This window comes from Cricetulus griseus (assembly GCF_003668045.3).
Source record: "Cricetulus griseus strain 17A/GY chromosome 1 unlocalized genomic scaffold, alternate assembly CriGri-PICRH-1.0 chr1_1, whole genome shotgun sequence".
In the NCBI taxonomy this organism is placed as follows: Eukaryota; Metazoa; Chordata; class Mammalia; order Rodentia; family Cricetidae; genus Cricetulus; species Cricetulus griseus.
In genome coordinates, this window is record NW_023276807.1 from 86,464,901 (window position 1) to 86,609,079 (window position 144,179).

At 45.1% G+C, this 144,179-nt stretch overlaps 1 protein-coding gene across 2 annotated transcripts; it reads right to left on the reverse strand.

The window, feature by feature from the left end:
* Window positions 1–12,544: 12,544 nt before the first annotated feature.
* On the reverse strand, window positions 12,545–112,748 carry Spred2 (sprouty related EVH1 domain containing 2). Of its 2 annotated transcripts, none has more exons than XM_027388069.2 (6): window positions 112,617–112,748; window positions 41,887–42,064; window positions 33,060–33,228; window positions 29,951–30,015; window positions 17,809–17,946; window positions 12,545–15,970 (listed from the first exon to the last, which is right to left on the reverse strand). In XM_027388069.2, the coding sequence occupies exons 1-6, from the start codon at window positions 112,640–112,642 to the stop codon at window positions 15,299–15,301; spliced, it is 1,248 nt and encodes a 415-aa protein (XP_027243870.1). In that variant the 5' UTR covers window positions 112,643–112,748; the 3' UTR covers window positions 12,545–15,298. The 2 variants fall into 2 exon arrangements, with proteins under 2 accessions (XP_027243870.1, XP_027243872.1); XM_027388071.2 differs by lacking the exon at window positions 112,617–112,748 and adding an exon at window positions 59,049–59,199.
* Window positions 112,749–144,179: the final 31,431 nt, after the last annotated feature.

Genomic DNA, 144,179 nt, shown 5'->3' on the forward strand with positions numbered 1-144,179 from the left:
TTCCCAGTACCCACATAGTAGCTCACAACTGTGTAACTCCAGTTCCAGGGGATCTTATAACATGAAAAAAATAAAAGACCCAGAGACTGATATTGGGATTCAAGCTTCAAGCTAAAGTTCAGAAAAGCAAAGCAACAGGCTGCTAGCTGTCACCTCAAGCTCAGGCTGAAAGGGCTGATCCTGTCTCCTTGAGCTCTTTACCAAGCCTCAAACTGCTATCTCTTTAGTGTGGCTGGAGACTGAATGCTTCTATCTTCAGTGTCACTGGAGAATGAATGCCTCCTACTGAATGGTGAAGAGCCTGCTTCTATCTTTTATATCCCTATAGTGCTGGGATTAAATGCATGTTATCTATTACTCTTCTAGACTGACTTAATCTCATGTATCCTTGGGTGACCTTGAACTCAGAGAGATCCATCTACCTCTTAATCCTAAATTTTAGGATTAAAGGTGTGTATCACCACCTCCCAGCTTCTGGTTGCTGGGATTAAAGGTGTATGCCTGGCTGCTATGGCTTGTGGCTGACTTTGCTTTCTGAATCCCAGGTAAGCTTTAATAAAGCATACATCATCACAGGATCTGACACTAAAACACAGACATACATGCAGGCTAAGCACCAATGCACATAAAATAAAACAAATAATACAAAATAGTTGAGTGTCACTTACCAGGTCACTGGCTCTAAGATTCCTCCTGTAGGCTTTCTAGGACATTGTGGGTGGCACCGAGGGAAAATTCAGGGTCCTGCGCCTTGGAACATACTACAAAACATTCCCAGGCTTGACAGTAAAGGACCTTAGTACTACCCAGCAGCTGGGGACAGATATAAGTAGAAGCAAGAACATGGGTAGCCGTGTCCCCCACCTCAGCTGCATCATAACGTAATGCCACCATTTAGGAGTTGGGAAGGCCACAGCCACACCTGCTGACTGAGCAGGGCCACTAAAGGATGCACTCATGGAGTCCAGAGCAACCAGGAAGCTAGGCGGGGCTGGAATGGGGCTCTTCAGCCCCTGGAGCTCTGTCCTCCTTGGGTGGGTGCACACCTGCTTGCATCTTCTCCAGCAGGTCCCATGGCTTCTGGGCTTAGAGAGTACAGGCTGACAAGTTTTTTGTTTTTTTGATTCATTTTTCCAGTCAGGATTTCTCTGTGTAGCTCAGGCTATCCTGGAACTCTATCTATAGAGCAGGCTGGCCTTGAACTCAGAGATCTGCCTGCCTCTGCCTCCCAAGTGCTGGGATTAAAGGCATGCCCCACCAGGCCGACAAGTTATAACCATACTCCATTGGGGAGTCATAGCCCTCCCGGTTTATTTCCTTTCCATCACTAGTGATGTTTGTGGTGTGAACTGCCACTACCACCTGTCTGTCAGAGGGTGGTCTCACTGGTGAACCAGCCAAGAATTATGCTGGCTTAATACCAGGATTCATTTTTCTTTTTCTCAGTCCATGCCTCAGGTCCTTCCACATCAGCTGTCCATCACCCTGCAGTACTGAGTGACCCAGTGTGCTTTCTCTTGAGTGGCGTAGATGGGGTGCGGGGCTGGTGTGGCAAGGGCTTTGGAGGATCAGGTGCTGATTTGGCAATGCTCTTCACCATTGGCCAGTTAGTCAAATGACCATACCAACTGTAAAAGGTGAGGAACTCGGGGAGGGGCCTGTGTTTCAAGGTCATCTTTTTTTTTTTTAAGATTTTATTTATTTATTATGTATACAACATTCTGGTTCCATGTATATCTGCACACCAGAAGAGGGCACCAGATCTCATAAGTTGTGAGCCACCATGTGGTTGCTGGAAATTGAACTCAGGACCCCTGGAAGAGCAGTCGGTGCTCTTAACCTCTGAGCCATCTCTCCAGCCCTGGTTCAAGGTCATCTTAAGCATCAAGTCCCTTTGATATGCCCAGATGTTGGCGGGATTGGGGAAACAGGTTGCATCAACCAGATTGTGAATGCTGGATTGTGGAGACTGTCAATAGCTTTGGGAACCATAGTAACATTTAGGGGCCTCTGGTCTTCAGATTCACCTATTCAGTATGTTTTTTTTTTTTTTTTCTTAGCCATCTTACGAAATAAAGCACAAAAAACCCTTCTGCGATACAAGCTGTGCTTAAGCTTGGTCAAGTATTAGAAGGCAAATATTCCAACAACTGCTTCCCAAAGCAGGAGGCACAGCTCACAGAGGGCCTGGGAGTTTTGGTTGTTAGATGCAGCTAGATTTGGGTTTAACCTGGCTTCCACAAAGTAAAGTTTTAATTTTCAGAGGCAGAGTGCTGCCTATTGCATGCTCTTGAGCCAAGGTCTTACTGTGTAGTCCAGATAGGCCTAGGACTCACATGATCCTTCTTTCTCAGCCTCTTGAGTACTGGGATTACAGGTGTGAGAGCTACCACACTGATTTACAGAGTTGTCTTTTAAAATGTGTGTGTGTGTGTGTGTGTGTGTGTGTGTGCGTGCTTGAGTGCAGAAGCACACTGGATGTACCACCATACTACTCTTTGTTTTGCTCTTTTGTTGTTGTTTTGTTTCGTTTTTCGAGACAGGGTTTCTCTGTAGCTTTGAAGCCTGTCTTGGAACTTACTCCGTAGAACAGGATGGCCTGGAACTCATGGAGATCTGCTTGCCTCTGCCTCCTGAGTGCTGGGATTAAAGGCGTGTGCCACCACCGCCTGGCAAGCTCTGTTATTGAAATAGGAGGAAGTGAACATGCAATGTGCCAGTGAACATAGGAAGGAGGCTGTCTGTTGTCCATCTTCTAAAACAAATGGAAAAATATGAGAGATTTTCTGGGTCATGGGCCAGTCTCCTTATGGCTCTGGCACCAAGGGAAGGAGACTGTCCCGAAAAACTGTGGTACTTGCTGTATGGCCTCTTCTGTGGATTAGGCTGTGGCCTACAGGTCAGGCTGCTCCTGGAGACTTCTAGTTCTAGGCAGATGCCCTGTGGCCCCTGCCAAAATATGTGTCTGCCTCCAAGTAGCACATGGTGTTCGGTAGCAGGAAAAGCAGAATCCTAGAAAGACTCCTGTTCTCGGTCTGGCCACTAGCCTTGCTGATGCTAACCTTTCCTGGGGCTGCCTCAGGCATCCTTGGTGAGTCCTGCCAACCCAGATCTCTAGGCTCAGGTCAGACTCCAGAAAGCATCTGTTTTTTCCTTTCCATACTGTGGCCTTTGTACCCATGCTGCAACTGACCCAGTTTTTGGTAGAAAAATGGAAAATATCCCTAGTCAGATGAGAGGAGATGAAGCAAATGCTGAGATACTTGGAAGTTCAGACATAGCTTTCCTGAGATCCTGAGGAAGGAGTAAGAAACACGGACCTTGTTTCTTCCCAGCATTTGGGGAAACAAAAACAAAAACAAAAACAAAAACAAAAACAAACAAATAAAAAAAAACTTCCAAAATATCAGAGACTTGAGAGCAAAGCATTCTGTCATACAGAGAGAGGATGAGTCATGCAGAACATGCAAGTCATCTAGTCTCCTGAATACTGCAAATCTATTTACATTGGGTGTCATTTTACATGTGCGCTTTAGATCTTAAGTCTCTCTTTCTCTCTCTCTGACCTTCTCCCTCCTTTCCAAACCAAAAACACCAACTGAAACAAAACAAAACAAAACAAAACAACAACAACAACAAAAACCACCTACTGCTTCCTTCCCTGCCAAGTCTGCTATGGCAGGAGGTGGTGGCAGCAGATAGCCAGGCCCGGGTGCTCTGACTCAGGCCCCCTTTTTGGTGGCCTGCTGATGAATGGGTCTGAGGGACATGCATGCATCCAAGGAGGTGTACATTAGATCTGCAGAATGGAAGACCACTATGTAAGTCTCTGGGCTTTGACAAAGGTGATAGGTTTTCAAAATGGTACTAGGCTGGCAAGGAAGCAGACAGTCACCTAAAAGCATCATGTAGGAGCCACAACACACTTCTTAGGCCCAGATGGAGAAACTCAAAGTGACCAGCAGTCTGGGGTTCTGTATGTGACCTTTCTCTATCACTGCACTGTACAGAATGGTTTTGTGACTGCTATAATTGTCAGCTTCTAAGGCTGGGCAGACAGGATCAATTTTCTTTCTTTTGGCAGGGAGAAGGGTTTTTTGGAAGCTACCCAAAAGGCAACCATAGTTGCCGAAGGGGCATGGCAAGCATGTGTCAGAGGTAGCTATTAACCGAGCATCACAAAGAGGGAAACTACGTGGGTTGGCTTTTGCATCAAGCCACAGATATCAATCCCAAGGACTCCCAGATGAGTGTGGACAAGGAGAAGGATGTGTCTGATATGGCTTTAAGTATTCCTGTCAGAGGGCCAGGCAGCTTGCAGGAACCGGAAACCTGGCAACAGCTCTCAAGCAAAGACAGGCGAGGAGCCAAAGTCCTGGCAGAACATCCACTTACCGGATTGATTGTCCCAGGGATTCATGCAGGAGGACATTCTCAGATTTCTTGCCATTCATGTTGGCCCCTCTGAGCCAGACAGGCCCAGACAGGATAAAAGGAACAGTTTCATTTCACTCAGTCCTTTTGTTGGTGACCATCTTCACCTGGGTAGAAATTAGCTTCTAGGTTAGACAGTCTGACATTTTCCTTGGTGGTGGTGGTGCTGGTGGTGCTGAGGACCAAACCTAGTGCTAAGCAAGCACTTTATCAACAGAGCCATAGTCCAGCGCTACCCCCCCCCCCCATCTAGCTGTAAACCAGTGTCAGTTCTTCAAGATGTTTAGTTGCTAAAGGAAGTGACAGACAGTGGAAGAAAGGTTAGGGTGCTGAATGTGGCTGCTCAAAGACAGGACAGGACAGGAGTGATACTGAACTCTTGCCCTTAAGGATCCCCAGAGGTAGGCAGCAGATGTAACTGTTGGCTGGCTCAGAATATCCTGGGTAACAGTCACCAGGCACGGACATCTAAACTAGGCAGGCTACACAAAGACGCTGCCAGCACCCATTCAGGAAGCTAAGGCCGCTCACTGCATTTGCCTGGTCTGATGACCAAGGCTCCTATCAATGGAAAAACACCAACAAAGGGTCAACAGAAAGATAGCAGTCCTGTCCTCAAGCCCCGGAAGTCACACGGCTCCCTGAATGTTACTGTGATGCATAAACTAGATGCTGGCTTTAGATAACCCCTGCTAAATGACAGCTGCAGGGTGCTGGAGCGGAACTCAGTGGACTGGTATAAGAAGGGACTTAGAACAAAGAGATAAGATACAAAGGGCTGCTTACAAAAAATAAGGAGGGAATACAAAATAACCCAAACCAGAAGAGACAGAGCAGCTCTGTATTGGAAGAGAGTGAAGAGAGAAATTCACTGACTGGGTGCAGTGGCTCATGTCTGTAATCCCAGCACTTGGGAGACTGAGGCAAGAGGATTAGAGGCTCAAGCTACACAGGGAGTTCAAGGCTAACCTGGGCTACATGGGACTCTGTCTCCTACAAGAAACAAAATGAAGGTGGGGACACTGTTCTGGGGGAGGTAGAGTGCCTGCTGTGCAAACATGGAAGTCCTGAATTCAGATCCTTAGAATCTACATAAAAAGCCCTGGGGGCAGTAGGTATGTGTGTGTGGGGGGGGGGGTCGTGGAGAAAGGTGGATCCCTTTCTCCAAGTTCATTGGCTAAGATAAATTCCAGGTTCAGCGAGTTAACTTGTCTTAAAAAAAAATGGTAGAGGGAAATCAACATTTGTTTTCAAATTCTGGTCCTCCACACATGTATGTACACACACACACACACACACACACACACACACACACACGCCCCCCAAAAAAGAGCAAAAAACCCCACATACCAAGAAAAATGAAGGAAAGGCTAGAAATGACCACAAAATAGCCTGTTGACTAGGAAGAGGAAGAAGACACTTTTTGTTCTCTATATTCTATTTTCCTAAAAGTTACTATAGGTTCCAAAAGCCCCTGTGTAGTACACATAGCTATTTTCAAATTCAGATTTTATTATCTTATGGGTATGGGTGTTTTGCTTGCATTTAAGACACCACGTGTATGCATTGCCCAAAAAGACCAAAAGAGGGCATCAGATCCTCTGGAACCAGGGTTACAGACTATTGAGAGCCACCACCAGTGTGCTGGGATTTAAACCTGGATCCTATGGAGAGCAGCTAGTATTCTTAACTGCTGATCCATCTTTCCAGCCCCAAAGTTCCTTACAATTCTATTTTTGCTTCATTTCTTTTGAGACAAAGTATTGCTATGGAGCCCTAGGTGGTCTGGAACTCTGAATTTAGAAGACCAGGAAAGACTCAAAAAAAGGTCCATCTGCTTCTGCCTCCAGAGAGGTAGGATTAAAGGTGTGACCACCACACCCAGCTTCCCCCGGCTATACCTAATATGACTGCATTAGAAATTAAAACTAGCTGGTCTACATAGTGAGCACCAGACCAGCCAAGGCTACATAGTGAGACCCTGCCTCAAAAACCAAACCAACCAAACAAAAACCCCCTAAAACTTCCAAAAGAAAAAGAACTGCCCCCCTACAGCTTCTGAGAAAATTGGGAATCAACCTACCTCAAGATCCAGCAATACCACTGGGAATATACCCAAAGGATGAACACTCACAGCACAAGGACATTTGCTCAACTATGTTCACAGTAGCATTATTCATAATAGCCAGATCTTGGAAACAACCTAGATGCCACTCAACTGAAGAATGGATAAAGAAAATATGGTACATTTACACAATGGAGTACTACTCAGCAGGGAAAACAAAACAGTGAAATCTTGAAATTCCCAGGCAAATGGATAGAACTAGAAAAAAACCATCCTGAGTAAGGTAACACCGACCCAGAAAGACAAACATGGTATGTAGTCACTCATAGGTAGATATTAGATGTAAAGCAAAGGATAACCAGGCTACAACCTACAGTCCAGAAAAGCTATATAAAAACGACTCTAAGAGGGACATGAAAGGAGAGCCCCAGCAAGGGGAAATAATTAAGATCTCCTTTGTAAACTGGGAGGGGGTAGAAGGTAAGGGATGGGGGATGAGATCATGAGGGATTGAGATGGCCAAATTGGGGGAGGGAACTGAGAGGGAGAACAATGAAAGAGATATCTTGATAGAGGGGACCATTATGGGGTTAGGGAGAAACCTGGTGCTAGGGAAACACCTAGGAATCCACAAGGATGACCCCAGCTAAGACCCCTGGCAATAGTGGAGAGGGTGCTTGAACTGGCCTTCCCCTATAATCAGATTAGTGACCACCCTAACTCCCATCATAGAATTTACTTCCAATAACTGATGGAAGCAGATGCAGTGGTCAACAGCCAAGCACTGGGCTGAGCTCCTGGAGTTCAGTTGAAGAGAGGGAGGAGGGATCATATGAACAAGGGGGAGGCGGTCAGGATCATAATGGTAAAAACCACAGAGACAGTAGACCCAAGCTAGTCCCTCTGAATGTGGGTGATGGTCATGGGGCTCATCTGTTTTGGGGGGGTGCCCTGGCAGTGGGACAAGGACTCATCCCGGGTGCATGAACTGACTTCCTGGAGCCCATTCTCTATGGTGGGATACCTTGCCTAGCCTGAATCAGGGAGGAGGGGCTTGGTCCTGCCTCAACTTGGTATCCTAGACTTTGATGGCTCCCCAGGGGAGGTCTTATCCCCTCTGAAGTGTGGACAGGAGGAGGTGGTGAAGAGGGAGAGGGGAGGGAGTGAGAACTGGGGTTGGGATGTAAAAATAAAATTAAATAAATAAATAAATAAATAAAAAGAACTGCCCTAAACTTCCAAAACCCAAACTAACAATAATAAAAAAGAAATCTTCCAAAAAAAAAAAATTAACAGCCAGGTGGTGGTGGTACACTCCTTTAATCCCAGCACTCTGGAGGCAAAGGCAGGCAGATTTTAATAACCTCTTGAAATCTTGTGGCTAATTCTTTGGTATTATGCCCAAACTCACAAGTGACAATTTTTTTAAAGATTTTATTTATTATGTATACAACATTCTGGTTCCATGTATATCTGCACACCAGAAGAGGGCACTAGACCTCATAACGGATAGTTGTGAGCCACCATGTGGTTGTTGGCAATTGAACTCAGGACCTCTGGAAGAGCAGCCAGTGCTCTTAACCTCTGAGCCATCTCTCCAGCCCGTGACAATTTCTTAAAAGCTAGTTGTGTGGTAGAATCTGAGAGCATTATTTTGTCACTTCAAATCTGTATCTTCTATTCTGAGTGGATCTTTTGCACATATATAAGTTTATAGCTGCATACTTAGGATATTTGGCAGAAAACAGTACAACAAATGATATAGCTATTCATTTTCATTATTTTATATTACACACACATACACTCCCCCCCCTGCATCCCAGTAATATTGGGGAGTGAAGTCACATAAGTGTTCATCTACCACTGAGCTATACCTTTCCCCCACTTTTTTTTTTAAACTAGGATTTCATTTAAAGTTTAAAGGACCTTGGGTGTCTCATCCTCCAGCCTTTGCCTCCTGAGTACAGAGATTACGGCAGACATTGCACACATCTGCAGAGACCCCATCATGCCCAGCAAAATCTCAGTTCTTCCTATGGTTCACCTGACACTCCCCTTGCACCATCCCTGTCAGATCCCCAGGAAGCCTCACACGAACATGTAAAGTGACAACAGCTCTGTGACCAAAGATGAGGTCATGAGCAGAAGGCCAGGAGAATATTCATTAACTGTAATTTCCATTAATCATGAGGAAAATATGCTGGGCAAATGTCAAGCATATTTTTCAAAACTCAGATATGTGTTTCAGTGTCTGCATTTTACCAGGGCAGCACACATTGACAGCCTGTCTTCCTTGAATTATTAGATTCACTTTACTATTTTTTTTAAATTAGGGTTCCCCCCCCCCAACCCCAAGACAGGGTTTCTTGTGTAACAGCTCTGGCTGTCCTGGAACTCACTCAGAAGACCAGGGTGACCTCGGACTCACAGAGATCCACCTGCCTCTGCCTCCTGAGTGCTGAGATTAAAGGCATGTGCCACCACTGCCTGGTAGAAAAAAAATTTTGGAGACAAGTCTCACTCTATGTAGTGAGACTGCCAACTGTCTGGCCTCAAACTCACAGAAATCCACTCGCCTCTGCCTTCCAAGTGTTAGTATTAAAAGTGGGTGCCATCATGTCTGGCACACATGAATAGTATGAACCATCCACTGTTCTGTTTTGTGCTAGGAACGTACCCCGTTACTCACACAGACTAGCGAAGCTCTACCTCCCAGCTAAGCCCCAAGCCACTGGAGTTTGCTTGCCCTTGACCCTCCCTTTCATTAGTTCCCATTACTTGGATCAGAGAGCTGAAGGGAAGAAAGCACTTTAGAAATCACTTAGCTCATCACATCCACAGTCAGGAATAAAGCACTCATTGTTATAGAGGAAAGGTATGAGCAGGGTTAAAGACAACTCAACTATTAAAGAGATTAACAGCACTGCAGGGAAGCTTGGTATTCTGCACAGGGACCACAGGAGGGGAGTCTTGTAGGCAAGCCACTCCCTCTGGAGGTTCCATCCTTTGGATACCCAAGTTCCTTTAAGGGAAAAATGTGCTGAAGAGGTTCTTGAAACCCCCCAAAAGCAGTTGCCTAGGAAGGAGTTTCTTCAGAGTGGGCTCAGAAACTGTGGTCTAGGGGTGAGGGGTGCAGGGGTGCAGGGGTGCTCCATTCCAAGGCGGCTGCAGAGCTTGGCAGTGTTATCCATTGGTATTGGTTTGCAAGACTGAGAGGTCATGGTGAACAAGCTGAGGCCAGACACTGTGCCAGAGTCCGGTCCCTTCAGTTCAAGAACTGGCTTAGGCCTGAACACACGGGACTGGGTTGGAGCTATGGGAGTTCAGGATGTAGAAGGCCCTAGGTCTGATCTCCAGAACTGCCAAAAGGGAAAACAAAGGCCACCAAGTGTGGGATAGATAACCATCTCATTCCATAGCCAGAAAGCCTAAAGGGACTGCAGTAAAAATGCCTGTAGCCAAGGGTGATTTCACAAGCTCTGGTGTCCATTTACAAGCCTGCTTGCATTCCATGACAAACAGCAAACTGCCCTGCAGGTTCCTTAAACAAGGTTTCATAGCTCGTGCTTTTCCCTTTGGAAATTTTCAGGATGGGTGTCCACTATTCTGTGGGAGCAGTAGTGACCTCACTGGAAGAGCATCATAGAGGAGAAGAGGAGGCCTGGCTTGCAGAAGAGGACCCCAGAGCTCACAAAAATATCCTGAGTTCAGGCAGTGATACTGTGCCCTCATTAGGAAAGTACCTTTGAGCTTGGACCAGCTCTAACCACAGAGTGGCGTTTTCCATGCTTCACATTCTGGCTGCTCAGAATCCAGCTAGCTGTGAACCACTGTGGGCAGCAGCTAGCTGTTAGCATATTTGGAACTGTCAGCAAGGAAGTATAGCCAAAATGAGAATTGCTGTTAGAAAGAGAAATACCGAGTAAATTGCCGATTAACAACAGAATGTCCACCACGTGCTTCAGCCTCCGGTGCCTTGAAGCTGGTTGTCTTCTCCAGTGGCCCAGAACAAACAAGGAACCAAGGAAGTAATTTGCATCCTGTGGATCCCATTACGGAACCACCATTGAGGGCAGGGGTTACTGCACTTATTGTCAAGGCGAGACTTTATGCCTTAACTCACCTCTCCTAACCCGTTCTCCACAACTAGGTGAGATTTGTTTTCTGGACAGCCTCTCCTGCAGTCTGTCCACACGGAATGGACAGCTGGAAAAGGGGAGATGAATCAGTGAGAACGGCCCTAGGAAAGTGATCTGTTGTGAGACTTGCAGGGGTGAAAAGCATCTTGTGAACAGTTGATTAGGATCAGATCTGTCTCTAATCACAACCTTCCACCTGTGAGAGAGCCCCTACTAGCCCACACTCACCCTTCTATGCAAATCTCTCCTGTAGGCTTCCTGGAAAGCTGGCCTCCAGCTCAGGTTGGCTGGAACTAATAGCAAGCTGACATTGAACTCAAAGCAGTCCTGTCTCAGACTTGTTTGTTTCCCCAAGACAGAGTGAGCTGTCATGCCCTGGGAACTGAAGTTGGGTCCTCTGCAAAAGCAGCCAAGTGCTCTTAATCCTTGAGTGGGTTTCTTTTTGAGTCATCTTTGCCTCAACCCATTGTCTCAAGTTAAGGCTCAGTAATTCTCAGTCCTTTGAAGGTGAATGTTTTGCATCACTAACAAATTCAACAGATGTGGGAGGTACAGAAATGGGTTAAAAAAAAAAAAAAAAGCTCAAAGCAGAGTGCCTTTCCATAGGCCGGAGTTCAATTCCCAGCACCCATGTTTGGTGGCTCACAACCACTTGTAACTTCAGCTCCAGGGGATTTGATACCCTCTTCTGGCCTCCAGAGATACTTGCATATATTTACACAAACATACAAATAATAATAAAAGATTTCAAGCATAAATATAAAACTTAAAAAAGATAAGGTGGTATGTTTTGTGGTTCAAGATTGTTCCAGCTCAACTTCCTTGCCAGACCAGCCGTGCAGATTAGAACCTACTTCTGGTAGGATTTCGTCTCCTTTAGCAAGGGGGAAGGAAAGAACAAGTAACTGAATTTGGGTCTTGTAACATTCATGCCAGAGGAAACTGAGAAGGGTAGTCACCTGCCTGAGGACAACTGGCTAGCGATGGCAGACTATAATCTAGCAACACCACTTCTGTATGGGCCTCCTTCATGTGACTTGAGCATGAATGCTTCATTTTTATAGAGGCTAAAATTGGGATTCACAGCCAGCCTAGTTCCTGGCACTGAAGTCCAAGTGCTATTTCTGAGGTAATCTGAGCAGGTGGGCTAGTTAGTCCCTTAGTTATTAGTTCACCTTCCAAGCAGAGAGGGACCCAGAAGTTTGGGACAAGGCCCTTTAAGAGCTTGGGGTTTTTCACTAGCCAGACTGGCCAGGCCCTGCCTTGTGACTGTAGGATCACCTTAGTTCCCTGTCTTAGTTTGGTTTCTTGGCTGTAGATCAAGTGAGGTCTTACGATGTCGCGTCCACACCTCCTGTTTCCTAACCTTTAGCACCCATCTTGTATTTGACCTATGCCAGGGGCTTAGAAAAGGCCCCATTTCTGGGAAATATTACAACAAGGGTGGAAGGGGGGCTGTATACCTACCTCTTTAGCATTCTATGGAAAATCCACTTCCGTAACTCTCAAAGGATCTATTTTATCTCCTCCTGGGGACTGCCGTTTTAGCTTTGTGGCACCCAAAAGATCCATTTGGAAAGTGGGCCAAAAGCTGCCCTGGGATCATGGGCTGGTTTGGTCTCCAATGTCTTCTGAGAAGGTTCTCCCATCCCCATGCCCTCTGTCTGGGCTTCAGCAGGGATGAGTGGAAAACAGCTGGGATAAAGTATAGCTCCTCTCTGAGGAGCACTTGTGGAGAAGATGGAGAGGAGGGAAGAGTGTTCTCTTTGTGGAGGGAGGGGACACATGATCTTAACCATAGGTGGGAAGGACCTCACAAAAACATGTCCTCATGTTCTTCTGCAAATGGAACCCCATCCCATCCTTCATGAGGACTCTAGTCAGAAAAATACTCAAAAGCCAACAGTCTGATAGAATGTGTTTATATTTACATGGTACATTTTAAAGCAATGGCTACATTGGTCATACATATTAGAAACCATAAAAAAAGTTAAGAACTAAAATGTACATCATACACTTGTATATATATATATATATGTATATATATATGTATATATTTACAGAGGTAAAAAGGCTTATTATAAAAAAATCAATACAACAGGGGTTTTAGTATACAGGTGAATGAATTATGCTTCAGGCACTTTAATTTGTTAATGTGAGCAAATAGCTTGGGGGGGAGTCAGGGAAACTTCTGAACAGGAACTCTTTTGGCTAAGTTTTGTTATCATGAATATAAAAATAAAATTTGAATAATTTCTCTCAAATGATTGACATCAGTATGGCAAAGCTGACTGGGAAAATACTACACACCATTCAGCTGCAGTGTGGCAATTAAACGTATTTACATAAATGTCCCCATGGCTGTCTTTGTGCCCTTAACCGCTGCCTTCACAAACCAAAAATGATGCGCGGAGTAAGATTGACTAGCATAACTCTTAAGAAGGGTAGAAAGGAGCAAGGGGGAGAGGAAGAATAAAAGATGAGAAAGGCAACCAACAGGAAGCAACTGGGATGTGTTCTTATTGAAATAAATAGGGGCACTTGAACTGAGGTCTGAGGAAATGTAGATTAGTGTTGTGCTTTGTAGAGAGGTGACTTGGAGAAAGGGCCCGAGGGAAGGTCCTCAGGCTGGGGCCAGACAGTCTCTCCACAGCACTGGAGGCTGGCTAGAGGCAGTCTAGATGATCTCATGGTATGGAGACCCCGCCATAGACAACGCTGTAGCTCTCTGCACCTTTTCTACAATAGATATCCCAACCAGTCATCCCAGCAAAGGAAAACATCTACCAACTAACTCAGAAGCACACTGATCATCTACATTGATGATCCGTCTAAAGAAACACAAAGGCTGTCAAGGCAAGCAGAAGAAAACGTTGCCATGAAGGTCAGCATGGCTTGCATTTTCCCATTATGACTGATACACTGGAAAAAAAAGTCCTTTTCCTTGAAGACTCATGTCCTGTGTGCAATAAAGGGAGGGGTAAGAAGTAGAGGGGACTGACCCTGCCTTCCACTGGTAATTACCACGGAAAGATCTTGGTGGGAAGAACAGTCATTGGCAACAAGCATGTCCCCTATGGTCCCCGAGAAGTTCTGATTGTCTAGGTATAGGTAACCACTTTTACTCCCCCACCCACCCCCGTCAAGATTTGGCTATTCCTTGTAATATATTAAAAAAAGTTTTTTCCTCCTCTAGCAAATTAGAAGCCTTTTATGTGGCTCAGTGGCAGGTAGAATCAGTTGGTGATCTACCCTTATCTGTGCACCTCAGGTGGCAAGCGTGGGTGTGGCATTGTAGGAGAAAAGACACTTAGGCATTGGAAGGGTTTTTACATATGGCCTTGTTTTTTCCTAAGTATAAATTAATTGAGCCCCAAATTAAAACAAAAACATAAATCCACAACAAAATGGGTCAGCCACCACTAATTTAGTTATTTAAAACTACCCCTGAGGGTGGTGGTAGCACACACCTTTGATCCCAGCACTCAGAGCCTGAGGCAGGTAGATCTCTGTGAGTTGGAGGCCATCCTGGTCTACAGAGGGAGTTCCAGAACAGGCTCCAAAAGCTAAATAGAGAAACCCTGTCTTGAAAAACCAAAACCAAACCAAGCCAAAACAAAACAAGACAAAAACAAAAACAAGAAACAAAACAAAACAGTTCCCCCTGAAAAATATAAAATAACTTGCAGGGGGCAGGGAACGGCTAGTTTTATTCACCGTAAAGTTTAGTGTTTCTCAACTGGAACCTGTTTGCAGAACACTGTTTTGCATTTGAATAAACCTATCTGGTTTGCAAAATAATGAGTAAATTTTGTTTCATTGGTGTGTTATATTGTAATATTGCTAAGATTTTACAAGTGGCAACACAATTCTAAGAGAGTCCTATTTTAGGGGTAAACTGGGCAGGCTCATAAAAACCCAAAATCCCCTTTCTAACCCTGGTCCAAGAAGATGTAATGCAATTTGAGGAATTTTTCCTGATTCTCACAAGTTAATCTGAAGTTAAGGCTCAATTCTCAAGTCATTTTAAAGGTAACTGCTTTGCATCAGTGAATGAATCCAACAGGTGGGGGAGGGGCAGAAGACGATGATGGGCTAAAGACAGAAACCGTAGGCGATATGGGAGAATTTGGTTTTGTGATACAAGCACGTTACCCAGCTCACTTCCTGGAGTAACAACACATTGCATGGTACAATACTTTTGAAGGGTTTCACCATTCGGTCACATGTCCGTTGAACCCGTGCTTGTTAGCGACAGGCAAGCCCAACGCGGAGAAAAAGTCTCGGGTGCTCGTGGGAAAATCAACTATAAACCCCTTCAAATCTTAAAGTTTCTACTCAAGATTCCTTAGAACTGAAAGAGGTGGGGAAGAGGCACAGGAAATCAACATGTGGGTATGATAGTATGATCGCAGGCTGGTAACATAGACGAGTCTATGCAGAAGGCCCCTTTCCTCAAAACACTGGGAGCCTATGGGTATGTGGCTGACGCAGGGGGCGCAGCTTCCCGAGGTTTGGAATGATGTCACAGGGGACCAGGGAGCCTGACCTTCTCATTGGCCTCGCCCTTTGGAATTGGAAGGGAGCCAGGGAAAAGATGGGGGGGTATGCAAAGAGACAAGTGGCTGTGGATGGAAGAGGGGGAAGCGGGAAACGCGAGTCACACTGCGGCTTTGTGCTTCCCGCCACAGCACCTGCACATCACTCCACAGTGATAACAGGCTCGAAGGGGAAGGTAACAGCACATACAGGGAGCCAAGAAAGACAAGGCAATAAGTGCCAACCACCGGAGGCAAAACTTCTCGTCGCTAGTGTCGCACGAGCAAGGGTCCGTGTAGTCTCCCTCGGGGTCCGACATACAGTGATATAGCATACTGTCTGCACACCACATACAGCTCACACGGCGGATACAAGTTCTCACAGCATCAGGAGCATCCTGGCAGTGGCCCCTGCGGTTCTCCTCATGGTTGAACATGTCCCTGCAATACACACAGCGTGAGCGCTCGCCGTCCTCCTTGCGCCGTCGGGACTTGCCCTTGGCTGGCTGCGTCTTGATCACACTGCTTCTACCACGGCCTTTAGTATCCTCGCCGAAGCCAAAGTCTGAGGAGTCCACATAGGGGTAATTATAGTCATGCTTGGTGGCCTCACCCTTGGCAAAGCGCACATAGGAGTCCGCGTCCTCTGTGGTATCCAGGTATTTTCCACGCAGCGGCGCGTGCCGATAATCCTCATAGCCGCTCGTCATCCAGATCTTCTCCCGAGGATTGATCCTTACGATTTCTTCATCATCCTCTGGGAAGGTAACCTGTGGGTAGGACCTCGGCAGCCTCTGTCCAGAGAAAAACCAGATACTGTTACAGCCCGAGGCGCTCCATGGACAGCGGCCAAAAAAAGATCTGCGGGGCCCTTCCTTCCCTTCAAGGATGCGCACAAAGTGCCGATAACCAGCCGATAACCTGCCGATAACCTTTTACCGACAGTTTGTCACTCCCAGACACTTTTCACATCTTGAGCCTCAATTATGTGTATAGCCTAGCAGTTTTCATGGGAAGGTCTGCCCATCTTAAGAGCAGTCTGAGCTCAGTTGGCAAATTCTTGCCGAACAAAGAGGAAGCCCTGAAGTCAACCAGTCCCCAGTGTACTACAGACCAGGCGCGGAGCCCAACCATACCTGTAATCCGCCCACCCACACCTGTTATCCCGGATTTGGGAGGTGGGGGCATTCAAGGTCTTCTGCTACATAGTGTGATCTCTGACAGCACCGGAAGACCCTGTCTCAAAAAAGAGTGCAGCCTGGTGGCTTATGCCTTTAGTCCCAGCACACGGGAGTCAGAAGCAGGCGAATCCCTGTGAGTTCGAGGCCGGCCTGGTCTACAGAGACAGTTCCAGGACAGCCAGGGCTACACACAGAAACCCTGTTTCGAAAAACCAAAAAAGGGTACAGTTGGCTAAGTCCAACATTCCCACGTGAAGAGGAAAAATAGGTCCTGCCTTACTTCCAATCCCCACGAACACCCTTGATGGTTAATCAAGGTCAACTTGATGAATCTCCAGGGAGGCAGCCTTGTAGAGGGTTATCTTGATAAAGTTAAATAGGTGGCCACACACGCCCACTGTGGGGCTGGAATCCTGGACTGCATAAAAACGGGAAGGTAAGCGGAGCAGACATTCTCCCAGCTGCTGACACAATGTGACCAGGTGTCTCAAGCTCCTGCTGCCCTGACTTTCTACCACGATGATGGGCTGTGGGTAAGGTCCTTTCTCTCTTAAGCAGCACACCCCTCTCCCCAAGGTGTTTGGATCACACAGCAACAATCTCCCAAATGCTGGGATGGAAGGCCTGGTTTAAAATGGAATATTTTGGGGTTTTTGTTTTGTTTTGTTTTTGTTTTCATTTGTTAAGACAGGGTCTCAGTTTTAGCTCAAACTGGCCTGGAAATCACCATGTAGCCCAGGCTGGCCTACCTCTGCCTCCCAAATTCAGGATTATATGCCACCACACCCAGCTAAAAATATGAACATTTTAATGTCAAAATACTAGGAAGCACATAGTAAAACCACCTTAAAACACCAACAAAAACAAACAAAATCTCCCTGCCCAGTACTTGCTTCTTTTTATTTCAAGTCAGCCAAGAGGTCACATAATCCACAAAGGCACCAGTCTATTCCCCATGATTTGGGAAACCTGTTCCACAAAACAGCCACTCAGTAAATATTTGTTGAATTACTGAATTCAGGCTGCAGTTATATCTTCCTGAGCAAGACTGGGCCTGTAGCCCACATGCCAGAGGTGCAAGCCAAGTGTGAGCATTCCTTGACTGGGGCCCTGTGCTTTCACAGCCAGGAGGCCCTTTGGATGGAGGAACACAAAGGGAGTTAGAACCCCATGCAAAGACCTCCTTCTCCCGGGTACCCTACAGCTCTATCATGTTCTCATTTGTAAGCCAAAGGATGCCAATGCCTCATGGGGTGATCTGGATGAAAGCAGGGAGAGCACACACAGGGTGAAGCAAGGTGCCTTGTGGGGCTGAGCTCCAACCACTAGAAGCACTTCCACCACAGTTGAGGGCAAAGCAGGGTAGAAGTGGCCGAGCTAGGGAGGAGGGGGAAGGCCAGCCAGTGCAGAGCTGTCCTTATGCTTCCAGAGGAGCGAAGTCCCCTGCTTACCTGGTCGGGGTGGTAATGGTCCATGGGGTATGGGTCAAGGGTATAAATCCTCCGGTGCTCACAGGATGTCGGGGAGGAGATTGTCCTTGTATGTTGCTCTCGCTTCTGAGAGGAATTAGAAGAACTGTCTGTAGCTGTCTGTTTGGAGAGAAGCAATGAAGAGTTCATTAATAAAACAAGCAAAAACAACAACAAACAAAACAAAACCCCAACAGGGCCTGCCAGATGGCCCAGCAGGTGAAAAGTGCTTGCTGTGCAAACCTTGACCACCTGACTTCACTTCCTAGAACACACAGCTCGAGAAGTGACTTCCAAAAGTTGTCTTCCAGCTTCCACATTTGCCATGGCACACACAAGTCCACATAAGCACACAGGCACTCAGGTTCACTCATACAAAGAAGTAAACAATGACAAAACACACAAGCTCGACCATGCACTATCCAAACACCACCTGTTTCCTGGCTGCAGCATCTTCCGGAACCTTCCAATCCCTGTTTATTTTTAAGGATTTATTCATTTACTTAGAGACAGAGTCTGGTTATGTAGTCCTGGCTAGCCCGGAACTCCTTATATAGCCCAGGTCTGCCTCTCCCATGCTGGATTAAAGGTGTGTGTTGGGGGCTCGAGAAATGGTTCAGGCAGTTTTTACAGAAGATCCAGGTCCAACTCTAAGCACCCACATCAGACAGCTCCACTGCCTCTAACTCCGATTCCAGGGGATGTGATGCACATACAAAGAAGCAAACATATGTACATATTCAAAAATAATTTAAAAATAAAACCCAAAAGGTGTGTGCCATCACACCTTGCTTATTTCATTTTTAGTAATGTGTACTCGAATGCAGGTGCCCATGTAGGCCAGAGAGAGCACTGGAACCTCTGGAGCTTACGGGCACTGTGAGTCACCTGAGCTGGGTGCTAGGAATGGTAGCACTGGATGCTTTTAACCTTTGAGTCATTTCTCTAGTCCCAGTGGGTTGACTAGCCACCCAGCGTGGCTTGATCTTCTGACTCTACCTCTTGTGGGATATCTGTACATTGTGTGAAGTTGTTGTGATTGGTTTAATAAAGAGCTGAACGGCCAACAGCTAGGCAGGACGCATAGGAAGGATTTCTAGGGAGAAATAGGAAAAGGAATCTAGGCACACATGTGACATCAGGAGACATGGAAAGGAAACAGTAGGTCCAAGAGAGGGAATGCCACATGATAGGATGTAGATGAATAAAAATGGGCTAATGTAAGTACAAGAGCTAGTTAGGAACAAGCCGAAGCTATCTGCTGAGCTTTCATAGTTTATAAGAAGTCTCCATGTCTTTATTTGTGAGCTGGTGGCCCAAAGAAAAATCTGGGGGGCAGAGGTAGGCAGATCTCTGAGTTCAAGGCCAGCCTAGTCTCCAGAGCAAGTGCCAGGATAGGCTCCAAAGCTACACAGAGAAACCCTGTCTCGAAAAAACAAAAAAATCCGACTACAACCTTCCAAGTGCTGGGATCAGAGGTATGGACTGACACTCCTGGTTTTCCAGTCTTGAGCTCATCTTAAGACATGTCAAAGATCAGATTGTCTCAACAAGAAGTAGTTAGCTCAATGGGCAGAGAGGCCCAGCAGCAAGGCCTTGGAGAGACAAGTCAATTTTCTCAGTATAAAAGCAATACTGGGCCACGGTGAAAGGGCTATGTACTTGGTTCCCAGTAGCCACTCTGGTGTGACTAAGCATGGTTGCTGTGACCTTGGCTGCCAGACACCATGACAAGAGGAGATGTACATTAAGTAGAGAGAAAAGCTCCTCCCTCATCCTGCTCCTTTTGAGACTGAGTTTGTCTATGAAGCCCTGGCTATCCTTGAACTCCTGAGACTGGCCTGCCTCTTCCTGGTGAGTACTCACAGCCACTCTTGTGGGATCTTGGAAGCTAAGGATGCTTAGAGAAACATGGACAATGGAAGGCTGTCCTGGGGAGTTTCAGAGGGTGGCAAAGACACTATTGAGATTTGATTATGGGGGTGTAAGTGTGATACTTTGCATAAAAATGTATGTGGGCTGATTATCTGGGGCTGAAGAATCAACAGTGACTGACAGCAATCAGCAGTACTGAAGTGAAACTTCTACTTCACTTGGGACAATGTGACACTGGGCAAGCCAAGGCTGAAAAATCAGTTGTGATCAATGAGACATCAGCACCATTGAGATGAAGTCTTTTGAGCCTCTTTGAGATGACAGAAAACTATTTCTTCACAGTGAGTGCATAGAGCTGGTCCATGGGAGGCAGGCTATATTTTTGCATTTGCTGTGGAACTTGGCAAACAGAATGTAAGCACTGTCCAGGTAGTACTGGTTTTGAAGGTGCAAGGTTTGTCATGGAGAATAGCTGAAGCTTGGTACATCAGGCAAGCATCAGAGAGGCCACTGGTGAAAGTGCAGCCTTGGTTGCGATGGAGACCCCAGGATACCAGAGATAGATGCCAGGAGAGCAGTAGGTGTTAGTGGAATCAGTTTAAGTCTATGGGACAAACAGTGCTTGCTACCCATGGCAGAGCTGGAGAAGTGGGCTCCCACGCCTGTTAGAGCCAGAAGACTACACAATGAGTGAGTTCCAGACCCCAGACATTAAGCTACAGGAGTTTTGACTTTCATTGCTGGGTTTTGTTTTTGTTTTGATCTAATCATTTTTATGGCCTGGTTCTTCCCTTCTGGAATAAGTATGAAACTTAGTTTTAGTTTTACAGGATCCCAGAGTTAAGAGACTTTAAATTTTTAAAGTTGTAGTGTGCTTTACATTGTGATATTAACACAAGATCTTGAGACAAGGTTACAGTTTAAAGTGACATGTTTCTGTGTCCGGTTGACAAGGGTGGAATGTCCTAGTTAGCTTTAACTTTCAACCTTACAGCCCAGTCACCTGAAAAAGGAGTATCATTTGAGGGACTGTCCAGATCAGACTGCCTGTGGCTATGAATGTGGGGGACTGTTAACTGATACAGGAGGGCTCAGCCTACTGTGGGTGAGACACTGTTCCCTGGGCAGGTGGGCCTGTGAGCTAGTCGGCAAACAGTATTCCTTCCTGATTTCTGCTTCAAATTCTTGTGTATACACCAACTCCCTGATTTCTCCCAATGATTTATTTCAGGTGTATGCTACCAGATAAGTCTTGCAAAGTGCTGATGTGACCGTGACATGTACCTTGGAACAGGTTCACCTGTTACCCCTTGGTGGCCAGAGTGAAGGGGAAGTGCCACACAAAGCATGCTCATGCATGCACACACACACACACACACACACACACACACTTACTTAAGAAAGACCCTTAAGTATTCCAGTGACTCGTGTCAACTTCAACCCCAAAACCTTACCATCAAGGATGTTTTCAGTCTGCCTTGCTCTTGGGTAGGTTTTACTGAACTAACATCGGAGCTCTGTACTCTGAACAAAAGTGAAGTTCTCTCTAATTACTCTGGGCCTGGGAGAGTCAGCTTCAGCAACAGGTTTCCCAACAAGCAGAGGCATCGGGATTGGGGCCACCTCCTTAATGCCTCCAGCTATGTTCGGGGAAGCAGGGACGGGGCACAGCCCCAGTCACCTGCACATGTGACTTTGTCAATACCCATTTAGTACAGAGATGTTCAATGAAGACACGGGCAGCCTGCAGAGGGACCACCGAACCGCAGTGGGATGTTATGCTAACAGTAGAAGGATTACTCCCCCGACCCTCCCTTAGGTAGGTTGGATTTGAGTGATTCTGTTAACTGGTAGGTAGAAGTTGACCTCTTAGTAACTGCAGTTTTTACATTTGTCAAATGGGGCTAAAATCGTCAAGGTTATTTAAAAACTGAAACAAGTTGTAAAATGTCTATATCAGATACTTTTCTACTGCTGTGTTAAACACTGGGACTAAGGTAACTTATAAGAAACAAAAACAGCTTATAGCTCACATCTCAAACTGAAATCAGGACTCAGAGAGACTGAGTGCCACTTGAGACCCAAAAGCCCATCCCAGTGACACACTTCCTCAGCAGTGTCCCAGCTCCTAAGACTTCATAACACCCTACCAACTGGGGACCAACTATTTGAAACCCCTAGACTTATGGGGGACTTCCTATTTGAACCACTCTATTCCACTTCCTGCCTCCCACCCCCAATAGACTCATGGCCAAATTATAACATATAATACATTTAGTCCAACTTCAAAAGTCCCAAGTCGTTTGGTCTTACAACTGTTTAAAAGTCTGAATTTCAAACCAGGGGGTAGTGGTGCATGCCTTTAATACCAGCACTTGGGAGGCAGAGACAAACAGATCTGGTCTACACAGTGAGTTCCAGGATAGCCAGGGCTATGTGAGAGACATTATCTCAAAACAAAACAGTAACAACAAAGTCCAAAGTTCCAATCTTCCAATCAAGGCAATCTCTTTACTGGGATACACTATAAAATCAAACACAAATTACATACTTCCTATATAAAGGCACAGAATAAACATCACCATTCCAAAAGGGAGGGGTTAAGGCATGGTGACGGCATACTGGACCAAACCAAGATCCAAATCCAGCAAGACAAACTCAAACTCCTGAAGCTGTATGTTCAATGTTAGGACTTACATGGCTCTGTCTTCCAGCTCTGCTGCCTGCAACTCTCCTATGGCTCTGGCACTGCTAACATCTTGGGATCTCCAATACTATTCAGGTTTTTTTTTTCACGGCTTTACACAATGGCCTCTCAGGGTTTCTTGCCCCCTAAGAGCCTTCATGCAGGGATTGTCCTGCTATACACTGCGCAGCCTCAGTGGCTTTCCTTAACCACAGAGTAAGATTCCACAATCCCTTTACTCCTATATATCCTTCAGGACTCTAAAAGCCAGAACCATGTGGATGACACTGCCAAGTGCAGCTGCCTGCTTGGGATAGAGCCTAGATCCCTTGGTTCACATTTGCAGTGGTGTTCCTTTGTTGCTTTTTAGGAACAGAAGTTCCCTGGCTTTTTCCTTTCGTAAGTTAGAAGCACCTTCCCTTTGTTCTACTGCAGATCAGGTCTCTATTTATCTCCTCAGTTCTTCCAGCAGGAGCCTTGCTATTTTTCCCAAGTTTATTTTTGCATTTCTTTCTGCCCATTTGATTGTGTTTTTAATTGTAACCCTGCCTTAAGAGTGATTATGAAAAAAATAATTCACAACAGAAAAAAAAAGGAGTGATTATGAATGACCAAGTGACAGAGTCAGTATTAGAATGTCTTGGAATCTCTTATGCCAAAGAAATTAGCCCATTACTTTTAACTGTAGTCTAGCCTTCAGTAGCTGTTTTGGGATTTCAAGGGTACAACATTCATGCAGATTTTTTTTTTTTTGTTTGTTTTTGTTTTTCGAGACAGGGTTTCTCTGTGGCTTTGTAGACCAGGCTTGTCTCAAACTCACAGAGAACCGCCTGCCTCTGCCTCTGCCTCCCGAGTTCTAGGATTAAAGGCCACCACCGCCTGGCATCATGCAGATCTTGATCCCACCCACAGGACCAGGTTTTGGAGAACACTAACCAATGCTTATCTCTTATTATCTCTTTCTAAATAACTATAGAGTCCAAGACAATGTTCAAACATGACTCGTAAGATTTGGTTGTTGTTTAAAAGATGGTTGTGGTAGTGTACACCTGTAACTCCAGCTTTTGACAGATAGAGGCAAGAAGACCCGGTTTAGGGCCACCTTCAGCTACACAGCCAGTTCAAGTACCCAGCCTGGGTTTCCAGGCTATGTGAGATTGTGTCACAAAAACTGAGGGACCAGCATGGTAGCTCATGTCTTAGCACTCACGAGGCAGACACAGGAGGATCTCTGTGAGTTTCAAGGCCATCTTGGTCTACATATTATTGATAGCTAGTACTACACAGAAAGCCTATCTCAAATGAAGCAAAATATTAACTACCACAAAAACACTTAATTATTCAATCAAGAAAGAGAACACCACCGGTGACTGGAAAGGTTGCTAGGTAGTATTGGTTGCTCACCCACCATGAACCACCTCTGAACCTATAAGTCAGTCCCAATTAAATGTTTTCCTGTATAAGAATTGCCATGGTCACAGTGTCTCTTCACAGCATTAAAACCCTTAAGTAGCCACACAGTGGATCCTCTGAATGCACAGGTTCTACATTTATGGATTTAATCAACCGCAAAAAAACAAACAAACAAAAATAAACCCAACAGAGACAGGTGTGGTGATGTAGACCTCAATCTCAGCACTTGGAATGAAGAGGCAGACAGATCTCTGTGAGTTCAAGGCCAGCCAGGGCTACACAATGAGACCCCATCCTAACAAACAAACAACAACAAAACAGAAAAACTAACAATACCTATGTTAATTATGTACAGATTATTTTTCTTGCCAAAATCCCCTAAACAAAAGTTTAATAAATATTTATAAAACATTTACATTGTGTTAAGTATTATAAGTAATCCAGAGATGAGTCAAAATACACTCAAAGATGTGTTCAGGTCACACACAGGCAGTAAATACTGTGCTATTTCATTGAAGGGACATGAGAACATGGTTCTGAATCCATGTTGTCAGGGGTGGGGTACGTCACTGTACTGTGAGAGCCACCAAAGAGACCCACGGCTACAGCATACACTCTTGGCTGAACTCCTCCTCCAAGGGGAAGGGATGGGGATGAGAGGTAACTGGTAGTTAAAATGCGGGTGCTCTCTTCTCTGCCACCTCTCTTGCCTCCCTTGTCCTTCACCTCTTCTCCCTCACACTCACCCTTGCTTTCTGGAAAAGCCAAGGCTGTCTATAGCACAGCATGCAGAAGGTTGAAAGAGCCCATTTCCATTCTTCCCACCTTATTTTCATCTCATGTCAGTCACTGGGTTTTAAGGGGCTGGATCTCCTCAACAGCAGTTTGGAAAGATTTGCTAAGATGACTACCAAGCCTGGAGTGTCTCCAGTCTCCCCACTCTCTCTCCTTACCACACCCACCTCTTCTTTGCTGGCTCCAAACCTCTTTGCCTCTGAGCCCCGAGCTGCAGGGGTCCAGGAGGAAGTCAGCTGGAGAGCAAACAGGCTAGGTGTGTCCACCGGGCTGAAGTGTTGGGAACCCAAGTTGCCAGTTGCCACAGTGCAACAAAAACTGACTTCAGTAGAGCCAGGGGAATACAAGCCTCTTGGCTCTGAAGCGAAAGAAGACGGGAGGACAAGAAAAGGACAAAAGGACAAGAAAGAAGGTGCTGAGGGACAAGAGAAAAAAAAAATCTACTTTTAGCAATGCCAGAAAGTCCCCCTTATCAGCTAGCCTCTTTGCTGTGTTGCATGGCTGCAGGTAGAGCCCAGGCCCTCACACAAGCTAGCAGCAGCTGCATCCTGTAAGCTGTATTTCTAACCCTGTTTTTTTTTTTTTTTTTTTTTTTTTTTTTGTGTGTGTGTGTGTGTTTGTTTGTTTGTTTTGGGGGGTTTCGAGACAGGGTTTCTCTGTAGATTTGGAGGCTGTCCTGGAACTAGTTCTTGTAGACCAGGCTGGATCGAATTCACAGATATCCTCCTGCTTCTGCCTCCTGAGTGCTGGGACTAAAGGTGTGCGCCACCACTGCCCGGCAAGCCCTGCTGTTCTATATTCCTTATATGACTCATTGAGTGAAGGTACTTGCTGCCACAGTTGGATCCCTGGACCCATATGGTGGGGACAAGTGACTCCCACAAGATGTCTTTGACCCGGAATACACTCATGCACGCACACACCTTGTAAAAAATAGTCCAAGAACTAGAATAAATAACAAATCGTCATATAGAGCAGTGACTAGTCAAGAATTTCTGGTGGGGCCTCTGGCAGGAAACACATGGACAGGTACAGGCTTGGATAATGAAACGGAGGTGACAGGCTTAGGAAGAGTCAGGGACAGGAAGAACAGATGACAATGCTGGCAAATGACAACAATGTACACAGGCAGGTATCTTCCTACAGGAAGACAGTATGGTTTCTCATTTTGAGAAGTGAATAGAACAAGTCGATTCCAAGGATCATTGCGATAGTTGGCAAAGTGTTGGGGCAGAGACAGTCACTACTTTGTGAGCCCACAAGGCCATATGACTACCCCACAGGGCAGTGAGGTGGGTGTCCCTTTGTCTAGGTTTATTACATATAATTAATGTTTTCCATTACTAAAACACAACACCAGAGGCTGGCTACTTTATTTTAGTTTTTGAGACATGGTTTCTCTGTGTAACAGCCCTGGCTGTCCTGGAACTCACTCTGTAAACCAGGCTGGCCTTGAACTCACAGAGATCCACCTGCCTCTTCCTCCCAAGTGCTGGGATTAAAGGTGTGTGCCACCACCTGGATAAAAGCTGACTACTTTATACTGAGTTCTTATCTCAATAGTTCTAGAGGTTCAACTTCACAGTGCTGGCACAGGGTAGGCTCTGGTGAGGGCCCCTACCTTTGGAGATGATAGGAACATGTGTGAGAGGTCACATGGCCAAGGGGCAGATGAAAAGGCTAGGAAGGGGATAGGCTAAGAACTCTCTCTTGAGTACCAGCCAGGGTTTCACAAGAATAGCATTAATCTCTTCAGGGGCAGTGTCCTCAGGGACCTAACCCCTCCTACCTGACCCCATTTCTGAGAGGTTCTACCAACTATCAACACTGCCACATTGGGAACTAAGCTGCAACACATGAATCCTTGGGGTACACACTCCAACTGGTGTCCCCAGTGTGAAGTTCAGTAATGTGTATGATCTTAAGCACCCACAAAATGTCCTGAGCATCCTGTGTCCCCCACGTCTCAAGGAATCCTGAGAACTAGGGAAACCCCTGGCTCCAATGGCAGAGACAGAAAACATGCATGCTTGGCATCTCCAGGCACAACTCTGAAGGCTCCAAATGCAAACATAATTCAAGAATCAGAAGAGGGACACTCAGCAATGTTTATACCTTTTCTGATAGGAAAGACTTGTCTTCCAAAATTCCTTTGAGAACACTGTCCCCACCTTGGGAAATGGCAGACTCAGGCTGTGAAGCCACTGCTCATTTCCTCGGCTCACACTCCTCTACTGACTTGGGATGGAATGTCTAGTTACGGTGAGCTGGTCAATGAATAGAAATCTGGCATATTCCTCCCTCCCCCTGTCCCACTTTCCCACAGTCAACAGCCTGGGAATAAATATAGGCCTTTCCTGGGGAAGGGAGGTACCGTTATGAATAGGCCCATGTTTGTAAACAGGCAAGTGACCCTATATACCAGCTCTGCGTGGAATGCAGTCTGTTACGGGCATCGTTCCCCAGAGCGAGGCTTACAGGACAAAACTGAGGGGATTCTGGCTTCTGTCACCATTCCCTTCTCGCCCTGCCATAGTCTATAAATCACTTCTGGCAAGTAGCCGGGAAGCAGCTGCAAATTACAGTTTTGCTCTGGATCGCAGGAAACCACCTTTAACCTCCCCACTGTTGTCTGTCTCCCCAAACGTGACAAAGGAACAGATGCAAGCACAAGCCAACTGTTGAGAGAGAGGATCTGCTCACCACTGCACCGGAGGAAGCCTGTTCAGCTCCATCTACCAGCCGCTCCAAGGAAGAATGAGTGAGTTCCTTTCCTGACGTTCCCACTACACAGTGTTTCTGCACATCTGGACCACGATGCTCCATAGTGCCCCACTCCTCTCTCAGCCTTCGTCCCAGAGCTCCCTAGACTAGATCTCTTTCTAAATCCCTGTGCAGATGTCAGTGAAAGGATACCCCTCGAAATGAGGTGTTTTCTGACCCCCTGCCTCATGTGTAGATAGCTACCTGCCACTGCCTGCCTCTGCCCATTTTTAGGCTTCCTGAGGATCAAACTCATTTCTGCAAGCCTGGACATTGGTTCTGTAGTCTTCGGCACGTGGGCTTACACACCTGTATTGTTTCAAAGGAATGTCTTTCACAGCAATGGCCGCAAACCGTAAGTGCAGAGAAACAAATTTAATCAATTACTCCCCACATTTTAAAATGTGAAATTCAAACAAACAAAAAACAGCTTACAAGCCTGGCGGTGGTGGTGTACGCCTTTAATTCCAGCACTTGGGAGGCAGAGGCAGGTAGATCTCTGTGAGTTCAAGACCAGTCTGGTCTACAAGAGCTAGTTCCAGGACAGCCTCCAAAGCCACAAGAAACCCTGTCTTGAAACACCCCCCCCCCCAAAAAAAAGCTTATAAAAGGCAGTCTTGGGTGCATATTGGTAATTACATGGGAGATCTCAGACAATGTCATGAAATTTTAGTGCTCCGTGTGGAGGAAGCCTTATTATATTTAAATACCAACTCAGCTAAAGGTACTGAGATTCCCTATATATTCTTTACCTCAAACTATGCAGCTCTCCTATGAGCCATGTCACTCACCAGACTGTGTATTTGTGAAAAATCAATAAACCATCCAGGTGTGCTGGTGTGCTCAATTAATCTCAGCACTAGGGAGGCAGAGACAGATGAATCTGTGTGAATTCAAGGCTAGCCTTGTCTACAAAACAAGTTCCAGGTCAGTCAGGGCTACACAGTGAAACCAAACCAAAACAACAACAACAAAAAAAATCAAAGAACTCATACCCACATGTCCCCCTGACTCTCAGTTTTCCCTATGCTTCAGTGTAGGTGCTACACTGTGTTTACTATTAGAGCATCAGAATAGATTGGCTAACCTCAAAGTCCTCTGTGAATTCTCTTTATTATTCTTTAAGGGGATGCATGATAAAGACATTAGAGATGGTTCAGTGAGTAAGAAATCTGCTCTTCCAGAAGAAGGGATTGTGTTTCCCAGCATCCACATTAGGTGACTCACAACCACTCTAACTACAGCTCGAGGTGATAGGATCTCCCTCCTGGCAGCCACTGGCACTCAATACTTGTAGATTACATGCATGTGTACACATACACGCAAACACATATACATAAAAATCAACCACGCAATAAAAAATTAGGGGAATTTACACTGAACTGGTAAGAAATTTCTCTGGTGTGTGTTAATATCTATTGGCATTGGCACACTTATGGCCAACTTGTTGGTTCATGAGATGACTGTCTGCCAGAGAAGTGCTCACCACGAAAGCTTAGAAAGCCAGGGTTGGTCATTCAGACCCCACATAAAGGTAGTGGGCGAGAACAGATTCCACGTAGAACACTTTGGCACACATGCCTGCATGAACACATCTCGAACAGATATAAACACAGTAACAATAAATAAAAATTTAAAAGTAACATATTGAATGTCAACTTGACAGGCTGTAGTAAGAGACTAACTGTACCTGCTAGTCTCTGGCTGTGCCTATGAAGCATTATTTAGATTAGGTTATTAAGATGGGAAGATCCACCTGAGAAGTGAGCAACACCATTTCCTGGTTGGGGTCCTGGACTGAGTAACAGGATGGTGTCTAGATGAGCAACAGCATTCAAGGTTGACTGCAGATACAGTGTGACCCGCTGTCTCTCTGCTTTAATGACTTCCCTGCCTTGATAGCCTGTAACAACCATACACTGTAAGCCAGAATGACCCTTCAGTCATGTTTGTCAGGATACTTGAAGGAAGTCCCAGGGACACACTAGCAAGTCTACTGAATCTAGGTGCTGTCCACAAGCATGGACACTATGCCATTCTTTAAATTTTTCATTAAAAAAACAAATAAAAAACTCACACAGGAAATGAAATAAGACAAGACTAGAAAGTACAGGATGAAGATTAGCTTTCAGGTATCCATTGATGTATGTGCCTGCTGACTCACGATGCCTTTCTCATTGTGGGCCAAGGTGCTTGGCTTCAAAATACTGCTTAACACATACTCCCTGCTCCCAGCACAGTGGATGGGGGGTGGTAGCAGTGTCCTCTGGTACCAATGTGTTCACAGAAGATTGCAAGGAAGATGGCAAACTGTCCGGTCTGCCTGGGACTGTCCTGGACAAAGCAGAGCAGCTGGCCCCCTGAATGTGTCAGGAGCCCTCAGGACCTGAACTTTGATGAACTGGGAGTGTGGGATGCACGGGGCTGCAACACTGCAAGTATGAGCAAAGGGATCAAGGCCAGAGTATAAAAAACTGGACTGGGATGACAGAATTTTCTATAAGAGCCACAAAGCCACATGGCAAAGTGTCCTTAATGGGCAACCTCTCTGATATTCACCTAATATGGAAAACAAAGGACAAAGGAACTTACTGTAAAAACGTCATCATCTCCGAGCTCAGCTTCGTTATGAATGGTGGAAGATGAGGTTGTTGAGCCTAAAAATACAAGAATGTAATCAAATCAATCAAGTTGTGGATAATTGACTTCAATTACTTAAAACATGTTAGGTGTGGTGGCAGGTTTTTTTCTCCCTTTCCTTTGGCGCTGAGGACTGAACCCAGGACTTGACACATGCCAGGCAGGTCACATCTATATAGCCCTGAGTCACAGCCTCAGCCCTTAAAAGCATACTTTGTCTCTCTTCCTTTATTTTGGCAGTACTAGGGATTGACCCTAGGCCTCATGTACACCTCCCATTCTTTCAGTATACTGACCATAGCATAGAATCTCATGGGAATTCAGTATTTTAATTCATTCCCCTTGGCTCTAGCCATGATGCTCCCTAAACTGACTTTGCCTGCTGTGGTTCCATTATTTCAGTTTTTGCACTAGGGGGAGCCGAGGGGGAGGTGCAGGGAGCCTTTCTACTCTGAAAGGCTAGCCCTCAGGCCCAGGCTCTCAGTGACCTCAAGGTCCCAGCAGAGTAGGGAAATGCCAAAGATCTATGAATTAGACCTACCCAGCCCCAAAGAAGGTGGCCCCTGCCCCACCCCAATTCTGAATTCAGACCCAGCAATCCCTGGCCACACTACAGTTGCTGTGTTGTAAGCAGACACTACTAGAGCCCCAGGGACTTGGCTCTGCTTTCCAGGTAAAAATAAAGCTTTCTGATAGAAAATCCAGCCAACCCATCATGAGATGATTTGGAGATTCAAGTTCAATTTTCTTGTTCACTTTTTTATCCAGTCTGCAAATCAGGGCAGCAAACCTACTTCTTCCACTAACAGCAGCCAGGAGTGTGGGGGTCAAGTCAATAGGTTTACCCAAAGAAAAACAGTCTTTACAAAAAACAAATTGTGTGTGTGTGTGTGTGTGTGTGTGTGTGTGTGTGAGAGAGAGAGGGGGGGGGGGAGAGGGGGGGAGGGAGGAGGGGAGGGGAGGGGAGGGGAGGGGAGGGGAGGACACCTTGTGCAAATCCGTCATTTCCCTCCACCATGTGGATCCCAGGAATCAAACTCAGGTTGTCAGGCTTAGGGCAAGTTCCCACTGAACCATCTCCCTAGCTCAAACCTCACTTTTTAAAGCAAATGAGTCAGATTCTTTGGTGATCATTTCTTCCAATCCTGACTTTGGTGTCACCATGCCTCAGGGTCTCAGTACCTTAAATACTGATTTGTAACTGAATTGTCCAGAGTGGAGAAGTTGAATGTTAGTGGCCTAAGGCTTTTCCAGGCTGAGGTCATGCGGCACTGCCTGCACCACAGCCCTTTCTTTCTATTTGTAGCAGATTCACTGTGTTGTCTCCGAATAATAGTTAAAAACAGGCTGAATTACCATTTCATGACATCAGCGTCTCACTATCTCCCAAAACTATTTTAACCTCTATGGCATGCGTTGCCTGCATGTTTGTATACTAACTGTGCGTTTGGTGTCCTGCAAGTCCAGAAGAGGATCCCTTGAAACTGGAGTGACAGATGGATGTGAACTATTACATGGGTGCTGTAAATTGAACCCTGGTCCTCCAAACCACTGAGCTATCTGTCTAGGCCCATTTCACTATATTCTAATCACAGTCATAAATTCAGCAATAAAATGCTTTCTCTCTCAAAGTTATTTCTCCTGCATAAAATAATTCATTACTATTAGTAATGGCTGGAGGCTGTTGATAACTGTAAAAGTATTTCAAAAGCACTTTCTTTAAATTAAAAAAAAATCACCTGTTTGTGAGTGGGTCAGGCATGACTGAGCACAGTGATTGGATGTGGAGGTCAGAGGGTAGGTTATGGGAGTCCTGTCCCCCCACTGCAGGTTCCAGGGACATTCATATCCACCCCCTCCAAGTGATTTGACCAGCTGATGCAACTTTGGGACCCCAGTTTACACTTTTCTTTTTGTTTTTGAGATAGGACCTCTCTATGTAGTTCTGGTTCCTGGCTACGGGCAGGAACTTGCTATATAGACTAGACTGGCCTCAAACTCACAAAGCTCAAACTCACTAAGATCCTCCTGTTTCTCCCTCCTGGGTGTTGGGATTAAAGGTGAGTGCCACAACATCTAGCGCTTTATATATTTAAATTTTTTAAATATTAACTTGAAATAGTATTAGAATACTATTGTTCTTAAAAATAAAGCAAAAAGAAAAAAGGGATCCTATTGTTTATATGCATTTGTGTACAAGAAAAGTATTTCATTCTTGCTGTGTAAAGTTCCAGCTTGTTAACCTATGTTTCAAATTAAATATGTAGCTTAGTTTCTTCTTCTTTTCTTTTCCTTTCTTTTTTTTTTTTCTTTTCAAGACAGGGTTTCTCTTAACAGCCATGCTGTCCTGGATGGAACTCTCTTTATAGACCAGGCTAGCCTTGAACTCACAGAGATCCACCTGCCTCTGCCTCCCAAGTATGCCAGCACTGCCCAGCTGGACTTAGTTTCTTTTAAAATTAAAAAAAAATATATTACATTTATGAGTGTTTTGCATGCATGTAAGTCTGTATACCCCATGTGTGCAGTGCCTGTAGAGGCCAGAAGACGGCATTAGCTTCCTTGGAACTTGGGTTACTGGTGGTTATTAGACAACTTTTAGGTGCTGGAAGTGCTGAAAACCTAACCTGCATCCTGTGTAAGAGCAGCCACAGCTCCTACCCACCGAGTCATCGCTCCAGCTTCAGTTTATGCTTTGCTAATGGACCGTTCATGCCACACACTAGTTACTTACATTGAACAGTAAACACTCTGAAGAGCCATCATCCCTTTCGATGGTCAGCACCAGTGAAATGGGTGAACCCCACCCCACATGGAAACCCGGAGCAGCCTGCTTGCTGTTCCCCAGTACATTCTCAGCCATCTGGGCCACTCACTCCAAACCCCTCACCTTTCCCCTGTTCACCTCAGGTGTGCTGAAAGTTTAGACATCTCATGATCTTCTGACAGTCCCAAACCCTCTTACAAACAAGCCACGGATATAAGATGGCAGACTGTGGGACTGGAAAAGAATCTGGGATATCCCATAGTTCCTCTAAGGATGCAGTGACAAGTCCAGTACCTTCTATAAGGTCTTCAATGGCTTTTCTCACGCCCCTGTCAAAGGCTCGTGCATCCGCAGGGCTTTGGAAAGTAAGACCAAACTTCCTATTGTCAACCTTCCAATGATGAAACGTCGGATTGGCTTTGGTATAGACCAAGTCCTTTCTGACGTAGCATTCCAATACCACCTAAAGGATTGAAACACAGGCTGGTTACTTGTGGGACATCCATGACGATGTCTGTTGCAAGCCTAGCTGAGAACCATCATTGACAGCAACTAACAAAAGCACACCAGCCCCTGACCTTCATGTATGTAACCCTCCACCTGGAAGAAACAGTTGATTCCCACTGACCACTCATCTTTGCTGCTCCCTGCACATGGGCTCTGCTAAGCCCCACTGTCCTGGCTGTCTTCCCACATCACACGCTTCCTCTTCCTCCTGCTCCCAGAGTTGGGGCTTCTGTACTGTGGTCTCTTGCCTTCCCTCCTGGTCCCAATGGGTGTCTTCCTATGTCTGTGAACTCAACAAGTTGAGTAGGAATTAATCTCTCCCAACCCAACTTCCTCATATCTGGCAACCCTGGTCTGCTCATTTCTCTGGCTCAAAACTTCTGTGGCTATCTTTGCCTCCTGTTTCTCTGTCTTCCATTAGTCACCAGGTCCACTTCCTGTGTGCATGCTCCCCTCCCCCACTTCAGTTGCTGCAGTTCTAATTTGGTGGTGTTATTACTAACTGCATGTTAGAATTATTAGCATACTCTCCATGTTCCTGATGACTGAGTCTAAGGAATGGCTTTTGATCTTTACATCAAACCTAAGATGAAAACACCACCAATGTTAACAGCAAGAACAAACATGTGGTCTGAAAACACGGAGAAACTGAACAGTGTCATTGACTCCCCAGGATATCTCAAATTCTACTTGCTACATTCACAATTAATTCGGCACCTGAGTCAATATTCTCTAATAGGTTCTATGTATTAATTTTGTTCCCCTACTTAGATGGCAAGATACAGCATAACTCCCATTCTAATACAGCACTCTTTATGACAGACACCAATATTTATTTCACGTCATAGAAACTTTATAGTCAAGCTAATATCAACTTCATGTACTCATTAATAAAAATCCCAAACTATTTATTGGCTTTATTACAAACACCAAAGTGACTCTGCTAGGTTTTCACAGCTTTGACCTTGTTTGGCAAAGCCCTGCCATTAACACAATGTGAACTTGTTAATCTAGGGTAAATAATGGGCAAGAAGAAAGGTTTGCCTAAATTAGGGTACATCTAAATTAAAGAATAGTACAAATTTCAAGAATATGTCAAATCAATAAGAAATAAAATACTGCTTACTAACTCTCTAAATTAATAACAATAGTCAAATTGGCTTATTAATAGCAGCACTGAGTGTTAATTTTGTAAGACTGTATTGAGGACAACCCCCTAAAATCCTATTTATGATCAAATTGCTTATCATAGGTCATTTTCCCCTAAGAATAACACAATGACTAAATGCCAGCCCAGCTTCACTCCAAATTGGGAAAGTTCAAATAATCAAGGATTTAACTAACAAATGTCATCCATTTTAGAATCCAAAGGCTTCAATTCAAAGTCTCAAGTTACTATTATTGTTTTTTTCTTTGCCAAAAAAAAGAGACTCAATTTTCCCATATTTTTAGAATGGAAAAAAATTGGTCTTTGGCTATCACTGTTTAAAGTTTCTTTCTGGTAGCTTTGAACTCTCCATATATTTGAAGATGAGATTCCAAATCCTCCTGCACACTAGGTTTACAGGTTGTGTAACCATGCCTAGTTCAAGCCATGCCGGGGATGGAACCCACTCTGTGCATGCTAGGCAAGTACCCTACCCACTGAGGCCCGGCCCCAGCCTTGAGTTGGGTGATTTACATGAATGCCAGAAGGGCTCCAGTCTTGTTCTTCTCCCATTCCTTACCACAGTGTCCCTCGGACTTGTTTCCCACTGCCATGGCGGACATAGCCCTGGCCCCTTGTTCCCTCCTTACAAATGTACAGTTGTGTTTCAGCACATGTCTAGCAGGGTGGTGGTGGTGGTGGTGGTGCACACCTTTAATCCTAGCACTTAGGAGGTAGAGGCTGGTGGATCTCTGAGAGTTCGAGGCCAGGTGGGCCTACAAAGTAAGTTCCAGGATAGCTAGGGCTGCATAGAGAAACCCTGTCTCAAAAAAATAAAAAAAAATAAAAATTTCTTAGGGAGTGTATATAACATGACTAAGGCCCTGGATTTGATTTTTAGCACACACACACACACACACACACACACACACACACACACACACACACACACACAGCGCCAGACACCCTCATCATTGTAGAGACGGAGTTAGTAACAGTTCTGCTCAGTGGCTGTGAGATGACTCCCCTGGATTTATTAACCAGGGTCCATACAAATGGCCCCTTTTACCAGCAACACTACCACTATACTGTTACACATAAAGTTCCCGGAGTTTAATCTGTGGGCTTCCGAGAGCCTCCTTAATTCTCCAGCCCCTTTCTTGTAGCCCTAAACAAGAGAGCACCACATTAGCATTTTTGCTATCTTTTCTCTATGTGGACATTTCCACAGGAAAGGGAGGGCAGTTACACTGCCGTGCACAGCATCAAAATGGCAGAATGGCAGCAGTGTGCTTCTTAAAGCCGTCATCAAGCACAGTGCCAGTTTTATTTACCCAGGAATGCCCTAAACCCTCTATTTTGTGGCTTAATTCGAAGTACACACAACTGGATCTCACACTGGCTTCTCTATATTCAGCCTTCGGTAGCAGGCTACTTTGGTAGGCAGCACCAGTGAAGAAAACTGGCTTGCAAAGATGCAGTCAGAATAGGGCGGGGGTTCCTAAACGACTGTCCCCATATTGGCTGGTATGACTGTCTCAACTGTGAGCTGGGCTGCTCAAAGGCTGATTAACTTTTTTCCTTTCCTTCATTTTTGGACAGGGTCTCTTATATAGCCCTTGGACTTGAAAAATAGCTGAGGCTGACCTCAAACTCCTGATCTCCCTGCCTCCAAGTCTCAAGTGCTGGGACTACAGGCAGGCACATGCCAGCAGGTGCAGCTCTCTCTGTGAATCATCATTTTAATTAAAAGATCAACCAATAGACCAGGCATAGCTAATTGGGTATTTGGCACAGATTTTCTTGAAGATGAGCAAACTGAGCTTGCTGACTCCAAGAAAATAACTGGAGTCTCCCATCCCTAAAAATAATAATAATTAAAACAAAAAAACAAAACCCAACCGCCAAGTTAAAAAAGAAAAAAATCAGGGGTTTTGGACAGTTTACAAATAATTAAACACTTTTCTTTCTTTCTTTTTTTTTGGTTTTGAGACAGGGATTCTCTGTGGCTTTGGAGGCTGTCCTGGAACTTACTCTGTAGACCAGGCTGGCCTCAAACTCACAGAGATCCCTCCTGCCTCTGCGTCCCGAGTGCTGGGATTAAAGGCATGAGCCATCACTGATCAGCGACACTTTTCTTTTTGTTTTTTCCAATTATTTTTTTAACTTTCTATGTATGGGTCTTTGGTCTGCATGTATGTCTGTGTACCATGTGAATGTCCAGTGTCTGTGGAGGCCAGAAGAGAAAGATCAGATCCCCTGGGGCTGGAGTTACAGATGGTGATGAACTGCCATGTGGGTTTTGGGAATCGAACCCAGGTCCTCTTTGCTGAGCCATTTATCTTCTGACTTTCATTTTTTGAAAAAGATTTTATTTATTTTTATGTGCACTGGTGTTTTGTCTACATGTATGTTGGTGCGAAGGTGCCAGACCCACTGGAAATGGAATTACAGACAGTTGTAAACCACCATGTGGGTTCTGGGAATTGAACCTGGGTCTTCTGGGAGAGCAGCTCTTAACTGCTGAGCCATCTCTCCAGCCCTGTCCTCTGACTTTCAAATATTCATTGTGTGTGTGCAAGAGTACACACACACAATGTCATTAAATAATGAGCAAGAGAGAGTAGGGGAGGAAGGTATGTATTGGGGATGTGGTAGCACATGACTGCAATCTAGCTCTAGGGAAGCTGATTCGTAAGGACTGCAAGTTCAAGGCCAGTAAGGGCTATGTAATTCGAGCCTGTATCAAAGAAGAAAGGGCTGGGGCTGTAACTCAATCCCCGTGCCTTCCCATCCACAAAGAATATAACACTAAAAGAAATCTTTTTCTATACTGTAGGATGAAATGTGTCACCATCCGGAAGACTGGCCTAAGCCCAGCAAACCCCACGTTCTCTAAGCAACCAATTCATGATGCTACAGAATCATGGAAAGAAAGTGTGGCTGGGATGTAGCTTAGTCTGAAGGAGGCCTTCCTATTTTCCACAAGCCCTGGGTCCCCAGCATCATACAAACCGACCATAGTGGCACATGCCTGTACTCTTGGGAGATAGAGGCAGGAGAATCAGAAGTTAAAGGTCATCTTCCACTAAATGTTCCAGCCTGAATCCCTGTCTTAAAATCCAAGCTCACTGGGCAATCGGGGCACACACCTTTAATCCCAGCACTTGGGAGGCCGAGCCAGGTGGATCTCTAGAACAGCCAGGGCTACAGAGAAAAACCCTGTCTCCAAAATCCAAAAAACAAAAACAAAACAAAAAAACAAAAAAAAAAAAAAAAAAGGAAGGAAGGAAGAAAGAAAGGAAGAAAATGTTACCAGTTATACAATCTAGGAAGAATTTCTACGATTATAAGAAAGGGGGCAGGTATGGAGGCACAGACCTATAATCCCAACACACTTTCTTCTTAATCCCAGTATTTGGGTGGTGGATGGAGGATGATCAAACATGGGTTTGAGGTCAGCTTAGACTATATCATGAGTTTCAGGCCAGTCAGGGATGAAAGTTTTAGTTTATATATAATTTTTCAGGATAAATTGATTTTCCCTATTACCAAAAATTCTCTGACAATTTATGAATGGGTATAAGCAGAAGCAAAGTCAGTTAAACTCACAGGCTCCAATACACACACACACACACACACACACACACACACACACACACACACACACACACACACACACACGTTCTAGAACCTTGGAACAACTCCCCATAGACTCCTATGAAAAGGAGCACTTCATGCCCAGCTGAAATATGGGAAACTAGGCCTCCATCCCCTCACCTTTAAAGGGGCTTCCTTCAACCCGACCCCTTTCAGAGCTCCTCCAGAGGCTCATGGGCTCCAGTGGGCAGGAGCATTGCCTTAAGGAGCACGGAGGTCAAAGAGATGCCACGGTATCTGCAAAGGGTGTGGGACTCCCATTCAGGAATCCAGATTTTCTGGAGTGAAACCGGCAAAAGGCAGGTTGGAAAACTAAAGCAGAACCGCATACAGGTATGGAATTTAAACGCCACCAGGTACAGAAGTGTAGAGAACTGTAGAGTCGTAGCAAAGGGAGCAGAAAGAGGGATGGAGACATGGAGAAACTGAGGGTGAGCCAAAAAGTAAACCTGGAAGATGGCATCACCCTGATCCTCAGAAGCCAACAGAGGCTGGCCCACAATTCCATGGGAGGTAGACATAGAGAACATGGCCCATGCTGGACTCAGGAAGCAATGCACTACATTAAAACATGGAGACGGTTTCTTCCCCTTTGGGCGTGACATGAATATAACAGAGGTTGTTATTCATGTCAGGTCATGGGACAAAAAGGAAAACATTTGTAGTTACTATGTGTAAGTTATTGGGAAGACACAAGTTCATAATGCAGTTTGAAAGGAAGGGGCTGGGTTAGACGGCCTCGACTGGCTATTTTAAAACTGGGTGTGGTGGCACATGCCTGTAATCCCAGCATTTAGGAGTAGACAGAGGATTAGGAGTTCAAGGTCATCCTTAGCTACAAAGCCAGTTTGGGCTACGGAAGAGCATATCTCAAAAAGTCAGAAATGGAGACTGTTCCAGCTTGACAATCTACAACAAATCAGAGAAAAACCAGGAGAAATAGCCCTAAGTATACAGAACCCTTCAGGAGAAGACAGACTAGAAAGAATTTCTAGTGAAATTCTGAAGAATAAAAATGTAAAAGTGGAAAAGGCAAGAAACAAATTATTAAAATCTATTATCAGTAATAAGTCAAGGTAAAGTCAAATACCTTATAACACCAGGGTAGGACACATACAAAGAGTAAAGTTCCAGTAAACAAATATGCAAAGGACACTGACAGATAATTCAGTCATGATGAAGAAGAATAAAAACACTTATTTTTTGTGTGTGCATGTATGGGAGGGCATGTGCCCTGAAGCACACATGGAGGTCAGAGGACCATCTACAACAATCTCTTTTCTCCTACTACGTGAGTTCCAGGGATTGAACTCAGGCCATGTGCTTGGTTGCCTGTGCCCTCATACACTGGGCCATCTGGCTGGCTGACTAACAATTAACAGTTTTTTAACAAGCAGGAAACCCTATAAGGTCATTCATAAGTGACAGACAGAGACCACTGTTATTCTATCAAATGACAGAGATTTAAAACATATGACCTCAAAATGTTAACGGAAAATCTCACACAGCAGTAGCAGCACCCATGTGAAAAATCATGTTCCAAATTAGCGCTCTCTCTCTCTCTCTCTCTCTCTCTCTCTCTCTCTCTCTCTCTCTCTCTCTCCTTTTTGGTTTTTCAAGACAAGAGTGTCTCTGAGTAGGCCTGCTTGTCCTGGAACTCACTTTGCAGACCAGGCTAGCCTTAAACTCAGAACACAGATGGTCGGCCTATCTCTGCCTCTCAAATGCTGGGATTAAAGGCATGCACCACCAATGCCCGGCTCCAAATTATTTCTTAAAAAGCAAAAAACATGAAATGTGGAAAATGCAGTTAAATGTGTCTTCATAATACTATGGTGATGGGGGGGTACATTCTAAGGAGATGGTCTAACAACGGAACATCACATTAGTGTGAACAACTGGAAAGTTCTTAAAGAGAATGTAGGTGACAAATGAGTGAAATACAAAGCTCTTTACAAACTGACAAAAATTGTGTGGAAATGAAAACGCACAGCTGTGCATTGTGACTGCATTGGTTTGGGGATTTGTGTAATGCTGTATTAAATATGGTCCCCAAGAACAAGAAATCATTCCCTGAGCATCACCCAACTAATGGGCTAACCCTGTGCTTAGCTGGGGGTACATGACAGGCACATGGTAGCCAAGCCACCTTTTTCTAAGATCTTATTTATTTGGTGTGTGTGTGTGTGTGTGTGTGTGTGCTCGCATGTGTGTTTGAGACAGGGGCTCACTACCTAGACTGGCCTGGAGCTTGCTGTGTAGATCAGGCTGGCCTTGAACTTACAGAGATCTGCCTGTGCCTGTCTTAGCCTCCCAAGTGCTAGGATTAAAGGTGTGTACCACCATACCTGGCCATTTCATTTTCTTTATAGTGTGGTCCAACTGCCGGCACAGAGAGAATTTTGAAGAGTGAACTAAGTATAAAGTAGCATTTCAGTTAATCTGTGATATTTACAAACTATTCTGTCTTACCTATTTGGTAATTTTCTTCAACCACAAGAAGTGGTTGGGGAAAAAAGAGCATATCTACACATTTCACACATGAAACCTTCCCAGGCTCTCAAATGTAACACCAACATAGTGAGGAGCCATGTGCATTTCCTCTGGGAGATCTTATATATTCAAAATCTAGAGTGACTGAAAATGTGATGGACTGTTTATATAGTGGAATAAACAGATTGTAAAACGGTGGAAAGTAAACCATGTTGAGAGTAGTCTGTCTGAAGAAGACTTAGGACTGGGGACACATAGCTCTCTGCCGAGAAAGTGCTGGCCCAGGATGTGCAAGGCTCTGGGTTCAAGTCTCAGCAAGAATAGGAAGGAAGGTGAGAGAGACTAGCTTGGGCTGGGGGGTGGAGTTCAATGCTAAAGCAGATGCCCACCATGCACAAAGTCCTAGGTTTGAGCTCTGGCACCTTGCCCCACCCCAAAAAAGAATAAACTGGACTTGGATGGTTTATCTTCCGCCCTATCATAAACCGTTGTGTAACTGGCCATCAAAGTTCCTCCATGAGACTGTATATTATCCCACAATTGGGATAAGGCTCTCTTTCCCATGTATTTGTTTCCTAGCACACACAATTTCTTATAGAAGTGCCATGCTAATGTTCTTCGTGCTTTTCTTTTACCAAAGATGCTTTACTAATTACTTATGAAATAAAAGCTGGGTGTGTTTGTGTGGTGTATATGCACCTTTTGTGAGTGGAGGCTGAAGAAAGATATCAGGCACCCTGCTTTCCCAACCTTCATCTTATTCCTGAGACGAGGTGCCTCAGTGAACCTGGAGCTAAGGCTGGGTCAGTAATCCCTGGTGATCTACAGTGCTGGGTGACAGGCCTGCAAGGCCACCATATTTTTATTTGGGTACTGGGATCCAACCTCAGGTTTTCATGCTTACACGGCAAATACTTGTACACTCTGGGCCATCTTCCCAGCCCCTAGCTCTGGAATCTTTCAGACAAACAATTATTTATAAGGAACCAATGCTAGGTGATGCCTTCTCACTCCTTACCTTCTCCCACCCAAATCTCACATGGAAAACCCTGATTCCAAGTTTGTCGCTACATGACTTGTCAAAGAACATGCTTTTGCTTTTAATACCCGTTAAAATGGCACACCTTGATTAATCAAAGATGCAAACAAAATGGTCAAATACCCTTATTACATGCACTCTATACGATGTATGGCCAAGAGACTGCGCTGAAAATGGGAGGTTATATTAGAAATATCAAAGGGCAAAGGGCTGTAACTTATGTGCAGAAATCAGTCATTGTTACTTTAACTACTAAGATGTGTGTCTGTCATTACCAGTTTGTCTTTCTGTCGTTCACCATGGATGAGAAAGCCGCTTCGTCCATTGCCTTCAGGGTGCATGACCTTACACACCCCAACGCGACTGATCCCGCCTCCTTCCTGTGGGAACCATCCCCCGCTGGAGTCATCTCTGGTCATAACCACAGCCTTGACACGCACAATATAGCTGTCACTAAAACGACAACAAGAAGGGGCATGACAACAGTCTAGTAGCTGCAGAACATGCTTTCTGGGGCAAGACACTTCTGATTTGTCTGCAGATACGGCTGACAATAACCTTAAATGGGAGCCCATCTTGACATTTAGGAAAAACAACATGTAATGCAATATAGAAGTCATCTTAAAAGAGACACCCACTAATCATCACATTTCACTAGTGAATCTCTGAAGATACACACGGGCACAACAATCTCCAGTTTCTGCGTGCTAAGTATTATTGAATGAATAAGCTAATCTCTAGAACTGGACATCTATCTGACTTGGAAAGTCAAGCCTATTAACTTCAAAGGGATGTTACAACCTTAATTTTTTAAACTTAGTTTATAATAAATGACCAAGCTTTAACATTTTATGAATTTAAGAATCCTATTTAGCAAGCAATATAATAATCCACTTCTAAATTACATGGTCACAATTCCATGCACCACTTATATAGGTGTGAAGACTTTAACTCACCTCTACACACTTACAGCCTTTGCTTATAATTTCCTTTTTTTCAGTCTAAATACATGATTTTGCCCTAAGCCCTACTATCCTATTACCTAAAATCCTTTTCCCTATCCCATTAGAACACATATTCCCATCTTGTATATACCAGGCATGGTGCCAGAATTGGGGGAAGCAGTGACATAAAATGGGGAGCCAAGGAGGACTGTGTGCCACCTCAGCACTCAGGGACAGATTCCACAATCTCAGAGACATCCTGTCCTGCCCCGGCCCCCTCCATCTCTGTTCACCTCTCACCCACTTTCTGTGATCTGCTGCTGTGACTTCACTGCCTTCCCACACTCAGGCAACATCTTGTCCCACACAAAAGTCCCTTTGCTTTCTTTACCTAGACTCAGTGGAAGGTGCCAGTGGAGGATCTCTCAGGCAAACACACCCCCTGCCCTGGTCTAAGAGAGATGTGTGCATCACTAAACCATTCCCTACCTGCCTTCAGTTTTCTTCAACTCTAGGTTCCACCCCCCAATTCCATGAAGACTTTACCAGACCGGCAAACTGCCCCATCCCTCTGCACAAAACCTAGTGTGTCACCAGTGGCCCTGAGGATTTTTCTGATAACTGTGCATCTTGTTTCCGGGACTCTTCTCTTTCCATGTCTTTGTACCTGACCAAGGCTACCCATGCACCAAGTCAATCCCTGAGATTACCACCAATAAGGGCACTTCCTCCAAACCTCATTTTTTTTTCCCTTTTGGATAGTCTCATGAAGACTAGGTTGGCCTCAGACTTACTCCATAGATAAGGCTATTTCTCCTTTTTCCAAATCCTCAATTACATACAGGTGTGAGCCATCACCAACATATAATTGTAAGCACCTTACTCTTCAGCCATCACAGGTTCCTCCTCTAGGTTCTAGTGCTCTTCTCTTTACTAGGGCCAGGGGTCTGACTACCTCTTCACACCCTGCTCTCTGCTCCATTCTCTACCTCTCTACCGAACTGTTAGGGCTGCTGCAATAGGTCACAAGGAAACTTTGTTCACAGAGCTTGTTCTTTTTCTGTTGTTGTTTTTTGAGACAGCGTTTCTCTGTGGCTTTGGAGGCTGTCCTGGAACTAGCTCTTGTAGACCAGGATGGTCTCGAACTCACAGATATCCGCCTGCCTCTGCCTCTGCCTCTGGAGTGCTGGGATTAAAGGTGTGCACCACCACTGCCGGCCACAGCGCTTATTCTAAGCCACAGCCACTGACCATACATGGGACATTCTGCTACATCTGCCCTCTGCCCAAAATGCCTTTGGACAGCCTCCTGCCTCCTTGCTCTGAGGTGATCAATGTGCTTGTTTCGTTGGGAAAACCAACAGCAGCAGAGACCTGCCCTCATGCCCTCATGTCTGCACAGCCTCTCCTGTCACACTAGATGAACCACGCCCCATTCCTCCACCTCAACATTCCTCTATGGCAACAATACCCATCTTCACACTTCTACCTGGCCTCCTACCAAGATCCAGACCAATGACAACAGTGGATGATGACATGTCTCTGCTTAGATGTCTAAGCCATCTCAAGCAACACAGATGGAACTCTTCCTTCTCACCCTTTTGGGGTTCTCCCTCCTTAGGGCCAGATACCCCCTTTATTACCCCATTGTTTATATGCTGACCCTACTGGTCATCCCTTGCCCTGAGGCTATTGTAGTGGTACCCTAATTGGCATCCTATGTACATACTGGTCCACCTTCCCTTCAAACAGAAAAGGTTAGTCAGATTGCATTATGTGTCCTAACAGCTCAAACCCTGCCTTATTCTACTGTTGACCTCCTCAATGCCACTCCCATCCCAATGGCCTCCTTGCTGGTCCTCCACAATTGCAGTAGCCATTTCTTATCTCATTTCTCACCTTTCTCTCCACGCATCATGTACATTCTATTTCATGTGTCTCTGCACAATGTATTCCATCAGAGAGTACTTTCCTGACATCTATATAAGCAGCCTCCTACTCCCCCAAATATATTTACATTGCTGGCTCTGTAACCTATCTGCCCACCAGGATAAAACGCCCGTAACAGTGGGGGCTTGGCTGTGTTTGTTAACCACTGCATCTCTAGGACCTACAATGGTACCTTGCTCATCAATAGGCTATAAGATCAATGGACTGAAAATGTAATATGAATAGGTTTTTCTTTTTAAAAATTGAAACTAACAAAGTCCCTGTATCAACACTCATTTGCTTAACCACAACAGCTTAACTAAGATATGGTAATAGATGTTTTTAGGGAGTACTGCTGGGAACTGAATGCAAAGCTCTGTGTATGACAGGCAACTGCTCAGCTACCGGGCTGTATGCCACTCCTTTTCTCATTTAATTGTGTGTGTGTGTGTGTGTGTGTGTGTGTGTGTGTGTGTGTGTGTGTGTGTGTGTGCCTGTGTGCACGTGTGAAGGTCCAAGGACAGTTTGTGGGAGTTGGTTCTTTCCTTCCACCAGGTGGGTCCTAGCAATCAAACTCAAGGTTGTGGCAAGAACCTTTCTTTACCTCTAGTGACTTCGGTGACCCATCTAGTCCTTTGTGTCATTTTTATTTTGAGACAGGGTCTCACTAGGTTGGCTGGGGTGGCCTTGAACTTGTCATTCTCCATCTTAAAAGCAAGGCCATGAGGTATCACATCACACCATAAACAGAAACACAAGCTTTCCCAGGTGATACAACAGCTGGAATCCTCTCAATGGTCTGGGATTGCAGGCATGAGTTACCAGTACTGGCAACTGAGACTTCCGTTTCCTTAACAGGAAAGCAGAAGGAAGCATCAGCGGTCACACATGAATATGTGCACGCAGATGGCACAGGTCACATCTCAGGGTTTAATGAGCCTGTTCTAGAGAGCCTCGAGATTGAGAACACTGGGCGTGGGCTGGTGAGGTGGCTCAGCAGGCAGAGGCACTTGTCACCAAGCCTGACAAGCAGAGTACCATATCCCAGATCCACGTGACGAAGGAGAGAGCTGACTCCCTCAAGGTGTCCCAATCTCCACACACGTACCATGACATGCCCCCCAAATAAACATAGTAGTTAACAACCATCATCATCCCCATCTTCATCCTCCTACTGGATACCACATCTTTTGATTATATGTATGTAAGCAATTCCGTAAACTATAGTAATTCCTGGGAGCTCTAATTTTCTGGCATGCAATACACTCTGTCAAATATTCTTCAAGGGGATAATGAGCTCAATGCCACAGGAAATGGCTGTGGTGGGAACTGAAGCTCTCCACACCTTGGATAAAACATAACTTTTACTTTCTGATGCTTCAGTTGTGTTTTCCTCAACTGAGGGGGGTTAAGCAGACATGAAAGGGAGAGACCTATAGTAAGTATGTTAGTGCCACTAACTCACTCCATGGAAGTATACATTTATTAGAGATAAAAAACAAAAACCCAGCCCTCAGCTCCCAGGCTACAAGGGATGGATGCTGATTGCGGCTTTTGCTTGTACCCTAGTCCTCTATCCTTCCAACTTGATTACTCCTAACAAGTGCCTTCCCAAGGCACAGTCCTTCTCCATGGGGGGAGGGGCGGGGCTTAAAACCAGACCAGGGCATGCACTGTTGTCTGGGTATCCAGCTGTATGGCCACAAGCCAACTGCTTCCTACCTTCGGCCCACTGAAGTTCCTCGGGCACTTCACCCTGCCCAGTACCGAGGAAAACTCCCTGCTCTCTCTTTCCCTGCTTTGTAAGGCTAATTAGACACCTGAAGGTGTGGGGTTTATTTAAGAGTGTGCAACAGGAAGCCGGGAGGACAGGTTCATTTAAAAATTTTCACACATACAAAAAAAATTCTAAAACTGGCACATGGTATGCCTTAGAAATATTTTTAAATCATGCTACCACCATCCAAAACAAACAAACAAACAACCCCTCCCCCCAAAAAACTTCTGAAACTATCAATTATTGCAGCATGTGCAAGAAAAGACTTTTAAACTTTAGATGTGGCCCTGAATAAAAGCCAGATCAGAAAGTGAGTTTAAGAGCCCAAGCAGCCAGTGTCATTACCAATGACACTGAGCCAAACTAGCCAGACAGGGGACCTTTCCATTTAAATGTGGTTTCTTAGGAAAAAAAGCCTTACTATCCCAACATGCTGACTAGTTTGTCCTACAACCACTCAAAATGAAAAGGAGGCAAGTGACAACCTATGGCAGGATTGGAATGCAAAGAAAGTAATTTCAAAATGGCCGTGATGTTTTTATTCAGATTTGGGGCAGGCCTCGTTACAGAAGTAAACAAAGGAACTGTAGGAGGCTGCTCCTTGTCCTGTGGAGGATGTTGCTCTTGGGCCAGGCTGGTCAGCTCTGGTGAACCTCCTCAGTTGCTGAGAACGTAACTTTGAGTTTCATTTTCTTTACAAAAGGAGGACACCATCCACCCTGCTGGTTAAAGGCTGCGATAAAGGCTGGATGTCAGAGCCACAGTGGTTAGTTGTTAGGCTCACTGCTTTTGCTGGAAGGCTGGCTTTAATTGCAAAGGTAGGTCTCTAAACCACAGCAGTCCTGTCCACTGAAGAATAAGTTTGCATAGTGTGAGCCTTGCCAGCTGTCAGGCACCTGAGGGGACAGCATCTTAGACCACCAGTCTCAACAGCAGACAGGGCTATAAAAAGCAGGATGGATGGCATTGCAGGCACACCTGCAGAGGGAAAAGTTCCGCCTGCCATCTGTGACCCTCTGCCCGCCCACTCTTCCTTCAGGGATGGAGCCAATTTCATACCCCCATAAATCCATGACCAGCCCTTATCTGATCACACAGCTTCTTTATCTCTCCATCACACAAAACACTAGGTTCACTTCCTTCCAGCCCCTTCACCCCTCCCCCAGACCTAGAGAGGGATTAGCCAGGTCCCAGACTCTCCAGCCCACTTCCCAGACGCCAGCTGAGCCAAAACACCAGCTTCTCCTGGAGCCAGGCACACTCACTTTATTTTAATCACACCCCCACACTCCAGGAGTCCTCTTTGTGCTTGAAGATTTATAAAGGCGCTTAGATTTCACCAAATTGCCCATATATGTGTATGTTTATGATGTATGCCTAGTGAGTTCTGTAAAATTAATCAGCAAGACACTGTGGCAAAGGCAAACATACTGAGAAGCCAAACGTGCTGGTCAGCGTCCATTGGTGTTGCTTTTCCAAGTGTTTGCCTTAAGTGTCAATTACTTAAGAATTCATAAAAGATGACTCGTTTTTAAAAAATCATATATTCTGAATTTGATGGGTGAGAAAAGTTATCCATGTGGTTTTACACATGGCAGTTACATGGTTTTCTGCTCTGCACAAGCCATCCAAGGCAGAGAGCACTGGCTCTGCATGCCTACTTAAATACATAGAACACAGGGTCTCTAGATTAATAACTTAAGCAGATACCATGGGTACAGTTAGTTGTTAGGCTATTATGGAAAACAGCGTTAAACCTCCGGACAATTTAGTTCCAAAGATGCCATTTCTGGCAGGGTTATAAGTCTGGGAGGGCAGTAACTCTCCTCTCAGACACCCGCAGGCAAGCTCTGTGAAGGAGTCCCATCCTTTTCTGAATATTGACTGTTGCTTCACAAGAGAAATGGCGTCGCTAGTGATGGTTAGGGAAGCTGAAAAGTGGGCTAAAGACACTTCAGAAAAAGGCTTGCTTATCAGTGAAGCTGACTACAAAATGGAATTCCAAGAGTCATCTATGAAATAACCCTTTCCCAGTATCAGGGAGTAAAAGGACTTAGCTGGGAGTCAGTGCCAAGGGACAGGCCTTTCTGAGAAAAAGCAGGCTCTTTGCCCACTCCACTGTGTTCCTATGCCTCTAAGCCACTCCTATTAACCACACCTATGTGGGCATTTTGTTTTTTAAACTGTGCAAAGTAAATTTTTAGAAATGAAACCCCCCAGTAGTGGTGGCTCATGCCTTTAATCCCAGCACTCGGGAGACAGAGGCAGCCAGATCTCTGGGCGTTCCAGGCCAGGCTCCAAAGTTAAAGAGAAACCCTGATTTGAAAAACCAAAAACCAAAAATAAAACAAAACCAACAAACAAAAAAGGACCCTCAAATATAAAATGGTATCTTAAAAAGTGTGTGCACCAAGAGCTCCTTCATCCAGACAATTAGGTCAAGAGGTCTTGCTTATATTATAGGAACCCCAGCCCTTCTGGGGTGCAGGTAGTTTCATCCTTTTCTCCAAACTGGGTCAAGAATCTATGAATCTATAAACCATAGAAAACATTCAATGAAATTCCCTTGTAGCTGGGCTGTGATAGCACACACCTTTAATCCCAGTACTCGGGAAGCAGAGGCAGGCAGGTATCAGTGAGTTTCGAGGCCAGCCTGGTCTACAGAGCAAGTTCCAGGACAGCCAGTTATAAAACAAAGACAGTTTTGTTTTGTTGAAAAAAACAATAACAAACAATCCCTCCCAAAAACAAACAAAAAATAAACTCCATTGTAGCCTTGCACCAATGAGACAGAAGCAATGTCTAGTGTTTACAGTTTACACGTGGAAGATGAGGTCAGTGTGTGTGTATGTGTGTATATGAAGTATTTACAAATACAAAATCACAGTTATGAAGTAGCAATGGAAATAATGTTATAGTTGGGGTCACCACATCATGAGGAACATATTAAAGTCATAGCATTAGGAAGGTTAAGAACCACTGGTCTAGAACATGACTAAGAATCGGCATCTCTTCCAGTATGACTGACACACACACACACACACACACACACACACACACACACACTCTCTCTCTCTCTCTCTCTCTCTCTCTCTCTCTCTCTCTCTCTCTCTCTCATATTCTCTGGGGCTTTGGAGGCTGTCCTGGAACTAGCTCTTGTAGATCAGGCTGGTCTTGAACTCATGCACGGAGCATGGTAAGTGTGGTGGCAGTGTGGACTCACACTCATGAAATGCTAGTCTGGGCTACTTTGCAGCACTTTACAGAGTTGCATTAATTAGCTTAGCTGCACTGTATTGCAGTTAGCATGAAATTGTTCATTTCACACCAAAGCAAGTACCTATCCTGTTCAGCCATCAGCCATGCTATCTCAGACCTTAACACACGCTGACCAGTAGAAAATGATGGTGAAGACCTGGCCTGGAGAGGACTGGTTAACAAATGCACTTTTTTTTTTTTTTTTTGCTGGGCAGTGGTGGTGCCCACCTGCCTCTAATCCTAGCACCCAGGAGGCTGAGACAGGCAGATCTCTTGGAGGCCAGCCTGGACTACAAAAAGAGCTAGTTCCTGCACAGCTAGGGCTACACAGAAAGAGTCTGTCTTGAAAAACAGAAAACAAAACCAAAAAGCAAAACACCTCCTCTCCAAAAGTCAATCTTCCATTCAGTACCTGAAAAGCAATTTTAGACATGCTGTCTAAGGCAGGTGACCTAAGATGCTATTGGGCCACTCTGTGTCAGTGTGGCTATCCTCAGCACCCTCCAGAGGTGATGGGGAATGGTAGCACTGTTCAGGTGAGTCTTCCTGGTTTTTATTTCTGTTTTATTGGGGGGGGGAGGCGGGAGGGGGACAGGTGCTTTCCATAATATGCCTCACGCATACTCAGCAGGAAAGGGAGACCTCTCTCTAGAACATCTGAAGAGTTTCCTTGCTTCAATCTTCACTGCTGAAAGTTCATCTCTCCACCCGGGGGCACAAGGAGCAGACACCCTGGCTACAGGTGTCTCCATCCCTAAGTGGTCCTGGTCAGTTAAGGGTGACCTCTGTCCTTCAACCTCACATCTCTCAGCTGTAGGCTGGGAACTGCACCTGTAGTTATAGAGTTTGAAAAATTGGCTCCAGGAAGTTAAGCCTGTGATATCCTCAGGCAACAAGAACAGAGCCATCAGATTCAAAAGCACGTGCAAACCACATTTTTAAAAATAATAATCTGAGTTCTTAAAAAACAGTGTGGGGGGCGCTGGAGAGATGGCTCAGTGGCTAAGAGCACCAGCACCCACATGACAGCTCACAACTGTCTGTAACAACAGTTCCAGGGGATGACACCCCGGGTAAAACACCAATGCACATAAAAAAATTAATTTTTTAAAAAAGGAGAAGAAATTCTTTTTAGAAACTAATGATGCCATAGTTCCCCGCCTGCCTGAGATGGGGATTACAGGTAGAAAGATGAGGTCACATCAGGCTTCCGCCAGCTGCAGGGCACTCTCCTCTACTCCACGCCTCTCATACTGTGATGTTCTGGTCACTGGCCAGTTACTCCGGGGACCACAAAAATGACATGCATCTGTGGTGTCTGCCGTGATTATATGCATTATATGCAACTTTTAAAAATGCTAACACGGGTACTTTCAGGAAATCACAGAAATATTTTATTCTAATAGTTTGTTAACATTCGGAACACCAACTGGAGGCAGCCCAGACTTTTTCTTCAAAAATCACTAAAACTAAAACATTACAACTTTGACATCAGTAGTTTTGGAAATAAGCTTTATTTATTTATTTTAAACAAATGTGTCTATTTGTTATAGACTAAGGGGCTGAGCTTCAGAATGACTAGTTGGAAAAAAGTGGGGACAAGAGAGCCTTGGGAGATAAAGAGTCATAGCTAAACTGAAGTTGAGGGCTCTGTCTGCTCTGCCAAGTTCATAATTAACCTAGACTTAAGGGATTTCCATCCCGAAACAGACAAACTGACCAGCCCTTTTGTTTTCACTTGAATGCAATCACACTTTCCCTTGCTCTTCCACAGGTGGTGTTCGAGGTCCATGTTTAAACCTCAAGGTCAGTTAACTAGACAGAATGAACCCCCACCACATTAAAATCACACCAGCAATAAAACAAAACAAGTTTTTTAAAAACACAAATGGCAAAGGGAGTTGCTTAAAGTTAATAATCTCCAACCCAGGACGGACTCACAGCCACTGAACTTCTGTGCCTCCTGTTTTTTCACTTGTCCTCATTATTGGTGAAGGCAGAGGAAGCAGAGTGTCAGCAGGGAACAGAGTGTGAAATCTAGGTCTATACACTGTCGCCAATGCCCTGAAAAACCCTACTCATCCTGCCCCGTACACAGATGTGTTTATTTTCCCTGCTTCCCTGCCCTTCTCCCACAGTCAAAAGGTCAGGAAATTACTTTACCAGTTTTACCAAATTCAAAACCTACAAAATCTTTTACGGGCCAGTCCTTCTTAAGATCTGTTCCAAACAAAAGGTGATAATTTAGCCCACAGGAAGGAAGGAGCACCAAGGCCCACAGCCACAGGCAGGGCTTTTATGAGCCTCATTTTATATTCTAGACAGATCCACCCACCCATGGGGTGTCCTTTCAGGTGGCAAGAGTTAGTGATGTCACCTCCTTTACTAGGGAGGAAAAGATAAGCAACAAACGAAACTCGTTCAAGGTAGCTGCTCCCCAGTGGGGTGGGGGTGGGGGAGGGTGGAATGTCTACTCCCCTGCAGACACTGGCTAGGAGGCAGCCCAGAGGTAGTTAGGCCTCCAATCGAGTGCTGAAGAGATGTTAAGCAAGTTAAGTTACAGACACCTTTTAAGCTAGAAAATATCAGGAGCAACTGAACAGGATCCATCAGTTAGCCGGAAAAGGGATTGTTTAAGGTTACTGACCCGGAGACAGATGAAGGGTAGTTACCCAAGCTCCCCACACTGTTTACAAACAAGGGCTCTGTGCAATGGGAAAAGTCCCCACATTGGTGCTGTTGGGATCTTAAGATTTATTGGCTTAGGTTACAACTGTGAAGGAATTTAAAGTGAAGAGAATTACTAATAGCATAACTCCAGGACAGAGTGACAGCTGGAGAGCGGGGCAGGACCATCTTGGAGGTTTCTCCTGAAAAGAGGTCATTTCATTTGGGATTTATTAGTATAACTAGACCTATCTATCCTGTAACACATCCCCTTCTCACAATTGGGTGTGACAGTCCAAGTCTACTACTGAGCCATAGCCTCTTCACAGGCAAGACCAGGGCAAGAGCCAAAGGGCTTTTGGGGTCTCTTTTCAACTTTTGGATTTTAAAAAATTGGCTTTACAGTCCTTTAGTGTTGCCAAGGGCTTTAGCAAACATATGCTACTGAAACATCTTGCAGAAGCAGAAACTTCTAGTAGTAAAATGCAACAGAGTACCTTTAACAGAAAAAGACCAGAAGCCAAGACCCATGACCACAGCAAAGGTGCTAATCCTTTACTTCAACATTAGCGTTACTACAGAATCATAAAATTCCCACAGCAAGGCATGTTTATTGAAGTCTTTTGAAAAAGGAAGAAAATAGGCCTGGAAATGTAGCTCAGTGGCAGGGTGCTCACCTAGGATGAGCAAGAACAAGGCCAGAGTTCAATCCTCAGCTGTAAGAAAAGCATGAAAACTATTTTAAAAATAAACTTAATAGTTTGTGACTTCTGCTCAGGTGATGCAATCTCAGAGGGAAGGCACTGGTACAAGCATTAACTCTTAAATGTCTATTTTTTCTTAAAAAAATCAATAAAAGATGTTATTAAGAAAAAAATAAATTTAATAAGCTACATGTGTTGGTACATGCCTGTAACTAACACTGTGGGAGGCAGAGGTAGAGAGAGGTTGTTTTTTTAAAGGCAGGGTTTTACAATATGTATACACACACACACACACACACACACACACACACACACACACACACACACACACACGCGAGCGCGCGCGCGTGTGTATTCAAGTTGGCCTAGAACTCCATATGTAGACCTTGAATTCTCCAAGATCCACCTGACACTAATTCCCAGACGCTGGCACTACAGGCATGTGCCACCACACATGGCACACATAAGAGGTTCCTGGAAGACACCAAAATAAAAGCCATCATTGTGGGAAACACTTTAGTATCGAAAGAAAGAATAACAAGGTGTTTAACATGATGCCAGTCAGCCTCCAACTCAGTATATCCAATGGTGTTCTCGACAGCAAAGCTCAGCTCACATCACCCTTGGTCTCGCTCTTTCCATCTTTCCATCTTCTTTTAAGATTAAAAACTCTCTCTCTCTCTCTCTCTCTCTCTCTCTCTCTGTGTGTGTGTGTGTGTGTGTGTGTGTGTGTGTGTGTGTGTGTGTGTGTGTGTGTGTGTGTGTGTATAGGTCAGGACAGCCTGTAGTCATCACTTCTTTCCTTTCTGCCATGTGGGCTCCAGGAATCGAAATCAGGTCTGGCAGCAAGTGCCTTTATTTATCAGCCATCTTTCTGGCCTTCAGCCTGGTTCTCGAGGACAGTCACAATTCCTAAGGCACTACAAATAAACCACCCTGCATCCAGCAATTTCCTCCAGTGAGTAAGTCTACAAGGAAGTTCTGGAAACTAAAAAGGATAGATTAAATACAATATGATGCACATGGTACATCTCCTTGTGTTTGCATACAACCAACCTTAACATTCATTAAATGGCAATTCCCCGAAGTATTCACAATAAACCAAAGGGGTGGCAATAATATAAGTACCTGTTCATCCCATCCAGAGGTAAATGGTTAAATAATATAGCAATATACACAATGGAGTATTACTCAGCCTTAATAAAGAAGGGAATCAACATGGGATGAACTTTGAGAAAGCTAAATTAAAATAACCTGTGCCCCTCCCGCCAAGACAAACCACTGTACTATTCATTCATTCTATTTATATTGTTACGTAAGTATCTTAGTCAAAGCCATGGAAGCAGAAAGCAGGATGGTGGCTGCCCAGGGCTGGGTAAGAGGGGGGCACAGAGAGACAATTGATAATTGCATGGAGTTAATGATATGCATGGAGTTTTGGTTTTGCTATGTGAAATGTTCTAGAGATCTAGAATGCACATAAATCGTTGTTACTGTACTATACACTAAAAAGCAGCTGGTGGGATAAACTGTAAGTTTGGGGATTAAAAAGCATTTATTTGTGTGTATGTGGGGAGGGGTGTTCATATACCACAATGCGTATGTGGTCATAGGACAGCCCCCAGGAGTTGGTTCTCTTCCCACTACCGCCTGGGTCCTCAGGGTTGGCAGCACAGTGCCTCTACTTGCAAAGCCATCTCATTGGCCCTGTATCCTGGGTTTTGCCACAATGAAAAAAAGGGTTCACTGAGGAACCGTTCCAGTCTTTAAGGAGTGGGCATCACCACTGTAACAAAGGAAACAATTAGTACATGCACAGGACCTTCTCCAGGAGTTGGATTCCAAGGCCAATGTCGCCTTTGTTCTGCTCCTTCCTGTGCACACAACTTGAACTTAAGTAGTGACTTTATTGACAGAAAAATGGCTTTTCTTATAAAATCACTTCAAAGATTAGAACCCTGAAGCAGAACTGTATGCCTTGACTGTGAGCACTAACAAATTCCTCTAAGGTCCTAGACAATAACATTCTTTGAAAAAAAAAATTACCTTACTTATATTTTATAGCTACGTGTGAGTTCATGCATGTATGCATACCATATGTGTGCCTAGTATCCACGGAGGGTGTCATATGCCCTGGAACTGGAGTTTCAGGAGGTTGTGAGTTGTCATGTGGGTGCTGGGAATGAAACCTGGGTCATTGGTAAAAGCAGCCAGTGCTCTAAACCACTGAGCCATCTCCCCAGACTTGGCAATAAACAGTGTTCATAAAGTATATTAACATGTCTACAATGCAATCCACAGACACCCCTGCCCTCCTGCCAGGGCATTTATATGATTAGACCCTTTTCATTTCTTCTGATCTCAGTTTTAAAGATTACTAGACACAATTACAAGAGTTTTCTAAACACTTGCATTTCTTCTCCATGGGAGTTAGCTGTGTTTTTAATATTACTCAAGGCAGGAAAAAAAGGGATTGGCTTGATTTTTCTTTGGAACAAGTTCCTGCCAGATTTTGCACACTGCAACTCTCTGGCGACGTGATGAGAACACATGCCCACCCACAGACACTAACTTTGCTCGCCCCCCTCCTCCAGCAGCCCCTAGGACACACGCTGCTTGTGCTTATCTAATGGGATTCAAGAGGCCCAGTCAAGCAGCAGGACCCATGGGGCCAGAGCAATGGCAAGCAAGGAAGGGAACAAGTGTTTAAACAAGGGGAGGAGAGGGAAGGAGGGAGGGAGGGAGGGAGGCAGAAGATGGAGGAAGAGAGAAAAAATTTCTATTCTTTACAGCTGTATGAGTTAACACTGAAAACAATGCAGCTATCTCTTGAGCCGAATTTGAAGATAGCATCTCACTGAAATTCCTTCACAATCACCTTGGAAGATAGAGTCCCAGCGCCATGCTCAAGAGGGCGAAGCAAGGAAGGCTCCACTTGCAATCCAAGCCCAAAGCTCTTTCAGAGAGCTGAGGTACCAGTCCTTTATGTGTCTATACCCACCCATCCCAAGGCAAACTGGGATGTCAATGCAACAGAGTGCCAGCAAACTTCTACCTGAGAGAATGCCCCGGAAAAACAACAGTCCACAGTGGCTACATATGAGTGGGCATGTACCCCACTAATACTTGCTTCAGAGTGGAGCTTGTGTCTTAAGAAACCTATACTATGCTTGTCTCTGGCCTTTCTGAGCTGCACAGAAAAACCTACAATTTCCAAATAATGGTGCAGATTTGCCTACAAGTGTGTGTGCAGGACATATGCTTCAGATGTAGGACAAAGTGTGACAATACACATAAGCAAAGCACAGGTAGAGCACTGGTGGGAGCCAGGCATGCTCTCAGCACACACTCACACATGTGAACAGCAGGGGCAGACTGCACATTGCAGAAAAGGGAGTCTAAAGCACATGACTATTTTTAAATGTTGGCAGCCAGTCTATAGTGATCTTAAACCAGCTTGTTTTTATGAAGCAGTTACTGAATTCACATAGCTTTAAGTGTGAATATGACTTTAATAGATCCTAAAAAGAGGAGGGGGGTTTTCCAACCAGGAAAGATGAGGAAGTCTGCTCCACTAAGATACCCCGAACACTGTGATCTCTTAGAATAAATGCTCTTCCTGACTGCCACCTCCTTAGAAACAGCGGGAAAGAACATCTTTTGTCCACAGTTATGTCACTGTCGCTGGACTCGCTTAGAAAACATGGCCACCAAAACTACCATGAAGCAGATTTTGGAGTGCAGCATTCTTTCAGCTACCAGACAGGACAGAGCTGAGCTTGTGTATCACGTCCTTGCACATGTAACTGCCCAGCACATGCCTTTCAACATGTGCAGCAAGCTCAATCAGTATCCACTGACTACATCGAAGCCAAATGATAACACCTTTGATGCCAGCTGTGGCTTTGTATTCTCAGTACTCTAAGGGCCATGATCGCCCTAAGCCAGCAGCTCATGGCACACTCAAAAGCCATAGCACCTCTGGGGACAACAGCCATACATAGCTCAGGGGCAGAGCTCAGAGATCTGGAAGAACTGGATGGCACCTGGGCTAGTGGCAATGAACAAAGAATGGGAAAAAGGGATATTTTCATAGAAAACACCAATTAAGTCAAGAGATCTAAAAGAACTGTTTAGAGCTTAGAGATATTTTCTGCAGGCAGAGAGAGAAAGGGGGGGAAGGGAAGGAGGGAGGGAGGGAGGGACCTTATGATTCCATGAACTTAAAGAAGATGAGCTATTCTGCAAGACAGAAAAAACAATTCTATGAGACACAGCCTCATTGTGTAGCCTTGGCCAGCCTGGAACTTGCTATGTAGACCATGTTGACCTTGAACTCATACTGTAGCCCAGGCTGGCCTGGAGTTTACAATGCTGAAATTGCAGGCAAGAGCCACAATACTTGATGAACTTTTAACAAAGTGAACCCCCAAACGAAGTAAGGCTTTCACCAACCCTAGAGGACCTCATTCACTCTAAGGCTACCAAAAATATCAACTCTAGTCAAGTTAACATGTTTGAAGCAGCTTCCCCAATCCTGAATCAAAATCCTCATGAGAAGGAAAAGGGGTCTCACTTTGAATCTGAAGTATTTTAATATCACCAAATGCTATTATTAAATGTGTACTATATATACATACATGCACATATGCACTCAAAAATAAGCACTACAGATGTGGGCAGGGAAATTCTTAGCCAGACCCCCACATACTCCAAACACTATTTTTCCTCATTATCGTCCTTGACCATAATTAGCAAGTTACAGCATAACAGGTGGCTTTCATTTATAGAACGTAAAATTAATGAAATTTAAAGGCAGTCTGTCTTGAAAAACAAGCTGGCCATTCTTAAAAAAAAAAAAGAAAGAAAGAAAGAAAAAGCACACTTTATAAACAGAATATACCAAGCAAGCTCCTTCCAAAATATATGAATTTCTGAATGTGCTGAAACCAATAAATGAAATATATTTACCAAGAGTTTAAAATTCATATATCTCAAAAAATGCCATTATTATAGGTTCTATAATACAGAAAACAGGAAGAAAGCCTGCTTCCCTCGTCCTCCAGCCTGCTGGTAACTCGAGATCTGTTTGATACTCTTCAAGTGTCAGCAGGATTTACACCACTGAGGGAATTGTGCCACCAGTGCCAGCTTAGGAAAATCTACGGGCAGCAGTGTAATAGGTCCTAAACCAACCAATATGGACAGGCTGACCAGCAAGGCAGACAGAACACAGTAACAAACTAACTACAGCAACTGTCCCTAAAAAGTAGGACTTAAAAAGTGTCCTTTAAAAATACAAGGAGACACTGAATAGTCTGTCAACACACACAGGAATGTTTAATATACTCAAATAAACAAGGCATGTGCCTTCAATAGCCAGCATCGTTTAAATTTAGTGAGTAGAGAAAAAGAAGGTCGGACAGGCAGCCACAGCCTCCCAATTATGTGCAATGATCCTTCAGGTCATGTGGAAGCTATAATTAAATGTTGTTTCCCAATCCCCACTCCCTTTTCCTCTACCTTGGAAAAGTTAATGGATGGATTCAGTTTGAGCAAATTGTGATCTGCAAAAAATAAACATATTCACTCACGAGGGGGATAAATTTTTTTGTTCATGAAGCCACACAAAAGGACAGATACCAAAAGATAGAAAGATATTCTTAATTAAACTCTAGATAATATCCTTTGGCTACACTCTCTGCTTATTCATTGTTTCAACATTCTAGCTACCCACCTAGGTTTGCTGTTCCTGCAAGATGTTTCCAAGCAGCACCTTAAAACTTATTAATATAAGATGATGGGTTGAAGCCATTTTTATCTGAATCTCTAAGGAGATTCAGAAAGAACAGTGAGTGAATAAAAACTCTGCCCACCAGAAGATCAGTGGTTATCTGTCTTTGCATGGGGGTGAGCACACGAGCGCATGCTTATACACACACCCATACACACACCCATACACACACCCATACACACACCCATACACACACCCATACACACACACACACACACACACACACACACACACACACACAAACACACACGTACGTTGTTGAGAATAATTTTTCTCCTTTAAGAATATGTTACAAGCAAACACTGGAAAGGTTACACAGAGAGGAGAGCAAGGAGAAACGAGAGCTCCAGTAAACAGCACATACCTGCCCGGAGATGCCATTTCCTCTACATCGTGGAGCCCAAGTGCCGGCTATTAGCATCATCGCTACTATAAAGCTTCCGATAAAAATGGATTCTCTCTGGCTGACCTGAGAACCAGCTGGCTGCTTGAGAAGTAGTTTCCCCCATATATGATTCAGTCTCCTTGACAAATATACTGCATTGTACCGGATGAGTCATCTGAGGGTTAGAGTCCGCATTTTATAGGCCTGTTGTGTCATTACTCACATTCAACATCCTGCTTCTGAAAAGTGGGACCAGGGAGCCTGACAGCTGACAGATGCTTTTTTTCCAATTAAAATATTGTTTAAAAAAATTCCTGTAAGTTACAATGATCAATCATTGACAAAAGTCTGAAATGCCCACAGAGCCGAGGTCATACATGTCTCACTCTGAGAGTCCTGTCTTGAGACCCACAAGTGTGAGCTGACCATCGCCCTACCCAATGAAATAACTGTTCAGATCAAGAACAAGGAAGGAACTGTCTCTGAAGCTATCGGTTGAACCAGGATAGGTTGGGACTCTGTTGACTCCTGCATTGTTTTCGTGACTAGCTCTCCCTATTCTGTCCAGGCTGGCCTCAAACTCACGATCCTCCTGACTCAGCTTCCCTAATGCTGGTATTACAAGTGTATGTGACCATACCCAGCTTGCTTCTTGCACTGTAAGGTTATCAATTACAGGGATTATAAAAACCTATACATAAAAATAATTTTGCAGGTAGACATAGTAACATACTCTCATGATCCTCCAGCCCTCAGGAAGCTGACACAAGGGCCAAGAACTTGAGACCTGGGTTATACTGTAAGACCTTTTCTCAAAAATAAGTAAATAAATAATAATTTGGGAACTGGGAATGTACCTCCGTTGGTAGAGTACTTGCACAACACGCACAAGCCCTGGGTTCAATTCCCCCACACTGCATAAACCTGGGTATGGTGGCACATGTCTCAGAACTAAGAAAGCAGAGGCAAAAGGACCATGAGTTCAAAGTCAACCTCAGCTGTGCAGAGTTTGAGATCAGCTTGGAATACGAGACCTTGTCTCAAAAATTAAACAGATGGTTTTTAGAAAGTATGTTAGCAGTCGGGTGTTGGTGGGGCATGCCTTTAATCCCAGCACTCAGAAGACAGAAGCAGGCAGATTTCTGTGAGTTTAAAACTATCCTGGTCTATAGAGCAAGTTCCAGGACAGTCAAAGCTACACAGGGAAACCCTGTCTCAACAACAACAACAATAAAACAAAGAAAGTGGTTACTGAAGTATGCTAGGGGTATCATGAAATATGATATGTCATAAACATTTAGTTGCCCCCCCCCATACAAGTGGTACAAGGCAGGGGGTAAAGAAACACTGCAACATCTGGATAAATTGATGCATCTGATATCTTTCTCTCTTTTGAGTCATCTTCAAAAGTTTTCAGGGAATGTTTATACACGTTTTTCCAGTTCCTAGGATGTAATCTGAACCAGAACAGGGCACATTATTACTAAGGCATGAAACTTCCATGTGAATGGGGGGGGGGGCAAGGAGGGAGGACATCTGCTGCCCGACGCCCTGTGGGTGTGGGAGCTGAGGCCGAGTAAGTCTCCCAGCTGGTATGAACCACATATCCTACGGCCAAAGTGAAGGCTCCATCGAGCTCTTGAATGAATGGTAACGCTTCTTCCTAAGGCCGGCTGGTGAGAGCTTCCTTGTGCTCCTGAGCTCAGTGCTAACACAACGAAGGAGACATGCCCATTCCTAGCTTCCTTGTACAGCTTTGGCAATGTTCCCTTAAGAGCTTATGTAAGTCACATCCCTAGTCCCTTATACCAACAAAGTCCTATGTAAGGTGGCAGTGTTGGCTCAACTTACTTCATGCTCAAATGGGATGACTTACATCACCTGGAGATAGGGCTCTGATTTCATAGTTGAGAAAAAATTTTGTTTAGTATGCAAACAAAACCATGGATGAAACTAGACGTCACTTCAAAAACTCTCCTCTCCATGTTGATGCACTGTGAAGGCAGGACAAGCTACTCCAGGAAAATAGAGGTCTCACACCTATGCAGTGTCCCTTTATCTCCTGAAACTGGCAGTCACCTCAGTCAACAACTCCAAGTTATAAAGGATCTTGTCAAATGGATGGCAAACTGGCTACAAGTGGCAGGGACAGCCCCACACCACATCAACTACCACTAATCCAGAATGACCAGGATGGAGTGTTGGACCAAAGTGAGGACAGGAAGCCCCAAAACTTAGCAAAACATCCCCTCACAATTCCCAACTTTATATACAGGGGCCCTAAGGTAGTCACATGGCGGTGGATACCTCTCTAGCACAAGGAGTTTGTTTCTATTAGTATTTGAAAGAAAGAAACCTGTAGCTTACTAGAGAGTTTTCTAAGTTAGGGGCTAGGAATGCAGCTTATCTGGAAGAGTGCTTGCCTAGCATATACAAAGCCCTGGGTTCTATCCCCAGCAACGTGTAACAACTAAATACAGTAACACACCTATAATCCCGGCACTGGAGAAGTGGAGGCAGGAAGATCAGAAGCTCCAGTTACACAGTGAGTCTGAGGCTAGCCTGGGCTACATAATACTCTAGTGGGAAAAAAAAAAAAAACTACTTTCTAAATCAGATCTCACTGAATAGAAACACAAACACAGGGCCATGGGGTACTGCTTAGCTGAGGAACTCAGTTCAACATACAGGACCCATGTTAAAAAGCCAGGTGTGTTGCAGTGTGTGTTAGTAACTTCAGTGCAGGGGGCAAGGGGAGCAAGCTACAGAGGCTGCTGCCTGGCCAGCCACCCTAGCTTACAAGGTAAGACCCAGGTGGGAGGCCCTATCTCAAAATAAATAAAAATAAGTTGAATAGAGCCATGAAACACATGGGAAGTTGTCTTCTGGCCCCAACATGCACAAATACTGGCACCTGCATGCACACACACAAACACACACAAATAAATAAATAAAAATAAACATAAGCTAACATAGCAGTAAGTGTGTGTGTCCACAGAGAGAAAGAAAAAACTAGGCAGGGTAAATTGTAATTGCAGTAATTGGGAATCAGAGAAAGGAATTTTTTAAACTATTATTGCTGCTTTCCTACAAGCATGAAATATTTCATAATACAGTTTAACACACAAAAGAAAACATATAACCTTTTAGAAAAAGAAAAAAACTATGAATTTAATAACCACAATAGGGGCTTGATGGATGACCGAGTGGTTAAGAGCACTTCCCGTTATTCCAGAGGAACTGGGTTCCTAGCATCCATTTCAAGTGATTCACAACAACATCCTTTAACTCCAGTTATGCAGGATTCTCTATGCCCTCTTCCATAAATCTCCATGGGCAACACACACACACACACACACACACACACACACACACACACACACACACACACAGTAAATCTTTAAAACCCACAGGCCAGCCTGGTCTCCAGAGCAAGTGTCAGGATAGGCTCCAAAGCTACACAAGAGAACCCCCCCCAAAAAAAGAAAAAAATATCCTCAATTTTAAGGACAGTCATCAAAATGTTAACTACATGAAATGTTTCTAGGTTCAGATTTCTTAGAGACTGTTCCTTGTAAATAACCTTTAAGAGCATACAAACGCAAACTATCCCCCCTCTCTCTCTTCTCTCTCTCTCTCTCTCTCTCTCTCTCTCTCTCTCTCTCTCTCTCTCTCTCTCTCTCTCTCTCTCTCTCCAGGTTTTTGTAGCCTTGATTCTCCCAGGTTTATGTGTCCAGGGAACATCTGCATCGCCTATATGTGTAGGGCTACAGAACTTGGACTTTCAGCAACACTCCCACACCTGTTACAATCCTGATCAGCTTGGACCAAGACCTTTGAGAAACAGCTAGAAGTGACAGGATATGGGACACTTAAGTTATATTAGGTGTATGTACAGCAATGCACTTGGCAGGGTGCGCATGTGGCAGCCAGGAGGGCACACAGTGGAATTGCTCTTGCCTACCTTTACAAGATCAAACTCAGACTGCCAGGTTCATACTGCATGCAGTTTTAACTCTTGATGGCTCATGGTACACTTTAAAAATGACTTCTACTCAGTTTTCTTCAGAGCACAGATGAACTTCTTTGAAAGAACTTTTAAAGTGTATTTTGCCCATGTGTATGTATATGCACTGTGTCCACACCTGGTGCTTGCAGAGGTTAGAATAGGGTGTTGGGTCCTTTAGAACTGGAGTCATATGAACTACTACATGGGTGTTAGGAACCAAACCTGGGTCCTCTGGAAGAGCAACAAGTGCTCCTAGGCTGAGCTATCTATCTCTCCAGCCCCTATTTCTACGAAAACAAAAGTCACCCAAACTTGGTTTCTGCCATCTTTAGTAGGCATTTCTATTGGAAGGATCTGCTTGTTAATGACTACCACTAGTCAGAAATCAACTCCGTGCAGTTTTCCTGACCATCTAGAGTGGCCTCTGCTGCTATCTAAGAGAGCTTCCAGCTCTGAGTCTGTGAGGAGGAGGTTGGGTTGGCAGTTGCAGTGGTCTGGATACGAAGAGCTCTCTGTTGGCTTGGTCCCTAGTTGGTGCTGTGGTTTGGGAAGGTTATATGAATGGAAGCGTGAGCCACCTTCCAGCTCCAAGTGCCTGTTGCTATGCCTACTTTGCCATTGCAGCCCCCTCCACCACCACCCCTGAACCAAAGGACAACATAAGCTTCCTGTAAGTTGTTGTCATTGTATTTTATCACAGCAAGAGAAAGTAACTAATACAGCACTAGGTCAGTGCTGGCACTTCTGGCAAGTGTGGACTGGCCCTAGAACGGTCATTCTACAGTATGGGAGTTCTCTTTGCTTTCAGAGAACTGGACCTAGGACCATGGAAATCAGGTGGCATGGTTCTGGCCTCTGGGCTCCCATGCCTTCGAATGGCCATTTTCTAGCATGGGTGGTAAGAAGTCAAACAAGGTGGGAAAAGCACAGCAAACTGGCCCCTGGTTTCTTATACTTTTCTAACAGACTTCTTGTTATTTTTTTAAAAAGATTTATTTAGTTTTATGTGTATGAGTGCTGAACTTCATGTATGTCTGTGCACCATGTGTGTGTGGTGCCAGTGGAAGCCTTAAGAGGGTACGGCATCCCTTGGAACTGGAGTTACAGCAGGTTATGAGCCATCATAGGGTTGCTGGGAACTTAAGTCCTTCGCAAGTGGCTCTTAACTGCTATAGACATTCTGCTGTTAAAAACCAATTACAAGCCAATGTTAAGATCTGAACGTGTTCATGGATAGCAAGTTAATAATCTCTAGTAAGAACAAAATGAGCTTGGAACCCAAATGTCTTGGCTCAAAACCCAGGCATGCTCTGACTTCTCTAAGCCTCTATCTTCTTACTGCAAAATGAGTTTATATTATGGACAACCTCATAAAGCCATCCTTTTCCAGATAAAATGTTATGCGTATTTAAAATTCAATTCCTAGCTTAGTATGATGGCACAGCTGCAACCCCAGCACTTGGGAAGCTGAGGCAGGAGGATCAGGAGTTTAAGGTCACTTTGGCTTGTTCCAGTTTGAGGTTAGCCTGGGTTACTTGAGACCCTGCCTCAAAAAAGGGAGTGGACTAGAAGAATCAACCAACTAAACAATTAAATTTAAACCTTATTTTCTTTCTTTCTTTCTTTCTTTCTTTCTTTCTTTCTTTCTTTCTTTCTTTCTTTCAAGACAGGGTTTCTCTGTGGCTTTGGAGGCTGTCCTGGAACTAGCTCTTGTAGAGCTAGTGAGGTCTCGAACTCACAGAGATCTGCCTGCCTCTGCCTCCTGAGTGCTGGGACTAAAGGCGTGCACCACCACCGCCTGGCCTTATTTTCCATCTTGAGTATGAAAAATACAAATTCCATAAAATGTTCATTAAATGTATATATTTATTAAGGAAAGAACCACATAGGCAAAAAAAAAAAAATCGTGTGTGTGTGTGTGTGTGTGTGTGTGTGTGTGTGTGTGTGTGTGTGTGTGTGTTTGGACAGAGTTGGTAATAAACCATTGTTAACAGTAACTGCACACTGAAACCACAGTACTTAACACATTGTCTGCATAAAATGTCACAGGAGCAAACCAGGTGTATTTACCTGGCATAGGTACAAATAGAGGCCAGAAGACAAAAATAGGTTTCTCCTGTCAAAATATGTGGCAGCTGAAGAACTCTGACTTCCTCACACAAAACTGTTGTGAATGGAATAAATGGGTGCACTTCCATTAGTATTTAGCATAGGGTCAGGCTGTAGAGACTTCTGGAACACTCAGTTCACATACACAACAGTGATGAAGATATTTGTAGTGTATGAATTTCTCAGGGGTAGACAAACCTCACTCATTATAAAACACACACACACACACACACACACACACACACACACACACACACACACACACACAAAGACAGAGCTGGGCAGCTGTGACAGAGTGGCCCTTCCAGGTAAGACTCAAATCTGTATCAGCCATGCCTGTGTGTGCACATGCATTCACATGTATGAGCCTGTATCTTTTCTCCACAAGGGTGTCTATTGGTCATTGGTTCCTTATTGCTTAACCTTCCAATTTGGAATCAGATATTCAAGTGTTAATTTTGGTCCCCCAGATGCCATGAGTCATTTCTTACAATGGAAAGAGCTCACTCTGCCTTATGGCAGGGTAGAGCCTGAAGCCTGTTGCTCTTGCACCCTGACCTGCCTGCGCAGAGAAAGTCCCCTCGCCGTGTCAGAGTTCAGTCCACCAGCTGTAGTGTGCAAGGCCACAGCCATGCCTTCCTCCCCCAAGCACATCTGTGCAGTATGAAGAAACCACATGTGTCCCCGGAGTGTGAAGTGAGAGGTGAAAGATGATCGGATAGGAGCCTTCAGGAAACTGAGCAAACAGAAATGAAGGATGCTTTCAAGGAGGCTGGAAGGCCATGTAAAGTATTAATAAAGCTGGCAAGGGCCCTAGGAAATGAGGGCTGTACAGCACTGCTGCGGATAGCAAAAGAAAGGGCCCCATAAGGAGACAGGGGCCAACCCAGGGAAATGAAAGGCATGACTCAAAAGAAGGCCCCGAGACAGCCCTGTGTCCAATCAGAATGCAGATTTTTCTTTGGCAGCAAAACTTGTTTATTTGGGGGAAAATGAATCCACAGCATTAATGGATAATGCAGGTGAAGGGACCTCTGGGATTGGCCTCTGGGAGGGGAAATCTAACAAAAGAAACCATTCTCTTGCCTTTGCTTAGGTTCTCTTGAAAACAAAGTCTTGGCCAGCTGCTAGGACAGATGAAATCTGGGGTCTATGAGGATAGCTGTCTTTCTGCTGGCAAGGGCTGCTTTCCTGATAGATAGCAACATATCTTTGGGAAGTCAATCCAACAGAGAATGGCCAGGACAGCCCAGAGGCAGCAATGGTGGCTAGAGGGGATGTAAATTTATACTGTTAACCTCTATCTGAAGAGAACTTCAGATACAGACGCACAATGACCAACCACCTCAGGCTAATTCAGTGTGCTGTGTTACTTAACTGTGTCTAACTGGTGCTTTGTGGCTAATCTCAAGAAGAGTTTGGCTTAGTCACAGCCAGAAGGTCTGTGCTGACTAGATGCACAGGGCTATTGTCCACAACAGTTTTGTTTCATTTCCTTTAATGAGACCCTATGATATGAAGAACCTTTTGGACGAAGGTCTGTGAACTCAGGAAAAGGCAAAGGGAATCCCCATCCATCCCATGTCCACTCTATGCTGTGATAGCAACTTGCTCATAAATTCTGTTCCTGGTCAGTACAGAGCAGACATGGGCTGCACTGGTGCATTGATGCCCTCTATAGAGTCCGTGGCACAGCACATCATACAGATTGGCCCTGACAGGAGAAGGAGAAGAAAAATGAACACTCTGGAAAACCTCAGGATGAACCAAGGGCTGGATTAGCAAGGAAAGGAGAAAAGCCAGGATTCAGTGCTGGTTTTAGAGCTCACCTGGGTCAGGTATCTGAGGGATTCAATTTCCCCTTCAAGCATAGAACAGGCAGGTAGATGGCCATTCAGAGCCACAGTGGTGCACACCCAGCACTGGGGATGCAGGGGCAGGCAGACCTCCAGATTTGGGGCCAGCCTGGCCTACATAGCAAGTTCCAGCCATCCAGAGCTACATGGTGACACACTGTTTCAAAACGAACAAGCTTTCCCTATCCCAGCCCTGGCCAGGGAAGTCCACTGCCCCTTTTGAGATCAGTCACAGGCTGGGATGGATTCCTAACAGAACTTCCACAGGGAAGCCATCTTTGTCAAATAGCCAGACAGACATTTGGCTGGCAGTGCAAATCTCTTTTGGGAATTCTCAGCAATGCTCCTTAATAATTTATCTGTATAAACAACACACAATTCATGGAATCAGAAATCCTGCAAGTTCATCCTTCCTCAGCAGTGGTTATGCTGTCACCAGTTATGTATGACATGGGTCTAGGTGAGGGGAGGACACAGATGTGAGAATGGGGGTGGGGGCCTGAGAGTTGTGTTCCACATTACAAAAGCCAGTCATCGACAACAAACCTAAATTAGAGGTGTGCATCTGCCATCCCCAGTCTCAGAGCAGCTACCTCCTATTTAAGGGCAGCCTGGACAACACAGTGAGTTTGGGCCATCCTTGGCTAGAGAGCCTATTTGAAAAACCCAAACCAGGCTGGCTGTGATGGCCCATGCCTTTAATTCCAGTACTCAAGAGGCAGAGTTAGGTGGATGGATCTCTGAGTTCAAACCCCACCCCCCAAAAGAACCAAAGAGTGGCTGACAAGATGGCTAAGCAGGTGAAGATCCCTGCTGTCAGGCATGACCAACTGGTTTCACTTCCCCTGCCCCCACCCCAAATGGTGGAAGGAGAGAAGCAAATCCTTGCAAATTGCATTCTGACCTCCACACATGCCCATGCTCGCTCCTACCTATAAATAGGGAAGAAATACAAACAAAACAGAAACCTGCTGGGCTGGAGAAGTTGTGTGAAGTTCTGTTGAGCACAAGAGAAGGGTAAGGGGCATTAGAGAGGGAGGCATCGTGCTCAGTGAGGTAATCAAGATGGGTGCCTTTCGGAGGAGTCAACCTGCAGATTCAACACACTCAGCAAGAGAACATGAGCCCAAAGACATTCAAGAGCCACACCTGATGTGACCTTGACTTTGTATGGAAGTGCAAGCTCATCTTCCAGCATGGCTTCTCAACATTGTCTACGACTACATCTGTCCTCCAATCACAGGTTTTTCCCAGCACCACAAGGAGATTTTCACCGTGTACAACTGTACAAAAGAGGCTGAGGGCACTGGAGGAACAGGTCTCTTACTCAATCAGCATGCACTCAGAACCTACCCACTGTGGCACTTAGTCAGGAACTGAAGGTGGGAGACCCCTCGCCCACTCTCTGCCACTTACAAAAATGACACTCGAGCTTCATTAACATAAATATCAGGTACTAAGCAAGAACAGAAGGGAGAACGGACAAGGAACTCCGGCTCCATCTACTCAGGGCTAAGATTACGGCACCGGAGCATGAATGAACACAAAAAGTATTTTGGTGGCAGGGCTGCATGTACTTGGATTTGTCTCCCAGAGCACTCACAGATGTTCTTTGTTTCAGGTGCCCCAAAATCCCCTCTGCTCCTCTTCTCTGCTCAGGAGAAGAGGGAGGGAGGAAGGCTCCTGTGGATTTCATTTGTTTGCTTCCTGTGAGCTCTGCTGCTAAGAACGAGGAACCCAGAGTGAAGAACAAGTCTCAACATTTGAGCATTCCAAACTACCAGGGCGGGACCCATTTTTGCTGCCACTCCAAAGCTGGAAACAAACACAAAGACACTATCAATTTGGTGGACAGGACGCCAACAGATAAGCCACCAGGCAGTCCCAAGGCAAAGGCAGCCTTGCTGCAGTCTTCGGAAAACAGCAGCTAACCACATTGCAGGGCTCAGCTCTGTGCCTTCCGTGTCCCCTAGAGCTAAGCTCCAGATGTTGTTGGCTCAATTTATATTTCAGGGTGAGGAAGGGAAAAGCCCAAGGGCTTCAGAACAGGCTGAGTATTTATCATCTGTGGCCGGGCAAGGCATGGTAGGAAGAATAGAAGTTGAATTCCACTGACTGATAGCAGCCTCGCTGGGGTCACAGCACAGCAGAATCTGGGATGTTTTAACAAGCACAGGTCAGAACTTACAACACAGATTAACTGGGACATAATAAAGCCACCAATTTATCTGACAATGTACATACAGATGGATTCTTTTAGCTGATTGCTGTCTGATTCATAAATCAAAGTGTAAAAAGGTACATTCTACCACATCCTATCATCTTATCCCTTTTCCTACCCGACAAGACTGTAGGAGCCATCTTTTAAAAGTTTTTTGGTGGGATGGGATGTAGTTTACTAAGTTGGTAAACTATCTGAACAGCAAGCAAGAGGCTCTGGGAATAAACCTCCCCAGTAAAGCACAAAGCCAGGTGTAGTGGCACATACCTGTGTCCCAGCATGGAGTGCGAGAAGGGGGGGTACACTTATGAAAATATATTCCCTGAAAAACAGGCATATTTTTCAAAGTCTTTGGACCTTGGCTTTTTTAAAGTTTATTATTTTATGTGCATGGGTGCTTTGCTTGCATGCACATCTGTGCATCCCATGAGTGCCCAGAGAGGAGGCCAGAAATTGTTGTTAGACTCCCCTGGAACTAGAATCACAGACGGTTATGACCCACAGTGTGGGCACTGAGGATTGAACCTGGATCCTCCCACTGAGCTGTCTCTCCAGCCCCTGAACCTTGATTTGTATATCTTTGATAAAACTCATTTTTTTCCACATCTGCACATTATTTTACTATAAGGGTATGGCATGACTTTGTTTAGTGATTGATTATTTTTGTGGCACTAGAGGTATCAGACCCAGGGCCTTGGCAGGTTCAGGGCAAATGCTCTACCCGTGAGCTACAATCCTGGTCCCATGTTACCAAAGAGCATTTGGGTTTTCCTACCCTTTTTGCAAGATCAGTCATGAGATGAATAATGTTAGAGATGTCTTAAAATATCAAGATGTGTGCTTGCTGCTGTTAACCACCTGACTGTGATGCAGGAAGGGAAGAAAGAAAAAACCCTGCAGCTGCAAATCCATCCTGACCCAGGACAGAGGCCCAGCAGGGCTACAGAGGAGAGCCTGATTGGGAGTGTGCTGAAGACACTCAAGAGAACTATGAGGAAGGAATGAGAGCTCAATTAGGGTATCTGTTCTCCATCCTTGTCTTTACCCTCCTCCTGCTGACCCAGCTTCACCCCCAACCCAATCCAATGGAGTTATCGGGGCAGCCCGTCATTTAAAAAGTAATATCTAGATGTGTCTGGGACACAGACCTTAGCACTTGGCAGGGAACTTCAGGAGCATAGTGAGTTAACGGCTGGTCTAGGTTACAGAGGAAGACCCTGCCTAACAACAACAAAGGGACAAATAAACTTAACAAAGAAAGACACAGTGACAAGTCTGGTGCTGTCAGTGGTCATCACGTGGACCTGATCCCAGAGACCTAGTTGGAGGTCAAGTCCATCCAAAGTCACCCTAGGGGAAGCAAGGTTGGGCTGCCCCTCCACAGAAGCATAAGTGCCAGCTGGCTCCTGGGGGAACTATCAAAATAAGACTCCACAACAGAGCCCAGGAGACTGTCCCTTCTTAGCTACAGCTCCCAGCACAGGAGCTTATCAGCTGTTCACAGAATGGGCCCCACTGTCTTGCTTTTTCTGTTTTTTTTTTTTTTTTTTTTTTTTTTTTTTTTTTTTTTGCCCCATGTAGATCAGGCTGGTCTTGAGCTTCTGATCCTCTTGCCTCTGCCTCCCAAGGATGGGGACTACAGAGGTACACCACTAGGCCTGGTTTATGGAATGCTGGGTCTCAAAGGAACGCAGGGTTCTCTGCATGTCAGGCAGGCACTTTGCTAACTGAGATACACATCCCCATCCAAACCTAGCCTGACCTCCTGCATCCTTACAGTATCTGCAACTTACCAAAGGAACCTGCCTTCCTGCAGAAGTGCTGCATGGATGCTGCAGCTGGTGCCTCAACCAGCCTTTCCCCTAGAACAGCTGGTCTAAATTTGGGGGTCAAACAACCCTTTCACAGGGGTCACACATCAGGTATCCTTCATATCAGATGTTTACATTATGATTTATAACAGTAGCAAAATTACAGTTAAGAAGTAGCAAATAATTTTATGGTCAACCACAATACAAGGAAACGTATTAAAAGGTTACAGCTTTAGGAGGGTTGAGAACCTCGGCGGGTTCTGCCCTAGAAGATGGCAAGGGCCCTCAAAAGGCTAAGGAAGGCAAGAGACCATCCTATACACAGTTGGGCCAGTTTCCATAGACACCTATTTCCAGATGTGCACACTCATTATCACCTGTGTTATACAATTACAATGCACTTACCCCAAAGTCAAAGTCAAACTAAAATCAATTATATTTGTTTGGGCCCTAATTAGAAAAAGACAAATATCGTGAAGGCATTTTTGGACCAACTGGAGAAAACTGAACACAGTTTTGTTATTAATCTCTTTAGGTATAATGGCACAGTGACTCTTATTTAGGTCCTTATCTCTCAGAGATACACACATTTATGTATGAACTATCTGGGCTTTGCTTTAAAATGGCTGCTGATCCTCAAGACCAGATAGATACTCATCAGATAGGCCCACTGGGGAGACACTCCCTGGGTGATCCAAAAATGACAGAGTGAGTCACAACACTACAGTAGTCAATTCGATATGTAATGGCACCAGGCTTCACTCCTACCCACGAAACCACTAGTTCTTAAACTTGGTTGCACACGGCATGGCATGTGAGGTTTCTGCTGTTTTTTTAGGTAGTTTAGTTTGTTTGGGGTGTAGTCTGGATTTTTCAAAGTTCCCAGGTAATTCTGATGGATGAGGTTTAGGAATCGGTGCTATATGAACCCATCAGAGCTGCTCAGGAAGAAGCTGAAATGTGCAGACACTGGTGGCTGGCCACTGGCTGTCCTGAGGCCATGGACCCAGAGCTGGGATGCAGGCCAGGTTCCCTGAATTACTGATGCCAGCAAGGGTAACACTAGAGCTCAGTAAAGACTAGGGAGCTGGTGGACTGATTAAAGCCAGAAGTCAGGCCTACTTTACATCCACATTCCACTGGCTCCAGACCCCTCTTGCGCCTCTGGTGGAGATGAGCCTAGCTGGGACAGATAAAAGTCCCATTTTAACTGGCTGAAGGGTTGTAAACATCCAATTTGCTACAGCAGCCTAACAGCTGGCCTTATTCAAACAGGGAGGAGCCAGTAATTCCCTCAGAGTGCAAGCCTCACCTCACAAGAGCCTGTGTGGGGGTGGAGATCCTGTGGGTAACATATTTTGATGGACAGCTGTGAGCCTCCGCCCACTTTCTTGTAATTTACTATCCTTCTAGGGGTTTTGGAGAGATGTGGGGTATCTGTTGAGGTCCCTTCCATGTTAACTGACCACCCTCACAACAACCCCGAACTATAAGAATGTGCCCCCCTGCCCTACCCCTTTACAGAGAGGAGTGAGGCCGAGGCAACCTTGTTACTATGACAGAGGGGCTAGAGACAGATCCAGTCACGCTGCAAAGCCCCATGCTCCTTTCCATAGCTGTATCCTCCAACACATCTCAGGACAGTCTGAACATGTCACAGGAAAGACCCCAAAAGTTGCTTGCTCACTCCACCCTCCTACGTGAACCTAAAGGTGCAGCCCTTGAACTTGCCCTCCTGAGTCTCCATGAAAACAAGCAGCTGGTTCTGCACCCTCGCTCAGTAACTGCCTGGTTGTGACATTATACAAGAGGCTAGTGTCTGCCACACACACGACTCTAACTTTTACATTTTGTGGTGCTGAGAATCAAATCCAGGACCTTGTACATACTAGGTCAATGTCCTACTCCTGAGCCACAGCCACTGCCCTTTCAAAGACTCCGTCTTTTTGCTGGTGTTTGAGATTGAGAAAGGAACCTTATCAGGTGAGACCCAGCATTGAGAGACAACTCTTAAGCATAAAGGTTCATGTCTAGATGCACAGCCACGTGCTCTGATCATGTTTCCTTTAAACAGAAACACATTTAAACCATAGTTCAACATTTTATCACTGTGATCCATTATATGGCATCAAAGAACATCATTATGACATTTACCTGGCGTGCCAAATATACTGTCTGTGTCACCTTAAATTCCCACAGATTGCTTAGGTGTCCCCATTTGAGAGATGGAGAAATGGGCACATAGAGTAAGATCCCAATATACCAAGCCAAGGAGAAGTAGAAGGCAACAGCAGTTTGACTCCAGAGCACATGGCTCACATCCTAAACCACACTGGGTGAACTGGCTGTGCAGCAGCCTCGGGGCACCCTAGAAGTCACACCACCCCTTTTCAGATGGCCCTGAGCCCTCCACAGGAACACAGTAACCATATGGTTATTCATGTAGCTCACAGCACTGCGTCCTGACAAGCCAGGCATGGTGGCTCATACTTGTGATCCCAGCACTTGGGAGGCAGAGGCAAGGTGATTGCTGTGAGTTCAAGGCCATCCTAAACTACAGATCAAGACTTTGTCTCAAAAACAAAACAAACAAAAGCAAAACCCTCAAAACAAACAAAAAGCAAAATAAAATAGCAACTTTTCCCAAAGGAAAGAAAAATTGTTCTCCTAACAAAGCTTAACTGTCCTCTGTCCTCAGCTCAGAGGGTCTAGGGAGCCCTGAAGCTAATCCTCCTGTGGTATCATGCTCTAACAGGTATCTTAACATAAAACAAATGGCCGCACAAATGAAATGAGGCCAACACAAGCTAGACTGGGTGGCACACACTGACAACTTAACAGCTAAACACTGGACTTGAATTAACCCTAAACTATACACCCAGCACTGATTTCATCATAGGGCAACTTATTTCATCTTTCTTAGCTATGGGTAGGTGTTCCTTCTACAAACAGAGAAATAAAAAAGAGTGGCAACTCCGGTACCTTGGAGTTTGTTTTGTTAATTAACTTTACAGTATTTGAATACACCAAACATTTCAATCATTCAATGCATGCCTACTCCCATGTAGGTCAGATTAAAAATGGTTCAATATAAAACAGACAGCAAGACAAGTGGTGGCGGCCTACACCTTTAATCCTAGCACTCAGGAGGCAGAGGCAGGCAGATCTGTGAGTCTGAGGCCAGCCTGGTCTACAGAGAGTTCCAAGACAGTCAGCACTATACAGAGAAACCCTGTCTCAAAAACCGAAACAGACAGCAGACTGGGCAAAAAACGTAGTCGGTATAGGGATGCTGTACTGGGAATAGGTGTCCCTCCAGCCCTGAAAATGGCAACTGTCCAATTAAACATGTTCTTCCTGACCCTCTGGGTCAACAGGAACTCTTTCTTGCATCAGGGGCTTCAGTAAGCAGTAGAACTTCACCTTGTCCCTGAAATGCCAGCACACTGAGGTGAACTGAATGAGTGTACTTCTTTCGCACTTCCCAAATGACTTGACTCCCACCTTGCCGTTTCTCCACTCCAAAGGCAGGGATGGGGTGAGGGGGCAATGGGGGGGGGCACGGGACACGCCCACTCTGCAACACTGGCCTCAGGTTTGACAACCTGCCAGCAGTGAAAGGATTAAAATGGCAACCAGCCACTGCAGTCTAACCTGGGGGCAGGAGGGCAGGAAGAGTGCTGGATCTGAAAAAGGCTTCCAGGAAGGAGACTGGTCAGCAAGGCTGTGTGTGTGTGTGTGTGTGTGTGTGTGTGTGTGTGTGTGTGTGTGGTGTGTTTGTGTGTGCCCATGCTGCTTATTAAGTGATTAACTGTCTGACTAAAGGAATCACTGTCCCAACCACTGCCCTAGGGAAGTCTGGGGTTAGGGCTGGGTCACCACTCAGCTTGGCCAACAGGGAGACCAGCTCTGGAGATTCTGTGCCTGGGAACTCACAACAGCGAATTAACATAGAAATGTAATGCAAGCCATACTCACAATCTGAAAATTTTCCATAGTTGACATAACTCAGTATGTCTAAAATAGCTTGGTTTATACAAGTAATCAAAACAATATAATTACTAATGAGATACCTAGTACTTCTTTGTAATAAGGCTAGGAAACTCAATATATTCTTTGCCCTAACACTACCTGTCAGCCCATACTAGCTTGTTCAAGGGCTCAGAACCCAAATGACTAGTGGCTACAGTACTGGACAGTGGCCTGGGGAACGTCATTCCAACGATACCACCCAGATCTCTAGGCAGGAGGGGAGGGGCCATGTGGTGGTGGCTTTTGGGAAAAAAAAAAAAAGTGCATCCCGGCCCCACCTAAGAAGGCCTCAATGAAAGGCAGCTGGCTTCCCTCCGAGTTCCACTGTGGCGCAAACTGTCACTCACACAGCCAGGTCACCTTAGCCTCTGTCTGTAAGAGTCAGCAAGGAAGTTTACATTTAAAGCATTCACTAGGAGAAGCGGGGGGGGGGGGCGGGGAGATGCCAGGGGCAAGTAGGCAGTGCCAATGATCTAAAAAACAAAAAACAAAAACCCACGCCTACTGAACACAGGATGGTTGTGTTCCCCAGCTCTAAACTTGACCAAACTGTGGCTTTCTGTCTTCGTGCAGCCACCCTAACTTCCTGTCCATGAAGGCAGATGCCCTGCTTACAGATGGGAGATGAAGGAGCCAGCAGTAGTCCAATAAGGGACACTGAGCTCTTGAGACAAGCGATCTGTTTCAGCTCGTATTCCCCTGTGGTATTCAACAGGGCACTGGAACCTTCCTCATTCGGGGCCCAGAAGTTGTTGCTTTCCTATCTCTGGGATTCTGTCCCCAAAGAAGCCACCTTTAACCTGGGAAGTGGACAGAATGTGTTCATCAAAACACTAAATGGAACCTGGAGGTGGTGGCACATGCCTGTAATTCCAGCACTCAGAGTCAGAGACAGGCAGATCTCTATGAGTTCGAGCACAGCCTGGTCTACAGATCAAGTTCCAGGACAGACAGTGCTACACAGAGAAACCCTGTCTTGAAAAACCCAAACCAACCAAACAAAAAACACTAAATGGGCTAGAAAATGGCTCATCGGGTAAGGGTGCTTGCCACCACTCTTGACGACCTGAGTTTGATCCCTACCTAGGACCCACATGGGGTAAGGAGAGAAACTAACTCACTTTCCCTCCCTCCTCCATATGCATAACACACACACACACACACACACACACACACACACGAGCCTTCATCCCTGGGATTCCCAACTGAAAACCTCTCAAAACCTGACATACCAGGATGGAAACTTCTCTTATCATTTGGAGAAATAATTTTGGGCCGTGTGGCTAAACATGTACAGGAAGCACTTCTATAGAGGTCTTGACCCTCCGAAGGAAGGTTACTACCCATGGAGCAGGAGAGCAGCCTCAAACTCTGAGGAAATAGGCAAGTTATAAAAACAGGAAGAGCAGGAAGCTTATTTTTGGACGAATATTTGTTCTAGTGACGCTCTCGAAGCGGACAAAAACCTTGATCTGCAGGCCATCCGCCGCAGCTGCGGCTCCGTGTTTCCACAAGCGGCCCCTCCCAAGATTTCCGAGTCCTTCTGCGAAGCCTTGCCCACTCCTGCACAGCATTGCACAGCATTTGCCTCACTGCCACTGACTGGCTCAGGACTCCTTTCTCTAGCAGCCCCGTTGGCCTATGAGATCTCTAGCTTAGGCAGGACCCCCACCCTCAGCAGCCCCCTCTCCCTTCCACCGGTTCCCAGAACAGCCGGCTTCCACAAGGCCTGTGAATGAATTTCTCTGGTTGGTACCCACCCAGTGTTGCAGCATGATGTCCTCAGTTGCCCTCAGTGAACTGACAGCCTCCTTATTTCCACTGGGTCTCCTACCACCCCATCACAGAACCTTCCACGGTTCCCCACTGCCTACAGAATAAAGCCTAATGGTCTCAATCAAGCCAGAACTCTTTAATCACACCCAACCATCTCACATCTTGGCCAACAGAACCACGTGACTTGCAGTGCCTAATGCAAGGGGTGGGGAGACCATAGTTCACAGCGGGGTGCTTACACCTACCATCAGAGTTTGAGCCCCAACACAAAAAAACAAGAACTTCAAAATCACAAAAGATCATTAAACCAGGCACAAGGCTGAATGTGCTAGCACAGAACACCCCTAGGCCCTCACCCTCTTAGGGTCCTGAGCCCTGGTTCATGGCTGCTTCACTGTTTACCGCTCATGCCTCATACCTCATCAGACCCCAGTGCTCCTTGTCCACCTCTCTTAGCCATTTCTGTGCTCTCTTCTCCACCTGCCAAAAAAACTCCAGCCACACAGTAGGCTTGTTGTGATTTCTCCTGAATGCTCAGGAGGAACTTTGCTCTCCACTTCTCATGCTTATGGAGTCTCCTAAGACCCTGAAGGGAAACTCATGATAGGAAAATAAGGATCCATCAGTTTCCTTTTAGGAAAAGACCTATGTGCTGGAGCAGTAGAGGTCTTGAAAGGGAACTCCCCCCATCAGCCACCATAATGAAGCCAGTTGCCAGAGACTAACTACCCTGTTGACTCTGGTGGCGGTTTTGCAGTTGGCCAGGACAGTGCTGTGGGGTGGAGAGAGGAGGTGAGGAGCTAGCGCTGATTCTCTGTCCTTCCTCTGTGACAGTGTACTGACCTCAGCAGGAAAAACTTGAGTTAATGATGGATTTCCTTGCCTCTGCCATGAAAAGCAGACCAAGCATCTGCAAACTTCAGTGAACTCTCATCTTCTTGGTAGTGGGTGAGCTTTGTGGGAAAATGCTTGTTCTGAGCAGAGGCAGCAAGGGAGAAGCAGAAGAGCCAGATGAGTATCACCCCTTTAAATGAAGTCATCCGCCTCACTGTTAGCATTTGTCTAAGGTGTAGCTTGAACCCGATCCGAAGCACTGGCTGGCTTTGAACCTGCAGTGATCTTTCTAGGATTACAGGCATTCTCTCCATACAATATAAGGCTTGCTTTATTATTTGTTTAAGAGAAAGAAAAACATTGGAGGTTCCAAATAGCTTCCTAACAAATGTGGACAACGTTGATTTTTCCAGCAATTCAATGAGTATGTACCGTCCCCATGTCAGATGGCGAGGGACTGGATCAGGTCTTCACCACACTGAATGAAGGACCCCTCCAACCTCAACAGGCATCCCATAACAGTAACAGCAGCTGACCTCAGAGAAGCCAGAGTGACCGGGTCAGAGCCAGGTGACTTATTCTGTCTTCTCTCAAAACACTTGTCAAGGCTCTTTTCTTACCCATCTGTTTCCATGATTATTTCAGAGTCTCCCTTTTAAAAAAGGTCAGGATCAAGAGCCATGCTTCGAAACTCTTAAGTTGGCATTTGTTAAATGTCTACCAACTTTATCCTTACAGCATGGTTCCACCTTACAGAAGAGAAAGCCTGGGCCTTGCCTGGCCATGATACCTGAAGAATCCAAGTTTCAGGCTCAAACTGTGGCTTCTGCAGCATGGCCTGCCTGCCAGAGGCTTCTCATTTCCATAGATAATAACCAGAAGGCCTGATTCAATCACTGGCTTTTGCACAAAATAATGGTAAGCCCACCCAGTTCTCAGTTTTTATAATAGAGAGTGACAGGTATAAACACATTCAATTTTAAGGCCTATAAAGTGAAAAATGGCATGAAAAATTTAAAACATACCATAAATGCTTCTAAGTTATTTCTGAAGCCAACAGAATCTCATGGAAAGCTTAGGCAATTGTGTATATATTAAGTTGAGTGGAAGGAAACACTACAGTACTTGATTAAAATATCTAAATGCAAATGTATTTGCCATCTACATCAAGGCTGTCAAACTAAAAATTAGCACATAGACACATACTTCACTAATACTGAAAAGCTAGGGACAGCAAATATCTGAACACCACGAATTATGATTCACCCATGAGGCTCGTGGCTCACAGGTTAGCACATTACAGCTGCTAAGAACCAGGCGAGTGTTTCAATCACTCACTTTAATACAAAGCTTACGAAACTCAAATCTGAGCCCTCAGGTAGGGATTGCGTGTCTCACATTAGGGGCAGGGCCAACGACATTATCGGTGTCCAACAAATGACTGTGAGGAAATGCCACCCTGTGGGCCAGGCTGCTTCACACAGCTTGTCTGGCTCCCAGCTTCTACTCAGTCCTGGGACTGTAAAATGGCCAAGGCCCAGAGGCTTATGGCCCCACATCTGGGGATTTCTTGAGGCTCCGAGAATAGAGAAAGGATCCCAAGGACCAGCTGTGTTGTGGCATTCACAAAGAAGGCAGCCAGTGGTCCCTAAACTGAACGGGTAATAGCAGGGGCTATTTCACCATTCAGCAGGTTTGGCAGTTTTGGTGGGGGCTCATTCTGCTCTTCCATCAGTCTATTGGAACTGTGCAGTGGCCACGGTGGCTCTAGGTCTCCTGGCTTGCCCAGCCTAGCCACATGGCCTATTGACAGAAGCTCTGGTTTCTGAGGTCCCAGTAGTCCTCTGGCCCTGAAGGAGGGAAACCCTTCACTTAAGAACTCTGCTCTAACTAAAGAAATTTACCTGGCCAGACCCCAGAACAACTCTTCTGTTCTCAACCCAAGAGCTGCTTCATTCTCCTTACCAGGAGACAGCAATATAAAGATGCACTACAGTGTCCCTTCTCTTTCCCTATTCTCCACGTCCATTTCCTCCTTCTTTCCTCCTCCCCACTTTCTTAAACACCTGCCTTAATTCTAAGGACATCCTATATCTGACTTACTTCTTGTACGTTTGCACAAGAATTTGATTTTCGACACCAGTTGTTGTTTTTTTCTCACCAGCCCCTTTAAAGCGTGTTAACGGGGAGGAGAGGGTTCCACATCTGTTGGAGGGAAACGTCGACTGTTCTCAACTGTCAGAAGGTCCCAACTTCAGCTTTGTTTTAAAGGGAACAACATCCACAACAAAACACCTACACGTCAGTATTATCAAATACAGATCTCAGACTCTCTTAGATTTAAGGGAAAAAATGCAGGAGCCAGCAAGATGGCTCAGGCCTTGCCTCCAAACATATCAACCTAAGTTTGAGCTCTTGGGGCCCGCACAGTGAAAGGAAGAACAGATTCTCACAAGTTTGTCCTCTGATGTCCATACACTAGGTGGCATGTGCATACCTGCTTCCTGCCTTGCCCCCACCCCCATACATTTAAAAATGTTAAAAAAAAAAAATGGATTTTAGGTCTCCACCTCCCCACTGAGGAATGCAGTGCTCTCCCATTGTTTCATTAATGTGAAAGGAAAAAAAAAAAAAAAAAAAAAAAAGACAGGCGATTACCCAGACCCTGGCACTGTCCCCAGCAAGGTACAAGTTCAGACAGTTGCTGGTGGTTTTCTTTTTGATACAAAAACTGGAGCTGCTCTAACTTGAATCATAGGAAGATTTTTGCCACACACATGGATTGTGAAGAAACTAGCAAACCTGCAGTGAGAGTAAAACTTTTTTAAAGACACTTTTAAATCTTGTTAAGCAAAGCAAGTTTATTAAAGAAATGATGTGTCAAAAGTTAGGAGAGGCTGCGAATGTGTGGCTCAATGATACAGCATTTGCTTAGCATGCATGGGGGCCTGGGCCAGAGTCCTAGGACTGCTAAAATCATATTAAATGGGAAAAAACAAACACAAAAACAACCCATTAGTCAAATGGGTAAACAAAAAGAGCAGGCACAGGTGCAGTACAGAAACCCAAGGCTCTGGCTATATCAGTACAGCACTTGCATGCCTGAGGCCCTGGGTTTGAAAAGAAAACTCAAAACTCAGTATGCTCCGAAACTAGGAATGTTTTGAGCACTGATGGGCTCCCACAAGTGGGAAGCTGTAAAAATAAAATTATTATCGTTGCTCTTTGTTGAGAATGGGTTTCATGTGGTACAGGTTGGCTTCAAACTTGTATGTAGCCAAGGATGGATGACCTTGGACTTCTGATCCTCCTGCCTCCAATTCCCGAGTGCTAGGATTATAGGTGTGTGCCATCTTGCCCTGCTTACTGTAGAAAATGTTACATAAATTAGCCTTCAGGCTATGGGTATAAGGTGTATATGAAACAACTTCATTCTGGATTTGGATTTGGGTGCCATCCCCAAGATCTCGCTATAGAAGCATAAAAATCCTCACATATAGTTAGCATTTCCAGTCCCAAGCATTTTGGGGTAACAATGTATTATCATGGGGATTTCAGCTGAGCAAAGCTGAGGGTGGATACCCAGCCAGATGCCTGTCTCCACCTTCCCATGCTTAGGTTTCCTTCTGAATTCTTCGATCCAGAAGCCTCATGCAAGATTACAAACCTACAGAAATCTGGTGGACCAGACAGAGGAGCTTCAGAGGGGACAACCAATGAGCCATTCTCAGCAAAAGAAAGGAAAGGGTGAAGCACTTCCAGAAACAGCAAGGCCTCACCTGGGCCCCCCCCCCACCATGAGCCCATGTCACAAAGCTGAAGGGCTCTGTATACCCAGAGGCCATGGGTTCCACCATGGGTTCCTTCTTGACAAAGTCAAAGCTTTTCCAGCCACACAATGGATCGAGAGCAAAGCTGCAGTGAGGACAGACTGGTCAGGTCGGTAGCCTGGCACTGGCAGTAATGAGTGACACTGCTGCTCACAAGAAGAACCAAATATCTGCAAAGATACAAGTGGTGCTCAACAGCCAGGACACTAGATCCAGACTGCTGTAGTTTCAAATCCATCCTCTGCCATGAGCTGTATGATCCTGAATGAATTGCTATTTCTTTCTGACTCTGCAAATGAGATGTATCAATCCAAAGGCCTACTTCCAGGGGTGTGATCTGATCACACAAAAGGCATTTAGAGCAGTGTGGGTCATAGTTAACATTTTGCAATGGTTCCCCCTATCATTTCTAAAAGAAAGAATCTTATTGTTACAAAAGTTAATACAATCCCAACTAGGCCCCACCACCTTGTTACTACTTCTGGGTAGCTTGGTCCTTCTTGCTAAGTGGCAAAACCTCGCAATATACAAACATGCACACATACACATGGGAGTGATCAACTGTCCAGAATAGCATTTTAAATTATTTACACACAAGCATGTAAGAACACAAGCATGTAAGAACACACACACACACACACACACACACCCTCCAACACCACACTCAGATGACGACAGCAGTGCTAACACTATATCCAGATATGCTTTTGCCACACAATTAGGTAAAATGTGGACCTTGTCACATGTGTGAGTTCTGTATCTTCTTTTCACTCAATATTGTTTTTCTGTATTATTAACAATTCCCCACAGAGCTGGAGAGATGACTCAGCAGCTAAGAGCACATACTGCTTTTGGAATGGACCCACATTTGGTTCCCAGCACCTACTTTCAATGGCTTACAACTGCTGTTAACTCCAGCTCCAAGAGACCCAATGCCTTTTCTGACCTCTGTATGTACTACTCACGTGCATAAACCTACAAGCAAGTACAAATAATTAACACTGAAAACAAAATCCATAAAAAATAAATACACACCCAGCAGGGCATAGTGGCACATGACTTCAATCCCAGCACTTAAGAGGCACCATATATATATATATATATATATATGTATATATATATATATATATATATATATATATATATATATATATATAGATGAATGAGTTTAAGACCAGCCTGGTTTACATAGTTAGCTGCAGGCCAGCCAGGGCTACACAGTGAAACCTTGTCTCAAACCACAAAGCAAAAGCAAAACAAAACACAACACTGCATCACAACATACTACACCAATTCCTTGACAGCTGTTTCTCATGACTGTACAGTACGTGGGTGCTCCATGTGGCTGAACTATTCTACTAGGCTCTTATCAACGTTCCACTCACAAAACTTTAAACGCCACTGGCCATGATTTTATCTTTACATTTCTAGAAGAATTTTTTCGTGGTGGAGGACAAGGGTGAAATACAACAACAAAACTGCTCTCCAGAAAGAGAACACACAATTCTACTTCCAACAACTATGCATGGAAAATATTTCTGACCCAAGCTACAACCATCTTACAATATTTTTCCATTTGACAGTAAACTGAAAAAAAAAAAGGGCTCTGTTTCATAATTTAGTTTTATAATTTGTGGGTTAGCTATTTTGTTTTAGCTATGTTTATCTCTTTCAATCAGCTAGCCTTGCCATTAAAAAAGTAATAATAAAAAGAACTGTTGGGGCCTGGACGATGGCTCGGCAGGTAACAACACTAGCCAAGCCTGACAACCCAACTTGTGTTTCTGGAACTCACTTTATAAAAAGTCAGGTGCAGTGATGTTCATCAGTGATCCTTGCACTGCTCCTGTGAGATGGGCCGCAGATACAGGACAATGTCCTGCAGCCTGGAGCTTGCAGAGCAGCTGGCCTGAGTAGTCCTCTGACTTCCATGTGCACACTGTAGCCTGTGTGTGTGCACCTGCACTCACACGCACACACTCACACACACACAAACAAAAACAAAAAAGAACTGCTTGTTCTATTATTAGTTGTCTAACGTCTCTTTTTTAATTCCCCAAGTTTGTGATTTTGTATTAACTCTTTTTAGCATCACACCTAAAATTTGTACCTTTTCTTTGCACATTTGTTAAGTTTCTCTGTGATACTGTATAAAAAGTCAAGCTTGGCAACTCATTGATTCCTATGTAAGTTTTTTTCCTCATACTTTTACCTATGGACAATTTTGCTTCCTTCCAAGCTGAGTTAAAATATTCACCACAGACTGTGTAGTTTTACTCCAAAGGAAATGTGAGGGGAGGTTCTCCATCAGAAGGAATCCTAAGTTCACAGTACAGTGTGCCTTGTTGAAACGAGGAAACTGGCATTAATCAAATCCCACAGGAGGTCTGTGTGACACCTATTCTCAGGAACGAAGCCGCTCATTAAAAGGCTGTGCTGGACAGCCAGGAGCAGTCTCAAGGTCTCCTCCTAAGTGTTGTCAGTGGACTGCTGGGCAAGGAGTGGAAAGGAAAAGCAATGTGAGCACAGGGCAGCTCACAAGAGTCCCTTGTGGCCACCCAGACCTCCATGAGTGCCACTCTAGTGGCCCTGATCTCTTTTCAAAAGGCAAAGATCATGGAACTAGTAGTTCTTCTTGTAGAAAGTGATTTGAGATAGAGGGAAAAGACAAAGCGCATTAGAAAAACCACCCTACACAGAACTTCTAACCCCCTCTAAATCAAGCCTGTTTTTAATTATAGTGTTACTTGTTTTGTGTCAGTGTATGTGGTCAGTAGACAACTTGTAGGAATCTTTCTCTCCTACCTTTCTCTGAGGTCCCCACCTCAGGTCATGGGACCTTAGGCTGCTGAGCCACCTCACCAGCCCTCAGGCACTTTAGAACCCTTAACATAGATAAGTGCTCCCATGGAAAACTCCAGGTGGGAAATACAACACCTCCCTTTAGCTCAATCCTTCCACCTGCCATCTCCAACCCTCTCTCCTTCCCCAAATCCCAAGTTGAAGGGTATAATTTTCTGCAATACCTATTTGTTGACTAATCATTTAACTTTTACATTAATAATTATAGACTTACCAGAAACAAGGAAGCTTTCCTGGTGCCTCCTAGCCTATGGTTCCCTACCAAATAAGTCTCTCAGACTAGGGAAGCAATAGTCATTTGTCAGCAATGGAGACAGGAGCTAACAACTGTCCTGGAAGAAGACTTTCTTCTTGAAAAGATGTCATAAAGCATGCCCCATAGTCACCTAGTCTGCATACTGTGTTAAACATCTATGTGACTGGCACTAGAGTAGGTTCAGTTGTAACAGCGTTACCTCAAACATGACTTGACAGGCTGCACTGCTGGGCAATGGAAAATTTTCAATTACTTTATAATCTTAGAGATCACTGCCGAATATGGACTCTTCATCGATGGAAATACAGTACGTAGCATAGAACCACATTCTTTCTACAGCCTCCCTTCATCCATTCACGCCTCTTGTCCACTACTGGAAGGCATGGAATCATCTGGGATCAAGCTTTGTCACTGTCTGAGCCCGTGTTCCTCATCGCTAAAGTGAATGTATACAAGTAAAAAGTATGAGAAATGTTTGAGGGCAAGTTAAGAATAGGTGAAAGTTACAAGTGAGAAAACTGATTTCAAGAAATCAGTAAAGGAAGATGACTCAACAGTGAAGAACACCGGCTGATCTTGCAGAAGACCCAGGTTCTATTGCCAGCACCCACATGGTAGCTCACAACCATCTGTAACCCCAGTTCCAGACAATCCAATGCTCTCTTCTGCATGTGGGCACTTTATGACCATGGTGCACAGGCATGCATGCAGGCACGCCTATGCATAGAAATTTAAAAAGCATTTTCTTAATGAAAAAAAAAAAAAACCAACAACAAATAAGGCTACTTCTGGGGAAAAGCTTCTGCCATGTCTCACACAATTGAGATGTCTCCCTTATAGAAACAATTTGGGTTTTTTTGTTGTTGTTGTTGTTTTCTTAAGAGCATCAAATGCTGGCCATGATGGGTTAATCCCAGTGCTTGGAAGGCTGAAACAGGTGTGAAGTCAGTTGGAACTACACAGTAAGGCCCTGTAGCTACAAAAAGGACAAATAATTAAAATTCTCATCTCCTCCCAGGCCTGTTAGAAGCGCCAACAAGACAACCACAGCTCTGCAACTGAGCAACTGAGGAGGAGGAGGATGCAGAAGCAGCAGCTTGCGTCTTCCCTCGGGCCCAGACCCTGCTTTGAGAACGGCTGGTGCCCTGCAGGGGGGCCACTGTTTTGACTGAAAGCTGGGGGCAGTTATGAATGGACTGCAATGGGGCTTAATGGACCTTCCCTTTCACAGTGGCATCGATTAGATGCAGAAGCAGAGAACTGCCTCTGGGCCCCTTCAGCAGGGATGCACAAATACTTTCTTATCAGTGTTGGCTTCTCACTCAATCAACCTTCACCTAACCCCTGGGGAATTTAAAGACAAAACACCTCCCCTCCCTGCAGCCAGCAGCCAGCAGCGGCCTTACTGAGTACAGTGAAGATCTCCCTACTTCTGTCTGGCTTCAGCCCTGAAGTCCCTCTGAGCCACAGCAGATCTATTTCTCAGGCTGACACAGAGACTCAAAACACATGTCACAATACACTGAAGTGGATAAATTCAGGGAAAAATTTAAAAACACACACTAGGTTTTCACATTACCCTACTTCTATCTTTCTCAAGAGAGTCTGTGACAATTACAGTAATGGGCTTTGTTTTTGTTGGTTGTGGAAGTGGATTTTTTTCTTTTTTTTTCTTATTGGTTTTCTGGGACAGTTTCTCTCTGTGTAGTCCTGGCTGTCCCGGAACTCACTCTGTAGATTAGGCTGGTCTCAACCTCAGAGATCCACCTGTGTCTGCCTCCCAAATGCTGGGATTAAAGTGGGATTAAAGGCATGCATTCCCTCCCCTCCCCCCCAGACAGGGAACAACGTAGTCTGGTGGGCCTCAAACAGCCTACGATGACCTGAACTCGTATTTCTGCCTCTTCCCTAGAGCTGGACTCTAGTTGTGTATCACCATATCTGGTTTATGCTGGAAAAGTGAAACTCAAGTGCTTAATAGATGCTAGGCAAGAATTAGGCTACCACACCCCGAGCCAAGATCGTAGTGGCTTTGAATGTTTCCTTAATGAGGAAAATGGGACTGTCTCAGGCTGCTGGTGGGCTATAGTGACAAGGTTAACTGTACAGAGATGTCCAGGGACCCAGTAATTCCATCAGTCAGCTCCTTCAAATATTCAGGTCATGCGATACCTGTCCCTCTGCTATAGTTCCAGTGTGTTCCCCAAATGTAGTTCATTTGAAGGTAGCAAATAGATGCAGCTGTGGAATTGGGACCCCAGGGTGCATTAGCAGATTTCTAAAAGCACGAGAGACCCGAGCTAGCAATCTCTGTCTTGACATGTGGAGGGTGCCCTGTGCTGACTTCCAGCAAAAAGGTCCTTCCTAGATGCAGCCATGCAATCTTGAACCTCTCAGCCTTCAGAACTGTGAATAAACCTTTATTCTTTAGTTATAGCAAGAAAAAAAAATGGGCTCAAACACCCCATGTGACCTCTACCACTCTATCAAACCTAGAGTGCTTTGTGATTCCCAGGGAATCCGTCTTTGCCCAACCATCACATACATTTTTCTCTCTAAAGTTGAACCCTGCATAGATTTCTACCATGGATGTAAGTTCCGCTGACATGTGCCCTTAGCTCAAGTCTTCAGTGCTACTTTTGAACAGGACTCTGCACTGTTCACAGGGGGTCTGAAGGAGAGGGCTTCTCCCTTCTTACAGCACCACCAGCATCCTATAGGGGAGCCAGCTCTGCCATCAGACTCTTCCAGCCTCCTCAGCTGCACCCTGGCTTTTTTGCCCTTGACCTCAAGTTCATCTCATATAGCAATACTCAGTTTGCTTTAACAAGTCCTTTACCCTCTCTAAACTTGCACTAACATCAATAAACAGGTACTAGGCGGGGGTGGGGCCAATCTACACCACCTACCTCACAGGTTGTTATGAGAAAAGTGGAGGTTAGGGGTGCCAGGCTCTGGGATAGTGTCTGGCGCATAGTGATGAACTCAGATGTTTTATTGCTGTGGCTATGTCACACCCCATTAAAAACTTTCAATGGCTTCCTGGAGCTTCCAGAGTAATTAACTCAACGCTCAGGTTTCTTTTACTCATCTGTCCCAAACCACATTTCCCCTTAAACTTTACCTCTTCAAATTATTCCTTTCCTGTTCAAGTAACCAGTAACCATTTGCTCTAGGGGAAAAAAAGTCTGCTCTGGCTTAGAGGCTAAAACGCTGAGATGTGCCGTCAGACTGCCTTGGGGTCTAAATGTTCCAGAACTCAGTTGGTTTTCTCCCTCCAATAGGAAAAAATTTACTAAGAGGATTAAACGGGATGGCATAGGTGGGTCCTCAGGCAAGTAATTGGTATACACGTCAATATGCAATGTGAATTACTCTTCTCCCCATTTCTTCCCCGGTCCTGCACTATCACCTGGGTCTGTATCCTATGCCTACAGCATCTCTCCCTCCACCAGGATTTACCTGAACTACACCCTTCTAACTAACCTCCCCCCCAAATGCCTAGAGACACTCTGGCTACCACCGTGCTTGCCCACCGTGCACCTCAAGTGTTTTTGTTCAAAAGAAGAAGTCACATTTTTTGTCCTCTCTTTTCTGAGAGCTTCAACCAGATCTGTCTTGCCTGAACAGTTCTTGTATTCTTATTTAAAAGACAACTCTGGCACATGGGTCTGTATACCTGCCTGCTACCAGTTGTGGACACACCCAAATCTGATGCATCTTTCTGCTTTGCATGGTCCTGCATATGGCAGAAACCCAGAAACATTGGCTGATTGAAAATGCAACTTTCTGGAGCAAAGGCAAGAGGCAGTTCCAAGTTTTAAACACCAAAGAACCAGTACTACCAAGTGGCTGAGCCTCTGGACAGAGGTGGACCTGTGCAGGGCCACACTGGAGAAGTAAAGAATTTTGTACTCCAAAGGTGCACTGAAGCCAAACTATACAAAGCTGAAGTGAAGTCAGTCTTCTGTGTACTCCCAAGTGGGGCATGGCTGCCTTTCCAGAACCAGGGTGGTGGCTTTTAAACAAATAAGTCCCAGGCCTCTGGTGCAAAGAGCCCTCAACAAACACACTGGTCCTGAGGAGAGACTCTTGCATACCGTGTACTTGAAAAATTAGATCTCCGAGCCCCAAGAGGCTATTCTAAACTCCTCTCCATGTGCGCCTGCTTAGCAGCCTTGGTAGCAAACACAGCTGCATTCCTAATCACTTACACCCCACAGCCCACTAAAGATAGCTTGAAGAGGTCTGCCATGTGCCAAAGTCTTCTTTTAAATAAGAATGCAAGAACTGTTCAGGCAAGAAAATTTTAGTCACAGCCCTCAGAAAAGTGAGAGAGGAAAAATCCGTGACTCTTCTCTCCTTGTTTTGAATGGAAACACTAGAGATGCACGCCATGATTTGGCACCAGGCTGAAATGGTGCTGAAGCCCCAGCCAGTAGCCCCAGCATTTACCCATGAACACCCTGAAAATGATCTGAGCCTATCTGAAACTGGCCAAGACAGCAACAAGTAATGAGTCTGGCCCTCATAAGCAATGCCAACTTTTCTCACTAGCAACTGGAGTGCTTGTGACTTAGGGCACGTCTCTTTTTGACTAACCCCTACTAATTGCCTATGAGGAGTCAATTCTCTGCTCTTCTGTGGAGGTTTTTTAGCTGTCCTGTCTTTGCATCCAGTTCCTATACTGAGTTTCGGGCAGCACCTGGAGAGGGGGTGCTTCACACACCCACAACAAGGTGATCCAGACCATAATTCACAGACAGAGACAGCACCTCAGCTAGTCATCTTTACAGACATCACCTTCTCACAGCATCTGACAGAGCGGATCTCTCCTGGTCATTGCAGGTAAATAAAGGTAAAACCATGGATTCGAGCTCTGATGGCAAACATGGCTGTGACCCATAAGGTGCTGACATTCAGCTCTACTGTATCACCCTGGCTCTGTTACATTCTCCTTGTGCCTTCTTAAAATAGTTCCACGAAGGGCTCTAGCTTATGGTCGGGCTCTTGCTTGGCATGCACAAGATGCAAGTTTGATTCCCAGCATCACCAAGAAATTAGAATAGTTAAATAGACTGCTATTGTATAAATACATAGAGCTCACCTTATTTTCATTCCTCTGGGTTATTTTTTTTTTCAATTAAAAATAGATAGACATGGTGGTACATGCCTGTAATCACAGTACTTGGGAGGGACAGACAGAAGAATCAAGAGTTCAAGTGTAGCCTCATACCACCACCCCGAGCCAAAAAAAAAAAAAAAAAAAAAAGTCAGACTTAAATTGTACTCAGGGATTAAGTGATGGCCTAGCACGTGAGAGGCCCTAGGTTAGATCCTCAGAATGGGGGTGGGGGGCAGAATTTTTCTTCCTATGATGAATTATTATTTAATGTACAAACTGGACCACAGATGGCTAGAACATCCTGTGATTTGAGTTAAGAGCATCCTTTGCTGTTCAGGCTAATCCTTCTAAGAATACTTGTCCTCTACTTTGGGTCTAGACTGGCTGGTCTCTGGACTCCAATGTATGGCTGTGGAGCTGAGGTCTCTTTCTTCCCTCCTGTGGGATTCTATTTTGGTTAATTCTCTTCCTCCTTTGTCCATTGTTTAGTTCGGCACTACATACTCAACTCCAGCCTTTTGGAATCCATAACTAAATACCACCAAACCTTCCCAAGCCTTGCACTGCCCACCTGGCAGGCAGGGAAGCAGGCTGCATTCAGGCACTGACCTTCCATCTCGGAAGATCTGTTAGCTATCTTGTTTCTGGGAGTCATGGTGGGTTTACACTGTATTCCATTCTGTCATTTCACTAGCATTCTGGGAGGTAGCAGAGATACATCCATTTGTTCAGTTTACTACATTTAACTAAAAGTGAGAGTCAATGTTAACAAAAGAACCACAAGGTTAGTCCTGCCTCTTAGTACCAAGTAGCAGGGACTTACAGTGAGAACTCGGGAGAAATGGGCCACTGTGGCCGATAGTTATTTTGCTAATTACATGTTGAACAGTTAGACCAAGTCTAATACAACCTGCAGGACAATAAGAACTTAAAACTGTCCTCTCATATTATTTCCCAGCTTGATGGAGAGAAACAGAGTTGACATAAATGCATACTGATGGAGAAAATTGATTTCCACATAGTTATAACAATGTCCTTCAAATAGCAGTTAACAGGGTCAGTAGTGAGGCACCATCTTGCTTTACGCTTTACCTCTGGGATCTTTACTCTGATCCACGTATTAGCTAAACACTTAACACTGCTTCCATTTCCCTCTTCAGACACTTGCTACAGATGCAAAGTAACTGTGAATGAGTGCCCAAATGAACACGATAAAAACTCCCCCAATTAAGTCCAGTACACACACCTGAGCTTAATGCCCCGCCCCCATTAATCAGCACCACAGGGCTCCAGGAACACAAAGACTGTTTTGTGGAGTACAGCAGCCTCGAAAACCTTTTCTGTGATTACACCTCATTGTGTAACAATGTTCAGACACTCAGTTTGAGCAAGCATAGTAATTACATTTCTCACTTCAAACTAATTTAAGCAGCTACATCTGAGTTCCTCCACAAGTCCTCAGGCTGCACCAGCCACCTCCCAGCTAACTGACTGTCCCTTTTGTGTCACTTGCTCTTGGTGACTCAGAAGCCCCCTTCAAGCTGACCTTCTGGAGTGGGCAGCACACATTCTTTCTTTCCTCAAGGAGCTCAACAGGAAAACAGACCAGCCAGACTCTCCAACTGTGGGTCCTGGGTTTAGCTTCCCAGACTTCAATGTCCTTACTTTTAAAACTGTTCTGTGGGGGCTGGAGAGATGGGCCAGCGGTTAACAGTGCTTGCTGCTTGTTCTTCCAGAAGACTGGAGGAGTTCAATTCCCACATCTAAAGACTTATAACTGCCTGTAACTCCAGGTCCAACCCCCTTTGGGCCTCTGCAGGCACATATGCAAACACACACACACACACACACACACACACACACACACACGCACACGCACACGCACACGCACACGCACATACGTAAAAATGAAAAGGTTTTTTAAAACCTTAAAATGGTGCTGTGAGGCCATGTGATGGCTCAGTAAGTAAAGATGCCTGTTGAGCCCAGTCCAACAACCTAAATTTGGTCCTCAGGACCCACATGATGGAGGGACAGAATTGATTCCCTCAAGTTATCTTCTGACCTCTACATCTGCGCTGTAGTATGTGCACCCATACAGGTGTACAGAGAAATGTAAGCCCCCCCCCCTTTTTTTTTGCTTTTGCTTTTTGAAACAGAGTCTACCTAGGTAGCCCAGGCTGTCCTGGATCATAGAGACGTCCCCACCGGGATTAAAGATGTGCACCGCTGCTGCCCAGCAGTAAACCCTATTTTTTTTTAATGCCACTACAGTCTGCATTTAATGGTGGAATGTCCTTCTAGCTGGCAGTGCCACCCAGAGATTAGAAAAGCAAATTCTGCCAGGTCTTCAAAGTTACCAGTTTCAAAAATGATTAAAATCTGAACCCCGCCATGAATGGGCCCAATCCTGTATGAAAATCCTACACCCTTGCCTTTGCGATAAGAGCTTGCTTTACAGCCTCAGGCTGAGCTGGAGCTTGCAGTGAGCCTCCTGCCTCAATCTCTGAGTGCTGCAATAGCAGGTGTGCTACCACATCTAGCTCAAAGTGGGAGTCTTAATATTCCCCAACTCAACCCTCCACCCATGAAACTGCAACCTTCCAACCCTTAAAATTCACCCCTTGAGACAGTCAGAAGCAATGATGTGAAATGTTAAAGAAAGAAAGGAAAAGGAAAATCAGGACTTGAGAGATGGCTCAGACGTTAAGAGAGAACTTAAGTTTTCCTGCAGAGGGCCCAGGCTCAGTTCCCAGCACTCAGATGGTGGCTCACAACCATTCTTAACTCCAGTTCCAGGGGACCCAATACTCTCTTCTGGCTTCTGAGGCACCAGGCCACGGCTTATACAAACATATATGCAAGTAAAAGAAGCATATATATAAAATAAAGACAAATAAATCTTAGAAAAGAAGGCCCAAGCAACACCGGCCCCATCTGCCCCAGCAACCAATAGCTTGATTTTGCTAGAGATGGCCCACTTGCCCCATTCTATGCTGATGCATGAAAGTTGTTTTTTTTTTTTGTGTGTGTGTGTGTGTGAGAGAGAGAGGGGGGGGTTCTCTGTGTAACAGTCCTAGCTGTCCTGGAACTCACTTTGTAGACCAGGCTGGCCTCGAACTCATGGAGATTCGGCTGCTTCTGCTTCCTGAGTGCTGGGATTAAAGGCATGTGCCACCACTGCCTGGCTGCACAAAAGTTTTATCTCCAGGACTGAGAAAGGCTCTTAGAAGCGCAGAGACAATATCCTATTATACCCCTGACATTTTATATCTGGAGAGGGGAGTATGGGGGCAGGGGAAGGGGAAGGGGATGGTGACAGCTAACAACACACTTTCCTTCTGGTTGGCAGATCATTCCACTTTGCAGCCCATAGAGACAGGTCACAGTTAATACCAAGTTTTTCTTTTCCTATTCCTGGGAGCTGACCTTCTCTACCTGAATGGCCTGATAAAGGGAAGGGAAGGAACACTTCCTCAGAGGCAGGATGCCCCAGACCAGAAAGCTTGGGAGTTAGGCAGGGTCACCCCAGCTTTCTGGTCCCATAGCTTGATGCCATAGGAGGCAGCAGAAAAATCTAGCCCCTTTCTCAAATGGGATATTTAGTTCCTTCACTCTTGGGTCCATAACTTGTCATTACTGTTGTTTGGAGCCAAGTCTTGTTTAGCTCAGGCTGGCCTCAAAAGGAAGCTGACCTTGGAACTCTCCTGCCTAGTGGTAATGGTTTGTGACACCACACCTGGCTCACAGTAACATCTTAACCAGGAACTTGAGGTGTTTGTGTGTGTGCTCTGATGTGGGGTGGAGTGTGCTTCATACTGGTGACTGAATTCAAGGATAAGATAAAAACAGAAGCCCAACAAGACAATTTTCAAACCACTGAAATTGTCTTTATCTTCTAGATGTGTGATATGACGAGGTTCCAACCCATTGATACATGGCCAGATTTGAGAAGTGCAAGAGAAAGACATGTTGTATAACATACTATTCCCCTCTGTGTGGGGCGGGCAGAAGGCACAGTCTAAAGCCAGTCTTGGCTGAGTCAGCGCTCAGCAAACATCACCCATCCACCCATCCACTGGTTTTGCAAGCCTAAATTTTGGTCTCTAGTTGCTTAAATCAAAGACCAATCGAAGTGTGGGGGCTCACACCTGTACTTTCAGAACCTGGCAGACTGATGTAGGAAGATAGCTTCAATTTCAAGGCCAGTCAGGGCTGCAGCATAAGACCCTGTCTTAAAAGGGAAAGGGGTTATTGAAAAGCCCCACCCCTTCCTGGGATCTGTAGACAGTTAACAGTTTCTGGGGAAGGGAGAGACATTTTCTTGAGTGATGCTGCCTCTGGTAAGTTGCTCGTGCAAATAATTAGGCCGGGGTGATGGGGCATGCCTTGAATCCTAGCACGCAGGAGGCAAAAGTAAGCATCTCTGTGAGTTCAGGCCAGCTACGGCTACATGAGAGCTTGACTCAAAAAACAAAACAAAAAAAACAAATCAACTGCATTTATTCTTCTTGCTGGATGAGTAACACTGTCCTTTTACATGTGGAGATACTACCTGCCCCTGCTTTATCTTGTGTGAAAGAGCACAGGGAAGGGCACAGCCTCCCTAGAGCTCGGCTTTGAGGACAATGCTCCCTTGGGCTCTTGGAGAGTCTCCCATGAGAGACTGGGATGTTCTGGATACTTCCACTTTCCCGGACAAACAGCGATGTAGGGAAACCATGAGGAAACAGGACTATAGGGAACAGAAAAAAAATGTCAAAATGATCCTGAGGGGCCAGGGAGATAGCTCAGAGAGTGAGAGCGCTTAACCAGAGTTCAGATTCTCAGCACCCACACTGACAAGGCCGGGAGTTCACCTGTGAGGAGCAGAGGCAAAAGGAACAGAAGGATGGCTGAAGCTCGCTGGCCACAAGCTCCTGGTTTGATGAGACCCTGTGTCCAACATATAAAGAAGGTGATAAAGGACATCCAATGTTCTTATCAGGTCATACTCTCTTAAGTTCTCTTGTCTCATTTCTTTCCTGGAGTCCTCTTGACACCCTGTGCAGTCATAAATCTTTAGCAGACATGCCAGACATGGTGGCTCACACCTGTAATACCAACACTTTGGAGGCTGAAGCAAGCATATGTCAAACAACGGAAAGAGCCAAATAGAGCCAGGCAGGTGTGGCTCATACCGGCCATCCCAGCACTTTAACTTTAAGGTCATCCTTGGCCAAGTTCAGAGACAAAGGCCAGTCGGGGCAACATGAGATCCTGTCTCAAGCAACAACAATCAGCCAAAAGCACAAGTCTGTGAAAATGGGGAGAGAAGAGCATATAGGTACCCACTCTCTTAGGGTAGGGTTCTCTGTGTAGGATGTATGGCTGCCATCTGAATGGGGGAGGAGGGGTCGATAGCAGGACCTGAGGTCAATTGCTGATTACAACTGCACTGTGAACAACCGACCTGTTAATCTTAAGGTTAGTTCTTAGCTTTTCAGCTTTCCTGTTACTGCCATCTCCCGAGGCCTTTAACTGTTCATTTTTTATGTACCAGGAACATTCTCCACCAAATCTCATGGTAATCCTTCGAGGATTCGGGAGAAGCTTTGAAAGCAGCTGTGAGGCAGCCTGGCTCTCCTTCCCTTCCTCGCTCCTGCCGCACACAGTGGAGGTTGAGTTAGGGAACGTGTTCACCGTGGCCTTAAGCACATTCCCACATGATGACATGGCAAATGGCACTTCTGCCTGTGTGCTATAATGGGCCACCCATGCACGGATTGTGAGAAGTGACTGTCATGAAGGAGCTTGAAAAACCAAGCTACAGCAGAGGACAGGAGTGAAGGGTGGAACGTTGGCTGAACAGCTCATTTCCTTGCCTTAACTGGCATCCACCTTAGTGTTAATTGGCCTGGAGTTAAGGACCTTTCACATAAGCCTAGGGAAGCTGGCCTTTGGAGCGGCTGGTGACTTGGTGGGTAAATATGTCTTTATGGACTTCATAAAATGCAGTCTGTGTAAACACACACTCAAGAACTGTTAAGAGTGCCGAGTGGCTGGAGTGTGGCACAAAGGTGGCCTTTAAGATTGCTGAGTGTTCAGTGGTTAGACAAGAAAATGAGCATGGGGATATAATTTCAATTTAGGAAGTAGACCTCAAACTGGCTTGCAGGCAGAAGAACCACTGTCACATACAAAAATGTAGATTAGGATTGGGGGTAAAGTTTAATTGGTAAAGTGTTCTTCAGTGAGCATAAAGCCTGGGGCTCCATCCAGCACCACATAAAATTGGGCATGGTGGTGCATGGAGGTGGGTGGTGAGACAGAACCAGAATGATAAGGAGTTTAAGGATAGCCTTGGCTACCCAGCAAGTCTGAGGCTAACCTGGGCTACATGAGGCCCTACATAGAGCCCCTCTCACACAGACACCAGCAGTAGCACACACCACCTGTAATGTCAGCACTCAGAAACAGAAGTAATAGGAATGAGTTTATATACACTGTGTATAACACAGTGAATATAAGGCTAGCTTGGGTTACACATAAAAACTCTTGTCACAAAAACGAAGAGAGGGAGTAGGGAAGAGGGAATGGGGAAGGGAGAGAGAGAAATGAAGGCACAAGAGCTCTGCTATAAGGCTATCTGGACTTCTTCCTCAGAGGCCCAAGCCCTCATCAAGACGACCTTGTCATGATGTTGTATGGTAGAAATTTACAGGCTTGGCAAACTTTGGGGCCCCTAATTATAAGATGCTTGACTCTAGGTATTTCTGGTCAGTTTCAAAGTTCATCTTCCTTAAACTTCTTTGAAGGAAGATCAGAGGTAAAGATGGGGAGGGCAGGCAGAAAAGGGGGAAACCTGTAACTAGACAAGGATGAAAATGGAGTCTGGGCTCAGAAGAGCACATGACCTCTGGATTCCATCTTCCACCCTTTCTCAAACACACTCTCACACAGACCAGCTGAGTCTGGCCTTGAACTCCTGCTCATCTTTTAGAGGAAGAAGGAGGTCTCCTTCCAAGTGCTGGGATTACAGTGTACATCAACTGTGACTAGCTAAAGTTCCATTTCTTTGAACAGAAGCATTTCTGGAGTTCTGATCAAGCTGTTGGTTGACACTGTCCTGCTTAAAGATTGTGGGACCAGGGAGATGTCTCTCTCAACAGCAGAAGTACCTGCCACACAAGCTGAAGGCCTGAGTTCCATCCTGGGGAGCCAGGCAAATACTGGATGCAATGGTACACATGTAAACCCAACATTCTTACAAGATGGAAGTGGAGATGGGGGAAGAGAGGGAGGGAGGGAAGAGGTGAGGGGAGGGAGAGAGAGGAGAGGGAAGAGGAAGAGGAGGAGGAGGAGGAGAAAGGGAAGAGGAAGAGGAGGAGGAGGAGAAAGGGAAGGATTCAGGCAGGCTGGCTGGAAAGTACGGTGTCACAGGTCTGTAATCCTAGCACCCAGGAAGCTTAGGCAGAAGAAATGCTGGGGTTTTGGGGTCAGCCTGGGGTACACATGAGAGCTGTTTAAAAAAACAATAAGGAAAAATGTTCCTCCATGACCAGTAGAGCCACGCCTCCTTCCTTCTCTTTTCTGTGTCTATTGGCATGAAGTCGTCACAACAATGTGACCTAAACAACCACCCATCCCAGCCTGGCATCCACTCCCTCCACCCTGGAGACCAGCATGTAAGATATTCCTTCCTGCTGTGTATGACCACATGGCCTTGGCAGTACAAAGCACACAGTAGCATAGAAAGTTTGGGTTGGGTAGCAAGAGAAAAACCATTGGTAGTCACAGAAACTTTCCTTTCATAGCCCAGATGCAAAATCCTGGGGACTTTCTGTGTATTTCAACTATTTGAGGGCTCATCTCCTCTCTCCCAGGATGGCCATCTGGAGGCCCCTTGCTTCCACTCCCAAACTTCCTGTACCCTCCTGCCAAGCCACAGGCGACACACACAGGAACAGCATTTGGAAGCTCATCTGTCTCACCCTTGCACAGCATGTGACCAAGGCTAGCAATCTGTTCATGTTGATGGTTCAACATCTACGTGGGCCACATGGATCGGAACGGATGCCGTCTCCGCCTTCTTCCCGTCTCCCGAGGCTTTGACAACTCGGAGCTAATGAAAGTCTCAAATGTTTAATATAAAACCCCAAATGGGATGCAACCAAGACCAGATCATATCTCCCTGACAGGGCTCAAACCACACCATGGTTGTAGAACCTGAAGCTGACTTACCAGACTACAATTTATATGTCAAAGTAGGGACCTGTGCTTGTCACTTCCCAGCATCTTCTCCAGCTCTAAAAAATGCTGTGGTGAGTGGCAAAACCTTTATGCTATTGAGAAAGGGTGATGCATCTGCCATTTCTCTAACAGTGAGTGGAGTGAGATGAAAACTCACAGACCCAAAGGAGGATGCCTGACCGCCAAAGTAAGTCACTTTACTGTTCTGACTTTGCCCTGGGTACTTCTGACAAACACGCCAGTGACCTCTGGTGAATGTAGTTTTCCTTCATCTACGCCCTCAGTGCTTAACTAGAGCCAAACAGAAAAGGCCTATCAGCCATGTCAGACAAGAGGCCTCCTTCACTTCAATGTAGCCCACACCCTCTAACTAGTTTTATATTGCCAATTTATTGCTTCGTCATCTGCTTGCTCAGAAGTCTTAAACAGTTCCTTCCTGCTTCAGGAACAAAAGTCCAAACACCTACTCTGTTGGCCCAGCATTCAGCAATCTCCAAACTTAGCTTCAGTAGACACAACTGGTTTTCTCTAGCCTCTCCAAGCATGAACTTGCAGATGGGCTGTCTTGCTTATGATAGAAACCTATGGACAAGAGCTGGCCCCTCCCAGCCTGCCTGGTCTGCTTCTCCCTGAAAATGTACTAATACCCTTAATAGTAGTCTGCCAACATTCAAGACCAACTCACAGAACACCAACTTTGCCTGGATGGTATGATCATAGAAAAAAAAAAATCACCTATATAAGAGAAAAAAATAGAGGAGTCAAGTTTGTTGGGGTTTTCTATTTTTATTTTTCAATTTTTGAAACAAGGTCTCATTATGTAGCTTTGGCTGGTCTAGAACTTATATGTAAACCAGGCTGGCCTCAGATTCACTGAGATTCACCCACCTCTGCCTCCCCAGAGCTGGGATTAAGATGTCTGCATGGTGTTTATTTTTATTTATTTACTTTTTCTTTTTGAGACATGGTCTCTCTATTACATAGCTCTGGGTGTCCCTGAACTCGCTATGTAGACCAGGCTGGCCTCAAACTCATGCTCCTGCCTCTGCCTCCTATACTTGCATGCCTGGCTTTACATACTTTTGTTTATTATGAATGAGAGATCAAACTCAAGGCTTTGGGCATGCTAGGCAAGTGTCTATCACTGAATTAGTTATATTCCCAACCAAAAGGTTTGGATCTTTTAAAAGATCTCTCTCTCTCCCCCTCTCCCCCCCCCTCTGTGTCCCTGCATGAGTTATGTGCATTATATGCTTGCCTAAGGAGGCCAGAAGAAGGTATAAGATCCCTTGGAACTAGAGTTACAAAGATTAAGTATGTGGGTGCTGGGAACTGAACCTGGGTCTTCTGCAAAAAAACAAAACAAAACAAAAAAAAACAAAACCCAAAAATGGCGAGCACTCTTAACTCCTAAGCCGCCTCTCCTGACCTAGTTTTTGTTTAAGCAATGGGATCTTGTTATAAGAGAAGAGCCCTGTGATGCTATTTTATTGTCTAAGTACATACACTATCATGCCTAAAGCTACATAGCAGGTTAGTGGCAAAATAGTGTGGGAATTTAAGTGTTCTGAATCCCAGAACTCACTACGTGTAATGGCAAGCTGTCTTCTTTGCTTTTTAAGCTTTTAGGGTTGGGGCAGCCTCTCCTCTGTTCAATGACTGCAGGCGTGAGGAGATGGGCAGAGCTGAGCGATGCACAATTCACTCCTCATTCCTCCTGCTTTTATCAGACCTAACTTTATGCCTTGTCTGTAGGGAAGAAGTACTGGCTCATGGTCAACACCACATCTATCACCTGAGTTTGACCGTTGCTCTCCTTCAGGGCTTCACATCTCAGGTTTGACAGCTAGCTGCTAATTTTCTAACTATACAAACTGTAATGAAGAAACTCAAGGACTTCCCCAAGGACCCTTAACTTAAGAAAAATAAGGCAAATATCCACTATCACTTCAGTGGTATCTAATGAAGCTGTATTTTATTATAGAACAAACAAAAATAATACACGTATGTGTATGTAGGTGATACTGCAGATTCAGTTCACAAAATACACTTAGGTGACATAAGGGATAGCAGCTATTTGTTGTGAACTACTGGGTAGTTAGTCAATTCAAGACTTGCAGATTGGGGCTGGTCAGATGGCTCTGTAGGTACTGTAGGTAAAGTCGCCTGTTCCTGTGTCTCATGACCCAAGTTCAATCCCTGAGACCTACATGGGTCAAACAAAAAACCAACTCCCAAAAGTTGTCTTCTGACTGCCACACCCACACTCTAGCACACACATGTCCACAGACAGGCACACACAGAACCAAAAACAATTAAAAAGACCCACAGGACCTGGAGAGAGACCTATTAGGACCCAAGATCATTTCCCGGCACCCAAGCCAGGATGCTCTCAACTCTAGCTCCAGGGGATGACACCTGCTTCTGGCCTCCTCAGGGACCTGCACCCACATGCACACACCCACATGCACTCACATGCACACACCCACATACATATATACATAGTTTTTCTTTTTTAAAATACACAATCTTTTTTCTTTTTTTTTTTTTGATTGTTTTAAAAGAGACTTTCTGGGAATGGTCCTTAGACCTTACGATCCTTTAGAAGAAAAATATGGAAGACAAGCACAGGGTCCCAACCTCCCTGCAGAAGAACTGCAGGCTTGCATATTTTTAGTTTACTTCTTTTGGGGGAGACAAAGAATTTCTCACTTATTTTAGCCTTCTGGTCTATTCTTAGGTTTCCAGCAGCCAGGCCCAAGTATAGCCCTCCCCATTCCAATTCATATTCCAGTCTTTTCACATTTCTCACCAGGAATTAGCTCCAAAGAGTAAGAACTGACAAGTGACGGATAATTTACATTTTAACCCTATTCAGATTTAGGTAAATGGTTTAATACGCATGCTAATATTCCATCATTATTCCAATTAAGGAAACTATTATGTTAAAGTGTTTAATCAGGAGAATTAAGGAGAACTGCAGATACCTAAAATTAACCTCTAATAGTCTTGATAGTCATCCCATTTAAATGCTTGGTTATAAGCAACTCTCACTTAACATTTCTGCTTAGGCACACAGGGATTCCTGATAAGACCTAAAAGCAATTCATTTCCTAAGAAGATTGCTGTCTAAAGGACAAACTAAAAGGGCCACAATTTAAATACAATCAAAGCCCCAAGCAGTCACATGGCAGGAGATTTAAACATCATCATCTTGATCCCCAGTAACAACAATGCTATTTGCATCAGAAACAACACAACCACTTCCTCTTTCTCTGACCTTCTCTGTTTAATTATTTCCTGTGATTTCTTCTAGGGCTGAACCTGCATGCTTCCCAGGGCCAGCAGGCTTTCCGTACATGACTGATTTCTCTGAAAGGAACAGAGTGCCAGCTGCCTGTTAGGATATTGCCCGGGTGGAGGACTTCGAATACCTAAGTGATAGATTTCTTGGGGCTCCTAGCATTCACAAAGAACATTCTTGGGTTTTTTGTTTGTTTGTTGTTGTTGTTTTGAGACTAGATTTCTCTGTTATAGTGCTGGCTGTCCTGAACTCAGAGAGCTGCCTGACTCAGCCCCTGAGCGCTGGGATTAAAGGTGTGAACCACTATGCCAAGCTTCAGGGTTTTTTGTTTTTGAGACAGGGTTTCTCTGTAGCTTTGGAGCCTGTCCTGGAAGTCACTCTGTAGATCAGATTGGCTTTGAACTCACAGAATCTGCCTGTCTTTGCCTCCCTAGTGATGAGATTAAGGCTTTTTTTTTTTTTTTAAATGCCAGAAGAAAATACAAAGTTTTTCCCATCTAAAGTCAAACAGGAAACCCTGCCAGGGATGGGAAAAGACGTTCTTGGTATTATCTCCCAGGGTATAAGCACTACCTTGTCCAGTGAGCCGCAACAAGGAATTATTAATACCAATTATGTTTCATCACCTATCCTAGATCATACACATAAAATGAAACTTTTTTAAGTCTTTCTGAAAACATACATCATCTCAGGCGGTACAAAGTCAGGATCCTATCTATATACGAGTCTAGTCCTAGAGGCATTTTTGAAAGCTACTGTTCCTAATCAGCTGGTCTAGGTGGAGTGTGCCCTGCCAGCCATTTTGCTCATACACCATCTATGGCAGCTTGTTCTCTCTCCAAGTAAGTGCTTACACCAATCATACTGTAAGCAGAGGAAGCTGCCATAAAGGGCTGAGGGCAGCTCACTGGCAGAGCCTGTGTCTGTCCTACCTGCATAAGGTCCTAGGTATGACTCTGAATTCAGCTGGATGGTGGTGGCACACACCTTTAATCCCAGCACTCAGGAGGCAGAGGCAGACAGATCTCTGAATTCGAGGCTAACCTGGTCTATAGAGCAAGATCCAGGACAGCCAGAGCTACACAGAAAAACCCTGTCTCAATCATCATCATCATCATCATCATCATCATGGGGAAGGGAGAGATGGCCCAGAGGTTAAGAGCACTGGCTGCTCTTCCAGAGGACCTGGGTTCAATTCCCAGCACCCACATGGCAGCTCACAACTGTCTGTAACTCCAGATCTGACACCTTTACACCAATGCCTATAAAATAAAGTTAAATAAATTATTTCAAAAATCATCATCATCATTACTCAAAGTCCTGCTAGGCCTGGCGGGTCATACCTGTATTCCTAGCACAGAGGACACTAAAGCAGGGTGATCGCCAGGATTGCGGGGCCAGCCCAGGCTACAGAATGAGACCTTATTTAAAACAAAACAAAAAACATTAAATCCTGCTGTGATCACACAAGATACAAAATTTTTAATTTACTACTAGCATTATTATTTTGTGTGTGTGGTGCTAGAGATCAAAACTACAGTGGCCTTGCCTGTGCTAGGCGTAGTCTACTAGCGAGCTATATCCTTAGCCCTCAGGCGATATGTTAACTTTTCACGATCTCTTCTTCACTGACAGCACATGGATGCTGGAGGGTCAGACATAGTCCACCCACAGGCAAATATGCACATGCACTTATGTACAACACAACCCCCACGTGTCTTAAGAACAACCGAGGGCGCGCTGGTTAGGCAAGCCTGATGACATCATGCAGATCCCAAAGAAAGCTCAGCCTGGAGTTTCAGCTACACAATCTGGGAAGCCCAACCACATGTCAGGTGAGAAAAGGGAAAACAACTGTAGCAATCAGTCAGCGGTGAGGACAAGACTGTCCTCATACCTGCAAGGCACAAGAAGGTGTCTAACACCCTAGCATGTAAGTTCCCCAAGGGCAGGGACTGACTGAGTCACAGCTCTGACAAATGGGTGGATTAGAGGTAGGTGTTAGTGCTCTGTATCCAGTTGACAGGCAGTAGCTAAGCCATTCACTCCATCCTCAGGCCGCCTATTTCGTGCAGCACAATAATTCAAACATGGTGCAGAACTTAGGGCCTAAGAACACGCATTAAAATCTAAATCTACAACACACAATATGAACACTTGCTCTCTCTCTAGTGCTCCCCAACTTCCTGTAGCACAAGAAACATCAAAGAAAGCACAGCAAGGCTTCAAAACAGGGAAATAAACAGAAGATTCCTACACTAAAACCTGGTGCTCATGGCCTGAGGGGGAAAACCAGGCTTTGCTTAATCTTTAAGCAATGAATAACTATAGTAAGACTGTTTACATGTATAGCTTCAAAAGGCCTGCAATACGAACCAAACTGTTGGAATGTCTACTAAATTAAACTGGTTGGAAATATAACATGAAATACCAATATGGCATGCAAGCAGACAAAACACATCCTAAGCCAATGCCATCCTAGGAAAACCTGAGCCTAAGCCTACTACCTTTTGTTTCAGAACCACAGAAAGCTGTTAGTGCTAAGATTTTTAGACCACACAGATGAGAAGGACAGGGACTGACTGCCAAGGGTCACAACAGGGAAGGCGATATCTGACTGTAAGAGAGTAGATAAACTCTGAAAACCAGAACCTCCATAAACTGTCTGATGCATGACTCTAATCCAGCACTGGGAAGGCCAATTCGGGAGGATTACCACAAGTTTGAGGCCAGGCCAGTCAGGTACATAACAAGACCCTATCTCAAAACAAAACACAGAGACTGACAGGTGGCTATTACTGATACTACAGGAAACAAACAAACAAACAAACACCTAGAGCATTCTACCAGGACAACAGAGAAGCAAAGAAACAGTCGAACCTGACATTTGGGCTCTAGCTCTCCTTTCACAAGCTACACAGAACACTGAGCAAGTCACTCCACTCCAAAGTGACAAGAGGCACTACACACTTGACATTGTGAGAATCATGAAAAGACAAAACATCTCATCACGTAAGGAGCCACAACAGATGTGAAGGCATCCAATGCATTGCCAACATTAGGTGTCTGTTAAAAAAGCTTTACCCAGGCTACCACACTCCCTACTTAGTAAGAGCCTGGTCTAGACCAGTTCAACACCACGAACTTCTGTGTGTGTAATCTAGAGCTCCTGAGTCAGAACGACGACAGAGGTAGGAGCTGCCCAAAGCCATGTTTATTCCACTGCCATCATGGCAGCCTTCCTCTTGGTGGTCCTGAAAATAAACATTCTCAAGCTATGTCTGTAATTCTACTTTACTACATGGGAAGCTGCACCAAGAGGATATGATTCAGAGGGTTACATTAAATTCTAGGCTAGTCTGGGCTATCCACAGAGTAAGTACCTGTCTTGAAACAAAAAACAAAAACAAACAAGGGGGGCTGGAGAGATAGATGGCTCAGAGGTTAAGAACACTGGCTGCTCTTTCCAGAGGTCCTGAGTTCAATTCCCAGCAACCATATGGTAGCTTACAACCATCTATAATTCGATCTGATGCCCTCTTCTGTCATGTAGGCAGAACACTGTATACATAATAAATCTTAAGGGAGGGGGCTGGCAGTAGCACACACCCTTAATCCCAGCACTTGGGAGGCAAAGACAGGCAGGTCTCTGTGAGTTTGAGACCAGCCTGGTTTACAGAGCTAGTTCCAGTACAGACAGGACTACACAGAGAAACTGTCATGGGGAAAAAAAAGGGGGGGGGGCGGGCAGAAGTGGTAGCACACACCTTTTATGCCAGCACTTAAGTAGCAGAGGTAGTCAGATCTCCGTGAGTTCAAGGTCAGCCTAGTCAGGGATACATAGTGAGTCCTTGTCTCAAAAAACAAACAAATAAATATACAATAACAAAACAGGACTGTGGCTCTAGTTCGGTTGGTAGAGTGCTTGCCTAGCATGCACAAGACCCTGGGTTTAGTCCCGAGAACAGTGTGTGTGGTAATTCAATGTCATCCTTGACTACATGGTGAATTCTAGGCCAGATTGAGCTACATGAAACCCTGAGTCAAAAAGAAAAAGGAAAAAGAAAGAAAAACAAAAACACTTCAAAATCTTTTTTGGATGCAAGAATAAAGTGATCATTAAAATATGGGCAAAATTATTTTTTTCAATGAAAAAATACATGAACTTCCATAGGTACATTTGCAGAGAGCCTACTGGTGTGCACTGTCAGGCCATGGATGTAAGGGTCAATAAATTCTTTGTTTTGTTTGTTTGTTTTTTGGTTTTTCAAGACAGGGTTTCTCTGTGTAGCTTTGGAGACTATCCTGGCACTCACTCTGGAGACCAGGCTGGCCTCGAACTCACAGAGATCCACCTGTCTCTGCCCCCTGGGTGCTGGGATTATAGGCATGTGCCACCAACGCCAGGCAATAAATTCTTCATACATCATGGGCAAAGTTTCCCTGAGCACCTGGAGTTCCCAAAGAACATATATGTAAGCCTGGCCTGGCTATTAGCCCTGGAGGTGACCAGGGCTATGCAACTGCAGAAAGAAATAAGAGGAACAAATCATGAAAACAGAAAGAAAGGGAAGTTATTACCAGATGAATAAGGGAAAGACAGCTGACATTTAACCTGGTACATTTTTATGCATTTGTGAATGGATCCATGGAGCATATAACTAAGAACAAACAACCAGGTATGAAAAGAATTACTATTGCATACATGAAGGAGAAGAGCCACAGCCACACATTTTAGAAGCTGCTCTTATCATCAATCAAAAAATACTTTATACAGCCAAGTGTGGTGCTGCATGCCTTTGACCCCAGCACTCAGCAGTCAGAGGCAGTTAGATATCTAAGAATTTGAAGCCAGCCTGGTCTACATAGTGAGTTCCAGGTTAGCTATGGCTACATAGTAAGACCCTGTCTCAAAATACACAACAAAAGTACCGTAAGCTAAGACAAAGTCAACCTTGCTTCTCTACCTCTAGCCACTGAGCACTCAAGAAGAAAACTGCTTTTAGTCAGCTACAGTGTGTGCATGTATAAAGTGTACATATGGAAGCACACTTTGATAGTCATGTGTACAAATGGCTATGTCAGTGCGTTGTTAACGAAGATCAGCTAAGAAAGGGAACTGACTAGTCATAAAACAGTTGCCCTTTAGTTGAACGGTTTGGGCTCTTAATCCAGCCAGTATCAAGTATTTTATTAATCCTAGCCTGTTTTCTTTCCATGACCCTGGGATACCTGTCAAGTCATTTAAGAATGTGCCTACTTGGGGAAAGCATGCAGAAAACACATCTTGTCCCCACCCACACTCATACAAACCCTAATGAAATGAATCGGGACACACACACACACACACACACACACACACACACACACACACACACACACACCCTCTACACAGTTCTGAATGCAGTTCCATGACAAACTATAATAGTGAGTTGCTCAGAGACAGGTTTAGAAATATCCTAAGCTAACCAAGTGCCACAGTTGTAATTATTACATTAGTCCACAGGAACAGAGAACACAAGTAGGAGGGGATGGAGGGGCTCAACGGGAAAAAGAAAAGGGGGGAGGTGCTGGCATATTATGTGTATGAAATTTAAAGACTAAATTAAAAACACATACACTTTGCCACACAGGGCATCCATGGAAGCGCTAGAAAGTGCCCCCAAATCACCAATGTATTATCTTTAAGGTTTTAAAGTCAGCTAATTTCCTTCAGAGAAAATGAGCCAAAACAAACAGCCACACATATCAAAACTTCCTGCTCTGCCTCCATTAGCTCTCGCTCCATTTCTGAGGATCTGCTGTTAGAATGTGTGTTTGTGTTCAGCCAGTAATGTCGGACCTATGCCAGTATTGGAGTTCATCAGCACAGCTGTCTCCAACATCAAGTGAGAAGCCTCCACCAGAATCCTGCAGCTACTGCAAATTGTTAATATTGTGATTTCTACAGACTTCCCCGCAGGGGCAAATACACAGGCCCCATCTTACTATGCTGGAGATTTACTTGTAAGATGGAAAACGCGCTGACAATCAGGCTTCTTGGGAAGGTAGATGCAGAAGGATTGCTAGAATTCAGGAGTTCAACGTCAGCCTGGGTAACACAGTGAGACCCCCCTAACCTCCATCTCTAAAAATCAACCCATCAAACAACAATAATCTTCTGGGTCCTCTATAAGAGGAGCAAGTGTTCTTAACCATTGATCCACCTCTCCAGTCTTGGGGTCTTCTTCTTCATTTGCTGCTGCATATGCCAGGCTACAAGACCACAGACTTCTGGGAACTCCTCTGTCTAGAACTCTTTATCTGCCAACAGGAGCACTGAGATTCCCAAAGTGTACTACCTTGTCCAGCTTATATGCATTCTGAGAATTCTAGCTCAGGTCCTTGCATGCCTTTACCTACTGAGCAATCTTCCCAGTCCTGAAACAGCATTTTGAAATAATTATACCTATTACTTTCTTCAGTACACATTTATTAAGCAAATACAAAGTCCTCAATGGCACTGTGTCAAGAGAAGAAAATTAAGCAGTGGAATTACTAAGCAGTAACCCTGAATTCAAAAAGCCCATAGTCTGATGCAGAATCTAGCTGGGGAAAAGCCCAGCTGTGTGTGGTAAGAAGTGCCTGGCAGTACAAGAGGAAAAAGACTACAGCCAGTAGAAGTTGGCTGGGGGGAGTCAAGGATGATCCAGATCCCAAAAGGAGCGCTCAGAATTGGCTTGGAAGGGTGAGTCGCACTCACCTATAGACAGAAAGCAAAATAGATTCCTAGAATGAAAAGAAACAGTGAATGAACTTGGAATTCATCCCAATAACCCAACACTTATGAATTCAAGGCCATCCTCAGCTACACGGTAAGTTCATGGTTAGCTTGGATTACATCCTATCTCAAACAAAACCCACAAAAACAAACTCACAAAAGCAGCAAGAGTAAGCAAGCTGTTGGGGGCAAAATAGTTGTAGGTCTTCCTGTGGCATTACTTACAGGTTTTAGTGGTAAAGGCAGGAGGAAAGTATCTGAGACTTGTTAAAGTCACAAAAAAGGTAGCATTTTCTAATGGATGGACCAAGATTCTGAGTTTCTGATTTTGCACGGTCAACTCATATTTTCAAAATCAAGAGTTCTCTACTTGTAAAGATTTCTTGGCTCAGGGATTCAAACCTGTGAACTCTCAGTCATCCAGTGCTACATAGCAGGAGCTGTCTCAAAAAATAAAACAAAGAGTCTGCTTACACAGAATGGAAACATTATATTTCAAAAGCCAATGCCAGCAGGGTTGTGAAGGTACAAACCTGTATTCCCAGCCCCTGGAAACAGAGGCAGGAGGATCACTGCAGGCTCAAGGGGAATGCTATAGATGTAGTAAGTCCCAGGCAAGCTGGAGCTACATAGTGAGACACTGTCTCAAACAAACAAACAAACAAACTCACAGACAAACCTTGGGCTTAGTGGTGCATACCTGTACATAATCTGATACTCAGGGGGCAAAGACTAGAAGATTTTCAATTCAAGTCTGCCTGGACTACAGAGTGAGTTCAAGGTTAGTCAGAGTGGCTTAGTAAGACCCTGTTCCAAAATTTACGAATTTTGAAAAATAGTAAAAACAAAACAAAATCAAAACCAGGCCTGGGGAAATGGCTTAATGATTAAGAGCATTTGCTGCAAGCCAGGCAGTGGTAGTTTATGTCTTTAATCCCAGCACTGAGGAGACTGAGGCAGGCAGAGTTCAAGACTAATCAGGTCTACAGAGTGAGTTCCACGACCGCCAGGGCTACAAAGAGAAACCCTGTCTCGAAAGAAAAAGAGTAAAGAAAAGGAACAAAGAAAATGGTATTTGCTGCTCTTCCAGAGGACTGGAGTTTCGATCTCAGCGTTTCATATTATGCACCTCACAACTTCCTGTAATCTAGGGGATCCCCTCTAATCTAGGGGATCCAATGCTCTCTTTTAGACTCCACAGGCACTACACTCATGTGCACAAATGCACACCCAAACAAACGGTACACAAATAAAAGTGTTTTGTTTTGTTTTTTGTCAGAAAGAAGACAGACTCGGGAGATCAGGGAAGCATTCAAAGCCAGCCTTGGCTGCACAGAGTTTGAGGCCAGCCTGAGCTTGTAACACCCTGTCTCAAAAACAAAACAAACAAACAAACAAAAAATCAGGGCCCTGTTGGGGCCAGTGGATAGCTCATCACAAACATGATGACCTGAGTTTAATTCCCCAGGGTCCACATAAATGTGAAAGGAGAGAACCAACTCCAAAGTTGTCCTCTGACCTCCATGGGAACACACATGTACACACACACACACACACACACACACACACACACACACACACACACACAAATATACTGCACATACTCATTAAAAACAAACTTTTGGAAAGATAAAATTTTACATGGTTCAACATTGCCTGTATTGGGTTTAATGCACTCCAGCAATAATACTGAGCCTCCATCCACCATCTTGAGAAGTACAGCATTCCCATCCCCAAGTTTGTTTAAGCTTACTTTAATTTGACATGCTCCTCATACTTCACAGCAGTTTTCAAAGAAGAAAAATCATGACAGACTGCCACTGATTTTGAATCTGGCCAGTAGGCAGGCTCTAGGTGTAGTGAAGTACCCACCTAGCCTGCATGAGGCAGGGCTCACTAAGGCTTGCCATTACCCTTCACAAATACTAGCTGGGAACAAAGTGCTTTTCCTGAACCAGGCTGTTGATTGAATTCTCCATTTCTTTAGTCACTAAAAAGGGTGGGTGCTCTTGGGCAAAATACTTAAACTCTACTCAGTCTCCCCAAAAATAAACAGAGATAATACCACAGTGAGTTCCATATAGCTCATTGCTATGGTAGTCATATAAAGTAACTCCAGCACTCAGGAAGCTGAGGCAGTAGACCTCTCTAAGTTACCAGTACAATCTGGTCTACACAAAAAGTCCCACGCCAGCCAGGGGATTCACAGTGAAGCCCTGTCTCAGAGACAAGAACAAAAAAAGTAACCTCCAGAACATTTCAACAGTGGTGAAGATACCAGGGTTTTCTAATCCTCTGAAACTAGAGCCCATCTCTACTGTCTCAACAGATTTTTATTTATTTATTTTGAGTCAGGGTCTCATGCTTAGCCCAAGCTGGCCTGTAACTGGCCTGTAACTAGGTAGCACAGGCTGGTTGAGAATCCTGCTTCAGTCTCCAGCTGCTGGGAAAACAGGTGTGTGCTACCATCTTCAACAAGGCTTCTGACAGTACTAAAACTAATCTCTCTCCTCAGGACTAGATAGAGAGGTATTCACTTAATGTTGGTGTCCCCACCTGAAATCCTTTTGCTTAGGCTTGCAAATGGAAAAGGGCAGACCTACACTCCCACTAGGAGCCAAACCAACAGCACATTGGGCAAGGCTCGAAGAACCCCCAACAGCACAGGTACTGTCGGCTGCTCCTAAGGCTACACGTATGTGCAAGTACGAACAGGGCCCGGAAAAAGGACTATATACTGGCCAAGTTCCAGAAGGGGAAGGCTTAGCAAATTATTTCTTTCCCTCCACATTTCAGCATTAAAACTCCCAACCTTTTTTTTCCACTTCATGATTTCAGTGACAGGTATAGGAAGACAAAGTGAAATGTCTAAAATAGACCAACACATGCTGTGGAGCTTGCACGGCAGGTGGGGACCTCTCCAGAGACAGGTGTCTTGACAGATTAGGGTTACTGCAGTCAAATCTCCCTGGGGACACACGGAAGGAAATTCCCTTTCCAGAACATCAGCTTCCTTCCACCCAGCCTGACAATGGACACCAAAGGATAAAGGGCCATTTAAAAACAAACGGGGTTTGCTTGTCTGGGTGTGCCAGGCCCTGGGTGCAAACTCCAGCACCGAAAACAAAGAAAAAAGTGAAGATTTTTTACAGTGGAACACAGCGTTCTGCCACCTGCTACAAAAGCTCTTTAAGCCTCCCGGTCGCCCAGCCCTAAGTCACTTCCCCTCTCGGCACTCTAGAGCGTCTACCGGGGTGTGAGGGTGGGACGACACACAAAAGCAAAAGACCCGAGGTTTGGAAGCTAGTCTCCGGTCGCTCGTACTCCACCGCCCCAGGTCTCCCTCCCCGTCAGAGACCCCGAGGCTGCTGACCGGGAGTCCGAGCAGGCGCCGCTACTACCTTGGCTAATGGCAGCACTGAATGAAAGGAGCCGAGGCAGGCTAAGGATTTATGAATGTGCAGGGGAGGAGGGATATCATGTGACAATAAAGGAGAACGTCTTATTCACAAAAAAAAAAAAAAAAAAAAAAAAAAAGTGGCTGGTGGCGAGCACAGTCACATAACAGCGATAGCAGAGTCAGGACCACTCGGACCCCAGACCGAGTACTGAGTACTGGTCAGGGCAGAACGGCGGCCCCGCCCCCAGAGCCCCGCGAGGGAAATGCATCGAACCCAAGAGCAGAGACCCAACCCAACACGCAACTAAGTAAAGCCGGAGGCACCTTCCACTTCGCCCGGAGACGGTGACAGGCCCAGGTCTCCCCGAGGGGCGGCCTGGGAGCACCTCCGAAAAAGTACCTAGAGCTTTGTTCCCCTCGGGCCCGCGGGCCGGGTACACGCACGGGCACGCGCTCTCCCCCACATACACGCTAGGAGCGCGCTTCCCGCACGCTGTCTCCCGCCCTCGCTGCACACGCTTCGGATCCGCCCCCAGAGCTGCCCCGACACCGCGGGGCGCGTGTGCCAGCCCACACGCGCGTGCACACTCACACACACCCCGGGACTCCGAGGGCTGCTCCCGCGCTCCGGCTGCTGCGCGGACCTAGGCGCACCGACCCTGTGCCAAGCCGGGCCGGCCCTCCCCCAACTCCTTGGTGTTTTTATGAATGAAAATGTGGTATGCAAATGAGACCGATTCAAGAAAACGAAATGGCGGAGTCCGGCCCCAAAGGGCTCCAAAGAGGACTGTAGGGCAGGCAACAGTGCCGGGAGTCACAAAGTCACCATGCACGCAAACCCATCGACCCCGGGATGCCCCGCGTGGAGGGCGTCAGAGCTTCCGCTCGCGCAGTGCGGGGGACCGCCCCGAGGTCATTCGCGCGCCCTTGGCCCTGGCCGCGACCCGGACTCGCAGACCCTAGGTGGTTACTGCAGCCTCCCCGAGCCAGGCTGGAGAGCCTCGTACGCAGCCCCGATATCCAGCAGCACCCCACGCCAAGTTCCCCCAACGAGTCCCCGCCTGCGTCCTTGGCGGCAGCCCCCCACGCCGCCCCGCCGGACACCCACGTCCCATCCGCGGCGAACTTACTCGTCCGGGTGTGTTTCTTCGGTCATTTTCTTGTTCACCTAGACGCCTGTCCCGCAGCGGGCAGCCTGGCTCCCTTCATCTTCCTGTGCGCTCGCCCCCCTTCTTACATCTCCGACATCTCCTGATTTGGTGGTGGAGGGGGTAGCTAGAGATGAAGGGGGCGCCAAGGCAGGCGGGGAAACCGGGCTCCCCGAGCGCAGGACGAGGTCTAGGAAGGGGTGCACCAGGCAGCGGACGCCACAGGCCGGCCGGGCGCAGCCCCCGGGCTCCGAATGAGCGCAGGGGCGAGATTTGGGAAGGGGACCCGGAGGGGGAGAACAGCAGAAAAACAAGCACGCTCGGGGAGGCGGGCGGGCAGCCGGCTGCGGTGGGGCCGGGCCGGGGTCGCCCCCGGGGACCGGGCCAATCAGGGTTCCGGGTAGCGCTCGGCGGCCGGGGGAGGTGCGCCTGGGAGGCGGTGCAGGGCGCCCCGTCCGAACCCCATCTCGCGACTCCACCGATTTACTCCATATTGGATTCTCAGCGCCGCCAACAGGAGGAGGAAGTAGGGCGGAAGCGATGACGTCTTCCCAGCGGCCAGAGGTGGTGGAGTGCAAAAAGCTTCCTACTTGTAACCAAAAAAAAAAAGGGGGGGGGAGAGAGAGAGGAGAGGAAAACACACACACACAAACACTTTGTCCCGCCTACTGAGAGCACCCCGCTTCTACTCCCCCTCCCACTAGCTTCCACTCTGGGAGGAGCCGAGGAACGGCGTGGTTGGCGCTGCGTTTGTCCGGCTCCGAATCCTTGTCTCCGGGGCTCCGGGTTTTAGGAAGCCCAAGAGGGAGGGAGGCGGGAGCCGAGGACGAGAACACATCTGGCTCCCGTTTTGTCCCCTCCCTCCTTCCAAACCTTTGGATTAAAAATCAAGTGGGGAGGTGGCGGGGGCGGAGATAGGGAGGAGTTAAACTGCAGCCGGAGAGTTCGGCTCGGAGGAACATTGCAGGGTGCTTGGTGGGGGCGGTGCAGGTGGCAGCCCCTGGCCTCAACATCTCAACTCTGATAGAAACCCAGCAAACAGGGAGTCAGACTTCGCCAGTGTTCTGAATGTCAGAGGAGATTCAGTTTCACGAGAATCTTGCCATCTTTTTTTGTCGACAGAGCGCAAGTGTTTTTCTAGCCTGTTTCTTTTTCTTTTTTTTTTTTCAAGGGTGGCTTCAAATTTGTGGGTGTAGTCGAGGCTGCCTCAGTATTCCAAGTGATGGGATTATTGTTGTGCACCACCATGCCCACCTAGAGTGGGCATTTTTAAAAATTGTAATTTGTACAGAAACAAAAGGTACATCGGACCCAGCCAAGAAACTTTTGTATTGCAGGCAGAAATGGAGTTTAAAAGTAACACCAAATTATATTGTTATCCGGTAGTCTCCTTCCTGTTAGTGAATAGCGTCTCTTGACTCCAGTTCTTTAAATCCATAGTTAACTGGGCCACAGATTACTGGCCCTCAATGGACTTTAGCAAAAGGGAGACCGGGAAATCCGCATTAACCCACCCCGCTGCCTTTCTTTTTCTTTCTTTCTTTCTTTTTCTCTTCTTTTTCTTTTTTTTAAGGATGTGCAGGGCAGGAGGGGGCTGCATGCATGCATGTCTGTGCACCACGTGTGGGCCAAGGACGAGGCCAGAGGAGGATGTTGAATCTCCTGTAACTGGAGTTGTACCTGGTTGTTAGTCTCTACTTAGGTGCTAGGAATTGAACCAAGATCCTCTGGAAGGTCAGCCGATACTCTTAACTGCTATGTCATCTCTTCCCACCTCTCTAAATGTTTCCTGCGTTGGCCTAGGACCTGCCTGAGTTTTTCTGAGTGAACCCATGCAACATCTGGACAATGAACAGGATTGTTCCCAGTTTGTGCATTTGCCTGGGATCTGAACTTGTGGTATTGAAATCCTTTACAATTTCTGAAGGGGATGCCATGTTTTCACTTTGAACTGGATCCCACCAATTTCAGAGTCATTGGTTATATCCTGATGTCCTGCCACAGAACAAGAGACATAGTCTTTGACCCTTTCTGCTCCCAAAGACTAATGGACATTCGTATCCTCCTGAATATGCCATGAGAGACATTTCTATAGAGATTTTAACTAAAGGAGATTTTAACTAAACAAACTGAGAGTAGATATTTGCCTCAAACATAGAAAGCTTTTGGGCTGGGTAATCCCATTCTAAGAAGACTGAGGCAGGAGGATTGATACAAGTTCAAGTCCAGGGAATCCTAGACCAGCCAGAGCTATTGAGCAAGATGCAGTCTTAAACAAGACCACAAAACGAAAGACAGCTAGACATGGTGGGTCATGTCTGTAATTCTAGTATTCTGGAAGCAAAAAGGCTGTGATTTTGAGGCTAGTCTGGTCTACATAATGAGTTCCAGGCCAACCATAATGGTGAGACCCTGTATCAGAGAAATAATAAAATAATTGTAATAATAATAATACAAACCAGCAGCAACAACTAAAACAAAATGCCTACACAAAACAATAACAGACACTTAGAGGTATATGCATAGAGAGAGTTTCACTTTTGAATCAGGTAGAAACTAGTGTTCTTTTGCTCTTCACAGCCATGATCTTTGTGGACACAGACTGAGGTTCCACACTCAATTCTGAGTGCCAGTGACATGTAGCAGTAAGGACACCAGACTTCATGAACACCTGCACTTTGGTTTTCTCTCAGAAGACCTGAATTCCTGAAAGTGAGGTTTCTATTAATTCTTCAGCTTTCACAGGGATGACAAAGCAAATCATGACTTGTTTTGTTTTGTTTTTTGAGGTCATGAAGAATATGGGATATGCTGGGTGGGGGGTAGACACCATTAATCCTGGCATTCTGGATGTAGAGGCATGTGGATCTCTGAGTTCAAGGCCATACTGGTCTACATATCAAGTTCCAGAATAGCTAAGGCTAAATAGTGAGATCTTGTCTTAAAGGGGGGGGGGCACGATAACCATAGAGATAGCTCAGTGGTTAAAAGCACTGGTTGTTCTTCCAGAGGACCCCAGTTTAATTCCCATCATCCACATGACCCCTCACAATCTTCTTTCTATAACCCCAGTTCCAAGGATCTGACACCCTCTTCTGGCCTCCAAGGGCCAGGGCACCAGGCCCACACGTGGTGCACAGACATGCATGCATGCAGCCCCCTCCTGCCCTGCACATTCTTAAAAAAAAGAAAAAGAAGAGAAAAAGAAAGAAAGAAAAAAAGAAAGAAAGAAAAAGAAAGAAAGGCACCAGGCACCCAAGTAGTGCATAGTTCTACTTCAGGCAAAACACCTTTACACGTAAAAGAAAATCAAAACAAAAAGCAAGACATCCAGGGCTAGGAGCATAGGTTGTATGTTTGCCTTGACAGTCAAGTGCCTGTGCTCCATTCTTAGCACCCACCTTTAGTGCCCTGCACTTGCAATCCCAATGCTGGAGAGGTGGAGGCAGGCAAATTCCCCAGGGCTCACTAGTCACTCTCATGGCCTAACTGGAAAGTCCCAGCTTCTGGTAGAACATTGTCTTAAAAAGCAAGATGGATGTCTCCCAAGGAAAAATACCGAAGATTTATCCAGCTCCCCTCCACCCCCAGCTGTGCTTGCACCTACATGGGCCCACAATAAATGAGACATCTGCTGCACCAGGGCCTTTGACTATGAGAACTCTATGAATACAAACTGTCTGGAAAAGGCATTGCTTTTGCCTGTACTTGAGACACACGCTAGAACTCTAAGAGTTTGTACATGGAGACTTCAAGAGAGCCAAACTACATATTGGCTCTCTGTTGAGCATGATTGCAGACATTCTTGAGCTGGAATCTATAGATTTTTGACTAGCCACCTGTTCTGGATGACTAGCTCTTGCATTTAAACATGAAGCTACATCCTGTGTAGCTTATCCTACAAGATGGCTGATTACCCACCATCACAGAGCCATTTGAAAACTTGGATTGTGCCAATCTATTTCTAAAATTAATTGTAACATCTCAGCAACTATTTGTATTTGTATTGATTTGTTCCATAGATGTCTTATTATTTTTCGCATTCTTTCTGCCACTTTCCACAAACTATAATAAAATCATGCCCCTCCCCAAAAAATCAGAGACATTTGAAAATAAGTATTAGTATGTGCTGATTTTAAAGTTTTCAATTCAGAAGCATGAAAGTACGTGGCGGCATCACGTGTATTCCTAGTTCTTCAGAGAATGGGGCAAAATAATCACCAGTTGGGGCACACAGTTCCAAGATTGCGTGGGCTACAGTGAGATCCTGCCTCAAAAACAAAACAAACAAAAACTGAGCGGTAACACACTCTTGTACCCCAGGAGGCAGGAGGGTCAGGAGTTCGAGGTCATTGAATTCCAGGTCAGCCTGAACTGCTTGAGACTTCCTCTGTCTTTTAAAATAAAGTGTTGACTCAGTAAGATGGTAAAACTTATAAAGTAATATCGATCTGCTCACAACTTCGCGGAAACCCAGCGCAGCTGCCTGCCTCTTAATTCCGCTGGTGGGGAGGGGGGAGAACCTATAGCGCTTCCTTTCCCTGGCTTTGGCAGAGCTTGAAGCACCCATCAGCAGCGGCGACAACGGGATCCACTGGCCCAGTGGCATGGCAGGTCCTGCTTTACCAGTCAGCAGCCCAGGGACGCAGTGCAAAGCGGGCATTTAGGCCTCCTCTGCAGCCCGCTCTCCTGGCCCCGGCAGGGCTGTGGCAGCACGTGGGATCGCAGGCCACGAGCTGGCTCCAGGGCTGTCCTTGCCTCACCCCATTCTGCCCCTTCGGTATTTCTCAATGACCGGCGCTCGAGGACACTTCCGACGCAGGGGAGGGTTGCCACTCGCATGGGTTTATCAGTTCCTTCCGGCCGCGCCCCGGCTGCTGCAGCGCCTGCATCACTACGCTCCGGCAAGCAGCCACGGGTACCCGCTGTGCCAAGGGAGCTCAGGACCCACAGACTTAGTGAGAGACGCCACGGCCATGCGGGGTGAATGGCTCGGGCCCATTGCACAATCTCCGGTATAATTAGCCAAGGGCGGTGGTGCAGGGCTCATCCCCCAGGCAGCACACTACCGGATCATTTTCCCTTTCGGTTGCATAGCCAGGATTTTATTAAATAGAGATGAAAGGCCCCTGCCTGCCCTCCCTCCATGCAGGGTCAGGTATGATGAATGAAACACCAACCCTGCTGCTTCTGAGGTCGTCACCAGGTAGGAGGTGGCTCCACGTGTGCTCAGGCTCACTGAAGGTTCGGGTGTGCCTTTGCTGGGGAGAGACAGAATGCAGGAAGTGGTCGACAGAGTGAAAAGGAAGCATTCTTTGTGTAAAAAATGTAACCGCCAGGGTTTGCCCCAAGTTTCAGTTTACAATTGTTCAAGCCTCAGCCAGTTTAAGAATGGATTATGCAAAGGGTCTTTCCTCTATGGCTGCTAACCCTCTAGCAGGCTGCTGCTGGGTGGGAAGAGCTAGCTGGTATCAGAGCAGCCAGTTATTATCCCGTTTTTTACCCCCACCTTCACTGACTCTAAAAGCCTGGGGGAAGTCAGATTTGGGGTAAGCTCCTGTATTCTCAACAGGAGGCAAGAGGATCACAAATTGGACCTTATCTTAAAGAGAGGGAGAGATCCTAACACGTGGGGAGGATCAGAATTTAAAAGTCAGGCTGGGCATGGGGCACAGTTGGTACACTGCATGTAATAGTGTGAATAAAGTCCTGGGTTCGATTCCCCAGATCCTCATTAATCTGACCATGAAGTTGTACGTAGACCTCTAATCTGGAATGGCAGAAATTCAAGGTCATTCTCATCTACACAGTCCGGGATTTGGGGGGGGGGGGGGAAGACGACAAATAAAGATTAATTCAGAACTGCAATGACTGAAGCCTGAATGGTGTTCGTGGGGGGGGGGGGGGGACAACGACAGTGGTGTTTTGTTTTTGCAGTTTTATTGCTTTTATTTCTTAAAGAATTTACTATTTCATGTGCATTGGTGTGACTGTATCAGATCCCCTGGATCTGGTACAGATGGTTGAAAGATGTCATGTGGGTGCTGGGAATTGAACCCAGGTCCTCTACAAGAGCAGCTAGTGCTCTTAATCGCTGAACCATCTCTCCAGCCTCTTACTATTGTTTTCCTATTGCGCTGAGCTGGGGCAGTCTCTTCAGATAGTGGAGGACTTGCAAATGTGCTGGTGGTTATCACCTCCAAAGGGATTCTATATAAGATTCATGACCACGCCCTGTATACATGGCCATGTACTCTGTCTTATTCTTTGGTAAGCACTGCCAGCCTTTAAGATGGGTTTGTTAGTTCTGCTCCCGCGGTCACAACACCTACGACAACTCTGTTGGTCGCGGAAATGACTTTTTTTTGGACCTCGAAGACAGCTTCTCTCGGATCTTGGTTTCTGAGTTGCGGGCAATTACTGAGGTATAGTTCTCTGAGGCTGTGCCAGCTATGCCCGGCCTTCTCCATACAATAATAATACCCCCAGGCATGGTTCTCATGTGCAAAACAGTGCTGCTATTCCGATGGGTTTTCTTGCCCCGGTACATAAACTGTCCAGGGTGGATTCTCTCTGCAGCAGTGAGCAGCTCCGTCTGCTTCTTAAATCCGTAGGGATCATGAAAGACTACTTTCCTGAGCGGAGTGCAATAACCAGGAACATTCATGGTGTCTTTTACGATGCTGCTTAGCGAAGTCGTATAGCGCGACATACATAGATCCGACAAGCGCCTTTCGTTTGTCCTCGATCACACAGCCCATGGTGATTGAGATTATCAGCAAGCTAGTTGAATGAATTTAAAATCTTGCTTTTTGCTAGGAGATGGTGGCACATGCCTTTAATCCCAGCACTTGGTGGTTCTCTGTGAGTTGAATGAATTTAATCCTTTAATGCCTTTAATCCCTGCACATGGTGGATTTCTGTGAGTTCGAAGCCAGCCTGGTCTGCAGAGTGAGTTCTAAAGCTACAGAGAAACCTTGTCTGGAAAAAGCAAAACAAATGATTTGTTTTGTTAGCGTTTCTATGTAGCTCCAGCTGTCCTGGGACTCACTCACTCTGTAGACCAGGCTAGCCTCAAATTTACAGAGATCCACCTGCCTCTACCTTCCAAGTGTTGGGATTAAAGGCTTGGACCACACCACCTTCTGGAGCAACCAAATTTCTTTTTGGCAGGTATGAGGTACGAAGTTTATGGAAACTGAACACAACAGTCTACCACGAGAAGCAATGTTTCTGTAAGGATTCAGGCATTATGCTGGCTTGCCCCTGTCACCTGGCAGGATGCACTCAGGCAGTACCCTGGTCAGCATGGGTACTGCATGGAGGCGCAAAAGACCCTCTAAAAGAAAGACCCCGCCCCCTTACACACCCTCTTTCCTGTTGCTTCCCTGGGGCCGACAGGACTTTTCCTGTCTCCCTCCTCTCTTCTGTCTTCTGTCTCTGTGTCTCTACCTCTTTTCTCTTTCCTTCCCTCTTCCCTCCCCTTTCTAATAAAACTTCTCACTTAAGCTCTGTCTGCTTGGCATGTTTGCCCCTCTGACTCGGTCACCCTCGCCTGACATAGAATCCGCCAAGATCCTCCTCATGCTTTATCATAACAGTTTCTATTCTCGTCATACCATAACCTTAATGAACAAACACAATAGCTTGTTTGTAGTTCTGGCTGGTCTGAAACTCGCTATCATTTTGTCTCAGCTCCCAGAGTAGCTGGCATGATAGCTTTTGCCACCATTCCCAGCTGTAACTTCATTTTTCTCAAAGCACAAATGTTTTTACAAATGGATTTTTTTTTTAGTGGGTGGAAGGCAATAGTCAAGACAGTTATTTTTCATATCCTCTTAAGGTTTGAGGTATTCCATGAAGCCACGGGGATACCAATGCAAATGAAAGCAGGTTCTTGCCTTCTAGGGTTTGGGTTGTGTGTGCCAGGCATCTAAAGAACAGATTAGGATTGTGGCTGGTGGTTGGTGTTTGTGTACGTGGGGTAAGCCATAGAGTAAACTGAAGTTGAGAAAGGCTGTCTCAGGGAAGGGAGGTCTGAGTCAAATCTTGGAGGACAGTGTGATGACAGGGTTGTGGGTGAGCAACAGAAAGAGGAGGAAAAGGGAGAGAGTGGGATGGACACAAAGGCCCTGAGGTGCAAACCCACTGGTGTTAGAGGCAGGGACACATAGCTAACTGCAGGACCAAAAGGGTAAAACCAGGGTTAGGGAGGCCACAAGGTCCAAGCCAAAGGCTAGATTTTACTTTGAAGTCGTGAACCTTCTTTAGCCAATTCACAACTAATCTTCCTTAGGTCCTCGATCCCCTCCACTGCGATTTTAGTTATGTAAATGTAGGGTAAGTGGCATCCATTGTTCTGGGATTAGTGAATAAAACCAAAGTCACAGACTGACAGTTTATGGGCAGGGTAAGGCTCTCAGGCAAGTTTGGTTTTGACTGTTTTTCAATATTTTCTCTAAGTAAAACTGAGCTTTAAGCAAGAATATTTTATATATAAAACTTGAGATCATTGGTTCCTCCTGAAGGGGAAAAAAAAGAAAAGAAAAGAAAAGAAAAGAAAGGATTTGGCAACTGTGAGTGCCAAGCCCTAGCCGGTAAATATTGTTGAGTAGTAGCTAGCTAGCTGCTGGCCCCAGGAGACATTTGAGCTTTTGACCCTCGGAATAAAAGAACATTTTGTGACTAGATCCAAACTCCCATTCCTGACTCCAGGTAGATTGTTACTGCGTAAAGCAGTTTTCCTGGGAGGAAAGACACTGTTCCCAACCCCCTTTCACCAGAAGTCTGCATTATGGGTGGGCAAGCCATGCAGCGTGCATTCAAGAGAGGTTGGTCACAGCCCAGTGACAAAGAACAGTGAGGTTCCTAACACAACAGCTAATGCCCATCCCAGTTCAGGCTCAGTTTCTAAGATAACCTGGCCATCTGCCACTCAGTAGGGGTTTCAAGTGACCAGTTGAAAAAAAGTCACCATATTCAATCCTGCTTGTACCCCACATTTTTAGAGCAGGATATACAAGTCATGTACCCAAACATTTTAAGCAGAGAACACAGGTCTCATTTTACAAAATTCTAAGAGATTTGATTATTCCAGGCACAGAAGATGGTTTGAAGTGAGCCAAGTCAAAACTAGTTAGGAAGGCATTTTCTTCCAAGAACAGAAATAATGCATGACAAAGCACAGTGGTTGTAGCTGTGAAGACAGATAATTCCCAAGACACAAGTATGATAGACATGGCTTGTCTTTGTGATCTGTGAGATACGGGATTCGGGAACAGGTCTGGGATAGTTCCTGATTTCTAACTTGTGCCTCTTGGTCCTCCTACCAAGATAATCATCCTAGGAGGAGGAGGGGGACTTGGATCACTTAAGGCAGAGCCACCTAATAGGCAATTGCTACAACTCAAGCTGGGACACACAACAGGCCAGGACAGAGGGAAGCAGAATCCAGAGATGGAGATGGGGCATAGTTAGTTTGTGGGGGTGGAGGTGTTACATAGCACTTGCAGTCAGTCTTGCCCTATGCCTAGGGTGACACATGACTTTAAAGGTGTACAAGCTAAATACATCTTTTTTTTTTTTTTTTTGCTTGAGCTAGGTTGAGTTGGACTTCCGTCACTATTAGCCCAAAAAGTCTGTCAAAATAAAAAATTGTCTTTTCACATGGGGAGGGCCTAGGCCCTGCCCCAGATGATATGAAAGACTTTTGAGATCCCCATGGAAGGCCTCACCCTCCCTGGGGAGAGAGATGGGGTTGGTGGGGGTAGGGGAGGAGAGGAGGGAGAGGAAGCTGGGATTGACATGTGAAGCAAGCTGTCTCTAATTTAAATTTAAAAAAAAGATATTCCTAAAAAAAATGTGTTTTGAATAGTAAGAAGAGTGAAAGAAACTTAAGTCATGGAATATAAGGCAAGTATAATTTATTACTATTATCAGTGCTATTTTGATTTCTCACCATTTATTTGTGACAAATAGTTCACATTCACAATTTTTGTTTTCTTTTAATATTTAACTAATTTTTGAGAAAAGGTCTGACTACATATCTTTGGCTCTCCTGGATACTATGTAGACCAAGTTGACCTCCAGCACAGAGAGATCTGTCTAGGATTAAAGACAAGGGCCATCATGACTAGCTATAATTATCTAGCTCATGGGGATAAGACCCTCAGAGAAGGTTCTGATTGATTTTTAATTTTTTCTTAAATAAAACTACATTTAAAATGATGATATTTGTCAGGAGTTAGGACCCAGCCACCACAGGGTCTCTAAGAGTTGTTTTCCAGCATAATCACCGGTACCTTGTTTTTCTTGACTTCACCCCATTAGCATCAATATCCTGTTGTGAACCTTTGACCTGGGGTTTTTATAAGTTTGTATATCAGGCTGCTTCACAATAAAGGTGAGAGACATTCTCTCAGAAAATGGACCAGGCATCTTGCTCATCCAAATCTCTAGGCTTTCACCCACTCAGACTTAGTGGTGGCCAAGGGCAGCCACAAGTGGAGGTTCCACCAAGATTTCGAAAGAAAGGGGACCCTGAGAGATCACTGTCAGAAGGCTGGCCAGCAAATAAGGAGTTGTGAGGGTGGATTGCAAAAGGTACTAGAAAATAGGTGCCTCAAATACTGAGAGAGTTGAATTGGAAAAAGGTACTGGAAAACAGATACCTCAACTCCAAAGAGAGTTGGATTGTAAAGGCATTGGAGAAGGGGTGCCTCAACTCCTGAGAGTTGGACTGTAAAGACACTAGAAAAGGGGTGCCTCAACTCCTAAGAGAGTTGGATTGGAATAGAGATTACAGTCAATCACACAGAGAAAGTTTAAAGAGACAAGGCACTGGTACGATCTCATTTTAACTTTGGATTAAGTAATAATGCTAAGAAAATTATTAAAGAAATTCTTCTGAGGAATTCCTCCCCTGTGAGCTGTGTACCAGCAGCCAGCTGACCCAGCAGCCTGTGCTCTTGTCCACTTGAGCCCGCTGTGGGCTCCAGTCAGCCGGCAACGATGTGGTGTGCACAGGCTGGCTGGGGAAATCGCCTCCCAAGAAAAGGTTGGGGTGCTATGTGGCCACCCTTGACCACCAATAAGTATCAGGCAAAAGCCTGGAGATTTGGATGAACGACAAGATGCCTGGTCCACTTCCTGAGAGAATGTCTCTCACTTTATTGTGGAGCAGTCTTATACACAACTTACAAAAACCCCAGGTCAAAGGGTTCACAACAGGATATTGATGGTAGTTCAGTGAGGTCAGGAAAACAGGAGGTACCGCTGGTTATGCTGGAAAACAACTCTTAGAGACCCCTTGGGGGCTGGGTCCCAACATCGCCCCCTTCTTTATAAATAAAAACAGTTATCAAGTAAGAACTGTAAGATTTTAACCATTCTATCTTAGTGTATTGCTATAAGTATCTATCTTCAACTCCATCAAAGACCATAGAAGGATAATATATAAACTCTAGAACTGACAGAAACATTTTGCTTCCTAGCAGTCACCCAAATTTTCTTGGTAATGTTGTGGCATCCATCTTTAGCCTACAAACCACATTGTGCCTGGCAGACTTCTCAGCAAAGCAGGAAATTCTAAACTGTCCACCTACATTGGCAGTTTGTACTCCTCCATGAAGCAGGAATACTTTAGGACTGTCATTTTCCTATGGGTCCTGCATGTCCAGTTTATAAAGTAACAGTTAAACAGTTCAGGCAAGAGCAGCTTCTATATATCTAGAAAACCTAACTAATAACAAATGAAGATCCATTCCAATACAAAGTATCATTTCTATATCATATTCCTCTCCTTTTCTTTAAAAAATGATTGACTGTGACTACTACTATTTCTAACCAACCAAATTTAAATGAAAACAAATACTCGGATCACCTGGGCCATTGCTTCAGGGGGTCTTGCCCCATGAAACCAGCTGGAGAAGAGCAGAGACTATGACTGACTGAAGAAAGGTTTCTCAGGGAGTCTGTGTTCTCTTCAGTCTGACTGAAGCCACAGATCTGGCAGATGCTCTTGACCCACCTATTGATGTCAGCCTCTGTCTCAGCCACCAGGTAGAAGGTGTGCTCATTGGTCTTAATATCAAATGTAAAACGATGTTGGAGCTCTTTTTTGTTGAAGGTCAGGCCTACACCCAGCTGCTTACAGACTTTAAGTTGATAATCCCCAGGGGTTTCTTGGAGTTTTCATTCTTATAGTATACCAGAACATCTGGGTCACCATTCATTTGACTGCTCTGCAGGATAAGCCAGCATTTCTCTTTTTCTTTTTTCTTTTCTTTTCTTTTTCTTTTTTTCAAGACAGGGTTTCTCTGTGTAACTTTGGAGCCTATCCTGGCACTCACTCTGGAGACCAGGCTGGCCTCGAACTCACAGAGATAAGCCTGCCTCTGCCTCCCGAGTGCTGGGATTAAAGGCATGCGCCACCAACGCCCGGCAAAACCAGCATTTCTTCCAAGCATAGTGCCCCAACTTTTTCTCAGGAGGCGATTTTTGCAGCCAGTGCACACCACATCATTGCTGGCGGACTGGAGCCCACAGGGGGCTTGAGTGGACAAGGGCATTGGCTGCTGGGTCAGCTGGCTGCCGGTGCACAGCTCACAGGGGAGGGATTCCTCAGTGGAGGATTTCCCGTATTTCTTTAATAATTTTCTTAGCATTATTACTTAATCCAAAGTTAAAATGAGATCCTACCAGTACCTTGTTTCTTTAAACTTTCTCTGTGTGATTGACTGTGATCTCTATTCCAATCCAACTCTCTTAGGAGTTGGGGCACCCCCTTTTCCAGTGCCTTTACAATACAACTCTCTTTGGAGTCGAGGTATCTATTTTCCAGTACTTTTTTCCAATCCAACTCTCTTAGGAGTTGAGGTACCTATTTCTAGTACCTTTTGCAATCCACCCTCATAACTCCTTACTTGCTTGCCAGCCTTCTGAGGGTGATCTCTCAGGGTCCCCCCTTTCTTTCCCAATCTCAGTGGAAAGTCCACTTGTGGCCACCCTTGGCCACCAATAAGCCCAAGTATCAGGCAAAAGCCTGGAGATTTGGATGAATGACAAGATGCCTGGTCCACTTCCTGAGAGAATGTCTCTCACTTTATTGTGGAGCAGCCTTATACACAACTTACAAAAACCCCAAGTGAAAGGGTTCACAACAGGATATTGATGGTAGTTCAGTGAGGTCAGGTAAACAGGAGGTACCGCTGGTTATGCTGGAAAACAACTCTTAGAGACCCCATGGGGGGCTGGGTCCCAACAGTGCTATGCTTGGAAGAAATGCTGGTTTATTCAAAAGATGTATGTATGTTCTGTATGTATGGTATGGCCACACATGTGTGTATGAAGTGTGATTGTAAATGTGTGACTGTTAACAAAAGAATGTTATTGTGTTAAATTGTTAATTGCTGGGGAAGGAGCAACAGTTGTTAAAGTACAGGTTACTTGGGAGGGAAATTTCTGCTTTTTTTTCCATGGAGGGTGAAGAGCTGTGGATTCCTTCCAGACTGGTATGGTTTCATGGGGCAGGACCCCTGAAGTAATGGCCCAGGATCTGAATATTTGTTTTCATTTAAATTTGGTTGGTTAGAAATAGTAGTAGTCACAGTTAATCACCTTTTAAAGGAAAAGGGAGGAATATGATATAGAAATGATATTTTGTATTGGAATGGATCCTCATTTGTTGATACTTTGTATTGGAATGGGTCTTCATTTGCTGATATTAGTTAGGTTTTCTAGATATATAGATATTTTTCAAACCCTTCAAAGACCTAAAGAATATGTAGCATTTAAATGGTTTAGGGTGTTTCTTGACAGTGAGATACAGCTGCTCCTGGCACACCACTGACATCTGAGAGGAAGATGGGCATCAAAGAAACTCATTATAAATTTTGCCTTTGACATGGCAAGACTAGCCATTTGGGCAAGAAGCTGCTCTTGCCTGAACTGTTTAACTGTTACTTTATAAACTGGACATGCAGGACCCATAGGAAAATGACAGTCCTAAAGTGTTCCTGCTTCATGGAGGAGTACAAATTGCCAATGCAGGTGGACTGTTTAGAATTTCCTGCTTTGCTGAGAATTCTGCCAGACACATTGTGGCCTATAGGCTAATGATGAATGCCCAATGTTACCAAGAAACCTTGGATGACTGTCTAGGAAGCAAAATGTTTCTGTCAGTTCTAGAGTTTATATATTATCCTTCTATGGTCTTTGATGGAGTTGAAGATAGATACTTATAGTAACACACTAACATAGAATGGTTGATCTTATAGTTCTTACTTGATAACTGTTTGATTATATATAAAGAAGGGGGAGATGTTAGGAACCAGCCGCCATGGGTCTCTAAGAGTTGTTTTCCAGCATAACCAGTGGTACCTCCTGTTTTCCTGACCTCACTGAACTACCATCAATATCCTGTTGTGAACCCTTTCACCTGGGCTTTTTTTTGAAAGTTTGTATATAAGGCTGCTCCACAATAAAGGTGAGAGACATTCTCTCAGAAAATGGACCTGGTGTCTTTTCGTTCATCCAAATCTCCAGGCTTTCCCCTGATCTCGGACTTAGGTGTGGTGCAGGCAGCCACATTCAGGCAGTGATGTCACTCACTTTTAATCCCAGCACTTGGGAGACATAGGCAGGAAGATCTCTGTGAGTCTGATGCCAGCCTGTTCTACAGAGCTAGTTCCAGGACAACCAGGGTACACAGAGAAAACCCTGTCTTGAAAAACAAAAACAAACACAACATGTTTTATATAAAACTCCTCCTGGGGGGGGAAAAAAGGAAGGATGTGGCAACAGTGAATGCCAGTTTCTACTGTGTTTGTGTGTGTGTGTGTGTGTGTGTGTGTGTGTGTGTGTGTGTGTGTGTATGTGTGTGTGTGTATGAGTTTGGGAACAGATGCACACATGTGGAGATCAGATAGCATGCAGGAGTCTCCATTTTCTCTGGTCACAAGTTCTTTGAGATGAGTTGGCTTTGTCAGAATGGAATCTTCCAAGTCACTCATCCTGTGAATGGCCCCATAGATAGCATAGATTTTAAACTGTTCATTAACTCTGCCTGTGATCTTGTCAGCCTTGGCCACATTATCTGATGGAGGCCTAGGTCTTGGAAGCACTGTTTGTTACATTTTCCTATAGAGTATTTCCTGGTACATGCAGCACAAGATCTGCCTGGCCATACCATTTGCATGTAGAGGCCAGGTCTTCAGCCTCTTAGACAAGTTCAAAACCAGGAGCTTCTTTGGCAGGGGTGGTGGGAGAAGTGGATAGGGGAGAGGGTAGGGTGTTGAGATAGGTCTTCACCAAATAGCACTGTCTGGTTAATTACTTGCTATTTAGACCAAGCTGTCTTAGAAGTACAGTAATCTACCTACCTGAGCCTCCCAAGTACTGGGATGTCAGGCATGCACCACCACAGGTGAGGCTCCTAAGGGAGATTTTAGGGTGTGGGCTAGCAGTTTAACATTAAGTACATCTGACCAGTACAGAGAATCCAGAGAGACTTGGGTATAATTGGGTTTATTCAGCACTGTGAGGTGTCCGGCCCTGTCGAGTGCTGGTGCCTCGCCACCACCATCTCACTCCAGCTCCCTCCTACTGCACATACTGTCTAATTCTTACTCCTTGTACTCACCATTCTCTCTCTCCTAGGAAGACAACAGCAAAGAAAGGGAACAGTAGCATTAGAGAATCAGATTTTTAGAACTGAAAGAAGATATAAGGTCTATGCTTATGGTAGTTGTGGTTTCAATAAATCGAACATCTTTGAATTGTCATTGTTTTGGGGTGTGTGTGTGTGTGTGTGTGTGTGTGTGTGTGTGTGTGTGTGTGTGTGTTGTTTGAGACAAGTTCTTACTCTAGCCATGGCTGGCCTGGATGGAACTCACTGTGTGGACCAAGATGGCCGTTAATTCAAATCACCTGCCTCTGTTTCTCAAGTGCTGTGACTAAAGGCATGTGACACCCAGCCCTTGTTTTGTTTTGAAGTCTCTGGTAGCCCAGGTTACCCTCCAACAATGGTCTAGCTTTACATGTCCTGAGATTACAAGCATGCACTACATGCTTAAATTAAACATGTTTTGCACTAGATAGGACTGGGCACCTCATAGTTTTGACTAAATCCCATTATATCCAAGTCTCTCTGGATCCTTGGTACTGGTCAGATGTACCTATGCTAGGGATAGAATACTTGGCCTTCACTATGCTAGGGTTGGAACACTCAGCCTTTACTATGCTAGACAATGCTTTACCACGGAGCTTCATCCTCACCCCCACTGAAATATCACTAAGATCTTTTGCACTAATGAAAACAGTAGAGTAAGACTGGGACCTGCATCAGCTCACCTCTGCCATATAACAAGCCACCAGGAATACAGTAGCTTTGGAATGGGAAGCATGACTCTCCGATCTGTCTGCTTATTTGCTCTGTTGGTGAACCTGCTCAGCTGGGACCAGACAGCCTAGGACAGCCTTGCTCGCAGATATGATGGCCAGGCTGATTGGCCTGAGCTGGGTTAGCTCAACTGTGTTCCATGTGATCTGTTATCCTTCAGCAGGCCAGCCCAGATGGGATCACATGGTGGTGGCAGGGTTCCCAGTTCAGCAACAAGGCCAACCTCACTGTACATGCAGTTTTCTTAAAGGCTCTGCTTAAATCATATTTGTTAATACTCCATTAGCCAGAGAAGTCATGTGGTCAAACTAGAGTTAGAGTCAGGTAAATTCTACTTGAAGAAAAGTCATATCACATACAAGAAGTATATAAAACAAGAGGAATTTGTCAGCATTTTTTTAAACAATCTACTTTATTACAAATAGTGAGTATTTATACCTAGGCATGATGGTGCATGTCTATAATCCCAGCACTTGGGAGGCAGAAGCAGGAGGGTCAGAAGTTCAAGGCTATCCTTACCTATGTAACAAGAGCCAGGCCAGCTTGGACTGTGTGAGGCTTTATTTCCAAACAAACAAAATATGTATACAAATAAGTAAATGAAAAGGAAAAAAGAAAAAAGAGGCAAAGCCTTGCTGTGTGAATACCCATGTGTTCAAATGCTTCTGGAGGTCAGAGGACAGGTGACAGAGGTCAGATCTCTCTTTCCATCACAGTGGTCTCAGAGACTGAATTCATGCTGTCTGGCTTGGCAGCAAATGCCTTTATCTATTGAGCTATCTCCACAGCCCAGCTTCTTAAATAGATGTGCTTCCAAAGAGATGGGGGAATTAGCATGTTTGTAAACCAAAGTACATTTAAGAAAACACTAAGGAGATCTAATTGTTTAAAGTTGCTCTTGAAGCTGCTGAGATGGCTCAGTGGTTAAGAGCACTCTTGCTCCTGCAGGGGATCCAGGATTGGTTCCAAGCACCTCCATGGTCCTCACAACCATCTGTAACTCCAGTTCCAGGGGATCTGATGTCTTCTTCTGGCCTCAGTGGGCACTGCACAGATACAACATTCAGGCAAAATACTCATACACATAAAATAAAAATAGATAATTTGTTCTCAACTGAATTCTTGGAAAAGTAAATAATTATCTCTTAATTGTTTATTCTGTCACCTCACAATGAGACAGGTGAAGCGAGAAAGTTGAAAAGGGGTGGTATGGCATGAGATGTCTGGAGGCCAGGAGGGAGATGCACCCTTAATCAGGCCTCATGTGGAATCACTTCCTACTGGAAGACTTTCTCACTTCCCCTTTGTGAGGCTGTGAGTCCCTCTTTTTCTCTGTCCTACTTCTTTCCACATCTTTGCTTGTTTAAAATCTGCCTTTTTTTTTTTTTTCTAGTAAGTAAAAAAAAGGACACAAAGTTCGGGGTTAAGGAGGTGAGGGTGAACCTGGATGAAGTGAGGGGTGGGATTAGGGCAAATAGGATTAAAATACATTATATGAAATTCTCAAAAAATTAGTAAAATAGGGCTTTAAATTTATATTAGTGTACATGTATTGGCATGTGTGCACCATAGTGTGCATGTGTAGAGGTTGCAGGACAACTTATAAGAGTTGGCTTTTTTCCTTCCACCATGTGGATCCTAGAAACCACACTCAGCTCTTCAGCCTTGGTGGCAAGCACCAGGACTCACTGAGCCACCTCTCTGGGCCTATCTGTTTATCCACATTGCCTTCTCACTGTATTATAAACTCAAGGAGGCAATAGAGACTGTATGCCCTTTAGCTTTAAGTCACCATTACCACCTACAGAGCAAATGAAGCAACCAAAGCAAACAAAAACATTGGGTGGGGTATTTCAGGTTTATCCCAGTCCTAGGGGGCAGAGCAGAGAATGGTCACAATTCCAAAATTAGTCTGGCCTATAGATGAGTTCCAGGCTAGCCATGAACGTGACAATGTGTCTTCACAAAAAGTAAAAGAAGGGGCTGGAGAGATGTCTCAGAGGTTAAGAACACCAGCTGTTCTTCCAGAGGTCCTGAGTTCAATTCCCAGCAACCACATGGTGGCTCACAACCATCCGTTATGAGATTTGGTGCCCTCTTCTGGTGTGCAGATATACATGGAAGCAGAATGTTGTACACATAATAAAATAAAAATAAAATCTTTAAAAAAAAAAAGTAAAAGAAGAGTGAGACTTGGGGCTTGGAAGATTGATTGCTCAGTCAGTAGAGCACTGACCTGAGATGTGGGAAACCCTGGCTTTGATCTTCGACATCACATAAAATGCTCCTGGTGGTGTATGCCTGTAATCGAAGTGCTCGGGAAACAGAGATGGGTGCTCATCTGTCAGGGTTTCAAGGTAATTTCCAGAAAACACAACAAAATAAAACACTCATCTAGCAATGGTCATCTAGCGATGGTCATCTAGCGATGGTTTAGTGATGGTCATCTAGTGATTGTCTAGTGATATCATCTAGTGATATCGTCTAGTGATGGTCGTCTGGTGATGGTCGTCTAGCAAAGGCTCTTGCTGCCAAGTCTGATGATTTGAGTTTGATTAGAACTCACAAGTGAAAGAGAACTTGACTCTCTCAAGTTGTTCTCTGACCTCCACGTAAGCTTCATGGCATGTTCCACCCAAGCACCCCTCCCAATAAATAATGACATAGCAATAAGAATTTCAAAGTAAGCCTTGGCTCATAGGGATTTCAAGGTCAGCTTGGGCCACATGACTTCAGAGTATGTATGCTGAATCACTTTTTAGTGTTCTCATCCTAGTGTCAGATAAGTAGCTGGGCAGTTCCTATAAACTGAACGGTTATATGGTCACAGATTCTAAAGTCCAAAGGACATTAAGGAACTACCTGTTTTAAGGTAAAGACACAAGCCCAGATAAGCTCAGTGACTCACTTTAGATCACCATGAGAGTAAGGGTCAAATCAGAACTGTCAAATCAGAGACTCAAAGTCTAGATTCTAATAACCAAGGTGCCTTTGTTATATTGGGCAGGGTGCACAAGGCTTTCTGCTGTGCCAGCGGAAGGAAGGCTGCGATGCTTGTCAGGTTGTAACTCATTCATAAAGGAGTAAATGAGGGCTGCCTCTTCCCTCAGCAAAGACTGCCTGGGAGCAGGTGTCGAGGCTCACACCCAGAATCCTAGTACTGCAAAGGCTGAACCAGGAGGATATTGGTGAGTTACAGGCCGGCCCACACTACATAAGATGATGCTGTCTTAAAAAACAAAAACAAAAATGAACTGAAATAAACATCAGTGACAAAAAGGATGGCAAGGTGATGGTAGACACATACACACATGGCTTATGTTTGTGGCTTACCTGAAATCCAGGTGGCCACTGCCAGTCGGGTAACAGTTCTTTAAGCATGGCTGGCTTTTACTTTTGTTTTTGTAGTATATATCCCATGTCACCCTCAAACTCAGTAAACAAGGATAACCTTGAACTCCGGATCCTATCTCTACCTCTCAACCACTGAAATTATACATGTGGGCCACGAAGCCCAGTTTTATGTGGTGCGGGGGAATGAAACGCAGGGCTTCATGCATGCCAGGTAAGCATTCTACCAAATGAGCTATATCCCCAGCCAGGGTTTTACTCTGTAGCTCAGGTAGAACTAGAACTCACTGTGTTCTCAAATTCCCAACCAATCTTGTCTCTGCTTTTGAAGTGCTCAGGTTACAGGTACAGGTCATGATGTTATCTATAAGTTAGCTTTATTCCAAGCTTCGTTATTTTTGGCTAAACTAAGTGATGCAGACTATTTTCATTCCTTGTATGCACAGCACAGTCTTGCCCTGCTGTGTTCTTAACTGCTGTGCCATCTCTCCAACCCCTAGAGAGTGCATATATTTAATAAGATAATACAGTATCACATCAGGCATTCATTTGAGCCCCTTAAAAGCTGTGTATAAACATGTTTCTTCAAACTCATAAATGTCTTATGCACATTTCCAGATAGCATCTAGGACTTGAAGCATTATCTATCTATCTATCTATCTATCTATCTATCTATCTATCTATCTATCTTTTATGAGACTCTATAGCCAAAGATGAGCTGAAACTCACTGTGTATCCTAGGCTGCTCTCAAACTTTGAACAATTCCACCCTAGCCTTCTGAGTTCCGGGATTATAGGCATGTACCACCACATCTGTTTCTTTTTTCCTTCTGGTCTTGCTGTCACATGTATGGAGCTCTTTAAAAAATGGCAAAATACTTTCATATAACTTACTTTATTCTTTTTCTTGAGACAAGCTTTCATATCACAGGCTGACCCCTGCTGTGTAGATGACTTGAACTTCTAATCTTCTTGCTTCCATGTTCCATGTGCTAGAATTACAGGTGTGTCTCACTGTACCCAGTTTATGTGGTGAGTTGAATCAACCTGGGACTTGGTGTATGCCAGGCAAGCACTCTACCAACTGCCTATGTCCTCAATCCCTTATTCTTTTGCATCCTGATTGTAACTCATCTAAACTTCCACATTGGCATCGCTAACAAATGGTGACTTTGCTTTTGGTTTTTGGTTGTTTTTCAAGACAGTTTCACTTGTAGTCCTGACTGTCCTGGAACTCACTCTGTAGACCAGGCTGGCCTCAAACCCAGATCCACCTGCCTCTGCCTCCCAAGTGCTGGGATTAAAGGTGTGTGCCACAACTGCTTGACTTTAACTGTCTTTCTTTACCAATTAAATTATAAATTCCTGAAGTGAGCAGAGAAAAAAATGATCAAATTAAGGTTTACACTCACATATTTAAGAATGCCCAATGTACACAGAACATTCTAAAACCATTTCTAGACTGAACCAGAGATGTGCTTACATTGCTTTTGTCTTTCAACGACAACACTGATGCTGTAGGTAAATTGACACTGTTGTCTCCAGAGTTCTTCCATCAAGCTGATGAGGCTCACACTGAGACCACAGGTCACAAAGGGTTTTATCAGTGGCTGCATCACACCTGTTTCATTTCAGAAATGCCTAACAGATAGACCAGCATACCTTTGAATCTGAAGCCCTAGGGCTCAAGTCTTTATCTGGGCATCTTCGGAGCCAGCCTGGGCTTGCTGCATTGCTTGCTGCATGAGAGAAACCCTCTTTCAAAATAAATAGCATAAATCTTCCAATGGTTCTGGGATTGAAGGTTCTGCTTTCAGCTTTCCCTACTTGTGAACTTAAATTTTTGTTTTTCTTTTTTGTTTTTGGAGACAGGGTTTCTCTGTGTAGCTTTGTAGCCTATCCTAGAATTCACTCTGTAACTAGGCTGGTCTAGAACTCACAAAGATCTGCCTGCCTCTGCCTCCCAAGTGCTGGGATTAAAGGCATGTGCCACCACCACCCGACTGTGGACTTAAATTTTAATTTTGAAGTTTTAGACAATACCAGACAGCTCAAAGAGAAATGGGAGATTCTTTGTTTTTTTTTCTTTTTATTTATTTATTGGTTTTTGAGACAGGGTTTCACTGTGTAGCCCTGGGTGTCCTGGAACTTGCTTTGTAGACCAGGCTGTCCTCGAACTCTCAGAGATCCTCCTGCCTCTGCCTCTAGAGTGCTGGAATTAAAGGCATGTGCCACTACCAACCAGCAGTAAACCCTTTCATAAGGAAGAAGATAGTAAAATCCCCCCCCCCCCCCCCGCATGCCATATGGTCTGTGTCTCAACTACTCAACCAAGGTAGCTACAGGCAATATTTAAATAAATGTGTGGCTATATTTCAATAAAACTATAAATTATGTGGCTAAACTGGCATAGGAGCTATAGTATGTCTTTGGAGGCAGGGTCTTACTTTGGCCCAGGTTGACCTGGAACTCACTCTGTAGTCCAGGGTAGCCTTGAACTTATGGGGTTCCCCCTACCTCAGCCTCTCAATTTTGTGACACTGCAAGTATGAACCACGATGATCAGCATTTTTGTTCTTCTGCAGTAGGGACACATGTACTCCAAGCTGGCCTCAAACTCACTATGTAGCCAGGGATGACCTTGAACTCCTGATCCACTTGCCTATGTCTCCTGATTGCTGACACTGTGGTATGTGCCACCAAGCACAGCCTGGTGTGTTTTAATAAAGGGACATGCTCAATAAACTCTTGATCTCCTAAGACAGAACAATTTGGTTTTCCATTTTACAAAAAAAGGATGGTGAAACACAGAGGTTGAGCAGTATGGACAACACCATCTGATGAGAGTTAAATCCAAAACCTGAGCCCACATAGTCTCACTGCCCTGCAGGCCTGACAGGCAGCTGCTCCCAGGGAGCTGAGAGAGGTTATTTTAGCTGGATCTTGAAAAAACAAAGAATCCAGTGGAAGATAAGAGGGAGAAGCTTTAAGCTCTAGGCCATGGGTACTAGGTCTAGAAACAGATGCTACAACATGGCATCATGAGCCCACCACAGGGAAGGAAGCAGCTTCCTTGCAGAAAGATTTTACTTTCCAGTATCTGGTCAGGCCTGGACATAGGGTCTGAGCCAGAGAATCATGGTTAGAAGACTGGAGAAATGTTCGGAGCCCTTCCATGACATGCACTCATTTGGATTTTAACTTGGTGGCAGATGGACTACTGAAGTGTTTAGAGCATGGGAGAGAATGACCATATTTGCATTTTAGGTCAATTTTTAAAATTACGTTTTATTTTAAAATGAGATGTTCCATACATATTGTACAATCATCTAAAGCTGAAAAGATCTTCCTCCTGCCAGCCTTTTATTTTTATTTTTTAAAATTTTGTTTGAGACAGAGTCTCACTATGTAGCTCTGGCTGTCTGGGAACTCATTATGTAGACCAGGCTGGCCTCCAACTCACAGAGCTCGGACTCCTCTGCTTCCTGATTCTTGAGTGCTGGGATTACAGGTATGGGCCATTATGCTCAGCCCTCCTGCCAGCTTTCAACCATCATTCCCTGTCCCAGGGGCACTCATTGTTTTCAGCTAGAAAGGTTAACTTTGCTAAGTGTTAACAGCACAAGCCTATGACCATAGCCCTTGGGAGGTTGAAGCAGGAGGATCAGGAATTGAAGGTCATCTTCATATAAAGGTTGGGGCCAACCTGAGCTGCTGAGATCCTTTCTACAAACAAACAAACAAATAAAAATATAAAATCTTACTAGATTAGCTTGGGATAGCTGAACGTCTTAACTCATTACTTGTCATCTCCATACCTGACCTGAAGTCATGATCCCTGTCATAGTCCTGTTCACTCACAGACTCTGCTGTTTCACCCTTCCCTTGATCCTCTGGGCTTTTAGGTAGAACCTTAACCTCTCACTCCAATAGACTGCCTTGTTCCAACAGTTTCCCTACCTTCTCAAAAGGCATTATTATTCTCAATGCAACACTAATTTGTCAGGGGATATGGTTCCATGCAATCTTAAGGGTTAAAATGGGTAATGGGCCCCTAAAATAAAATGTACTCAACAAAATAATTTTTATTATTTGAAACTTTTTTTTCGTGTGTGTGTGTGTGTGTGTGTGTGTGTGTGTGTGTGTGTGTGTCCTCGAAAGCCAGAGGGCATGTTGGATCCCTTGGAACTGAAGTTTCAGGCCACCTGGTGTGGGCACTAGGAACTGAACTCAGGTGATCTGAGCCATCTCTACACATCTCAACACAATGTTATGAGTTAGAGAAATGAAGTTACAATTTCTTTCTTAGGATGAGTAGTAATGAGAAAGGGCTAGGCTGGCTGTGGTGAGAGACATCTGTGATTTGAGCAGAGATAGATGTGTCAAGAGACCCGATCCCCAAAACACAGAAAGAGAACAGAATCCTAAAGTTTTATACTTGATCCTAGCCCGAGGCCTGAAAAATGAGTGTTCTGTCCTTTTAAAAGTCATCTCTAGTCACTCTGCCTTGGGCACCTCAAACCCTGCCTGTATTCCCATGTCCCCAAGCTGGTAACATTGCCAAGTGGAGCCCTCCCTTTTTCCTTTCCTTGGCCACTCCTAACTGTACCTGCCTTCCCAGAAACACACAGGCACATCTCTGGCAGAGCCCCCGATCCCCAACCCGCCCCGCCCCTTCCTGCTTCTTTTTCCTCCACATCCCACCTTTGTCAGAACTTGGGCCTTTTGCTTTGCAGGTCTATGCCTCTCACTTTGTAAGCTGACCTTCTCCTCCCTCTGTCCCTTAGAACTCCCTCTTTTTCTTTTTGTTTTTTGAGACAGGGTTTCTCTGTGTAACTTTGGAGCCTATCCTGGTACTCGCTCTGTAGACCAGGCTGGCCTGGAACTCACAGAGATCCGCCTGCCTTCCTAGTGCTGGGACGAAATAGGCGTGCGTCACCACCACTCGACAGAACCCTCTCTTCTAAGAACCTGCATTGTCTGCTTACCTTGCAGAGAGCCACCACCCTTCCCTCCCTCTTGCACTCAAAGCCCACCATCCCAGAACTCTTAGAGGGCCTCCAGCTCTGCAGGAAGAGCTCTCGCTGACCCTGCCTCCAGCGCTCCACTGCCACTATCTAAAACTGAGATGAAAACGCACCCACCCCACAGCTCAGAGGCTGTATCCCATCAACCCGGTGACACCCCATCTCTGCTAGCACAAAGCCGTGGCTTGTGAGGTCCTATGCTGTGCCTTCTCTTAGCTGAACTGGAGTGTCTTTAAATTAATCTTGTAATAATAAATATATTTGTTTAATATAATCAAATTAATTTTATATTAAATTATACACAATAAGTTAATACATATAAATAATCATTAATAAATAGTTTTTTAAAGATTTTATTTATTTATTATGTATACAACATTCTGCTTCCATATATATCTGCACATCAGAAGAGGGCACCAGATCTCATAACAGATGGTTGTGAGCCACCATGTGGTTCCTGGGAATTGAACTCAGGACCTTTGGAAGAGCAGTCAGTGCTTTTAACCTCTGAGCCATCTCTCCAGCCCCATGAATAAATCTTTTAATTAATCTCAACACTCAGAATGTAGAGGTAAACTGGGTGGTGATGGCTCACACCTTTAATCTCAGCACTTGGGAGGCAGAGGCAGGGGGATCTCTGTGAGTTTGAGGCCAGTCTGGTCTATAAAGTGAGTTCCAGAACAAGCTTCAAAGCTACACAGAGAAATCCTGTCTCAAAAACCAACCACCAAACAACAACAACAACAACGAAGGAGGTAGAGGTAGATCTCTGTGAGTTCAAGATCAGCCTGGTCTATCTCTTGGCGTTCCAAGCCAAGAGATATACCTAGTCATTAAAAAAGAAACACACACACACACACACACACACACACACACACACGGGGGGGGGGGGGTGTGCTAGCGGATTTTCTTAGTTAGGATTACTATTCCTCTAATGAAACATCATGACCAAAAACAACCTGCAAAGGGAGGGCATATTTCACTCGAAGTTACTCATTAGCAGTGGGGTGCTGCTTGCTGGCAAGAGCTGATTCAAAAGCCATGGAGGGGTGCTGCTTACTGGCTTGTGTCACATGGCTGGCTCAGCCTGCTTTCCTACAGAACCCAGTACTACCAGTCCAGGGGTGGCACCACCCACAATGGGCTGAGCCGTCCCCAGCAATCATTAGTTAAGAAAATGTCTTGCAGGCTTGTGTACAGCATGGCCTTATAGAAGCATTTTCTTTTCTCCTTCCTTCCCTTTTTTTTTTTTTTTTGGTTTTTCGAGACACGGTTTTCCTGTAGGTTTTGGAGACTGTCTCTTTGAAGACCAGGCTGACCTTGAACTCACAGAGTCCTGGGATCAAAAGTGTGTGCCATCACTGCCCAGATGGAGGCATTTTCTTAAGGTTCCCTCCTCCCAGGTAATTTAGCCTGTGTCAAATTGTCATAAAACTATCCAGCATAATTGACCCCTTGTCAATTTCACACAAACATCACCGTTAAGCCACAACCTTTCCTTTCTCATTCATCCCCAAGATCTCACGTTAAAAACAAATAACTTTAAAAGTCCCACAGTCTTTACACGTTAAAAGTTCAGTCCTGAAGGAAGTGGTGTGGCACACCTTTAATCCCAGCACTCAGGAGGCAGAGATAGCTGAATCTCTGTGAGTTCATGAGTTTGAGGCCAGCTTAGTCTACAAAGCTAGTTCCAGGACAGCAAGGGCTGTTACAAAGAAATCCTGTCTCAAAAATCAAAACAAAACATCCCACCCCCAAAGTTCAGTCTCTTTAAAATATCCAATCTCTTTAAAAATTCAAAATGTCTTAAAAGTTCAAAGTCTTTCAGCTGTGGACTCCGGTAAAAATTAAAATTAAATATTTTCTTCAAGAGTGAAGAACCAGGGCACAGTCACAATCTGAATAAAGCAAAACCAAACTCCAACAGTATAAATAACTCAATGTCCAATTATCTGGAATTTACTCACGATCTTCTGGGCTGCTCCAAGGGGATCGGGTCACTTCTCTGGCTTTGCTCTCTGCAGCACACACAGCTTGTCCGCTAGGATCTGGCTGCCTCCACTCCACTGCTGCCACCATTCTTGGTGGTCATCCCATGGTACTGGCATCTCCAAAACCGCTGGGGTCCTCTGCTGCTGCTGGGTTGCACATTCACTAATAGTTTCCCATGGGCCCTCCTCGTGGTGCAAAACCTCAACTTCCCTGCATGACTCCCTCAATTCTGGGCCGTTGACTACTACCTGAGGCTGCACTTTCACCAGTGGCCTCCCTGGCCTCTCACAGTGCCAGGCCTCAGCTGTTCTCGATGACCGCTTCATGCCTTCAAAACCAGTACCACCTGAGTGACTCTTGCACTACCAAGTTCAGCTGTCAGTGCAAGGTATAACCTTGGCTGTGTCTTCAACACTTCCCAGAAGACTTCACCTAGATAATGCTGGTCTCTGCTTAGTAACCATTCATTTCTCAGCTCTAGTGCCCCAGCATCCATTGTCCCAGTAAAGCAAAGGGTTTACTTCAGTGGTTCTGGTTCCTTGTTAATCACAGCTGATTCTTCAGCTCTGGCTGGCCTGACATCACAGATTCTTTGCACAAATGACCAGGTAGAGTTTTTGCTTCCCTCTGAAACTTCACAAGCCAGGCCTCCATTGTTCGTACTGCTCTCTCGACAGTGTTAACTTCTAAGCTCCAACAGAACAGCTCTTAGCACTCAATGGCTCTTCTAGCCCAAAGTTCCAAAGTCCTCCACAATCCTCCCCAAAGGTCAAATGGTCAGATCTATCTCAGCAATGCCCTACTACCCTGGTACCAACTTGTCTTAGGGTTACTATTGCTGTAATGAGACACCAATATCAAAGGCAAATTGGGGAGGAAAGAGTTTATTTCACTCACTCACAGTTCTACATAACATTTCATTATGAAAAGCAGTGAGGGCAGAAACTCAAGCAAGGCAGGAACCTGGAGGCAGGAGCTGATGCAGAGGCTACGAAGGGATGTTGACTACTGTCTTGCTCCTCATGGCTTGCTCAGCCTGCCTTCTTATAAAACCCAATACCACGGCCCAGGGATGGCACCACCCACAAGGGGCTAGGCCCTCTCATCAATCACTAGTTAAGAAAATGCACTACAGACTTGTATACAGCCCTATCCTATGGAGGCATTTTCTTAATTGAGGTTCTCTCCTCTCAGATGACTTTAGCTTGTGTCAAGTTTATAAAACTGTCCAGCACACTGAATGAATTATGATACAGAATAGAATACAAGGAGTCATTTCAGTTTTCCTATATGTGCTGAGATTTTCTTTGTGCCCCATATGTGGTCCACTTATAGAAACTTCCCCAGGCCCTTGCACCAGTGTTTTGTATATGTCAGCAGAGATGGAGGTATGTCATGGGAATCGAGGGAGTGTAGACTCTGGCCTGTGGAATGAGTTTGTCTGTACAAGAAACACACAGGACATTCAAGGATGGATACTACCTTATAGTGAAAGAATAGAAAAATATTATTCCAAGCAAGTAAGACTGGGAAACAAACAGATTTATCTGATAAAATAGATTTCCAGCCAAAACTATTGGAAGAGGTAAATGTTCTGATCAAGAGAAACAACCACCAAGAGGACATTGCAACCCTAAACATATATGCACCAAACTTAGGCGCACTCAGTTTCATACAAGCACTGCAATAGTAGTGACTCCAGGTCCCTGCTTCCACCCAGACAAAGCCACAAAGGGGCTGGTTAAGAACACTGAGTTCTGGGGCTGCAGAGATGGCTCAGCGGTTAAGAGAACTGGTTGCTCTTCCAGAAGACCCGGGTTCAATTCCCAGCACCCACATGGCAGCTCACAGCTGTCTGTAACTCCAGCTACAGAATCTGACATCCATACACAGATGTACATGCACATAAGATAAAACAAATAAATGAATCTTTAAAAAAAAAAAAAGAACACTGAGTTCTGTTCTCAGCACCACGTGGGGCAGCTCATTCAGGTGACTCACAACAGCCTGAATAACTCCTGCTCCAGGGGTTCTCATTCCCACTGCTGGTCTTCATGGGCACCTGTGCTCACATGCACATACCCACACACATACACATAATTTAAAGTAAAATAAATCTTTTTTCCAACATAATATTTTTATTGATTATCTGGGGATTTCACATCATGAACCCCAATCACACTCACTTCCCAGTCCTCCCAGGTCTGTTCCTCCACCCTTGTGGCCTACCTGCAAAAATGAAGAATTAAAACACAAACAAAAAACCAACACAAGTCCTGTTGGGAGCTGTGTGGCTAGTTTTGAACAAGTATATGAGTGTTTGTCCAACAGGTCCCCAGATAAGGCAAACCCCACGGAGACAGTCTTACTCAGCAAGGGCCAGTGGACTTTGGGACAGTGCAGAACACTGCTGGTTCTGGGAGGCCTGTGCACTTTCTTCTCTCTGGTAATATTGATGATTATCTTGGCAGTTTTTACTGTAACTTTGTGAATCATGCATGGGACAGGTGTGATCATTCCCAGAAACCCCATTTTTTCTTGAACATTTTCCCCTAAAATTCTTTGGAAGCCGATGCTTCTCAGGTTTCTTGTCTGGGGATGCCAGCTGTCACTTCAGACCCCAGGAGCTGTTCTGATTCGGTGCTGACAGGATTGGAGGCAGATCATCCCTATTTCTGTAAATATGTTTTGAACGAGCTTTGTTCTTGAAAATGTGTGTCTATGTCAATCACCTTTTAGTTTTGTAAAGAAAGGATGTACCTGGCTTGATATTTGGAGGACGGGAAAAACTTGTTTATTAGTAGGGAAAATATGCTTGTTTTGATGTATAAATAAAGATGGGCTGAAGCTATTCAGAGCCTGCCACTTGTGTGAAACTCATCTGATGGTTGGACAGTTCATTTCTTTGCATCAACTCTCCTTCCCCATCTCAGGACCCAAACACAGAAAAGTCCAATTGGTGTTGCCCATTTACTCGCTGGAGCCTGGCCAAACTTCTTGTAGCCAGTCTCATAAAGAAAATTGAGTCTGGGGCAGAAGAGATGGCTCAGTGGTTGGGAGCACTGACTGCTTTTCCAGAGAACCAGGGTTCAGTTCCAAGTACACACACATTAGCTCACAACTGCCTGTAACTCCAGGATCTAACACTGTCGCACATACATACACATAGACAAAATGTCAATAAAATAAAAATAATTTTAAAAAAGAAAGTAAACTGAGTCCTTCTCTACCCCTACCCCTGCCAGAAGCCATAAATTGTGGAGAGCTACACTTCTGCATCCTTATCACAATTTTAAGAGTTTTCTTTCATGGCTTTCTATCTAGACTGTTACTTTTTGGGAGGAGTGGGGTGGAGTGGGACTAGATGTTGGCACAGAAGCCTTCTATATCACAGAAGCCTTCAAGCTCACTCTTTTTCAACTGTGAGTCTGTGGTCATTGATACCACTGCAAAAGTAGCCACCTTCCCTTTACAGTCAGCAGGAACATGGACCATGGACATCCACATGGCTCTCTGCTGTAGCATGGGCCACGGATACCGTCATAGGCCTCAGAGGCAGCCCTGGCCTCTGGGGCAACAACGGAGGGAGTCCAGCTCTTGGACATCAGCGTGGTCACAGATGGCATCACTGACCATGGGCATGTGCCTTGCTCTTGGTGGTAAAGAATGAAAAGAAATTTCTTTTAAAGAATGAATAGAAACCTCATAGAACAAACAGACAACATATATCTAGAATGGGCATTCTATCAAAACCAGACAGAATACACATTTTCTCAGCAGCCCATGGATGTTTCTCTAAAATAGACCATATGTTGGGGCAGAAAAAAATCTCAACAAATATAGGACAACTGAAATAACTCCTTGTTTTCTATGTGACTGCAGTGGAACAATGCTGGAAGTTAATAGCAAAGGAAACTATAGAAAATATACAAACTCATCAGATTAAACAACACAGTACTGAATGATGAATGGATCATTGAAGAAGTCAAGAACAAAATAAAAAGTTCTTAGAATGAAATGAAGATAAAACCACAACAAAACCTGTGGAGTAAATGAAAGCAATCCTAAAAGGGAGTTTATGGTTCCAAGTGCCTATGGAAAATCAGAAAGAGGCTGGGAGGTATGGTGCATGCCTTTAATCCCAGCACACGAGAGGCAGAGGCAGGTGGCTGTCTGAGTCTGGACCAGCTTGGCCTACAGAGCAAAATTTAGGACATCCATGCTACACAGAGAAACCTTGTCTTGAAAAACAAAAAACAAACCAAAAAGGAAAAAAAAAGAAGAAAATCGATGAAACAAAGACTTGATTCTTTGAAAAAGTAAACAAAATTGCCAAAGTCTAGCCAAACTAACTGAGAGAGAGAGAAAGACAGAGAGGAGGGAGAGAGATGGAGGGAGGGAGGGAGGGAAGGGGAGAGAGAGAGAGAGAGAGAGAGAGAGAGAGAGAGAGAGAGAGAGAGGCCAAATTAATGCAATTATAGATGAAAATGTAGAGACCACAATGGATACTGAGGAAACTCAGAGAATCATGAGGATATACTTTAAAAAAAAAAATCCTATATTCCAGGGCTGGAGAGAGATGGCTCAGAAGCTAAGAGTTGCTCTTCCAGAAGACTTGAGTTCAATCCCAGCACCCACAAGGCAGCTCACAACCATCTGTAACTCCAGTTCCAGTAGATCCTACATCCTCTTCTGACCTCTGCAGGTATCAGGTATACATGTGGTATAGACAGACTACATGTAGGTAAAACATTAATAATTAATAAATAATAATGA

Excerpts from the sequence above, each read along its gene's own strand:
- Spred2 (XM_027388069.2), bottom strand. The coding sequence starts at position 112,642 with ATGACCGAAGAAACACACCCGGACGA. Across the intron at positions 33,229-41,886 it reads AACGACAGAAAGACAAACTG|GTGGTATTGGAATGCTACGT; the intron begins GTAATGACAGAC and ends TCAATCCTTTAG. Across the intron at positions 15,971-17,808 it reads ACCATTACCACCCCGACCAG|AGGCTGCCGAGGTCCTACCC; the intron begins GTAAGCAGGGGA and ends TTCTCTGGACAG.